At 33.1% G+C, this 144,179-nt stretch overlaps 3 protein-coding genes across 4 annotated transcripts in view; all 3 read left to right on the forward strand.

Moving 5' to 3' along the window:
- Window positions 1-17,258: 17,258 nt before the first annotated feature.
- LOC143248917 (nose resistant to fluoxetine protein 6-like) lies at window positions 17,259-90,189 on the forward strand. The gene is made up of 15 exons (XM_076497908.1): window positions 17,259-17,690; window positions 28,758-28,987; window positions 33,307-33,421; window positions 33,695-33,782; window positions 35,407-35,519; window positions 38,232-38,402; window positions 58,684-58,777; window positions 71,166-71,258; window positions 74,100-74,265; window positions 75,633-75,712; window positions 83,697-83,819; window positions 84,729-84,849; window positions 87,019-87,205; window positions 88,591-88,733; window positions 89,693-90,189. The coding sequence occupies exons 1-15, from the start codon at window positions 17,372-17,374 to the stop codon at window positions 89,957-89,959; spliced, it is 2,310 nt and encodes a 769-aa protein (XP_076354023.1). The 5' UTR covers window positions 17,259-17,371; the 3' UTR covers window positions 89,960-90,189.
- A 9,332-nt stretch (window positions 90,190-99,521) lies between these two features.
- Window positions 99,522-108,363, forward strand: LOC143248922 (zonadhesin-like). Its single transcript, XM_076497914.1, has 12 exons — window positions 99,522-99,653; window positions 100,506-100,700; window positions 101,779-101,997; window positions 102,717-102,926; window positions 103,121-103,498; window positions 103,773-104,153; window positions 104,492-104,878; window positions 105,285-105,662; window positions 105,806-106,174; window positions 106,660-106,851; window positions 107,268-107,471; window positions 107,888-108,363. Exons 1-12 carry the CDS (start codon window positions 99,602-99,604, stop codon window positions 108,097-108,099), a joined length of 3,177 nt encoding a protein of 1,058 aa, XP_076354029.1. The 5' UTR covers window positions 99,522-99,601; the 3' UTR covers window positions 108,100-108,363.
- Window positions 108,364-112,135: 3,772 nt separating this feature from the next.
- Window positions 112,136-144,179, forward strand: part of LOC143248918 (serine/threonine-protein kinase PAK mbt-like) — a 37,062-nt gene continuing 5,018 nt past the window's right edge. Inside the window, exons 1-10 of one of the 2 annotated variants that reach the window (XM_076497910.1) lie at window positions 112,136-112,239; window positions 116,454-116,688; window positions 118,752-119,564; window positions 120,080-120,514; window positions 126,048-126,236; window positions 132,946-133,079; window positions 134,728-134,854; window positions 140,658-140,783; window positions 141,785-141,919; window positions 142,568-144,179. The exon at window positions 142,568-144,179 is cut by the window's right edge and continues 5,018 nt beyond it. In XM_076497910.1, coding sequence (XP_076354025.1) covers window positions 116,479-116,688; window positions 118,752-119,564; window positions 120,080-120,514; window positions 126,048-126,236; window positions 132,946-133,079; window positions 134,728-134,854; window positions 140,658-140,783; window positions 141,785-141,919; window positions 142,568-142,729 — 2,331 coding nt within the window. In that variant the 5' untranslated portion in view covers window positions 112,136-112,239; window positions 116,454-116,478 and the 3' untranslated portion in view covers window positions 142,730-144,179. The remainder of the gene's footprint in view (window positions 112,240-116,453; window positions 116,689-118,751; window positions 119,565-120,079; window positions 120,515-126,047; window positions 126,237-132,945; window positions 133,080-134,727; window positions 134,855-140,657; window positions 140,784-141,784; window positions 141,920-142,567) is intronic. The other variant, XM_076497909.1, reaches the window with a different exon arrangement.

Consider the following 144,179-nt stretch of genomic DNA (forward strand, 5'->3'; position numbering starts at 1 on the left):
GTATTGTTCAGCGCAAAACTGTGGATATAAAGAAGCATATACTAAAATTTGTGATGAAACAGGAGGTTAACCTTGCATCGATATTTCAAGTGAGCACTTGGTGTCAACTATTTCTTTCTTGTTTTCATTGTTTTGCGCCTTTTGCTCAAATCCTCTAAAATTATTGTTTTATTCGCTTCCTACTGAGAGGTATTCATTCAATTTTAAAGTGCTAAAATGCATTCTACTTTAATTGATTTCTGATGCGTGAAGGAGGTCTTGCAACCTGAAGAGTCCCTTGTTGGTACAGCGGCAAGTATACGGATTTACAACGCTAAAATCAAGGGTTCGATTTCCCTCGGCGGATTCAGCAGATAGCTCAATATGGCTTTGCTATAAGAAAATACACAATACATACGCAACCTGAAGCATATATTTAATCCAGACTTTCGCTCCTTTCTTATATTCGTAAATAATTGTCTTTCTCTCCCTCTCCTTATTGCCGCTGTAAAGTTGTTTTTGTTGTTTTGAATTAAGCTACACAATGGGTTATCTGTACTCTGCCCATCACAGGTATCGAAACCCGGTTTTTAGCATTGTAAGTCCACAGACATTCCGCTGAGCTACTGGGGGCTCCGCTGTAAAGAGCGTGGCAATACTGCTTTATAAATATGAGGGTTTTAATATATTTGCTTGTGATTTCTAAAATCGTAGCGTAGTCGCTTATTACTTCCTACAATGTGATTTAATTTTATACATTAAAATTTTTATTTTATTCTTTATTATCATTTTACTAAAATTTACAGTTTTAGGTTTCTATAAAAGAAATGTTTTGTACATTAAGACTTTAACTGAAAGAACTAGTTCATTAATTCATTTACTTTTTATAAAAATGCACATCTTTTTTCTTTTTTTTCTCATTACGGGTTAGCAATGTTTGTATTCTGTTACCTTGGTACCATAAGTATAGTTTTTCCATACAAATCTAGTTAGGACAAACTTTAAAAAAAATTAACATTAAAAAGTATCCTGTAGCTCAGCAGTAAGTGAGAGCTTATTACGCTAAAAATCAGGTTTAGGTCAAGCGGTGGGCAGAGCGCAGATAGTTTAATGGGACTGTTTATCATAAGACAAACAAGTGTTTAAAAATGTCGAATCATTCTAACTATGTATCTGTTAGAATTTGGATCAAAGCACGAGGAAAGTTTTACAGAAAAAAAACATTCTTATCTGTACAGTTACTGTTTTAGTCGACAACCCGTCTAGTAATGCCAAAGAATAATGAAAACACAACATACTTCAGATGACTCTAATAAGGAAAGAAAAATGACTTCAGCTAAGGACATTTCAACTTCATAATAGACAATTTAATGTTTAATTATCACTTTGATCTAACATATCATGCAATATAATGAATTAGACTGTTATCACTATATATATGTATAATAGCATAACTGATCATAATTATTCTTACAATGTTTCTGATATTGAATGGGTTAATTTTGGATCATTCTATAAAATTTATTTTTATAACTCAAAACCACACAAGAGAGTATGTGAACTCTAAGGATTCGGTCTTTGGATTTTAACGTTGGATGTTCGCAAACTTGTTGTGATTAACAGAGGGGAAATTCAATAAAAAGAATGTTCTATTATGATAGATAAAAACTAATATCTTTTGTTTTGTTAACTCTTTGAAACATTCAGGTCTCTCTTCTACATTATATATAAACAAATACAAGTAAAAACAATACTAATGAAATACTTCAACTAGAATTCTTGAGTGTAAATATTGCTCCACGCAGACAGAAAGAAGTCCTCAGTCCTATCTAAACTAGTCATTATGACCCCAGTCTCTTGTTTCAAGTTCACATTTCTAACACGTCCCCAAAAGTAGGTTCACATTTCAGCCTTTTTAGCAGATACAGAGTACCAAGACTGAAGTTAGGGCCATTGTTTGAAGCTTTAAGTAATTTTGGGGTTGATGTTTCATGTGTGATATGGTAAAATGTGAATTTGTATCTCATCCAACACTTTCCACAACTGGATGAACAACTGTGTATTTCGATTGGGTACTTAATCAAGTGTTTCAAATTATGCAATCTACTGTTTAAGCAACACACCAGCGATGGATTTTGATAACCTATCTTTCAGTGGATAACTTGTAGTCTACTTGATGAAGAAAATGATAACATCTAACACATACTGATCACGCTTCTTTCTTTACTGGTGAGAACCATCTGATGCATCTGGTTTTATGTGTAAGCAAAACACAAAGTATAGTGTTCATAATATCTCAAAACATTTCAATTTGACTGTGGTCAGTATAACTGCTTTTTCATGTTGGTACAAGTGTAAGAAACATCTTGGTGGCTGATGGAACTTGTACCATGCTAAGTACAGGATATATTCTGCCTTATAACTATGAGAACTACTAGCTGCATCATATTTTGGGAGACATTTCTATGTCGTTTACAATAGCATTATAGCAACATCTCCTCTGTTAGTAAATGCTCATACAAATGTTACAATTTATATGCGTCATGCCATATTCTTCAATCTACGACAGTCGTGGTCCACTTTAACTTGCTTCATAGAAGGCATCATAAAAAAATAAGACTTGGATCCTTCTCTTTCTCTTCCCCACAGGTCTTTTAATGTATTCTTTGTAGAGTCTATCTACAAAGGAAATTGTCACATACTGCATGTTCTGTGGTAACTGCTGCTTTAGTAGCTTTTATGGCTACATAATGCTGGGGCAAAAACATTCGAAAAACAGAAATGATTTCACCATCTGGAAAGGCAATCTATATGTATCACCATATTGCTGAACCAGTTAATGATTTAAAACATTAATACTCTTGTACTGATGTAATTTAATGGAATCATATTTTCAGTTTTTAAAGTTGATAAGCCAGCCAGTAATGCATGGTTTATACAAATGGTGAACTTTTGTCCTACAAGTTATGATAGCAGTATTTGTTAAATACTACCATAATTTGTTTCTTTGTTTGGAATGAAGCATAAAGCTATGCTCACCACGGGTATCGAAATCCTATTTCTAGCGGCGTGAGTCCGCACACATGCCGCTGTGCCACTGAGAGACTAGTTTAGGATAATAAGCATTTTTTTGTCATACAGAACTTATCAGTGTATGATTGACATAAGTGAACACATTTACGTCATTAAAGTTACACACAGTAATGTTACTGTGTGAACTATGTAAATATTGTAGGAAGTGTGACGTTTTTATTATTAATAAATAAAACCGTCCCTTCACACTCAGTAATCACCCATAAATATACTTTAGTGTTGAATACTGATTTAAATATAAAAATTGAGGAATGTTTTATCTATTTAAACACAAATTATTTATCAAAACGTAATGCAAAAAATGTAACATATAAAAATGAAAATAGAGTCTAAAGCATTTCATTAAAGACAGCTTAAGACATGAACTTTTTGTTGCGAAAAAATTTCGTTACGATATCCAATTTGTCACTATATCGCTACGAAAGGTTTTGTTATAAGTGTGTTTTGTGATTGGTGAATTTGTCACTAGATTTATCACCACGTAATACAAGTAAAGAAGGACACTATTTCATTCTCTTGTTTGTAAAGGTGTTTTGAATTCAATTCAAAGTATGTTAAGTTAGAATAAATATTTTATGTAAACATAAATTGTTTTCACTGTAATTTTAATGTAACGCTGTTCATGACTCTTGTATTCCCTGTAAGATATCGTAATGCAGGCATAGACACCCTTTCGCCCCTATAGTATTATGCAAGTTTTTGAATGGTCTCTAAATGATTGTAGAATTGACCACTAATTATCCTTTTTATCATTGTTTCTATCTAACTGTATATTTAAAAACTATCTGTCAAAAAATCAGTATTAAAAACAAAAACTACAATGTCACAAAAATGATGTAACAAGAAGGCACTTCTCACAAGTAGTAAAAATGTTGGGAAATATCCATCAACTAAATGTTAATAATAAAATATCCGGATCCTCAATATAGTTGTTTAGGTTCCATATGTATAGTAGTTAACTATAATTTAACTTAGCTAAATAAGTATAGAAAACTGCTATCAGTGTCATTAAACAATTAAGAAATGTTATCTTACGGAATTCTGCTTTGAGTATTATCTTACAGCTTGTAACATTAAGAATAGTGATACTACTTTTATTTTTGTGTATTCTACAAATACTTAATGAAACTTTAAATTCGTTACATACTTAAGTATCTTAAAGAAAATCATTAGATATGTAGGTCTGTTCTGTGCTCATCAGATGTCGCCATCAAGGGTTACAGAACTGTTAGAAAGCAGACAAAAGATGCCATCTGAAGGTTACACAACTATTATGTACTACTGTATGTACCTGAATGTTACATAAACATTACGCACCAGACACTAGAAAGCACTCGTGCTTCAGGGGAGGGTGGAATCATAGTTGAAGAAAGTGACACCAAAGGGCGCGATGACATCATGGGTGCACAGATAGTTCCTAAAAGTTTGTTTTTTTTGTTTTTGGAATTTCGCACAAAGCTACTCGAGGGCTATCTGTGCTAGCTGTCCCTAATTTAGTAGTGTAAGACTAGAGGGAAGGCAGCTAGTCATCACCACCCACCGCCAACTCTTGGGCTACTCTTTTACCAACAAATAGTGGGATTGACCGAACCATTATAACGCCCCCACGGCTGGGAGGGCGAGCATGTTTGGCGCGACGCGGGCGCGAACCCGCGACCTTCAGATTACGAGTCGCGCGCCTTACGCGCTTGGCCATGCTGGGCCAGTTCCTAAAAGAACCACCATCAACTTTTTAGTGACAATTAATGTCTTAAAACTACTATTTTATCTAATTTGCATAACATTGTTTATAGTCATCAGCAATGAATTTGTTTATCTGTTACAGTTTCACTACAAGTAAAACATTTAATCTACTATTTTGAACTTTAGTTGTTATCATATTTAAATATTTTGCTGATATATTTTACTACATACGCCCTACAAATGTGAACGTTGTTTCTATAAGCAGATAGTGTTACTAAATATTATATTTTTATAGGTGGATGGTGTTATTATAGACAGGTAGTTTAATAGGATGATGAGCACATTATAGGGTGTCCCACTATGTCATAAAATTCTGTATTTTGTAAGTACATATTATTTTTATTGATTATATTTCTATGTAGTAGTGCATATAACAATAAAATGCATGGCCAGGTGGTTAGGGCGCTAGACTCACAATCCGAGGGTTGCGGGTTTGAATCCACGTCGCACCAAACATGCTCGCCCTCTCAACCGTGGAGGCGTTATAAGTGACGATCAATCCCACTATTGTTGGTGGCGGATGATGGTGACTAGTTGCCTTCTTTTTAGTCTTATACTGGTAAATTAAGGATGGCTAGCGCAGATAGCCCTTCTGCAGCTTTGCATGAAATTGAGAAAACAAACAAACAATAAACGAGTTCTTGGCAAAGTATTTCATTGAATATTGTTTCTGTAAGCAGGTAATGCTACTAAGGACTACCTTACCATAGTTTGTAGGAAGATCAAGTAATTAATAGTATTTTACTTTATTTACATGGCATAATTTTACCAAATATCTCACCTGAAAAAATGACAGATGTTTGGTGATAACATTTCTATATATCATATAATATTTTAACATATAATTTTACTGTTTCACTTTATACGAATTTTTCACTAGTTTGGCTTTTGGGATTAAATATGTGCTTTTACTATTCCTCTACCCATACACTTATGACTTGTATTTTTTATATTGTGTACGCTTATTTAAACGTTTAAGTAATACACAATAATTTTTGTGTTTGGCGTCACGAGTTGGCTTATTTTGATAAAGTTTGAAGAATCCACGTAGATAGTTATGTTAACCATCACTATTATTATCTTTCTATAGATATTTTCACAAATCCTTGTCTAGAACTTGTTTATTGCCGACTTAAAATTTACACAAGTAGTTTCGAAAAATGAAAGGTCGCTCTTTCAATCTATTTCTGATGCATCCCCTCTGATGGCAAGTTGAGAAAGCTCGATTCTTATGTAAGATCAGGTGACAAGTTTGCCAAATGTTAAAACATGTAGGTAATACTTTCGTTTTTATACAACTGATAAACAAACTGGAAATTCTATTTTTATATCGTTCGACACTTCACTTTATTTACACTGTAGCATTTAAAATTATAACTTCATCAAAACATCAAATACATTTTTTCACAAACGAACATAGTTTGTAACTGGAGAAAGAGTTGAAAATCATAATCTCAATAGAATGTTTAATTATGCTTTGAATACTGTGCAAAGCTACATGAGGGCTACCTACACTATTCATCCCTAACTTAGTAGTGTTAGAGTAGAAGGAAAGCAGCTAATTATTACCAATTACCATTAGGCTACTATTTTACCAACAAATACTGGGATTGACTATTACATTATACCGGCTGAAAGGGCGAGCTTGTTTGTCGGGGCAGGGATTCAAAACTGCTACCCTCAGATTGCGAGTCGAGTGCCCTAACCACCTGATCATACCGTTTTGTTTTAAAGTTTGAGTCAATCAAACTCATACGTAGTAAAGGGTGAGTAAAGAAGTATTATCAGTTTTATTGCTATGTATTTGAATGTTCTCATAACTGAAGAAAGTTGTCTTACATTTAGCGTAGGTTAATCATAAGATTCTTTTTATTTATATACTATACAAATGAAACTAAATTATCTACTATCAGAGTCTTTGCCTACATGATACCGACCGTACTACGTACCTATATGTGTTATGTTATATGGTATAAATAATATTAACTTAATTATAATAAGCATGTTCTTTGAACAGCAATCTTTGGAGGTAAATCTAATCAAGTCGGTGAACTTCTGACAAATGGTTTTTATATTAATTTATGTGAATTATCTTTATAAACTGATTTCATGTAAAAGGATAAATATGTTTTTCTTGTATACCATACATTTAGTATTTACAGTACTTAATATTCCAGTGATAGAATGACATAAAATCACATTCTCTGACAACATTTTAGTATTTACATATGAGAATAATACAGTTTTTGCAATTACGGCCAGTGTTCAATGTTGTCATGTATCAGACGAAATGTATTAGTTTTTGTTTTCATTATGTTTAAATATTGCATGACAATAGCACGGGTTTGAGGTCGAAAATTGCCATATCACTAATGAACATAGGTCAGTAAAAAAGTCTAACAGAGTGGAAAATATACAAGAACTTTATGCTAACTGAAATGTAATAGACTTGTACAAAAGTTAATTTTATCGTGGAAGTCCAGTATTTTACAATTCATATGTGTCGCAGCTTGTAATCCCGGTCGCGCCAAACATGCTCGCCCTTTCAGCCGTAGGGGCGTTATAATGTTCGGTCAATCCCACTATTCGTTGGTAAAAGAGTAGCCCAAGAGTTGGCGGTGGGTGGTGATGACTAGCTGCCTTCTCTCTAGTCTTACACTGCTAAATTAGGGACGACTAGCACAGATAGCCCTCGAGTAGCTTTGTGCGAAATTCAAAAACAAACAAACAAACGCAGGTTGTATTATTTCTAAATATTAAAGGGTATCGAGTTGTTGGTGGAATTTGACCCCTTAGATAAATATGAAGAATAAACTCAAACTGTAAGATGGACGATACTGATACTTCTTTACGTGTATAAACAATTACACCCTGAAAACAGATAGGTATAGGTCTTGTAAGTTACATTTGCAAACGATAGTAGTTTTAAGCTAGAAATACGTAAGTTTTAGATCGAAAACAGAAAGTTCTTGATTTACCTTCAAATCCTTTTGTGTAAATCTTTTCTCTACTTGCTTGCTTGTGCTCTTTTTTTAATGCAATGTTTTCAAAGAAGTGGAAATGTATTTATAACTAAGTTCTAAATACAATGAGGTTTACAACTCTAATATTATATGTTTATCTATTATTGGTTGGTAATTCATGTTTCACCCTGTACTCCAGCTTTTTTAAAGAAAGACCAAATTTCTCTAAAAAGGCTAACTTCAAGGGATAATGATAACATCGTTTACACTAGAATTATGATTTTTTAAAAATTAGAATTAGTTTTTAATAATACTTATAAAAGCAGATACACCGTTTGAAACTGTCACACCAGTGAAATTGTTTGGCATTATTGTTTTGCTTGTTGAGCTATGTAATAAAAGAGAAGTAGAAGAAAGAATAAAATATTCAAACATTTTGTTATAATATTTACAAATATTCCCAGAACTTGTAAATCATTCATTACATAGATATTGTTATAAAAGAAAACACTGTATAATATTTTACAATTGTATAGTTCTGATGACCTATATTTAAATTATCATTTTGATGAACAATACGAGTCATCCTTTCATTAGCAGTGCTACTGCTTGCCTGATAGTTCCTTTTCAGGAAAGTTGGCGACAGCTTCCAGTAATTTGGTATATTTACCAGGATTAAGCTTTACGTGTGATTTGAAGCGTATCCAAGATTACCATAAGGGAGGGGGGGGGGGCACTCCGATGGTCAGCTCTATGAGGCTACAGCACATTCAAGCGCTAAAGGTACATTATGTCTACGTAGATTTCAGGTGGTATATTAAAAGGAATAGAATAAGTTGGGAAACGATTAATAACCTCCAGTTTTCCAAAGAAAGATTAACTTTAAATTATATTTTAACGGAACCTTGATAATGGAAAGTTAAAATCTGAGGACACTGTTTGATAATACATAGTATATAGTTGTTGAATACAAAAATAAAAATCTCGAGGTCGTGAAAAGAGGGAAACCATGACTTCTCTCCCTACTTCTCAATAAAGAGCAACTTACTTTGTACATGTTTTCCGTTAAGACTCTTCTGTAGTGTTTGTTCAAGGCTTTAAACACCCGTTAACCCTCTATAATTAAATTGCCTTTATTTACATGCATGAATTTACAATACAAATATTTTTCCTCTTTAGACCAACGGATAATATAAACACACTTTACAAGGACACTGTATATATATTTCAGTATTTTAACTTTGAGTAAAAGATATCCTGCTGTGAAATCCTCTGTTATGTAATATAATTACTTCTTAAACCATTAAGTTTAAAATTGATATTTGTATCCCATATGTTCTGCGGAATCAAGTGTAATCTATTGTAAGCTTCTACGAAACTACACTGTATATTACAAGTATATCATAAATCTCTATAAAATTAATAGTACTCTCTGTTGGATGTCCATGTAACTACTTTTCAGGGTGTGAATGGATTTTCACCAAAATCGATAGGGAGGTTTATTAGATCCATAGAGGGAGGGGGTATATAAAAGTTTACACTTTTGCTTTTTTTCTTTGTTTTCTACGTGCGTTCCTTACTACTACAACAACTTAGTCCCCTGCAGATATATCTTTACCAAATTTTGTATGGAGGTTCACTTGGTACGTGGGGAGATACATACACATTTTCAGTTTTGTGTCTTGTGGCTTTTGTGAGCGTTTTTTACTTCTATTTTACCCTCTGTCAATGGACTTTAATCCAATTTGGTATGGAGGTTCATTGGGTCAGTGCTAAAGTACAAACAAAGTTACCGTTTTATATTTTGTGTTTTTCAGTTTTTATGGATTTTTCTTTTTTCAATTACACATAAAGGAAGCAACTTTTCTTGTCTTGAGATAACCTTTCATTAATTATGAATTCACATAACTTTCGTCCATGTGACAAGTACTGCAGCTACTAAATAATAATATTTAAAAACGCAAGTTGCTTTCCTCATCGTTTCTTAACTATAAAGTTTAGTATGTTTATGCTTGTAATATCAAGTAACAAGCTAATAATAGTTTATTCGTTTAGTGGGTAACAGGTATTATTTTACAACACATTAAAACTGAAGGTAATTTTAATTACATCATTATTTAATGTCTTTTAGTACGAGTTTCCAGTAAGAGCAGCATAACGCAACAAGTATCGTTTCGACTGTAGGTTTGTCTCTAACGTCTAAAAGACAGAGTATCTTTTCATATGTAGTTTATTTTTAACGTATAACAGACGTAGTATAGTTTCAAATATAGCTTCTCGCTAGCATGTAGCGCAGAGAACAACGTTTCGAATGTGATTTGACTTTTCTATGCTATTGACTAGGTCTTTTTCTCACCATTAGAACTTATCAGGCAGTTGTAATTCACATCGTACAAAGTTCTGGGTCAAGAACTTTATTCTTCAGTCTTCACCAAACCCAGTGATGTGTGACTCCTTTGTTTTTATATTCTACACTCGTCTTGTTGAAAATCTAATACTACTAACTTTTGTTGGATTTCTATAAACTTTTATTTTAACATGTCTTGTTTTTTATATCTGAACAACTTCAAAGAAGCACATAAAGGAATACTTAACAGTTAGTGCTCGTGTCTTTAATCATTAACGACCATATTTGTATAGAAAAAATCCGGAAACGGACATCGGTCTTACCAAGTTATAAATTGAATATCTGCTTGCTTATGACATTACCATTGTTCTTTGTCATATTATTTATACAATAAATTATATAGCTCAGAACAATCACTTTCCAGTCTACACCCTCGTCTGATTATTTAAATAAGATCAGTGACATTTCTACTGTTATAAAGAGCATCTTAAACCCAGCCGCCTCCTTTAAAAAAAAAAGAAAATGAAAAGAAGGTTTCAAACGAAACCAAGTATCATCCGAACTTCCATACCTGGCTGTTAGCCCCATACAGGCAGAAGTACATACCACCACAATGTAATTACCATCACTACCTGATATACTCGCAAAACTACATATCATTGTAGCTTGATTTCTATGCTTACCTGTTCGTTCCCATCTAGTTTGGCAAAATACATATAATTGAAACTTAATTTATACCCTTAGCTGCCGTTCTCCTTTCAAATTTGGTAAAATACCTATGATCGCCGCTCAATTTATACTCCCAACTGCCACCTCCCACCAAATTTGGCAAAACACATATCACTGCAGCTCACTTTCTACCCTTAACGACTACCCCTCATCCAGCGAAGCTAACTTTTCATTCCAAGCTGTCATCCTCCATTCTGAAGGAAATACTTACCAAGTTATAATTTAACCAATAGTTTCAAGCTGTCCTATAGTATTTTACCCTAATTAACATGTAAACGTCACAATACTGTAGCGTTTTTTCCGTTAGAGTAAAACTATTAACATAAACCATCACTAGTACATCCTATACCATAGTATCAGAGAACAGATGAAGATAGACCTTTATATTTTGGGCCCGACATAACCAAGTGACCGAAGCGCTCTATTCGTAATCTGAGGGTCGCAGGTTTGAATCCCCGTAGGCCGTAGATATGTTCTAAGTGACAGTAAATCCCACTATTAGTTGGTAAAAGAGTAGCCAAAGAGTTGGCGATGGGTGGTAATGACCACCTGCCTTCCCTTTAGAGCTTTTATTAGCTGCCTTATCTCTAGCATTTCACCTCTAAATTATGGACAGCTAACGTAGATATCTCTCTTGCAGATTTGTGCAAAATAAAAAAACAAACAAACCTTTTCACTTTACAAAACAGAAAGAAGAAATATGGTAAAAAATGGAAGCAAGTACCTTTTGATTTACATATAACTATATATTTACATATAACGTAACTAAGATTCAACTTATCGGGGCTCACAGAACACGATACACTCATCCACAGTATTTTGGTTCCAAGGTTAAAAGACGCAATGTAGGTTATACTGAGGCATTGGTCTGTAGAAGAATAAACACAAATATTGACAATTTTCACGTACAAATCTTTGACCTGTAAAAGAATAATACTTTCTCGTGCATGTGTAGTATACGCCCGTCCGAGGGGAACTTGATTGCTGAATGGATTTTTAAAAATAACTGTGTGTTCTATTTGAGAGTTTTGAAAAGAAAAAGAAGCAATAGAAAATTATGTATGTTAGCTTTTGCCATTTGGAATTTATATAGTATCTATCATATCTTTTAACTTTTTGAGTTATGTACAGGAATAGTTTTCAAAACAGTGCTGTTTTGCTGTGATTTCATGGCTAATTTCTGTTACTATTTTATTTAAATTATTTCTAATTTGTAGGCATGGGTTAGTTTTGTGATGTAGTTTGTTCGTCTGTTTGTTTGTTTTTAATTTCGCGCAAAGCTACACGAAGGCTATCTGCGCTAGTCGTCCCTAATTTAGCAGTGTAAGACTACAGGGAAGGCAGCCAGTCATCACCACCCACCGCCAAGCCTTGGCTACTCTTTTACCAACGAATAGTGGGATTGATTGTTTCATTATAACGCCCCCACGGTTGAATGGCCGAGAATATTTGGTACGATGGGGAATTGAACCAGCGACTCTCAGATTACGAGTCGAGTGCCTTAATCACCTGGCCATGCCGGGCTCCCTGTGATATAGCTAGTAGGTCGGGTTCAACACCGTGCGATAACACAAAATGTTTCCCGCACTTTAAACAGTGGATGCGTCACAAAAGTGATCACAATCAATCCCTTAGCAAAGATAATGGGCGCTACTGACTACTTCCCTCAATTCAGTAGTTTAAAATTAGGAACAGTAGTAGATAGTTTCAGCAACTTTGCCATAAATGCAAAAAAAAAAAAGCAAATACTATTTTTATATTCAAATACAAGTAACATAAATTCCACTTAAACTATTTAAGTATGTGTAGCATCCTTGAAGAAGATAATAGACACTATAGATAGAGTTACTTTGGATGTAACGTTTTCTGTCAAATCGAATGATTATTACCAAAGTCGTGTCTCTTTGGCCATTTAAGATTAAACAAACAAAACCCAAGATTAAGCGTGTCCGAGCAATAAATGAGAACGTTTACAGTTTTATTTCAAAACTGTGAACACTAAATGATGTGATAATAAAACGCGAATCAGGATTTCATATAGTTTCAAAGGTATATATTTGACGTTACGATCAATTACTGTAACATAGCTACTACTGAACTAAAAGTGATGCTTTACTGTGGTGACAATCATAAATTTTAATGAAACAACAACTTCTAAATCTAAGATTAACACTGCATTTTCAGGGAGAAGTTACAGAAAGGGGAAATTCAGTTACGAACAATCTGTTTATTCCCTCTTCCAGTGTTATAAATCGTGTTAGAAACAAGAAGTTCCCGGTTGGGACAGTGGAGATTCTATGGATTTACAACGCTAAAATCAGGGATACGATTCCCCTCAGTGGACACAGCAGATAGCCCAATGTTACTAGCTGTAAGAAAAAAAAAAACGTACAGAAACAAGTAATAAAGTGTTCTTATAAACACATTACGCTGCTGATACAGTTCAATACTTGATATTTGCAGACAGATTCTGTGATATACTAAACAAGAATATTATTATCGTGGTAAACAGAATTATTATCACTGTGGTAAATAAGAGCATTATTGCTATGATAAACAATAATATTAGAGCTATAGTAAACAAGAATATTATAACTGTGGTAAACATGATTATTATTAGTGTGGTAAACAATTATAATATTACTGTCATAACCAGATTATTAATACTGTGATAAACAATAGTATTATTACTGTGGTAACAAGATTATTAATATTGTGATAAACAATAATATTATGACTATGGTAAACAATATTATTATTTCTGTGATGAACAATAATATTTTTACGGTGGTAAACAAGAGTATTATTTCTATGGTAAACAATGATTTTATTACTGTAAGAAGTAAGAATATTATTACTAAGGCAAACGAGAATATTATTACTGTAGTAAAGAAGAGTATTATTACAATGTTAAAAAATGATTTTACTTTGGTGATAAGCAAGAATATCATTAGTGTGATAAACAGGAGTATTATTATTATAGTAAACAAGTGTATTATTACTGTACTAAACAAAAGTATTATTACTGTGGATACACACATTTTACTGAAGACAAGTAACGTGGCAGTTGTTCATTACTGAAGCATTTCATTGAATCTGTTTAAAATACATATGGTTGTTCACAAGCTTCTTTAAAATAATCATTTCCAAATGCCACATCACTGGCGATTTCCGTCGGCTATGAACAATCCAGATAAACGCTGTGATATTTTTTACTTTCAGTTGTAAGTAAATAACCTTGTTATTTACCTTCAGTTGTAAGTAACCTTTCTACAGTAGAAAGGTTGCATTAGACTTTCAAATACGAAATTATCTTAGTTATCGATTATAAAAGTACGCAAACACAATATTTTAGCGTTTAAAAAAAAAGTTTTGTTTTTTTCTATTGTTGAACAATATCAGTAAATTATATAAAGTCACGATTCCATCAGGGAAAGAAAAACAAAATAAGGTACTCAACAACCGGCTACTAGTCACACACCAGATGTACTAATCAAAGCTATTCTAATAATATTAACAGTTTCGGCGCTAGGATATTTTCGTTGGGGGGCTGAGGTAAACTGTGGAGGGGCTTCACAAAATGCCATCAATATGAAGTATAGATGGTAAATTATAATAATGTAAATACCAAGGTACATTTCAGAAAGGTGTGCTATTTTGAACTGCATTTTCAATGCAATTTTCGTTGGAAACTAATATTCTGATTAATAATTCATTATTACAAATTAGAAATAATCTGTTTATGAAAATATGCGTATATGTAAAAGAGGAAGTGTTTTCCATATATTATGAATATATGTAGGGAACAATATTGGGGGGGGGCTGAGGGGCTTGGCCCATTTGAGGGGTTTCAAGCCCCCCTGACGCTGCCACTGAATATTACTTTGGAAAAGCCGCTTAAATATGAAATCAAAGTAATTTATGTAGTATTTTTATATTATAACAACTTTTCTATAACTTTATTTCTAAGTGTAAATAAATTTTGGAATGTTGTCTTAATGTTGTTGGTTACATTGAATTAGTATATTAAGAGTTTGAAACTATCGATTTATCAGCGATTTTTTTTGTCTGTCTCTTTATTTCCATCGGACGTTTTGAGTATAGAAATTTGGAAGTAGGCCTTCTTGGATTCTTGGCTTGACAGTCAAATTATAACATAGAAATGTTACATAATTATAGCTTTGATATAACTAATAGGGCTAGAAAGTCAGTAGTTTCCTTATGTGCATATTATGTAGATATGTGTGGATTTATCGAGAGTTGTGTTTCAGTTTTCAAGAAATGTAGTTCGTGTATTTCAATAATTAGGTTGTCTTCCTTTAAGCAGGAAAAAGAAAAAGAATGAGGCCAGAAGCTATTGTTGTCGTAATCAAATTATGCTAGCCGATAAACTGAACTTGTTATTATCTAGTTCAATAACTTGGAGTGTGGCATGGTCAGGTGGTTAAGGCATTCGACTCGCAATTTGAGGATCGCGGGTTCCAATCTCCATCACGCCAAACATGCTTGCTCTTTCAGCCGCGGTGGCGTTATAATGTGACAGTCAATCTTACTATTCGTTGGTAATGAGTAGCCCAAGAGTTGGCGGTCGGTGGTGATGATTAGCTGCCTTTCATCCAGTTTTACACTGCTAGATTAAGGACGGCTAGCGCAAATAACCCTCGTGTAGCTTTGCGCGAAATTCTAAAAAACAAACAAACCAAACTCTCTAGTCTTACACTGCTAAATTAGGAACAGCTAGTGCAGATAGCCCTGGTGTAGTTTTGTGCGAAATTCAAAAAACAAAACAAGCTAACAAGCTTGTAGTGTTGTCAATTTGTGGGAAAATTATGTTAATTCTTACCTTGAGCCTTGCATTTTTGCTTCAGTTTATTTTTTATTTACAAGTCAACTAAGTCCTGCAACCAACTTGTAATTACGAACTCGACATGCCAAGGTCTATTATATAAAGCTGCATATAAAATTTAACCTATATATCAAAGCGAAATTTTATGAAGTAAAAATTATGAAGTAAAACGTTGCTGCTGTAAATTGTAGAAATGTCCTTTCTTTCGAGAATGAGAAACCTGAGGCCAAGCGACAACGGATAAAGTTAGTTAGTTATCACCATTAGATTCCATCTAGGAACTTAGGGCCGCAATCGCTTGCGGATTCTTCAAAAAGTATTTAAGTGAGTAGGTTGTTAGCCCACTGCACCGAGTCGTCCCTAATTTAGCAGTGTAAGACTAGAGAGAAGGCAGCTAGTCATCACCACCCACCGCCAACTCTTGGGCTACTCTTTTACCAACGAATAGTGGGATTGACCATCACATTATAACGTTCCCACGGCTGGGAGGGCGAGCATGTTTGGCGCGACGGGGGCGCGAACCCGCGACCCTCGGATTACGAGTCGCACGCTTTACGCGCTTGGCCATGCCAGGCCCGACAACGGATAAAGGCTGAAGTTAACCCTTTCCCAGCTAAAAATAGTATTGACTCAAAGTCTTTTACATGGTAGCCATACCTATCAGAATATTAATATGCATGCGGTGGTCCTCGTTCTGTCTGTTATCAAGCATACACCAGGATTGTGACCGAACACACTTACCACTAAAACTCAAAGAAATTATTAAAAATCTTTAAAATTATTATGCGATCACTAACTGCACGCAATAAACAACAACGACAAAAAACTTCTTGTAGTCTGAATTAAACCTCGTAAACATGTGTATGTTTTTCATTTGTGTGTCACAGTAAGGGTGTTTCTTAGCTGAATTGTGTATCTCAGGATGACTGTTATAGGTATTAACACCTTTATTGATAAGCAAAGAACAACGTTTCGACCTTCCTAGGTCATCTTCAGGTTAGATGAATGTTATGCGTATAGCATGTGTTAAGAATGTGTGCTCATAATCTGTATATATATTATTTTTGACCAAACCTTCCATTTCGGGAAAGATATTACAGATTTTATTTATAATAGAGAAACATGGAAGTCTTCGACTTTAAAATGCCCTTTGTAAATCGTGCTTATTTCGACATTGGCGAAGGCGCTTGCATGCCTGTACATATTTACATTGTTAAATTTTCATGTATATAAACGAACATATCTTGTGATATTTCTGCTGTTTACTTTTTATTGTAATTTGTTAGGACACAGGTTTTACTGAAAATTCGCGTCTTGATTCCTTTTCTCTTGAAACCAAATAGTTCTCAGACATAAATAAATACAGTTTACTTAAATTACTAGCCCTTACTAAGTTTCGGGTGGTTCTTAAAACGTTGTCAGGAGTAAGATACTATGCTAGTTTACCTGATTGTTTGATTTCGAAACAGGTGGTGAAAACTGTACGCTTATGGGCAAATAAGGAAAACCGGGACCTGTCGTACACTCGTCCTTGATTCATACTTTCTAATATAAATGGATATATAAGCGTAAAAGCGCCGAATAGAAACTAGTTTTCTAACACATTCAGTACAACGCTCCTTTCACTTTCGAGGCAAATGTTTTATTTGACTTTCACATCCTAGATTTGAGATGACAGCCTATTCATTTATTCATTGTTTCAGTTTTGTGGTAATTATATGTTCTATTAATTGCTATCACTTTGCAGATGCAAGTACGGAAGAATACGCCAGTCTTACAAGTAACACAACAACGAACCATGAACCAAAACCACCCACTGCTTTCGAAAAACTTGAGGTTGTTTTGAAAAACGGGGTGAAAAATATTCTTAAGATGGCTCTTCCATCAATGGTTCGAGCTACTTCTGAAGTAGAGCTGTCAGCTTCTTGTACTTCTGCTCTTTTTCGTTTGATCCTGGATCTCCGGAAACTTCGAGAATGGGCCTTACAAAGTAAGAATAAATAATATATATATATATATATATTTTAGTTCTATGTGATATTGTGAGACTTAGAGGTATGCATGAAACATAAATGATAAGATTTGTTTTTGTGATCTTGAGTTCGAAGTAACACTTTCGTAAAATTAGATTGCAGCTATAAAAAACCCATTAATAAATCCTGAATATAGATATGCATAACACAAATCTTAAAGGCCAAGAAATAATACATGTAAAGGTATTTTATAAACCAAAACAATAAATAGACGACACCAATTTTGTCCTTATTTAAGAAAAGTAATAAATAGGTATACATAAGTCAGGCTCAGGATATTTAACGTTTCTTATGCTCCCTTGGTTGCTCTGCAGTAAGAGCACGGATCGTTCATTGCACTTAACAACAAACAAAATAATTTCATTTTACACCTTTTATTACACTATGTTTTTAGCCTAGTCATAAAAGAGTGTTGTATAATACCTGAAATATGTCAATTAATGTATTTTTACATTTTATTAACAAACCCGAAATGTAGTGTATATATATTTATGTATATAAGGCTCTACGATAATTCCAGGGTGTGATTGTGCCGTACTTTAAAGGAATACAAAATCCTAACTTTCGCTTCAGAGTTGAACTATTAACATTTTGTACCCAATTTCCAACGTTGAATTTTAAAAACAGTTCTTATTGGATATTCTATAATGAGTAACATTTGTCTGGTAACATCAAATGTGTTTTGTTAGTATGACATATTTATAAATAAATAACATTTGCAAGCCTAAACCTTGTGTATATGTGAGAAATAGAAAGTAAGGATGACAAGCAATTTATAATAAATTATCTCTTGTATTATAGGAGTGAAAATTTTCTATTTTCATTATTTCACCCTTTTCGTTCCCGCGCTCATAATTCTGTCACATATTTGTTTAGTTAGTTAGTTAGTTATCACCATTAGATTTCATCTAGGAACATAGGGCCGCAATCGCTTGCGGATTCTTCAAAAAGTATTTAAGTGAGTAGGTTGTTAGCCCACTGCACCGAGCCGTCCCTAATTTAGCAGTGTAAGACCAGAGGGAAGGCAGCTAGTCATCACCACCCACCGCCAACTCTTGGGCTACTCTTTTACCAACGAATAGTGGGATTGACCGTAACATTATAACGCCCCCACGGCTGGGAGGGCGAGCATGTTTGGCGCGACGCGGGCGCGAACCCTCGGATTACGAGTGGCACGCCTTACGCGCTAGGCCATGCCAGGCCATATTTGTTTAACTGTATACAAATGAATTTCTTTAAACCAGTTAACGCAAAAGCATCTTCTCGCTAAATCTTGTGTTGTCCATGAGAGTAATAAATTAAAAATACCTTTTCTGATTTCAGTGTTAATTTTTTTGTTTAACACATATTTTGCTTTTTCCAATGAGTAACTTAAAGTTAAGAAGTTACCATATATTTTGCTTTTTCCAATGAGTAACTTAAAGTTAAGAAGTTACCCATCGCATCATACAATTATTGACCAAACAAGACTTGTGGTTAGCTTGTCGGAATGTAAAGTGAATATTTGTTTATTTCTTTCTTTTAGAATTTTCACGTAAGACTACGTACAGAGTTATTTCTACATAGATTATCATTTTGTTAAGTATATGCGCTAGTCGTCCCTAACCTTGAAGTGATAGTCTAGAGATAAGGCAACTATTCAACACCACTCATTATTAACGCTTGAACTACCATTTGTTAAAAAATAGTAGGATTGAGAGTAACATTATAACGCCAACAGGGCTCAAAAGGCGAGCAAACTCGATGAAGTATTTTGATCTCACGATCAGCAGATTGTATATAACCAGCAGGTTATATAAGGCCCATTACATGCAGCTACCACTAATTTTGAACTAATACAGTAGAAGAAAGGAAGCTAGTCAACAGCATCCGCCGCCAACTCTTGAACTACTCCTGTTTAATTGAATAATGGAATTTATCTAACCCCGTTCAGCGCATTGGAAGCCCTGAAGTGTGGAGCATGTTTATACTGCAACCCGAGGGCTTATGGTTTTGTTGCCATAACAACATATCCAATCTTTTTGTTGCTACACTCTCCTCTCGCAATTCGTTAGTTACAGTACGATGAGTTTGTAGATTTTGGGATTTCTTAGATAAGGATCAGAAAGTCTAACATTTTTCACAAGTAAAGCTTACTTTACAATCCTGAACCTTCTTCCTCCAGAAGACTCAGCGATAAGCCTTATTAAGCTAATTGTAGGGTTTTATACTTTCAGTGGACACAGCACAGACAACCCTTTGTGAAACGTTGTGTGCAACAACAACAAACAGATAAACCTGCCATACTCTGAACATTACAGGCAACAAACTGTGGAAGTAAAGCTTTTACAGAATATTACGAAGTTTCCAAATATTGCATGACTAAACTGTCAACTTACTAAAATTGTGTCTGATTAGTATTCATTATTTAATTCGTTAGAGAAACAACGAACAACATGAGCAGTCGTGCGTCCTTCACTATCTCCTGGGATTTATGGAACATCCTTTGTATAGTTTAGCATTATCTCGTTTGGTTAGTTACATTATTAACTAATAATACTGATAATTATGTCAATTATAACTAATTATCGTAATAATTCATATATTTAATTATAACTACTTTCGAGAATTTTGCAAAGTAAATCTCAAGTTAGTAACATGTTTAAAAACGTACTAATGGTGAGTTCTGAAACTTTATTACTTTAATCGATTTGATTAAATGTATGAAACTTGACAAATTATTGAACCAATATTCTACTTTTACTGTATATGTACATAAACTTGTTTAGAAGTGTTTAAAGCTTCGAGTATAGGAGCCATATTTTTAGCTGAACCACTTGTGTGTGTGTGGGGAGAGAGGCTTAGGCATTTTTTTTTTAGATATCCTTACTCCAGACTTTGTATTGTACCAGAAACCAGTTATTTTTTATGTCGAAGTAAAAAGTTGCTTGTAATTGTGTCACTTTTCTTTTCAAGAAGGCAGTGGTAGAGTAGTGGTAAACTTTTCCAAATAGACGGCTATTATGCTTTTATTTGTAGGGTTTACCTCGTTTTGTAGTATATTATAACTTGTTTTGTAAGCTATGCAATATTAAAACACTCGTATTCTCATGTATATGGTCATATTCTGTGTATCATTAAACGCTATTTATCTAGTAGTCCCACATGACTGGTGTGGTCATTTGCTTTGTTGATATTTATAGCTACTTTCAATATTTATATTATTTTTGGTTTAATATCCTGACAGAATGTTTATATAAAGAGCGTTCTGGCCATTATTATGTTTGTTTAATCCCAGCTAATCTAATAAGTTTTGGTATTGAACGAAATGTATCGTAGTCAATGGGTATGGCAGACACAGAAAAAACCCAAGAGACCATATAAATAATGTAGTGTTTAATAACACAGTAAGACTAATGAATGGATGAATGACAGCCAATCAGCGTAAAAGTATCAAGTATAGGTGTACTATGGTACAGGTCATTTGAATAAATAAAGAGGCAGTGTTCCAATATCATTTATATTTTATACATTTTCCTTACCGTTTCCATAACTCCTTCCAATACTACAGTATAATCAGATTTAAATAGAGTTTATTAGTAATAATATTTTAATTCTTGAAATTTATATTTTAATATGCTTAAGATGTGTAGCACAATACGTTAGTATTGATATATAATTGGATTTCAAGCATATATGATTCGAAATCCACGATGTACAAAAGTGTTTTTTAGCTTTCAAGTGAACACCACCTTACACTCCAACTTGTCAGAGTCTGAGTAAACATCTTGTCAGAAAATTAGACTCATACCTTAAGTACAAGTACTTTTGTAATACGTTTGATTTTTAGAACAACAGATTTAAACATTTGATCCAAATATTGCTGTATTTCATGTAGATACACGTAGTCAATATTCTTTCTCCAATACGAGGTCGGTTCAATTGACCGAACTAGTGCACAGTCGAGAAAAAGCTGATGAATAAGTCTGGAATTATTGAATACGAGAAATAGCAAGAAATTACTACAAGGTAAAAAGTAATACAACAAGGTTGTAGGTACATTTGTGTATATTTTAGACGAATGTCTGCAACATTAGAATATTGTAGTGCTCCGGGATAAAAAGAAAATAGTAGTTTTTTGATCTGTTAGTTCTTTTGAGTGATGAGTAAGGTTAATGCAACTAAAATAAATATTTTTATATTAAAATAAACAAATTGATTTTAAAATGAATAAATAATTTGTCATTAAAAAACGTAAATCTAATTATGTTGCATACCGATTTAAATAACATTGGTAAAAACTGCAGTTCACTAACATAATTTAGTTCACATCAAACAGATGATGTACAAGCAATTCAAGATACCAGAATAAAATGCCCACTTTTTGCTGTGTGATGCAGATGTCTTTTCATGAGTTACAGAGATTCAAATGTACTGATCAAGTTTCTTTAGTCTCCATTACTTCGCTAAATACCCTAGGAGATATGTACCATAGAAATGTATGGCCTGTGGTAGATCTCTTGGATTGTAAAAAGTATCAGTTTTCTCAAACTCAACTTTTATTTCCCTAGTTCGCATTTTAAGTAAAAGCATAAACAGAATTTCATTTTAAAGTTCAACACTGCTCCAAAAAAATATAAAATAAAATAATTTATTTAAATATTCTTCTAAAACACTTCAAAGCTGAAATGGCATTGTTGAATCCAAACCAAATCTATAAGATTAATGTTTGATTTGGCAATTGTAAAATTTTAATTAAGACATAAACATGTCCAAAGTTTAGCTCGTTTTCGTACTTTGTCCTTGATATCCTGTTAGGAAATGCAACGTGACAGAATTATCGAATTATGTATGACGATAAAAAGTAGGACAACAGGGACCACGGTTTTAAGTAAATTTGGCCTTCGTTATATAATCAACAGAATGTAAAGTAAAAAGAGGAATAAAACTTCTTTTTTTTTTACTTGAGTGGTCAGTGTAGGCCCGGGCCTACGTGGACTATGTGTTAATCCAGTACTGGTTGTGGATACATTCCTTATCGAGAGTTAGAAATATATAGATTTATTTAAAACAATGCGTGATGGCAGATTTATAGCAGAGAAGCATCTGAAAGTCTTGTGAGAAGGAATATTTAGAATTATATTAAACAATGAATGATGAGATTATATAAAGTTAAATTAGACACTGAGTGATGGGAGTAAGTAACGTCGCGTTAAACACTGAGTAATAGGAGTATGTGATATTCTATTAAACAAAGAATGATGGAAGTATGAAGTGTTATATTATATATTGAGTGATGGAAGTTTAATGTAACATTAGAGAACAAAAATGTACCTTTCTCCATCTAGACCGTCATATTCACTGAACTAAACTAAAAGTTAAAAATTGAAAGCCAGCCTTGTCATTCAAACATTTATCGTGCTTTCCCTTAAGCTTCCTTAAATTAACTGCATCCATCATACCTGAAAAGGTCCCATTCCAAACATGGCTACTGAAAAGCTGTCCGCTTTTATTGACCAACACATGAAATGTATTCCCTGTACCTTCTCCTCTTACATAAAGGATACTACCCACTTTCTCAACATCATAGAAGATATTAATACTGACAGACAGTTACCACCAAATAGTCTTTTTCCCCATACACAAACCTCCCACATGATGAAGGACTAGAAATTCTAAAGTCCGCATTAATTCTCTCTAACCCATCAGAATCTCAAACAATAACCGATCTTGCCAGCCTAGTTCTATCCCTGAACATCTTCGAATTTAATAACGAGCATTTCATTCAAGTTAACGGCATTGATATGGGCACTAAAATGGCTCCCAGTAATGCCAACATTTTTATGGGTTATATTGAAAACCAGCCCTTTCGAAACTACTTTATCGTTATGTAAAACATCCTTTAAGTAAATGCAGCTTTATTTGTACGGCAGAAAAATTTCAAAGACACAAAGAATATATCCGACCTATAATAGCGGTAAATTAGTTTTCAGATGCATTTCCTTGACCAACTTATTATACACAAGGATTTCCTGTCTAGAACGAGTTTTGCATTTATAACACTGGAGAAATAAATTATTAACACCTGTTGTAACCGCTAATCGGTATTCATAAAATGTGTCATGTAACTGAATGAGAGATTGAATGATTAATGAATTTCGCGCAAAGCTACACGAGAGCTATCTGCATTAGTCGTCCTTAGTTTAGCAGTGTAAGACTAGAGAGAAGGCAGCTAGTCATCACCACCCACCACCAACTCTTGGCTACTCTTTTACCAACGAATAGTGGGGTTGACCGTCACATTATAACACCTCTACGGCTGAAAGGGTGAGCATATTTGGTGTGATGGGGATTCAAACCCTTGACCCTCAAATTACTAGTCGAGTGCCTTAACCACGTGGCCGTGCTGGGTCGCTTGATGAGGGAGAACTGTTATGAGAAAAGTTCTACTTGTGGTTAGAACAAGTTGGTTACTTACGCATGACCGATATTAAAAAAAACAGTTAAAATCAGACATTTAAATTAGTTTAAGGAATAACTTTTTTTCGGTGATAGATCTGTTAAACAGTAAACAACTACAGTCTCACTTAATATTTGTATTTTCCTTTTACAATTTCAAGTTTTGAAATATATTCGTCAGAAGGATTGTGAACCTGACCCATAAAAAGATCCAAATACCACTGATTGTTAATTGAAATTTTTTAATACAAATATATGTTTAGAAAGAACATGCATTTAAACAGTACTAATATAATGGATTTGTTTGTTTGTTTAGAATTAAGCACAAAGCTACATAATGGGCTATCTGTGCTCTGCCCACCACGGACATCGAAAGCCGGTTTTTTAGTGTGTAAGTCCACAGACATACCGCTGATCCACTGGGGGGCACTAATATAATGAAACGAACAATAAAATGTGCGGCAGGCGCAAGTTTGAAAATATTAAGAGAAAATCATTAAAAAGGAAAACTTTGATTAATATATTGTGTACTTATGTATATTTTGAATGTGTATTTTTGTTCTTATTTTAATAAATATATCATAAACAGTATAAGAACTTTCAGTGATGTCGAGAAAACCCACTTGTAGAGAAATATATATGCAAAAACGGCTCGTTTGGGTTGAAAAAATATTTTACGTAAAAGAGCGAACAACGTTTCGACCTTCTTCAGTCATCGTCAGGTTCACGAATCTGAGTATAATAACTTTATTCACAAACGTCTTACTTTCCTTGAGTTAAGCAAGTATAACGTTCCGCCAAAAAATTATATGTAATTAAGGAAACGCATGTTCACTGTGTCTGAGCCAGAAAATCTACTTAAGCTGTAAATTTTAATCGGTCCCGCGCAATTCCGCCTTAGACAGGTTTTACTGTAGTAAAAATACCTGCATCTTTTAAAATAATAGTGATAAATAAATCAAAACATTGTTAATCTGGAAATGATTAGGTTAAAGGCAAAGGGACAAGTTGTTATCATTTGGTGTCAAGTGATCATCGAAAACGAAGAGTTAGTTAAATAATACACAATATTTTGCGCTAGAGCAAAGAATTTTAAGGTTTTCCAGCAGTACGGGATGATTGCTATTCTCACTTTGCAATGGATATAAGACTCAAGCCGATTAGTTAGTTTATATCCACTTCTAGTTGAAATTTCCACGTACGTATTTGTGGTATTTGCTGGAACAGCGGTAAGTCTTCAGATTTACAATGCTAAAATCAGGAGTTCGATTCCCCTCGGTGGACACAGCAGATAGCCCGATGTGACTTTGCTATAAAAAACACACACACCATATGTGTATCTTTAAACGAACCACTAGCACGTAGAGATGGGTAGAGTTTCTTTGGTTTTAAACACGTTTTTGATTCTAAATGTTGACTTCATACTGAACTTTGATTAACTTACGGGTAATATGTTTTGCGAGTTTTGTTTTAATTTGGGATTAGATTTTAAAACTATATTTGTACATAAAAGGAGCGAAAACTACTGAATTGAGACAATGCATTTGTACAAACTTTCCATGTAATAAAGTATAAGAAAATATATTACTTTGTAGCATATTGTGAATTTTGAAAATTTCAAAGTTTAGCCAATTGTAGTTAGAACAGATATTAAATTTTCTATTTAGATGAATTAGAAGAAAGTTTTGAATGAAGAAATATATTATAAAATTTTGTGAAACGAGTGTATAATCCAGTAAATGATTTCTTACAGTAAAAAGATGAGGAAAATAGATTGTTTCAGTTAATGACAATTTCGTATAAGATATAAAACCTAGCCTGTTTTACAGAAGAATAGTTCTTTAATGGGTTGAAATTAAAGAACTCCTGAAAATGCCGCATTTTAAAATTTTGTTTTGATGAGCCACTCTGTTTTTCTAGTGTTATCTTTGTTAAAACTGGAAAAAAATGATTTAAGAGTTCTGTAGATAGATTTAAAGGATGAGAAAGTAATCTCTGAAACTAAATTTATGACCAGCCATCAAAACTTTAAACCTTTTGCTAGATGTTCACTTAAACAAACAAATTTAAAATGACATTATTAGGGTTTAGTGCCATTAGATTTCTCACTGAAATTAGTTTACTAACTTAACATTCTGGTTGTGATCAAATCCGGCAATGTAATGAAAACAGACATTCTGTGCTTCAACAGATAGTAATGTTTATAAATGTTAAAATAAAAGATAGTTATTTCAGCACCGCTGCATTTTTCTAACTTTTCTAAAAATTAGTAGTGTAAACAAACTTAAATATTCTAATTCAAGCTTAAATGTTGGAAACTTTACGTTTTCTGATGAGATCTAACTAACTGTTTTTTTTTGTAAAAGAAAAACAAGACATCTCAAAAACGTTTGTAGGAAGAAACACATTTCAAACATTTAACCGAATTGCATAAAATTGAATCAAGGTTGCATTTTTAATAGGAATATCGAACAAAAGAGTAGTGTTGTAACATAGACATTTAAAATTTTTTACACCTGTACAAATCACATATAATATTGTGATTTCCTTAGTGTAAAACTACACACCTCCTGGAATCGTATCCTGGATATAAGCATTGTTGACCCACTGGAGGAAACGACATACAATAATACCAATTACTACATTCATAGAACAATATTTATTGACGTATATAAACCATAATAACTGTGATGAATATCTGATATAAACATATCATAGTTAATCTGAAGTTAACCTCGTGGTTAAAAGCATGAATCTCAAACAGAGTTGGCAGTAACTGCTCATCAAACAATGTTTTTTAAACCAGCTGTTAAAAATATTTTCCATTAGAATTTTTATTCATTTACAATAAAAATTTAGTACATGTATCACAAAGAAAATTGTAGTCGTCGACTTTTAGCGGCAGATAAAAAAAAATGAAAGAAGAGATTCATAAAATGCATCAGACAATCCGTATTTGTAGACGACAATGATTAAAAAACATCACTTAACTCTGAAGAAGGACAGTCAACTATTTGAAAGCGCTCGAGTCTAGCTTGAAAACATTACAATTTTGTACGTCATTCAACAAACTAACTTCTTAACCAAAAAACAAAGAAAGATAGCCTAAATAATTAGAATGGAAAATGTTGACAATGGAAACATACGATGTGTCTCAGTTGCATCATAGCCTTTCCTCTACTGATAGTTGAGTAAAAATAGGGAGAAAATTTAACTCTGTCTATAATGTTTCAATAGCGTAATCTGATGCTGCTAATACAGTGCTATTGAGAGTATTCACGAGGTCGTTGGGTTGTTTCATAGTTTTATAGACGTTGATAATACTCACTTGTATATTAATAATATTCATTTAACAATGATGCGTTTTCACCCGCTTGAACATGTGTTCTTTCGCTTGTCTTCAAAAGTCTTTTTGATCACGTACATTTGATCACGTAAAAAACTAGGCCTACTAATTACCTTTCGTAAATTGTTTAAAACAGCTAAATTTGCATTATAGTGGCCCTGCATTTGTGGGCCATAGGCTTACGGGGTCTTAATATAAAATAGTATACGGATTGAATAGAAAATGTATGATAATTATTTTGGGCTTTTAAACAAGGTTTCCCGAATAGTCAATACTCGAGTCCACACTATGCCCCTCAATATGCTTTGTTTGTTTGTTTTGAATTTCGCTCAAAGCTACTCGAGGGCTATCTGCACTAGCCGTCCCTAATTTAGTAGTGTAAGACTAGAGGGAAGGCAGCTAGTCATCACCACCCACCGCCAACTCTTGGGCTACTCTTTACCAACGAATAGTCACATTATAACGCCCCCAGGGCTAAAAGGGCGAGCATGTTTGACCTGACGGGGATGCAAACCTGCGACCCTTAGATTACGAGTCGTACGCCTTAACACGCTTGACCATGCCGGGCCGTCTCAATATGCTGCACGCCCATTTGTGATCGTATTGGGTAAAGAGTAATCGTGAATGCAGCGAGTTCCGTAAACAGGTAAAAAGTCCAAGATTATGGAAATCTATGCCTGAACTTTTGAAGTTTCTTGTCTAACCGTTTAGCCTTTGTTTTGCCCACAGTATAGCCCAGGTTGAAAATACCAAATATCATATCTACATATGGATATATAATTCAACACAATGAAAATGATTCTTACAGGTTTAAAAATGCTGTTTTTGTTGGTTTTTTTTTTTTTTTTGCACATAAAAGCTTATAAAAGTCATTTACTGTAATTCGATGTTGTGTAAAATTTTAATGCATAAATAAAGACACATTATCTATCACAAAACACTGTTTTCTAGGTTGTAGAATAGTTCTAGTAAAACCATTAAATTAACTCTTCTAAGGCTATAGCTGTTGTTAATATTTGCGAAGTATTGTTAAAAATTCACTTTAGGAAGAATGGTAGCAAATCATTATATGATAATAAAATTTTGTTTATTCACATACACGTGTAGCACCTAAAACAAGTCTTATTTTAAAAGCATCAGCCAGTAAAAGGTTTTAAAACAGAAAAATTCTAAATGAAGTTCAGGAAGTATAACTAGTCAATGCGTCATGAAGTAATGTATTTGTTTCTGTATTATTTAGTGGTCGATTCAATCGGAAAACCACCAAGTGGGGTCCTTGAAGGAACATTGTCTATGTTGGGAGCTTACGACCAATGTCTCAAGATTTCAGTCCCACAAAAATCCAGCAACAAGGAAAAGAAGCCAATTTTTGAAGGGAAGTACTGTTTAGCAGAATATCAACTTCCTTTGATGCCAAATAATCAATCAGACATGAGGACCAGTTCAAAAAAGCCAGACAGCCAACAGTCGGTAATGTTAATAATATAAAATGGTTATTTTCATCTGATATTTTCACTTTAATTTGCTCACATAAAGGAGAAAGATATTAATCAGTGTTTTGTACAAATATGTGTTTCCTGCTAACTTGTAAATCCTTTGGGTAGGTAAACAAAAAACAATATAATTATTTAATGGAGTGTCAAATCCAATAAAACTAATAATTTAACAAATCGTTCACAAAAACACACACAAAGAAATGTACAAGATGTTAATTAATAAAAAGCAAATTCTAAAACACAGAGATAAATGAGCTTTTTAAAGTGAGATGGTGAAAAATTATTGTAAACGCACACGTTCGCAATTACAGTTATGTATTTAACCACAGACACAATACAGTTGTGCCAATCCGAGGACATATACTGTAGTTGCTGAGCTTTTACTTAATGAAAATAACTGGTATTTAACTCTAAAAGAAATAAATATTACACTGGGTTGAAAACATGATGAGGTTACAATTTCAAAATGTCGTGTACTTTTTAGAACAAGATGACATATCTATAAATGGGATCTATTCTCAAGTAGTACCAACTAGGTCGAAGCGAAAAAGCTCTGGAGTTCTCTAAGTTTTGCATCGTATTGGTGATATTTCAAGTTTCTGGCATCTTCATTCTCTGATGACCTTGCAAGATAGGATACGCCTGAGGTGAAAAGTTTGAATAGGTCTTCCAGGTAATAAAACAAATTCCCATTAAAGGAATAGTTCACAGATTCTAATATGAGTGACTTCGGAACTGAAGTCCAGAATGACACAAGAGGGTCACTGACTATGGCAAAGTTGCTTTCCAGAGAATGGGTGTGAACACTATGTTTCAACTACACTGGTAGATAAACAGGAACATTCTAATAAACAGGACGATGAGTTGTGACATAAATCTGTAAAGAATGTTACTTGTAATAAATATTTTCTCGGACCAACAGTGAGAGATTGCTACAGCATTTATAATGAGTAAGGAAAACAGTTCATATTTACTTTCTTGTTTAACAAATATTGAACAAGGCCTGTCGATTTGTAAACAAAAAATAATAATGTTACTAAACCTGTAAAAGCATTAAGAATTATCATTGCGTCCGCTGCGCTAGACGAGCAGAATTTCCATTACAATAAAGTTGATCAATGTAAGCTTTCCTACCCGTTTGTTGGCAAAGTGAATTAGGAAATTCATCAATAATCAGTTAGTGAAGCATTCGCACTTGATTGAAGAAATGCTAACCTTCAAATTACTGGCTGGTGTTTCTACCATTCACTATCAGTGTGGTTAATTTTGACTTATTTTGTTTGTTTAAAAGCAAAGCACATTGAGCTATGTGCTGTGTTTACGGCGCAGAATCGAACGCCGAATTTTAACTTTAATTTATTTAAAACTTTAGCACCCTAACAATATGTCTCAGCCTTAACTTATTACTGTACAGAACCCCTCAACTGTCTAAACAGTGTCTAAACTATTAGTGCATTAAATTAATTGTAGATTCGTGAATTCATCATTTATGGGGTTACTAATAACATAGAAGTAGCACACACAAACAGAAACAAAACGTACATTAATATTGGTATCTATCCTATTTCTTACTGCTGGGGTTCTCAGGGTATCTTACAATGAGTTTGTTTGGTTTGTTTTGAATTTCGCAGAAAGCTACACAAGGACTTTCTATGATAGCCGTCCTTAATTTAGCAGTGAAAGACTAGAGGGAAGACAGCTAGCTAGTCATTACCACCAACTGCCAACTTTTGTGTTACTCTTTTACCAACATTATAACGCCTCCACAGCTGAAAGAAGGAGCATGTTTGATGGGTCGGGTGATTCAAATCCGCGTATCTCAGATGGCGAGTAAAGTGCCCTAACCACCTGGCCATGCAGAGCACCTTTTACAATTAAAGTGATTGATTTCACCCAATTAATTACATAACGAGTTGTAACAGGAATAAACGTAAAATAATATGCACAATGTCGTGTGTTATCAATACCAGGTACAATTACGACAGAAACTGTTCGTACGCCCTGTGTTGTGAGTAGTTTTTTCCCCATACCTTAAAAAGTATCACGATTAGGATAATGAAAGTATAGTATATTATAAATATTATACTAATACACATCTACATAAATTTTATGTAAATTGAACGCCAAATAAACTGTTTATAAACAAATAACCAAACATAGGGGGGGGGCAGAAAGTGTTCGTGCGTCTACTTTAATGGTCAGTTGTGTAGACTTTCAGGTGAATTACTTAGTGCAATCTCTCCTAATAGCCCTCCATGATTGTTTGACAGTACACGACTGGTATTTTCTTCCATTCTTCTTTACAGAAGGCCTCCAAATCATGGAAGTTTTTCGGATGACGCTGATGAACCCTGGTCTTCAACTCATGCCAAACGTTTTCAATTCGGCTGAGATCGAGTGACTGCGATGGCCACTCCAGAACGCCTATATGGTTCCTCTGCAACCAGAATTGCACATATTTTGATGTGTGCTTAGGGTCATTGTCGTGCTGGAAGATCCAACGACGCCCAAGCCGCAAGTTCCGAACATCATTCTTGATATAAGTGCCTAATATATCAACATACTCTTCTTTTTTCATGATTCCGTTGACACGGTGAAGGCTGCCTACACCAGAAGAGCTGAAGAAACCCCATAGCATGATCGAGCCGCCTCTGTGTTTTACTGTATGGACGGTGTTCTTTGGAAAATTTCGTTCCTCCTTCTTACCGAAAATATAGCGTACATCACTGTGGTCGAAAAGTTCGATTTTAGTCTCGTCTGACCAAAGAATACTCTTCCAATAGGTAAACGGTTTATCTACATGTTTTCTTGCATACCTCAATCGTGCTTCCAAATGAACAGGCTATAAATATGGAGTTCTACGAGGACGGCATGCTTTGAACCCAGAAGAGCGTAACATGTTCGTAACTGTAGAGGTGCTTATTTCAACCCCAGTTTCCCTTACCAGTTTCTGTATGTCATTACGTGTTAAACGATGGTTCCTACTTATTTCTCTGAGAACCTTCCTCTTGGTTCTCTCTGGAATTTTGGTGGAGCGTCCGGAACGAGGGAGGTTAGCAGTTGATCCTGTAAGCTTAAACTTGGTAATTATGCTTTGAACAGTAGACTTCGGCACATTAAGTTGTGTAGCAATACCGGAAAGAGACACACGAGACTTGTATTTTACAATAATTCGGTTTTTAAATCACTGGGCAGTTGTTTCCTGTTCGCCATGATGACCAAGCAGATAATGACGGAGACGGCACTAAATTGCCGGAAGTACATTTTTTGCTGGCTAAATTCCAATAATTATGAACCCAATGTCTAGTTCTGGAATGGTATAATGTAGTTTATTCGCCAAACTAAACAAAATTTTTACGGGAATATCAATGTTTTCACACGTTCTGAAATGTACGAACACTTTCTGCTCCTCCTATTTTTGGTTATTTGTTTATAAACAGTTTCTTTGTTGTTTATTTATGTAGATGTGTGTTAGTATAATATTTATAATACTTTATACTTCTATTAGCCTAATCGTGATACTTTTTTAAGTTATGAGCATAAAACCACTCGAGACCCAGGGGTACGAACACTCTGTTGTAACTGTACCTCAGTGGGACAACCGTAAGTTTATGGAGTTACAACGCCTGTTTAGTTTTTGTTGTCTGATTGTACAGAGTTAATAGCATTAGACCCAGACGAGATTACTCAGAAAATCGTAAATTATTCTTGAAATACAGCATCACAATTTGACAAATGGTAAAGACGTATACATAAATGGAAAAAAAGTAAATTAATAAATGGTGGAGTAAGATACGTTCGTACAATATTACTATTAAGTAAATAAAGTTCTTCTTAGCGATGGGCTCCCAAGTTGCACAGCGATACGTCTGCGGAATTACAACGTTAGAAAGTTGGTTTCGATATCCATGTTGGGCAGAGCACGGATAGCCCAATGTTCAGTTTTATGCTTGACTTCAAACAAAGAGATCCCAATGGTGTAAACTATAGCAGAATTAACAAAGAAGAGTAAACTTTTGAATTATTATCTCACAGATTGTGCATTATAGATATTTATTTGCTTGCTTAAAATGTTCTACATCTCCGAACTGCGGATGTAACCTTCATTTGATGCTGCTTCAAGGTTTAACGATATACTAGAGATGTTATTTTAATCTCGCTGTTACTTACGGATTGAAACACGTCACTTAAACCTATCCGCAAACACTGCCTTTCATTGTCCACCTTTTATCTATATTTAAATAACAATTAAACAATAAGTTAACCAGTAATGCCATTTTTTTTTAACTGTAGGTTGTGGAGAAGCTCGTTCGACAGGCGAGTATTTCACCCCAATCAGTATTGCGTCACGGATTGTGTGTTCCGTCGACGTGTTCCAATGAAGATGTGGAAAGAATCATAAGATATGGTAACTAGCAACTGTTGTCACCATACGCTAACTAGCAACTGATTGTTATCACAGTGTAACTAGTAACTCATTGTCGTCATATGATAACTTGTAACTCATTTTAATCACACTGTAACTGGTATTTAATTGCCATCATACGGTAACTACTAACAAATTGTTAAAAAACCGTTGTTGTGATACGGTAACTAGCTTAAATCTAATTTATTAACCTGTGCCCTAACTTGGTTATCTCGTAAAACAAAAAAGTTATATGATTTATTTGTTAAATTTTAGCTTTGAAGTCAACAGGGATGTTATCATCCATACGTCACTGTAGCGACAGGACTTCATATCCAATGCTGACAGAACAAATTATTGCATTGTAAGTCTTATATTAGTAGAAAAATTAATATGAAGTTATTTTAAATGGCTTGTATCTCTGTGGGTGTAGTAGCACAGTTTTAAATCCATTTTATTTCTAGATTAAAAGCAATACAGAGAAGAGAAGGGATCTTTGTTGAACGGGAAGTCTGAATGAACAAAATATTAGGATAACATATTTCCAATGTTGGAAATTATTTCGTTAAAAATGTAACCCACATTATTTGTATCAACACCAAAATTTTTCCAAGGAAATAATATGAAAGTGCAATTTATCAAATATCCTGACATTACAAAGAACACGATAGGAATAAGAAAAACGCAAACAGCCATACAGATAAGTTACAGTTATACAGAGATGACCAGTAATAACAAAACAACTTGGGCTTACTGTGTTTTACGTTGTTCTAGAATCTGATAATATCAGTTCCAACGTCATCGAGTCAACTAATATTCTTATTGTTTCAACCAGTCACAGAGAGGGTATAGAAATAAATGAATTGTGACAGTAAGCGTTTTGGTCACCAGTTCTAAGTTCTGTTGCCGGTACTATTTCGATAGCTTCTCTACTGTAATAATTTTGACCAACCCTAAACGATATTAGAATCATTATATTGACCTTCTAACACGCAAACTGTAATCAACATCAATGCATTTAAGCTACAATCTATCTTGAACATTTAAATCATTGCTTTGATTATATAACTATATCTTGTACTATCAGAACGTATTTACAGGTTAGGTTTATTTGTTTTTTGAATTTCGCGCAATGTTACACGAGGGCTATTTGCGTTAGCTGTCCCTAATTTAGCAATGTAAGACTAAAGGGAAGACAGCTAGTCACCACTACCCACCACCAACTCTTGAACTATCTTTTACCAACGAATAGTGAGGTTGACCGTTACATTATAACGCCCCCACGGTTGAAAGGGCAAGCATGTTTAGTGTTATGGAGATTCGAACCCTTGACCCTCAGATTACGAGTCGAGTGCCTTAACCACCTGGCCATGCCGGGCCAAAGATTTAAATGAAAAATCATAAAAGTTCGGTAACACCCTAACGCTAATATTATGGTTCTGTACCTATCATTTTAAAAGATAACACATCTTGAAGCTAGTACCAGTTGCCAAATGAGCATACCTCAGTAGTTTAAGCCACTTACGTCTGTTTGAAATGTCATTATCTTTGTCCTGAGGTTTACTTCATTTCATCAGTTTTAGCCCTAATAAAGTGAACCATTCATCATTCATCGGATGGACCAGGGAATTCTTTACGAGGGAGCTAATTGTTGGAATGTGAATCTGAAGGCCCATATTTTGGGTCTAGTTGCCGTAAAATCTGTGTTATATGAGTAACAATCAAATCTCAGCATTAAATAAAAGTATCCAAAGAGTTTTTGGTAAGTGCTGTTGATCAGTTGATTTCTCTTAGGTCATTTAGTTCAAAATTAGGAATGGCTAGCACAAAGAGCTCTTAAGTAGCTGTAGACGAATATCCAAAAATAATAGCAAATTCTTTACAAAGAAATGCTACTTTAAATCAAAATTATTTACCTTTGAATTTAGTTTATTTGATATTATTACTTCTAAATCACATAAATTTCTGTATTATCGTATATTTTTTAGGGCAATAGTAGGAATAATTGGAGTTCTAGTTTTGATGGGTACGTGTCTAGATGGTGTTACCCGGTTTACTGTCCCAAGTGGAAGTGAAATTAAAATTCAAGGCTCAGTTTCAGGTGAGATACAAAAATGTCCAAAAATAAGTAGGTTTTAATCTATAGCTTAATGTAAATCTCTACTGATAAAGTTGACTTTATCAATTTGACTATTTCAAATGATAAGAGAAGCTAAAGGATTTAGCAGTCTGTTATCACATTTCTTTCTAGGAGCAACGTTGAGGCAACGTTCAGTTTTGTTTCCTTTTCTATATTGTTTCAAAAGTAAAAGTCGAAATTAGTTACACGTTGAACTTTAGGATTTATTGTATCTTATTTAATGCCAGATGACAAATTATTCTATAACAATTTCAACAAACAGTTAAGTGGTTATGTTCTAACATTTTTTTTTTTTTTGTGATGGTGGGACTTTTTTGAACTCTGGTGCGTGTGGGTTGATTCTGTGACAGAGATCTAAGTTTTGAAGATGGCGAGCCGGATTCGAATCTGAGATATTACACAAATTTTCCACACATTAAGCTGTCGTTTCTATTATATATATTATGACAATCATTCCTTTATATTTGATGATTGAGTGGTGAGGGATGCTGACTGCATCTTTCGTCATGCCAGTAGGGTTGTGAAAACACTCTCCAAGTCATTTTTACTTTTTGGTACGATGGCGTACTCACCCATGATGACCTGTGGCTTCCAATCGTTGAATATTCGAACCAGGTTATTTTGACCCAACCTCAACAATCTTGTTTTTGACATATGTCAACAGAATCATATATATGCGTCCTGTGACGGCAATCAGGTTTCTTGAGTCTGTCACGAATAGTTTGCGTCGATAAAATAACTTCAAGTTGGTTTTGAAGGTCACAGAAGGTTTCTGTAGTGCCACAAAAGTGATTTGGTAAGCCAGGAGTCAATTTGATCCTGGATTTCACACGACTGTGTTGTCGTCTTAATGATGCATGTTTATATCCATGGATTCTGTGTCGTTTCCAGGCAAGGGTAACATGAGTTTGGTTCACAAGTAAAGTAACAATAACATATATATATATATCTTTACTCGCTACATATGAACAAACGAGACCGCTTCATAATTCCTTCAAGTTTAAACACCTTTTGACAAGTGCTTTAGCAAAAATCGACAAATGCTAGTATTGCAAATATAAACCAATTTAAAGTAATATGTTCAGTTCGTTAAACATACCTCTATCTACGGAGTATATAGTTCACAAGAGCGTTATTAAAAACAGCAGTAAATTCTATCCAGTTATTACTTGACTCTAAGCTTATTACTTTCTTTACGACTTATAGGTTGGGAATATAACGTAGATTTGTTATAATTTAGAAGCAATGATCCGTAGTAAACTTGGGCAGTGTACATTTATTTTTTACTGTTATATTTATTTACTTTTACATAAACGATATTATGGAACTAGATTGAAGATGGTATATAACGAGGGAACCCATGGGTCTATGACCCACATTTACAGGTCCATTGTAATGCAAATGTAACGCTTGAATTACTATTATTGCTGCTATAATGCAAGTTTAATTTCTTTAATCAAGTTATGAGTGATAATTAGTAGGTCTAATTATTTACGAACCCTGATGAAAGTCAATTCCAAATCTGGATTTTACTTTCGGAGAATCCCGATAAAAGTCATTTTCGCAAAATATCCGAGTTCTCTTTAGGGCTGAGCGCAAAAGTTTACTTTTGTGCAAACCTTGGGGCCGAGACAATTTCTTTGGCATCCTTTAGAAGTTGGTGAGTCCACCAGTCTGGAAAATAATGTGTTGGAGAAATTCTCAGGTTCTCAAAAGAGTGGAACGAAATTTTACCTTTTTCAAACCTCGGGGTTTGTTACATGACAAGGATGCAGACACTGAATCTTATTTTATATATATATATTATTAGAACTTATGTTAATATTAATAACAAATGACAGTACATTTTGTTTCACAGTATAGTTATAGCATAATATAAAATAAACTCTTTTAAATAATGTAACATAATAAAAGCGTAATAAATACAGGCTCAAACAATAAACGTAATAAATAGCAATGTAAAATAATATTTCGAAAAAAAATGTTGACAATCGTTACCTCTCTTCCTAGTTAAATGATCTTTAAACTTATATTAATATAAATGTTGTGAAAGCTTTTGATGCTCGTATATGTGTGTATGATGTAGTTTTTCCTTACTATTTAAGTGTGTTTTCAGAAATGTTTATGAGAAATTAATTTGCCTTCTGTAAAATGTGTACAGTCTGAGCATCAATATAAAAAATAACGGAAGCAAAACTTAAGGCAGTTAATAACCAATAACTTTGACCTCCTTGTAAAAGATAACTAAAGGAAAATAGTTTTGCATTATGCTATTTAAATATAAATAATAGGTCCGCAATAAAGCAGTCTGGAAGTATTTTGTTGGTAAAATGTAAAACCAAAAATTTTAAAATAAAAAAATTGAGCAAAGATCTGAACAACAACAAAAAAGAGGATAAATTAAAAATTATAATGATTTGTTTCCGAGTTTTTGAAATTAGATTTCAATTGTTACCAGTTTAATATATTTTCCTTTATCAAAAAGTAAAGTTTCATTCATTTCTGAACGACTCTTAAGTAACCTCTTAGCAGCAAATAGACTAAATATTACTCAGGTAATCTATAGCAGAAAAAAAAAAGTTTCTAATTATGTTTTGTTTCATTTGAAGATTACTGCTTTATAACTTTTTTAAGGTTTTATAAATGTTGATTTATATTTTTTTTCTGACTTAGGAACTGGACTACGTTTCCTTTTAATGTTTTCTTTATATACAAACACCAAAAAATTTCTTCACATTGGAAAAACGTCTGATGGTCTCACTGCATTACACGGCATTCGATTTTTAACGGCAGCCTGGGTGATTTTAGGACATACATACTTTCTCTTCAGAATACCAAATTATCGTAAGTTTATATATCACTCATGTTATTGTGTAGAATTAAAAACTATAGAAAAGTTTGATGTTAATACGTTATTATAGTTTACAACATTAAACTATCGTAAGGATATAAACTATGTATGCTCTCGTGTGGATTTTCAAATAATCGCAAACTTGTATAATAATCTATCATAATAATAATTAGTTTTTGTCTGTCCTGAAAATGTTCGCACATCTTACTATCTAAATACGCAAGCACGTGCAGTTTATTTCATTAGGCATAAAGAAAAGACGGATGTAAATATACTTTAGTAAACATGTTTTACATCAACGTATCATAGCTTAATAAATAAACTTAGCATTCCGAAAATTGTTTAATTTCGAAGACTAAGATCCAGGGAATTCCAGTTAAATCTACACTTTAATAAACGTGTGTTACTGGGTTGTACTATTTTTAAAGAATTCCACTCTTCACCCTGACAACAAGTTAGATCGTAGAATAACTTTATAAGTTTAATTTTGATTGTATTACGTACGGTAAAGTTTAGCTCTAACGTAAAACCCTACACAAATTACATTGGAAATTTACTTCTTTATTGAATATAGAACGTACTTAATAAAGGCTTAATTAATGTTAGGCCTAAAACATTGCAATCATTTTAAATTATTCTCGATATACTATAGTTATAAATAAGTACTGTTGCAAAAAGAAAAAAAGAAAAAAATTAGCCACAATTGTTTTCTAGTTTTCTGCTAATATATATTATTGTTTAAAATATCAAATTACAATCTAATACATTATATGTGTTCAGACTACATTTCCAAATCATTGTAAACTAGTATATTAATGTACTAGCTGGAGTTATGTAAATACATGATTAGAAGATTATCTTAGCACATGAAAAGTTGCTTCCCTTACATCTAAAAAAAAACAACAAAAAACAAAAAAAACATCCAACCAAAACTCAAGATTTGTACTTACCCTTTCATAGACACAATGAACCTTCATATCAATTTTGGCGGAGATCCAGCCACACCTTCCGAGGTAGTTGCGTGGACAAACAACAGACAATACATTCTACAAGCTGGATAATCGTTGCATGACGGGAAATATTGATTACTTTTTCTTTTCAAAATAGGCTCGGCGTAGCCAAGCGTGTTAAGGCACTCGACTTGTAATCCGAGAGTCGCGGGTTCGAATCCCAGTCGCACCAAACATGCTCGCCCTTTCAGCCGTGGGGGCGTTATAATGTGACGGTCAATCCCACTATTTGTTCGAAAAAGAGTAGCCCAAGAGTTGACGCTGGGTGGTGATGACTAGCTGCCTTCCCACTAGTCTTACACTGCTAAATTAGGGACGGCTAGCGTAGATAGCCCTCGAGTAGCTTTGCGCGAAATCCATAACAAACAAAAGTAGTGTTTAGTATTAGTATTTTTACTTGTCTATATTTTAAAGTTATGTTCAAATGTTCTTGATAAATCCTTACAGACTGAAACAGGAGAAAAACTAAGACATATTCCTACTTGTTCAACTGTATGACCCTGCAAATTATTAACTGTGATGGTAAAATGCAGTGAATGTTATTATAAATTTCGGGTCTTCTCTTTGAACTGACTTCCTTGTTTTGGTTTTGCTAGCCTGGTGAGCTGAAAAAGCAAGCTCTCATTTGGGCAATTAAAAAATTGAAATACGCTACGGGTAAAAAAATGCGGATTGTTGTAGTGTTGAAGTCGAAGATTCCGACAGGTCAAAGTTTCATCATGTTGCGTCATTGTTTCTCCTTAACAACCAAGCAAATATAATTGAATTTTCAGCCACTGATTATGACTTTTGAGCACCATCAATGCTAAGCGTGGAGGGAGCGTATACTCGATTCGATTGTATTAATTATCGTGATCTTTACCAACCTATCCTTAAACCTAATTATATGCCTAATGTAGCGCGCCATCCATTTTATAAATATATGGCTGGAAGAAATTTAAAAAGATAAACTTGCTTGTCGCAGCAGAAAATGTCGTTTCTTACAAGTTGCATTTTGGGCGGCACCCGCAATGGTCGAGATATCGATATGGCAAGCAAATGGCTTTTGCGTAGATCTGCTTTATTGAACAGGCAAATTTCATTCGCATCTTACATTTAACTACATAGTTTGTCATTTTATCTTGGTTGGCTGTCGTTATATTTTAACAAAAACGCACTTACATGGATCAAATCTCAAACATAAAACACTATAACTCTATAACAATGAAATTATTTGTTTATTAATTCTTACGATACACTAGGGTATCCAATAGTTGTATTTTAAAACTTTTTGTAGCAGCCAAGTTATAATTTGCTTGTTTAACGTAAAACATAAAGCTACAAAATGGGCTATCAGTGATGTGTCAGCCAACATCAAGCTGCTGAGCTATTGTGAGGGGACAAGTGATATTTATAAATTAGTATACATCCTCGGTTAGAGTTAAATCAACCAAAAGAGATGTCTCAATAATGCTGGTTGCAATTGCTCCTTCTATTATTGGCTTGTTTTACATCATTGTAATATTAGGAAAAATAGTGTTATAGCTGTGTGTGGATAATAACCGTAATTGTAGTTGTAATTTGTAAAAGTGGACTACAAATACTGATTTTGAAGGATACATTTTTGAAGTCCAGTATCTTGCTGGATACCCCTTGTCATTAAAATGTTTCATTGTAACGTTGTAGGATATATTTTTAATATTTTAATTCTACATATTTTGATAAAGAAAGTTTAGACTTGACATAGTGATGACACTTGACACCTAGAAATTTTATTTCTTAATATTACGAATGTAATAAGATTGAGTGAATAATTTGATCAGACAGTTAGCGAGCTCATTAATTTGTTAAAAAATGTGTTATCGTATTGATTGATTACTGAATGTGTTAGTCATTCAGTTTTGGATTGTGTCATAGACGTAGAAGCAAATTGAACAAGCAGTTGAGAGACATTTTATTTTGTTAGCTAGACCTATCAGTGAATCTAGCTTGTAAAATTTGTATATTATAATTGAAGAAAATGGGTTTCTTTCATTATCCTTAACTGGATTGGGCTTTCAGTTATCTCTACCCAATAATGAAAAAAAAAAACACGCCCCTAACTATATAAAATGCTACAACACGGATGTCAGAAATGCGATTATTTTGATATAAATAAGACAAAATTAAAAGTTTGTTTGTTTTGGAATTTCGCACAAAGCTACTCGAGGGCTATCTGTGCTAGCCGTCCCTAATTTAGCAGTGTAAGACTAGAGGGAAGGCAGCTAGTCATCACCACCCATCGCCAACTCTTGGGCTACTCTTTTACGAACGAATAGTGGGATTGACGGTCACATTATACACCCCCATGGCTGGGAGGGCGAGCATGTTTAGCGCGACGCGGGCGCGAACCCGCCACCCTCCGATTACGAGTCGCACGCCTTATGCGCTTGGCCATGCCAGGCCCCAAAATTAAAAGTAAACTTCAAGGTGATGGCATGTGCTCGAAATAAGGTCCAAAAGGTGCTGAAGACAACGAGACAGTAAAGGCAAATAAGAAATTTATAGAAAATTAAGAATAAAGAGGTATAAACTTAGAAGACAGAGAGAAAATGATAATGGTAACTGAATAACTTTACTGGAGTTCTTCAGCAATATCACAACTTCATCAAGTTCCAGAATTTAGCAGACTGATTTAACAACATTGTCCAGTCGAGAAACCAATAGTTTCTGACATAATCATAATGACGAAACAGTGGAAAAAAGAACAAGGAAAAAGATCATTAAGTGGAAATCAAAAAGAAATATGTAAACATTTGAAAAAGATGAAGGCAGAAATTTAGAGGAAAACATCGAAGAAAATCACAGAAACATGAAAGGAAATCAGTGTTTTTCCTTTTTAGCAAAGCCACAAAGGCTATCTGCTCAGCCCACCGAGGGGAATCGAACCCATGATTTTAGCGTTGGAAAGGAAATCAAGAGTTAAGAGATAGAAATTTAGAAGGGAAGTTAAAAACTATAAGAAATTTAAAATAATAACAATAAAAAAGCAACACAATTAGAATAATAAGAAGAAACGGGCAAAATGTTATAAGAAAGAGAAACTGAAAATTAAAAAAGAACAAGATGAAAATTATAGAAAGTTAGGAAAAATATCAAAAGCTAAGAGGTAAAAATTAAAGAAAGGGAAAAAATAGCTGAATTTATGTGGCCGTTTCAATTGAAAACACTCCACCCGTCCAACTTGAGATACGAAGTTCCAGTAAGAGGAAAGCTGAAAGTTACCCTTATTATAGGAAGCTTCTCTACACCACACGGAAAAACAGTGAACGTAAAGCTATTAATTTTGCTACCTATTTAATTAAAAGAAATATTGTTAATAACAGTAAGCAGTTTTCTAGCTAAGAGACATACTAACCATAAATCATTGGGCCCGGCACGGCCTAGCGCGTAAGGCGTGCGACTCGTAGTCCGAGGGTCGCGGGTCCGCGCCCGCGTCGCGCTAAACATGCTCGCCCTCCCAGCCGTGGGGGTGTATAATGTAACGGTCAATCCCCCTATTCGTTCGTAAAAGAGTAGCCCAAGAGTTGGCGATGGGTGGTGATGACTAGCTGCCTTCCCTCTAGTCTTACACTGCTAAATTAGGGACGGCTAGCACAGATAGCCCTCGAGTAGCTTTGTGCGAAATTCCCAAACAAACAAACATAAATCATTGATGGCTGCCTTATTAAACAGGATTAGTATCACACAAGAATGAAGTTTCCAGAGATAAACAAAGGATCAGAGTAAGAATGAAGGTAAGATCTTAGCCAAATCTGCAGATGTAGAAACACTTGTCCTCCAATCTTTCCTGAATTCTTTATATGAAATGATGAATTCATTGTCACCGTACCAATTTCTGTACGTCACAGTGAATAAAGTATGCATATTAGACAAAATGGAATAGATGTACAACTTTAAAAGAAGTTTTCTATTGACAATGGAACATAAATCAATTAAAGTTATTGATGAAAAACTAAAGGCACCTTTAAAACATTACAAGGTTATCTGATCAAGTGACGTGGAAACATTGAATCTCCCATCACCAAAGATACTCGTTCTTTCATTTTTGGAAGAGTTATAATGCAATGGTAAATCCAACTTTTTGTTGGTAAAGAGTAGCAGTTGATGATGTTAACTAGTTGCCTTTCTTCTGGTTTATCAGGCAAGGGATGACTAGCGCAAATAGTATTTCGTGTACAAACAAATAAACAAAAACACAACAAAACATCAGTTCTCCTTTATGATATTCTAAAAGGAAAACTGTTAATTACATAAGTTACATAGTATGAAGGAAGTAAATTAGAGGCAATGGGTTTTTCAGCTGTAACTTAAATGAACATTTTGTCTGAAATTCACACAAAAGCCTGTTGTGAATACAACTCTTCCCAAAGTATTTCAGAAAATGCGAGAAACATGGCCATTACTGCTGAAACTGTGAAATATCAACATATAATAATAAACTAAAAACACATTAATACAAGGATAAGTTTAATCAGATTGAAGGAAAAACAAAAACAATCTAACCAGATATTGAAAAACAAGAATTATCTGATTTAGTTGTAAACACTCCATCTGCCTTGGTTGAAATGGAAAGTTCATTAGTTAAAGAAATCAGTCAACGATCTAATAGATTAAATGACGAAAAAACTTGCAACATGTTGAAGGACGTTGGTTCTAGTCTCCAATTGTTCAATCTAATATGGTAATGAACAGTGGGTAATATCCTCCAGAGATGAGGAAATATGACAGATTGATGCAAGTAGCAAGTGAAAATAATATTCTAGAAAAAGGAAAACTGTAAGTCACCTTCACTGTTGAAACGTTCTCTACAACACATGATGTGTTGGTAATTGGCATCAAGGAAAAGTGCATGATGAGATTATACTTCACAGAAATATGGTTGTAGGGTTAGACTTACTTTAGATAATTTCACAGTCTGTGAACAAGAAATTAGTTTATTCAGAATTACAATTACAACAGTAAATGCTGGACTTCCAGTGACAATAAGGGCAGTTATTGTATTACTAAGAAGGGAAACACTCATACCAGCATTTACTTGGAAAAATTTATATCTAGCAATTATTCAGTACCATACACTGCATCATTTACCGAGGGATTATGTGTTGGAAGAACTCTCGTGGATCTGAAGGATAACGATGTCATTATTAAAGCTATGAATACAACAAACAATGAAATCTGAGTCAGTCCTAGATGGAACACTGCAATCTTGGAAGATGTGGAAGTGGTACTTGCACATCAAAGAACATCAGAAGCAGTCATATTCGAGATAAGATATAGGTTGTCTGTCAAATCCTAACATAGAAAGACAGTTTACCTCCTCACTTACAAATGCTGTATGACCAGAGCTGTAAAGGTCTTACAGATTATTAATGCTCTAGATTACTTGACTAACTATTGGGATAACAAGGTATCTTCTCTAGTGAACCTTATAACTGGACAAATACAATATCTCATAAAGCTCATACTTGAGATATTTCTCAGTCAGCGAGACAACTTCCGCTTGCAAAGAAGTAGAACCCATGAAAGAACAAAGAATAATATACTCAAGTACCAGTCATTATGCATAACCATTTGTACGGTGAAGAAAAACAAATTGATTCACAAAGTTCTGCATGAACTACTGAAACTTCGTAAGTGAATGAAGTTAGAAAATGGACGTCAACCTATTCTAAGGATTGACTATACTCTATACATTTTACATGTATCAAAATTGTTTTCAACATTGGATCCAAAAGTAAATATTGGTACCTGGAACTCAACAAAACAAATAGAGAAAAGACAATATTTACTTTAGGAAATGAATTTGCTGTAACTTATTTTGTTACTATTTAAGATAAGAAATACATCTTTTAAATTTTAATGACTAATAAAATGTATTTTCTCTGAAATATCCTGGAATGTTTCTTTCTTCTTAACTGACTTAATACTTTCTTTAGGCCATCAAAAGCATCATCAAAGATCTTCTAATGGGTGGTTATGTCATCCATGTAGATCTTTGACGATGCTTTTGATGGCCTAAAGAAAGTATTAAATCAGTTGAGAAAAGAGAAACAATAAACTGAACCCCCAAAATACAAAATGTTTCTTTAACAGGTGTATTTCCTGAGATACATTGTTGGTGGAATTGGTGTGTATACAGAATCAACTGTGACTGAATCTGTTCAGAATTAGCCTACATCATAAAACTTATATGAAATAAAATTATTTTTTGGACTGTGCTATTATTATCCTCGTCTTGTAAAGTAATCCTGTGACACAACTTATCATTTATGCAAGTTATTTAAAAACCCAAACAATTGTTTGGTTTGATGATTTGTAAAAAGCATCCAACAAACTGAAGAAAGAATTAACACTAATACCATATTAATATTCTCAAACCTCAATATTCATTCATATTAAATGCAGATGCCACTGATTTTGCAGTAAGAGCAGTGACATCACAAGCAGTGTGGAGAGAAAAAACGTGATCACCTACTACAGCAAGATAGTGAATACTGAAAAAAAAGGAGTATTTTATATCTCAGAAAGAGCTGCTAAGTGTTATTTGAACCCAGAGTTATTTCCATCATTACTTACAAGGGTAACGGTTTCCGCTTCAGAGAGATTATGTAATGTTGAAGTGGCTGTGGAATTTTCACGATTTAGAAGGTTAGATAGCAGGATATCTCCAGAACCTTCAGGATTGCAACTTCAACACAGCGATTTTCTTTGAAAAAAACGATGAAGATGCTTAAGTATTGTCCCAAAGTCTCTGTTAATAAAGAATGTAAAAAATTATAAAAGAAGAGTAAAGACAATAAACTTAAAGTACAAAACAATAAAGTATAAAATAGGTACTGCACAAGTGATGTAATAAAAGACTAAATTAAAAGACTGTGAGGTCAATTATGTAGCGAATCAAAAATCGTACACAACGACCCTCGTGGCAAATAGTTGGTGCATACAATACAAAGACTAATGTGTACTGAGCTCAGTGGAATTCATTATGCTTATAAGAAGAGTTTTCATGTCATAAATTGGACAACACTAGTGAACAGAAGCTATGACTACTAAATTGTTATTTACGCAGTAACTAAATCAAATACACATCATCATCTCTATATTATTTTAAAAGATTTACACTTAGGCGTTAAGAAGAAACCACAGTTAATAAAAGGTTGTTTCTATTGAGTTGAATGCCAGAAACATGCAGACAATTAGTGTAAATAATGTGAATTATGCTGTGAGCAAACTATTAAAAAATGAACAACAAGTTCGACAGTATTTTCTTGGAGTACCACTTTAGCAAATTGCTGTAAATGTAGTACCCTACTATAGAGTAGAAGTGATAACAAATACATCATGGTGGTGATGGACTGTTTCACCGAATGGCTAACTAGGAGGCAGAAACTCTAACAAGGAAACTTGTCAATGATTTGTTTTTAACATTTTGGTTTCATATGCAAGCTCATTCAGTTCAAGGATTGAACTTTGAATCAGCTTTCTTTATGGAAGTGTGTCAAATCCCTGGAAAAATAAGACATGAACAACAACCATTTATCCACCTTCTGATGAAGTGATGGAGATATACAACCATAACTTTTTAAATCAATTAGCCATTTATCTGGCTGAACAGAGCAAACAATTGGATCAAGATTTTCCACTGCCATTCATGAGTTATTAAATAGAAATACATGAAGCTACAGGCAACACATTGATGCCACTGATGTTTGGAAGAAAAGTGTTATTGGGCATTTTGAACTCACGTTTTGAGAGTAATCACTCAATAGAATCTTACAAAATATGTGAAAATAAACTAATTGATACTATACATGAAGGAAGATTTAAATGAGCTAGAGATAAGATGTAAGGTTGCTATGATGATAAGACAATATTTCATCGTGGAGATATCATGGCTGTACAATCCCTGCTGCAAAACAGAATGAGCTCCAAAGTTAAGATGTTGTTGAAAACATATTGTATTGAAAAGAATAAATGATAAGGCACGTGTACTCAAGAAGAACAGGAATTCCAAATCATAGGTCATCTACCATGATTATCGTTTGAAGTATGTTGCTGAGAGCAGGACCAACTGGTTAGCTTCAGAGAAAACTTTCCCAGTAGTAAGTCTACTTGCTGAAGATCTCATGGTTCTTGTCGAGATCATATCCAGGGATCATCAAGAACAGATCCACCAGTGGGTTCTCTCGACCATTTAATTGGAGAAAACTTGCCCGGTAATCAGAGAGCAAATGATGGCAAAGGAGATGTCACCTCATCTTTATACCATAATCCATGTAAAAGATATCCACTGAACATATTTGATGAAATTCAAGTTTACAGATAGCATGTACGATAATTTTTTTTAATTTCCAATCAGAATCGTGGTTACGCTTTGTTTAACGTATTTTAATTAATGGTTTAGTGATTGTGGTGTTTGCTGTTCATCTTTGTCTGGTATATTTGTTGTTTCAAAAGGTATTTTAGACAGTGTATACGTGGTAGACCTCTGGTTTTATGAACTATTTGTTAACAGAGTCGGATAACGTATAGAAGCTAAAATATGGCCAACTCTAGCAACAGACAGACGCAATACACTGAAGCCAGGCCCCCGCTAGTACAGCGGTAGTCTACGATTTACAACCCAAAAATCAGGGGTTCGATTCCCCTCGGTGAGCTCAGCAGATAGCCTGATGTGGCTTTGCTATAAAAAAGAACACACAAATACACACTAAAGCCAAAACTTTACCAGTAATTTTTATTAATTATGAATAGTGACTTTATTAATAATACTCAACTCATAAAAATACGGCGGAAAAAATGTTTTCTTTGCATTTTTTACCTAAATATGCCTGTTCTGCAGAATAAATGTTTTTGTGAAATATATTTTGGTTCTTTACAAATGAATATTTTACGTGAAAGTAACATCGTTCAATTGAGGAATCTGTAAACATAATTACATGGTTTATTAAACTGTGATCTGCAAGTAAGAGTATGCACCTCAAAGCTGAAGCATTTATACGTATATTTAGCAACAAAGACACGTTTATTACCTATAGGACAGCCCCCCGCTAGTACAGCAGTAAGTATAGGGATTTACAACGCTAAAATCAGGGGTCCGATTTCCCTCGGTATGCTCAGCAGATAGCCCAATGTAGCTTTGCTATAAGAAAACACACACCTGATAGGGCAGAATGCGCAATAGGGTTCAATTATACATGTTAAGTTAGGCATATCAACTAATGTAGCCTATAGAGCTTGTACGTTACGTTCGCAGAAATAAACTGCTTTCCTTTTTGTTGAAAGGATTGAGCTTTGCACAATTTTGACCAAATAATCCAGAATTATCCATCCAATGACATGAACCGTAAAAACAGTTTAAAGAATAAGTATGCTTTAAAATATTCTTATTTAGATTTGTATTAAAAACATCCATGTATACAGAACAACCACTACAAAACATCCATGTATACAGAACAACCACTACAAAAACATCCATGTATACAGAACAACCACTACAAAAACATCCATGTATACAGAACAACCACTACAAAAACATCCATGTATACAGAACAACCACTACAAAAACATCCATGTATACAGAACAACCACTACAAAAACATCCATGTATACAGAACAACCACTACAAAAACATCCATGTATACAGAACAACCACTACAAAAACATCCATGTATACAGAACAACCACTACAAAAAACATCCATGTATACAGAACAACCACTACAAAAAACATCCATGTATACAGAACAACCACTACAAAAAACATCCATGTATACAGAACAACCACTACAAAAAACATCCATGTATACAGAACAACCACTACAAAAAACATCCATGTATACAGAACAACCACTACAAAACAATAAACATCCATGTATACAGAACAACCACTACAAAAAACATCCATGTATACAGAACAACCACTACAAAAAACATCCATGTATACAGGAACAACCACTACAAAAAACATCCATGTATACAGAACAACCACTACAAAAAACATCCATGTATACAGAACAACCACTGCACAAAAAACATCCATGTATACAGAACAACCACTACAAAAAACATCCATGTATACAGAACAACCACTACAAAAAACATCCGTGTATACAGAACAACCACTACAAAAAACATCCATGTATACAGAACAACCACTACAAAAAGACATCCATGTATACAGAACAACCACTACAAAAACATCCATGTATACAGAACAACCACTACAAAAACATCCATGTATACAGAACAACCACTACAAAAACATCCATGTATACAGAACAACCACTACAAAAACATCCATGTATACAGAACAACCACTACAAAAACATCCATGTATACAGAACAACCACTACAAAAACATCCATGTATACAGAACAACCACTACAAAAACATCCATGTATACAGAACAACCACTACAAAAACATCCATGTATACAGAACAACCACTACAAAAACATCCATGTATACAGAACAACCACTACAAAAACATCCATGTATACAGAACAACCACTACAAAAAACATCCATGTATACAGAACAACCACTACAAAACATCCATGTACAGTATACAGAACAACCACTACAAAAACATCCATGTATACAGAACAACCACTACAAAAACATCCATGTATACAGAACAACCACTACAAAATATGTTTCACATTGAATAAGCTGCAGTATAAAATTGCTTATTTTCCATTTCCAGATTGAGACTTTTTGACCTAAAGAGTGGATTACGTTTCAGAAACGAAGCAGGCAACTTTAATGTGCGAAAAACAACAACCCAACCCCAGAGAAAAACTAAGACTACTCCTTACTATGTCTATACTATAAAGCGGTTTAAATCCGTCTCAACAAAAGTATTCCAACGTTCCTCCCATTGATCACCAGGAAATTTGTGGAGGTTCTTGAATATGTTCCAAAAGAATTATAAAACCTCTTACTTTGACTTTTCCACATTTTTACAATACTGACCTTCAATTCTCTCCTTCCATGCTACTGTCTTAGTACCTACTTCTCATACTTTAATTCTATGAAACTTTCAGTGGTTGTAGAGTATGGTTCATATCTATACAGGCCTAGAAGTCTATCTGTTTGATAGTCCATTTTGGAACTTCGTGCAAAGCTACACGAGGGCTGTTTGCGCTAGCCATCCCTAATTTAGCAGTGTAAGACTAAAGGGAAGACAGCTAGTCATCACCACCCACCGCCAACTCTCAGGCTACTCTTTTACCAAGAATAGTGGGATTGGCCGACACATTATAACGCCCCTACAGCTGAAAGAGCGATCATGTTTGGTGTGACAGGGATTCGAACATACGACCTTCGGATTATGAGTTGAGGGCCCTAACCATCTAGCCACAATATATTGAAGACAGTTACACTAACGAGAAGGATCTGAGAAGAAGAGGTTAATTTCGAAAAATATTTATACCATATAGATTTGCATGTCAAATGTCTTGCATATACACGCGTCGTGCCATATCTTAAGTTAATGAAACGATGAGGTAGGTGGCGCGGGAATCTTCGCCAGTAATGATAAACAAAGAAGGCGCAAATTACTTTTATTTTACTCGGGATATTTGGACTTTATACAATTTTATACATCAGAACGTTTAACATTTGCAATAGCAATCTTTAACAATTTGCAACCTCTAGGCACAGATAACCCATTGTATAACTTTGTGCTTAACAATAAATGAACAAAACAAGTACATAAAAGACATACACTGATACAGCCACAAAAGCAAGCCTAGGTTTGGTAAAATGCAATTGTGGTTATACGGGCATGTTTTATGGATACAATTTGTTTTGAAGTGAACGAAGAACAAAAGTCACAGTCCTGCTTGGAATTGTTACTCTTATACTGTGAAAGGGAACAAATGAATAAAAGTCATAGATTGTTAGGTCAGGACTTTTGAAATGATGGGGAATGATTATCCTACCACACTTTTTAAATGCAGTCATTAAGCGATTTGTGAACTAAGTGTCTGGCATCATCATGCAAAGGAAAATTTGACAACTGACCTGCTAACAAAATCATTTGTTCGGAAGAAGAGACTGCTAATATCTAGCGTTTGTCAAAACTAAACCAAACCTGGATGGTTGTGAAGGGTCTTAAAGTATCACACGTACGCATGTTTAAACATCTTTTGTTTTCATTACCATGTCATTGTCAGGTTTATCAAAATGTTGTGGTTAAGGTAACCACCTATTAAAAGGCTTGGAAGGTGTTATTATCTAGGCCTGGGTATCATAACTTTATAATTTAAAATATGCTCTTTTTACTGAGGAATCCAAAAATCACCTAAGGTATTCAAAAACCATATATAACATTTGAAGGGCATAATTTCTCAACTGTAAACTTTTTATAACTTTTAGCATTAAGGTTATGTAGTAAATATGTTCCCATGCAGTGAACGAAACTGCCATACATTATATATTACAAATTATTTATTTTGAGTTGGTTTTGTTGTTTTATTTTATGCAAAGTTACATAATGAGCTATGTGCACTCTATTTACCGCTAGGAATCTAATCTTCGATTTTAACGTTGTTATTCGGGAGATGTTCATGATGACAGTTATAAAGATTCAGTAATATTATAAGTTATAATATGCTCTGTGTCAAAATAGGAGGCTCTTATATACTTGTGTATTGAGATATTTCTGCCCGGCATGGCCACCAGGTTTGGGCGTTCGGCCTGTAATATAAAGATCGATACAAATAGTAGCCCAAGAGTTGGCGGTGGGTGGTGACGACTAGCTGCCTTTCCTCCAATCTTACACTGCTAAATTATGGATGGCTAGTGCAGATAGCCTTCGTGTAGCTTTGCACGAAATTCAAAATCAAACAAATATTTTATTTATTTATGTATACGAAGTATTATAAATTTGATTATCTGTATAAGTGAAGTCTTTGTGATTCAGTATGACAGTCCTTTGGCACCTGGCGTTCGATTTCATTAAACTATACAAACATCGACGGGCCTCAACTCTACGCTTAGGTAGAACTACATTGATACTAAGGTTTATGAAGGTTTACTTTGAACTTCGCACAAAACTACACGAGGGCTATCTGCGCTAGCCGTCCCTAATTTAGCAGTGTAAGACTAGAGAGAAGGCAGCTAGTCATCACCACTCACCGCCAACTCTTTGGCTACTCTTTTACCAACGAATTGTGGATTGACCGTCGCGTTATAACGCCGTCACGGCTGAAAAGGTGGGCATGTTTGATGCGACGGGGACTCGAACCTGCTCGCCTCCCTCAGATTACGAGTCGATTGCCGTAACCACCTAGCCATGCCGGGCCCTTAGGTTTATGAAGGTGTTGAAAGAAGGCAAATATACTGAAATTTAGGTTCTTTATATAATGAATATTTTACATGTATTTTAACATTTAATAGCTTCGCTGGAGAGAAGTTTATTCTCAATTTCATAAAGTGCAAAGTTTTGTGCATTTTACTTACATATGTTTATATAATTTCTATAAATAACTTCGAAGTTAAGAGAGAAAGTAATTTTTTGTGTTAATGCATTCAAGCATTTTGTTACACATAATATAAGATTATGTGTTAGAACCTGTTGTAGTATAAAATAACAAATCGCTACACGATTATATTTCAGTTTTGAATTTTATTAGATATTTTGATTCCAAAATTTGGCTGTGCTTTATTGTCTAGACTACAAAATTAACATTTTACAAATTATTCAGCTGTTGGGACACATGAATTAAGATACATTCACTTCAGCAAAACTGAAGTTATAGTCACATTTCTAAGCCAAGACGTTTCTTGACCTATTTTCAGTACAAAATGTATCTCAGAACGGCTGGTATGGGTATTAACACTTCTGAGATACATTTTTCTTTCAAGTGGATTTCTCGTTATCAAGGATATTTTCAGTACAAGTGAATATGATACAACAGCTATCAGCTGTAACAGTAAAAGAAATTCACATTTAGAAAGATATATCTGAAAGGACAAGTTAGTAATGCTTCAAACGTCTCGTGATTTTCTTCAGAAAGTCTTTCAGGGTGTTTCAGTATGAGTGAGTAGCTACCAGTATTTGTCAGATTCTGTAGTAAAAAAATATGTGAGGTTTAAAAAATCATCTTATTCAGGACAAATTACTTGAATCAAGGGGAGGACTCATGCGGTTTCTCCTCTTCATTTAAATATGAATGGTTATATAAATATATATATCAGGAGTCATAGTAAGAAATGAACAATGCTAAAGTTTGTCAAGACACGTTAGATTCAGTGACCCACACAAGTTTGTACAGCTTAGGCAATGATCCATGACCAGCATAATAATCACGATGTCTGCCATTTGTTTGTCTGCAAAAATACTGTAAAGAATAAAAATTTGGAGACGGCTTGACCGGGTTATGAAGAAAACGTTTCTACAATATTATTTCATTCTCAGGTACAAGTAGCTCATAGAAACGCATGGTTATATATAAGGAACAAAGAGGTCACATGACCAGGGATTGCTTCACACCTTGGTACCCCAGGGTGTTGGTTTAGGGTTAGTTGGTTGTTTCGTTCAACTGAGATAGCTACATTTATCCTGCCTTTATCGATGTTTGGTTTGTTTTTAAATTACAGGTTTTTATAGATATACTATGGTGTTTTCAGAAGACTTTGTTATCTTCGGTGAATCTGGTTTCGAATTTTCTTTCGGTTTTTCTGATGTAAGTTTTTGAACAGTTACTGCTTGCTATTTTATAAATAGTATTTGTGATTCTATATAACTTTTACTTTGTAATGATTTTAGTTTATGGATAGATTTTTGAGTGAAGTTAAAGTAAACAGGAAATTTATTTTTGATGACAAGATTTCTTCAAGTGTTGATAATTTTTAGGTGAAGTCAGGGATAAATGGTAGGCTACAATGAAATGTTGTGTTGTTATTTGATGTATTAGTGACAATTTTGTTTTCGAGTTGAATTTAAGGTTTTTGTTCTGTTGGTTGCGTGGAAATTTGTTGATGTTAATGAAGAATTGCTTTATACAGTTGATTTTTTCATCTATGTAGTCAGTGTGGCAAAATCCTGTTTATAAGGCATTTTAGTATACTGATTTTTTGTTTTGATTCATGGACGGAATTTTTTGATTAATTTTGTTTTTGAACTGTGTGTTGAATTTAATACATTTATAATAAAGTTTGCTTCATGTTTGTTTGTTTTGAATTAAGCTCAAAGCTACATAATGGGCTATCTGTGCTTTGTCCACCACGAAGTGATTAGCCATAAAGGAAAAGTAAATACCGAGCATATATTTCAGAAATGCTGATTATTATATGGATGGCAAATGTATACGATGTCTTCAAATACTGTAGCAATGGGACTTCCTCAAATAGCTATAGACTTGCAGTTAACGCATATAACCTATAAAATTTACTGTAATGACTAGTTCTTGGTTATAGTTATAATAGAGATAGCGTTGCTTGAGTGATAACTATTACATTCAGACAAACCAACTTTTGAATAGTATTTTAATGAACTGTTTTCTTTATGATAGTTTTCATCTTATTTTTTGTCAGATTCCTACACATGAATTTACTGCAAGTGTTTGAATTGTGTACTTATCACAAACACCAAATACCTCTGAAAAATAAACAAATTTTAGCATATCATCAGCTATTTCTTTGGCATCTAGATATGCTGTGCCATTGTTAGTGCAGCATAAATTGTACAGCTGGTTATGCTTCTTGATCTACTATATTTATTTTACATTCCACAAAAGTCACAGAGGGTAAAAACAAAGATGTCAAACCCATCTTTTGGAATATCCTATCAGAAATTGATAATGACAGTGCCATCAGTTTTTCTCCCGGGACTTTCTTCAGGTCCAAATGTACATAAATAAATGATATTAACAAATAAAACGTCATTTGAAAGAGATGCTGTAAGTGTCGAGTCGAGCGCCCTTAACACCTGATTTGTTGTTTTATTGGAACGCTCCTGAAAAAGTTGATCTTATAATATGTATTTTATATTCCAATGTGCAGTTCAGAAGTTACAAATCATTGTGGTAAAATACTGTAAAATAGTTCAGTTAATTGCAGGTTAACCAGGCATCCGGTAATCCGTCATCTAACCTCTAATGCACATGATTACTCATTCATCTAATGACTCATGTGCAAGGTTTCACACAATTTTGTATCAGTTCTCATTTCTGTAATACTCATCTAAGATGAAAAACCGAAACAAGATTATGAAACAACTTTACATAATAGTATCTTTGCGGTAAATCGAAGGATTTAAAATGTTTCAAAATGATAATGAACCATAGAATACATTCTTGATGACGAGAAACCCCCTTGAAATAAAAATGTATCTCAGAACGGCTGGTATGGGTATTAACATTTTTACCAATAAAGCAGAGAACGACGTTTCGACCTTCTTAAGTCATCTTTAACTTAACAAAGAGAGAGTTTTCAACTAACCGTTGCCGGGCACATGTTTTAGGGACGAGTCTAGCGCCTTAACCCCCCTGGCCATGCCGGGCCGTTTAGCAATGTAAAACCAGAGGGAAGGCAGCTAGTGATCACCACCCCCTGCTAACTCTTGGGCTACTCTTTTACCAACGAATAGTGTGATTGATCGGAACGTTATAACGTCCTCACGGCTGAAAAGGCGAACATGTTTGGTGTGATGGGGATGCGAACCTACGACTTTCAGATTAGAGTCGAGTGCCTTAACCACTTGGCCTTGCCAGGACAAAATATGCTAAAAGAATAAAATGGAATGTAAAAACTACAAAACTGAGAAAAAATGTTTTCTAATTTAGATGTTCCAGTAATTACAGAGGTTTGTTTTTTATTATTTGTTTTATCATTTAAGTTTAAAATCGGAGAACAAGTAAGAGGGAATATTACTTTCATAAACAGGCCGCATCATGTAAAGAAGCAACAAACGAATATAGGTTATACTTTTATGCTAAAATGAGTTCAGATGCACGAAATCAAAGAGTAATCTAGACTAAATCATCCTATTAACCCGAGCGAAGTCGCGTACTTTCACTAGTGCATATGTGTATTTATGTATTGTCTATGTAAGGGTAGAGCGCCAGAACTTCAAGTGGAAGTATTGCGTTAAAATACCAATTGAGGCGGGATTTCATGTAAACTCATTCTTATAGATGATCATATTTGGAGCACGCTCTTTTAATATTATTATATATTAAATCGGAGATTTTAAGACATTGGTTAACACTCGAATTAAAAGACGGAATGTTTAACACTTCAAGATACCTCAGCTTTTAAATTAAATTTGACGCTACTACTGCCATCTGTTAACTTACCTATAAACTAAAATTATGAACAAAATGACCCGGAACACTACAAGAAAGTAATCGTCGCTAAGCAAAGAGAAAGAAAAACAGATGAATGACAGAATAATATCAGGAAAGTTTAGAAAATATTAGGATAACTGAAGAAGGGATAACAACTGACACGGTCAAATGAAGCTCTTGAAGATACAATGGAAAGAAGACAAACCGATATTGAAATACACGCAAACGGTTCTGTACCTCCTTCCCCCATATCTTCCTTGTGTGTTAAACGTGTACATCAGCTAGCCAGAGAAAAGCATTCCTATTTTAACTGTAGTTTTACTGAAATAATACTTAACATGTGTAAAGATAGATGTGTAGCATTCACTTATTAAGTATATTTTGTTCAGAAATATAATAACAGATCAAAAATAACTTTTATTTCATTAATATATAAAGGTAGACTATTAGAAAGTGAAATAAAAGAAAGAAGACCTGACACCATAAACTGTTATGTTTGAAACTTGCAGTCTTCTAAACCCTGCACGTTTAACCAATTGATCACATAAACAGGTTACTCAGGGTTGTATTATCAAAAAATATATATATTGTATTTATAATTAAATTCTGAAAGTTGAGTACCTTTGTCGGTCAGGGATAAGTTCACAAACTTACAACGCATTAAGCCAAGGTACGATTCCTTATGGTAGACAAAGTACAGTCAGACCATTGTGTAGCCTTGTCCCAGGTAAAAGAACCTCTAAAAATTGTTTTTCTTTTTGCACACATTCAGTGGAAATGCAAGAGAGTCATATATATAATAATACAAATTAATTACAAAATTAAACGGGTAAAAACTATGACAAGACAACTCTTTATTTATTTTATTCTCACAAGTTTCTTCGTGTATTATAAAGCTGTTTTGTATTCTTCTATAACCTTGTAGTTGTTTTAGGTATGTAAAATTTGGGTCTTCGTTTCTTGAGTGAAATACGCTGGTTTTCTTTAATAGTTCCAAATGCTGGCATTTTAGTTTTCGTTTTTGTCATCTCGTACCAGGCCTGGGATGGCCGGGTGGTTAAAGCGCTCGACTCGTAATCCGAGGGTCGCGGGTTTGATTCCCCGTCACACTAAACATGCTCGCCCTTTCAGCCGTGTGGTGGGCGTTATATTGTGACAGTCAATCCCACTATTCGTTGGTAAAAGAGTAGCCCAAGAGTTGGCGGTGGGTGCTAATGACTAGCTGCCTCGTTTCTAGTCTTACACTGATAAATTGGGGATGGCTAGCGTAGATAGCCCTCGTGTAGCTTTGCTCGAAATTCCAAACAAACAAACAGCTCATACTCAATAAAATGAAAAGCTAAGCGCAGCTGAGCTTTGGAATGATAATAATAAATGTCTCTATTATTAAGGCAATTATAAAATGTTGCTATATACGCTAGCCGTCACTAATTTAGCAAGGTAAGACTAGAGGGAAGGCAACTAGTCATACTACTTACCGCCAACTTTTGGACTAGTGTTTTACCAATGAATAGTGGAATTGACTGTCACAATATAACTCCCACCACACGGCTGAAAGGACGAGCATGTTTGTTGTGACGCGGATTCAAATCTGCGACCCTCACATTACAAGTCGAGTGCCTTAACTACCTGGCCATGCAAGGCAAAGACAATATATTTCATTAATTTATATTTTTATGTCAGCTTTTAAAACTGTAAACACTTACCAATACTTTGTTCCTAAAAGGCCCAATATAGGCTTTTTATTGGTGTTATAATAGGATCGAACATGAAAAATTAAAGTACTATTTTGTAAACATTATTATAAAGCAAATTGAAATTATGTGGTTTTTAAAGTTTTATGTACAGAACAGAACAACTTGATTTGATATAAGATATATGTTTATCAGAGTACACAGTAAGTGTTGTTTGTGTATTTGTTTGTACTTGGATGTCATTTTACGTAGGTAGACTACATGGATTTCTGGACTTCGCTCAAAACTCACTTTTTGCTCCGGTAGAAAACTTCACTGTTTCTGTTGATACATTCTTTTTCTTGAGGTTTGAATTTTCAATATATGACTTCTTTCGTTACAAAAATAAATAAATAAACAACAAAAGTAACATTTTAGTAATCAATATTTCTGGCATTAAATTATTTTTAATATTTTTTGTCACACATTTTAAAAGTAAGTTGAATGAAATTATTTGGTAATTTAATTAAAATAGCATAAAACTCGAAAACAAATATAAATGTGTTGTTTTATTATTTTTCCAATACCAATTGTAACTCAATGGTGTTTCAATTTTTGTGTTATCATTATTTTCAATTGAAACAATGTATTATCTTCAGACGAATGTAGTTTCAAAAATTGCCACTAATAGGTTTTAATGAAAATATATTCTGTGCGTCTGTTGGAGAAGTACGTTTAGTCTGAAATTTTAATTATAATAGATCAAATCTTTTTTTTGTTGTTGTTGTTCCAAATAATAGTCCTACATTGTGTCAGCGGTACGTTTCTGAATATAAAATCCTGAAATTCGGGATTCCATTCCCCGCTGTAGACAGGCAGAGCACCGACAGCCCATTGTGTGGCTCTTTGTTGAAAAAACAACATACACATAATAATTGTTACTCTAATGGCGGTTTCTCTAAACGATTTCACTCTTTGATCAGTATACAATGGTATTAAAGTATGGACTATATTACAAAACGTTTGAATTAAATTTAACGTGACAATACTCAATACTGTTAGCAGTTGTGTAGTTCTTTAACAGGATATAGAAAATATTGTTTGAAATATAACAATATTTCTCTTGAGTGATACACATAGAGACATTACACTAGTATAGCCATTAACAATATTTCTTTTGAATGATACACAGAGACATTACACTAGTATAGCCATTAACAATAGTTCTCTTGAATAATACACATAGAGACATTACACTAGTATAGCCATTAACAATATTTCTCTTGAGTGATACACATAGAGACATTACACTAGTATAGCCATTAACAATATTTCTCTTGAGTGATACACATAGAGACATTACACTAGTATAGCCATTAACAATATTTCTCTTGAGTGATACACATAGAGACATTACACTAGTATAGCCATTAACAATATTTCTCTTGAGTGATACACATAGAGACATTACACTAGTATAGCCATTAACAATATTTCTCTTGAGTGATACACATAGAGACATTACACTAGTATAGCCATTAACAATATTTCTCTTGAGTGATACACATAGAGACATTACACTAGTATAGCCATTAACAATATTTCTCTTGAGTGATACACATAGAGACATTACACTAGTATAGCCATTAACAATATTTCTCTTTAGTGATACACATAGAGACATTACACTAGTATAGCCATTTACAATATTTCTTTTGAGTGATACACATTTACAATATTTCTATTTCTTTGAGTGATACACATAGAGACATTACACTAGTATAGCCATTAACAATATTTCTCTTGAGTGATACACATAGAGACATTACACTAGTATAGCCATTAACAATATTTCTCTTGAGTGATACACATAGAGACATTACACTAGTATAGCCATTAACAATATTTCTCTTGAGTGATACACATAGAGACATTACACTAGTATAGCCATTAACAATATTTCTCTTGAGTGATACACATAGAGACATTACACTAGTATAGCCATTAACAATATTTCTCTTGAGTGATACACATAGAGACATTACACTAGTATAGCCATTAACAATATTTCTCTTGAGTGATACACATAGAGACATTACACTAGTATAGCCATTAACAATATTTCTTTTGAATGATACACATAGAGACATTACACTAGTATAGCCATTAACAATATTTCTCTTGAATGATACACATAGAGACATTACACTAGTATAGCCATTAACAATATTTCTCTTGAGTGATACACATAGAGACATTACACTAGTATAGCCATTAACAATATTTCTCTTGAGTGATACACATAGAGACATTACACTAGTATAGCCATTAACAATATTTCTTTTGAATGATACACATAGAGACATTACACTAGTATAGCCATTAACAATATTTCTCTTGAGTGATACACATAGAGACATTACACTAGTATAGCCATTAACAATATTTCTCTTGAGTGATACACATAGAGACATTACACTAGTATAGCCATTAACAATATTTCTCTTGAGTGATACACATAGAGACATTACACTAGTATAGCCATTAACAATATTTCTCTTGAGTGATACACATAGAGACATTACACTAGTATAGCCATTAACAATATTTCTCTTGAGTGATACACATAGAGACATTACACTAGTATAGCCATTAACAATATTTCTCTTGAGTGATACACATAGAGACATTACACTAGTATAGCCATTAACAATATTTCTCTTGAGTGATACACATAGAGACATTACACTAGTATAGCCATTAACAATATTTCTCTTGAGTGATACACATAGAGACATTACACTAGTATAGCCATTAACAATATTTCTCTTGAGTGATACACATAGAGACATTACACTAGTATAGCCATTAACAATATTTCTCTTGAGTGATACACATAGAGACATTACACTAGTATAGCCATTAACAATATTTCTCTTGAGTATAGCATTACATTAACAATATTTCTCTTGAGTGATACACATAGAGACATTACACTAGTATAGCCATTAACAATATTTCTCTTGAGTGATACATTACATAGAGACATTACACTAGATAGCATTAACAATAGTATTTAACAATCTTGAGAGTGATACACATAGAGACATTACACTAGTATAGCCATTAACAATATTTCTCTTGAGTGATACACATAGAGACATTACACTAGTATAGCCATTAACAATATTTCTCTTGAGTGATACACATAGAGACATTACACTAGTATAGCCATTAACAATATTTCTCTTGAGTGATACACATAGAGACATTACACTAGTATAGCCATTAACAATATTTCTCTTGAGTGATACACATAGAGACATTACACTAGTATAGCCATTAACAATATTTCTCTTGAGTGATACACATAGAGACATTACACTAGTATAGCCATTAACAATATTTCTCTTGAGTGATACACATAGAGACATTACACTAGTATAGCCATTAACAATATTTCTCTTGAATGATACACATAGAGACATTACACTAGTATAGCCATTAACAATATTTCTCTTGAGTGATACACATAGAGACATTACACTAGTATAGCCATTAACAATATTTCTCTTGAGTGATACACATAGAGACATTACACTAGTATAGCCATTAACAATATTTCTCTTGAGTGATACACATAGAGACATTACACTAGTATAGCCATTAACAATATTTCTCTTGAGTGATACACATAGAGACATTACACTAGTATAGCCATTAACAATATTTCTCTTGAGTGATACACATAGAGACATTACACTAGTATAGCCATTAACAATATTTCTCTTGAATAATACACATAGAGACATTACACTAGTATAGCCATTAACAATATTTCTCTTGAATAATACACATAGAGACATTACACTAGTATAGCCATTAACAATATTTCTCTTGAGTGATACACATAGAGACATTACACTAGTATAGCCATTAACAATATTTCTCTTGAATGATACACATAGAGACATTACACTAGTATAGCCATTAACAATATTTCTCTTGAGTGATACACACTAGTATAGCCATAGAGACAATATTTCTCTTGATTACACATAGAGACATTACACTAGTATAGCCATTAACAATATTTCTCTTGAGTGATACACATAGAGACATTACACTAGTATAGCCATTAACAATATTTCTCTTGAGTGATACACATAGAGACATTACACTAGTATAGCCATTAACAATATTTCTCTTGAGTGATACACATAGAGACATTACACTAGTATAGCCATTAACAATATTTCTCTTGAGTGATACACATAGAGACATTACACTAGTATAGCCATTAACAATATTTCTCTTGAGTGATACACATAGAGACATTACACTAGTATAGCCATTAACAATATTTCTCTTGAGTGATACACATAGAGACATTACACTAGTATAGCCATTAACAATATTTCTCTTGAGTGATACACATAGAGACATTACACTAGTATAGCCATTAACAATATTTCTCTTGAGTGATACACATAGAGACATTACACTAGTATAGCCATTAACAATATTTCTCTTGAGTGATACACATAGAGACATTACACTAGTATAGCCATTAACAATATTTCTCTTGAGTGATACACATAGAGACATTACACTAGTATAGCCATTAACAATATTTCTCTTGAGTGATACACATAGAGACATTACACTAGTATAGCCATTAACAATATTTCTCTTGAGTGATACACATAGAGACATTACACTAGTATAGCCATTAACAATATTTCTCTTGAGTGATACACATAGAGACATTACACTAGTATAGCCATTAACAATATTTCTCTTGAGTGATACACATAGAGACATTACACTAGTATAGCCATTAACAATATTTCTCTTGAGTGATACACATAGAGACATTACACTAGTATAGCCATTAACAATATTTCTCTTGAGTGATACACATAGAGACATTACACTAGTATAGCCATTAACAATATTTCTCTTGAGTGATACACATAGAGACATTACACTAGTATAGCCATTAACAATATTTCTCTTGAGTGATACACATAGAGACATTACACTAGTATAGCCATTAACAATATTTCTCTTGAGTGATACACATAGAGACATTACACTAGTATAGCCATTAACAATATTTCTCTTGAGTGATACACACTAGAGACATATACACTAGTATAGCCATTAACAATATTTCTCTTGAGTGATACACATAGAGACATTACACTAGTATAGCCATTAACAATATTTCTCTTGCACATAGAGACATTACACTAGTATAGCCATTAACAATATTTCTCTTGAGTGATACACATAGAGACATTACACTAGTATAGCCATTAACAATATTTCTCTTGAGTGATACACATAGAGACATTACACTAGTATAGCCATTAACAATATTTCTCTTGAGTGATACACATAGAGACATTACACTAGTATAGCCATTAACAATATTTCTCTTGAATGATACACATAGAGACATTACACTAGTATAGCCATTAACAATATTTCTCTTGAGTGATACACATAGATTACACTAGTATAGCCATTAACAATATTTCTCTTGAGTGAGACATTACACTAGTATAGCCATTAACAATATTTCTCTTGAGTGATACACATAGAGACATTACACTAGTATAGCCATTAACAATATTTCTCTTGAGTGATACACATAGAGACATTACACTAGTATAGCCATTAACAATATTTCTCTTGAATGATACACATAGAGACATTACACTAGTATAGCCATTAACAATATTTCTCTTGAATGATACACATAGAGACATTACACTAGTATAGCCATTAACAATATTTCTCTTGAATGATACACATAGAGACATTACACTAGTATAGCCATTAACAATATTTCTCTTGAGTGATACACATAGAGACATTACACTAGTATAGCCATTAACAATATTTCTCTTGAATGATACACATAGAGACATTACACTAGTATAGCCATTAACAATATTTCTCTTGAGTGATACACATAGAGACATTACACTAGTATAGCCATTAACAATATTTCTCTTGAATGATACACATAGAGACATTACACTAGTATAGCCATTAACAATATTTCTTTGAATGTAGAGACATTACACTAGTATAGCCATTAACAATATTTCTCTTGAATGATACACATAGAGACATTACACTAGTATAGCCATTAACAATATTTCTCTTGAGTGATACACATAGAGACATTACACTAGTATAGCCATTAACAATATTTCTTTTCTTTTGAATGATACACATAGAGACATTACACTAGTATAGCCATTAACAATATTTCTTTTGAATGATACACATAGAGACATTACACTAGTATAGCCATTAACAATATTTCTCTTGAATGATACACATAGAGACATTACACTAGTATAGCCATTAACAATATTTCTCTTGAATAATACACATAGAGACATTACACTAGTATAGCCATTAACAATATTTCTCTTGAATGATACACATAGAGACATTACACTAGTATAGCCATTAACAATATTTCTCTTGAGTGATACACATAGAGACATTACACTAGTATAGCCATTAACAATATTTCTCTTGAGTGATACACATAGAGACATTACACTAGTATAGCCATTAACAATATTTCTCTTGAATGATACACATAGAGACATTACACTAGTATAGCCATTAACAATATTTCTCTTGAATGATACACATAGAGACATTACACTAGTATAGCCATTAACAATATTTCTCTTGAGTGATACACATAGAGACATTACACTAGTATAGCCATTAACAATATTTCTCTTGAATGATACACATAGAGACATTACACTAGTATAGCCATTAACAATATTTCTCTTGAATGATACACATAGAGACATTACACTAGTATAGCCATTAACAATATTTCTCTTGAGTGATACACATAGAGACATTACACTAGTATAGCCATTAACAATATTTCTCTTGAATGATACACATAGAGACATTACACTAGTATAGCCATTAACAATATTTCTCTTGAATAATACACATAGAGACATTACACTAGTATAGCCATTAACAATATTTCTCTTGAATAATACACATAGAGACATTACACTAGTATAGCCATTAACAATATTTCTCTTGAATAATACACATAGAGACATTACACTAGTATAGCCATTAACAATATTTCTCTTGAATGATACACATAGAGACATTACACTAGTATAGCCATTAACAATATTTCTCTTGAGTGATACACATAGAGACATTACACTAGTATAGCCATTAACAATATTTCTCTTGAATGATACACATAGAGACATTACACTAGTATAGCCATTAACAATATTTCTTTTGAATGATACACATAGAGACATTACACTAGTATAGCCATTAACAATATTTCTCTTGAATGATACACATAGAGACATTACACTAGTATAGCCATTAACAATATTTCTCTTGAGTGATACACATAGAGACATTACACTAGTATAGCCATTAACAATATTTCTCTTGAGTGATACACATAGAGACATTACACTAGTATAGCCATTAACAATATTTCTCTTGAGTGATACACATAGAGACATTACACTAGTATAGCCATTAACAATATTTCTCTTGAGTGATACACATAGAGACATTACACTAGTATAGCCATTAACAATATTTCTCTTTGAGTGATACACATAGAGACATTACACTAGTATAGCCATTAACAATATTTCTCTTGAGTGATACACATAGAGACATTACACTAGTATAGCCATTAACAATATTTCTCTTGAGTGATACACATAGAGACATTACACTAGTATAGCCATTAACAATATTTCTCTTGAGTGATACACATAGAGACATTACACTAGTATAGCCATTAACAATATTTCTCTTGATACACATAGTGATACACATAGAGACATTACACTAGTATAGCCATTAACAATATTTCTCTTTGAGTGATACACATAGAGACATTACACTAGTATAGCCATTAACAATATTTCTCTTGAGTGATACACATAGAGACATTACACTAGTATAGCCATTAACAATATTTCTCTTGAGTGATACACATAGAGACATTACACTAGTATAGCCATTAACAATATTTCTCTTGAGTGATACACATAGAGACATTACACTAGTATAGCCATTAACAATATTTCTCTTGAGTGATACACATAGAGACATTACACTAGTATAGCCATTAACAATATTTCTCTTGAGTGATACACATAGAGACATTACACTAGTATAGCCATTAACAATATTTCTCTTGAATGATACACATAGAGACATTACACTAGTATAGCCATTAACAATATTTCTCTTGAGTGATGATACACACATATTTCTCTTGAGTGAGAGACATTACACTAGTATAGCCATTAACAATATTTCTTTTGAATGATACACATAGAGACATTACACTAGTATAGCCATTAACAATATTTCTCTTGAGTGATACACATAGAGACATTACACTAGTATAGCCATTAACAATATTTCTCTTGAGTGATACACATAGAGACATTACACTAGTATAGCCATTAACAATATTTCTCTTGAGTGATACACATAGAGACATTACACTAGTATAGCCATTAACAATATTTCTCTTGAGTGATACACATAGAGACATTACACTAGTATAGCCATTAACAATATTTCTCTTGAGTGATACACATAGAGACATTACACTAGTATAGCCATTAACAATATTTCTCTTGAGTGATACACATAGAGACATTACACTAGTATAGCCATTAACAATATTTCTTTTGAATGATACACATAGAGACATTACACTAGTATAGCCATTAACAATATTTCTCTTGAGTGATACACATAGAGACATTACACTAGTATAGCCATTAACAATATTTCTCTTGAGTGATACACATAGAGACATTACACTAGTATAGCCATTAACAATATTTCTTTTGAATGATACACATAGAGACATTACACTAGTATAGCCATTAACAATATTTCTCTTGAGTGATACACATAGAGACATTACACTAGTATAGCCATTAACAATATTTCTCTTGAATGATACACATAGAGACATTACACTAGTATAGCCATTAACAATATTTCTCTTGAGATGATACACATAGAGACATTACACTAGTATAGCCATTAACAATATTTCTCTTGAATGATACACATAGAGACATTACACTAGTATAGCCATTAACAATATTTCTTTTGAATGATACACATAGAGACATTACACTAGTATAGCCATTAACAATATTTCTCTTGAATAATACACATAGAGACATTACACTAGTATAGCCATTAACAATATTTCTCTTGAATGATACACATAGAGACATTACACTAGTATAGCCATTAACAATATTTCTTTTGAATGATACACATAGAGACATTACACTAGTATAGCCATTAACAATATTTCTCTTGAATAATACACATAGAGACATTACACTAGTATAGCCATTAACAATATTTCTCTTGAATAATACACATAGAGACATTACACTAGTATAGCCATTAACAATATTTCTCTTGAATAATACACATAGAGACATTACACTAGTATAGCCATTAACAATATTTCTCTTGAATAATACACATAGAGACATTACACTAGTATAGCCATTAACAATATTTCTCTTGAATGATACACATAGAGACATTACACTAGTATAGCCATTAACAATATTTCTCTTGAATGATACACATAGAGACATTACACTAGTATAGCCATTAACAATATTTCTTAACAATGAATGATACACATAGAGACATTACACTAGTATAGCCATTAACAATATTTCTCTTGAGTGATACACATAGAGACATTACACTAGTATAGCCATTAACAATATTTCTCTTGAATGATACACATAGAGACATTACACTAGTATAGCCATTAACAATATTTCTCTTGAATGATACACATAGAGACATTACACTAGTATAGCCATTAACAATATTTCTCTTGAATGATACACATAGAGACATTACACTAGTATAGCCATTAACAATATTTCTCTTGAGTGATACACATAGAGACATTACACTAGTATAGCCATTAACAATATTTCTCTTGAGTGATACACATAGAGACATTACACTAGTATAGCCATTAACAATATTTCTCTTGAATGATACACATAGAGACATTACACTAGTATAGCCATTAACAATATTTCTCTTGAATGATACACATAGAGACATTACACTAGTATAGCCATTAACAATATTTCTCTTGAGTGATACACATAGAGACATTACACTAGTATAGCCATTAACAATATTTCTCTTGAATGATACACATAGAGACATTACACTAGTATAGCCATTAACAATATTTCTCTTGAATGATACACATAGAGACATTACACTAGTATAGCCATTAACAATATTTCTCTTGAATGATACACATAGAGACATTACACTAGTATTAGCCATTAACAATATTTCTTTTGAATGATACACATAGAGACATTACACTAGTATAGCCATTAACAATATTTCTTTTGAATGATACACATAGAGACATTACACTAGTATAGCCATTAACAATATTTCTCTTGAGTGATACACATAGAGACATTACACTAGTATAGCCATTAACAATATTTCTCTTGAATGATACACATAGAGACATTACACTAGTATAGCCATTAACAATATTTCTTCTTGAGTGATACACATAGAGACATTACACTAGTATAGCCATTAACAATATTTCTCTTGAGTGATACACATAGAGACATTACACTAGTATAGCCATTAACAATATTTCTCTTGAATGATACACATAGAGACATTACACTAGTATAGCCATTAACAATATTTCTTTTGAATGATACACATAGAGACATTACACTAGTATAGCCATTAACAATATTTCTTTGAATGATACACATAGAGACATTACACTAGTATAGCCATTAACAATATTTCTTTTGAATGATACACATAGAGACATTACACTAGTATAGCCATTAACAATATTTCTTTTGAATGATACACATAGAGACATTACACTAGTATAGCCATTAACAATATTTCTTTTGAATGATACACATAGAGACATTACACTAGTATAGCCATTAACAATATTTCTCTTGAGTGATACACATAGAGACATTACACTAGTATAGCCATTAACAATATTTCTCTTGAGTGATACACATAGAGACATTACACTAGTATAGCCATTAACAATATTTCTTTTGAATGATACACATAGAGACATTACACTAGTATAGCCATTAACAATATTTCTTTTGAATGATACACATAGAGACATTACACTAGTATAGCCGTTGATAAACTTTGGGATCGTATTTAATAAAAAATGAAAGAATCACAGTCTGGAGAATGAAGTCAATATTCGTGTAGCTACCTATTTACATTCACACTACACACATGTGACTACTTACTTTCAATCACACTTCACAGTTATCTACCTAAATTCACACTACACACATGTGACTACTTAGCTACAATCACACGTCACAGTTATCTACCTACATTTACACTACACACATGTGACTACTTACCTACAATCACACTTGACAGTTATCTACCTACATTCACACTACACACATGTGACTACTTACCTACAATCACACTTGACAGTTATCTACCTACATTCACACTACACACATGTGACTACTTAGCTACAATCACACTTCACAGTTATCTACCTACATTTACACTACACACGTGCGACTACCTATCTACATTCACACTACACACGTGCGACTACCTATCTACATTCACACTACACACATGTGACTACTTACCTACAATCACACTTCACAGTTATCTACCTACATTCACACTACATACATGTGACTACTTACCTACAATCACACTTCACAGTTATTTACCTACATTTACACTACACACATGTGACTACTTACCTACAATCACATTTTACAGTTATCTACCTACATTTACACTACACACGTGCGACTACCTACCTACATTGACACTACACAGCTACCAACCTCTATTCACACCACACAGCACCACTTACCTATGCATGTTCCTCATTAGTCGAGTGGGGACAAAGAAATGGTTTCTTATTAATTAGGAAATTCACCGCTAAATGCGGATTAGCATAACACTTCATAATGATAAGGAAACATAGGAGTCACTAGTCAGTTGAATGAAGGGTAACATAACATATCATAATGGCAGGGAACACAAAAGTCACTAGTCAGTTAAATGAAGGGTAGCATGACGCATCTTAATGGCAGGGAACACAAAAGTCACTAGTCAGTTAAATGAAGGGTAACATAACATATCATAATGGCAGGGAACACAGGAGTCAATAATCGGCTAAATGAAGGGTAGTATGGCATATCATGATGACAGGGAAACACAGGAGTAAACAGTCAGCACGTTTCACAAGCCTAAATAATTATTCTATAATCCTACTTAATATCTCTAGGAGAAAATATCAAACTATTATCATAATTAGTAAACGTTTTTTTCTTCTTATACTGAAGCTAAACATTGGTTGCGATTTTTAGGACACTAATAATGACGGACTGGATAATTTCAAGGCGCCCTGGCCTTCACTATCGGATTTACACCTGTATGTTTTTCATGTCATGAACTTGTGTCTGTATCAAACATTTTTTGCAATTGTTACAAACATTTCAGCCACCGAGATTTACCAGATAATATGAGTTTATTTTGTGATTTTCAAATATTTGAAAAAGTTATGTCTACATGTACCTCAATACGATTAATAACATTTTCTTGAATTGTACTTTTTTTATTTTCAGTGGACTTTTATTAGTATATTCGAACTGGAAACGTTTGCAGAGCCGAAACGGTTGCTTGAATATTCTGAAAATGTATCTTCACAGATACTGGAGGTATAAATATTTTTTAAGTATTTCTGACAGAAAAAAGAAAGCTTTTCTAGATACCATACACAAGTAATAATGTTTATAACTTTTAAGTAACAATATGTAATAACTTGTGTTTATTATTGTTATTTGTTATTGCTTTTTAAGACCCGTTACTAATGCACATGCGTATCATAGCCATCGTAAGAATATTTCTAATAGTATTCGATTTCATTATTGAAGAAATATATTTTTGAAATGATAATGTATAGCATTATTCGTTTATTGAAGATAGCCTAGTTCCTTAAGAATTTCCTTTTAATAATTACTCGAGTATAAGTCGACGACTATATTTTATAAAACTAAAAAAAAAACAGCTTACTTAACCTCTGACCTCAGTTTTTGCATAATCAGAGTTTTTATTATGCTGCGGCTCCGTTCATCATTTACCCTTAAAAAAAATTAAAAGGGTCGAAAACATGACATTTTCATGTGGTATGTTCCAGAATACTTGACTTGATAGGGGATCTTAAGTTAGCATACTTTTTAACTTTTAGCATATTTTAAGAATTTTCTTTTAGCAGGCCAAATGTAGTATTGTTGACAGCAGGGTCAAATAGATTTATAAAATACATTCGATTATTATAAAGCAGGAACCTGTTCCTTAAATCTAGCAAAACGGTAGTCGACAATAAGGTTTAAAGAAACACTTTAGACCCGGTATGGTTAGGCGGCTAAGGCACTCGACTCACAATCCCAGGGGCGCGGGTTCGAATCCTCGTCACACTAAACATGATCACCCTTTCAGCCGTAGGGGCGTTATAATATGACGGTCAACCTCACTATTCGTAGGTAAAAGAGTAGCCCAAGAGTTGGCGGTGGGTGGTTATGACTAACTGCCTTCCCTCTAGCTTTACACTGGTATATTAGGGACGGCTAGCGCAGATAGCCCTCGTGTAGCTTTGCACCAAATTCAAACCAAACAAACACTTGATAGCTGTGTCTGAAGAAAACATTTCAACTTAGGTTTTTTAACTGATTTTTAATGATTTAAGAATGTTTTCCCATGTATGGTTAGATAAAATCTATGATATTTAGAATTTTAATTTATGCAGGATTTGCTATAGTTTCGTCAATTTAAATAATTTCTAAATCTTTAGTTTGTGATATTAAAGGGACAATAATTTTAATATAAGAATTGTCTGATCTTATTAATTCTTTTATTCAATCTCTCATACGTGCTAGATATCGTTTATCGATGGGTTGAAATTTGACTGGATTTTCATTAAAATATTTGAAATAAATATCACACAATTAAAGTAAAATCGTGGTACACTTCACATTGAACTTCATCATTATTATTATTGATCAAACTGTTGAGAAATGAAAGTTCGTGAATTTCTTGATATTTCACGGTGGACTATATACTACTCTGTTGAGTGTGATTCAAACACGTTTGTAAATATGTATCATGGCGCCACTGATACAAAGGAAATAGAATTGTAGAGGCACCTAAAAGAACTGATGAATAGATAATACGAACAGCAGAATTTGAATATTAAACCATCAGATAGTCATCCAGTAGTTGTTTTTTTTTTTGTGGTCTACTTAAATTTCATAGGGAAAGGATGTACTTTAGTTTCTAGCATCGAAACTTATAACCATGTTGTAACCGGTTTTCTAGTCAAATTCCTGAAAAACAAATTATTGTTACTAATACACACTGAAAAATAGTTTTGATTTTTCTAATGAAACCAAACAGATGAAGGTCATTGTACCAACTTTGATGTTGAATTGTTACATACAAATACACAGAGAAACCAAACATTTCTTGACACTTTGCAAGATTTCTCCCAAATAATGTAATGAAAATTTAGTCATACTTTAATTCATCGATATAAGACAACTAACACGTATGAGGTTTCACATAAAGGACTTAACAACATGAAAGAATTCTTATGTGAAAGTTATTTTCCCATTCATATCATAAATAGAATATTTCGTAATTATTTAACTAAGTGAAACTGTGGTAAATTATGTGCATCTGAAGTTCCTAAATAATCTATTGTTATCATCATATCTTACATGAATAAACATTAATTAATTATTAAAAATCAGTTTAAAATACGTTATCAGTAAGTAAATCTGCAGATACAGCCAAGGTGTATTTTAAAATCTGATTGTCACCAACAGTTTTTTGTTGTTTTTTTGTTTATAAATTTACTTCTTCCTGTTTTCAGCGAGGCTATATTGGATCAATCCACTACAAGAAAATTTCTGAACAGACTTAGAATATGATAAACTAAGATTCATTATTAAATATATTAAAAACATGTCCTAGGAAAACGTGACATTACTCTCCATTCTAATTTAAAATCTTAGCAAAGGCCAATAGAGACGAGAACATATGAATAAAGTATGACTTGGCCATTCACAGTCTAATAAGTAATTAAGCTACTATAGTCTTACAAGCCATCTCTCTTGGAGTCGCTTTTTCACATTCAAGATGGGTAACTTCTTTCGCAAGCTGTGTTCAATACTCAGGATGGTTTGTCTTTTTTCAGGATCTCTTTAATATTTATATTTTTAAATGAATTATCTGTATCAAATACATTTGTTTAATGCTGGCTTAAGTAAGTATTAAATATAGACTTGTTGAGGGTTTGCTCATTTGATTGAAATTTAATAAGTTTTAATTGTTCAGTATATATTAAAATGATTACGTTATTCCGTATCTGTTTTTATAACGAAAAAACGCAATCTACACTTAATTTATTAATTATATGAATTTTAATTTTGTTTTGAGTTTTGATGTTAATTAATCTGTGCACTGTATTTTAAACCCATCTTTGTTTCATGTCCAATCAGATTAACGCCAGTCTATGCTTTTTGTATGGTGCTTGTTTTTCTTCTGCCTCTTTTGGGAAGTGGACCTTTATGGCACGTGGTTACTAGCCAGATGGTGTACAATTGTCGACATAGTTGGTGGAAAAACCTTTTGTATATCAACAATTTCTGGAGCATGGATGACATTGTAAGACAACAGTACTTTTTAGAAGTGACCGTCTCTATTCAGTGGTAAAATATAAAAGTCGCCCAACAAATATTAGACGAAAAAGTTTATGCTATTTGAAATGCAAACCACTTACTGGCGATGTTGGAACATAGCCTTTAAAATTTATTATTTACATTCACTAATATATATATTACGCATTCATATATTAGGCTAAGTAAGTCATAACTCACATCTTCCAATGTTATCCACATTTTATGTTTAAATATTTAGTGTGAATTATATTAAACAATACCTCCTTCTTTGCAATTTGTCTTTTACCTTTTAATTCTTGTCCTTTGAGAGAAACTCGCTTTGATATAAACGAGAATGTCGACATTTTCCCGTCAAAACAGACTAAAATAACCGATTCTCAGTTTTTGACTTCGACTAAATGTTGTCTTACAGAAAGAAGTAGATATAATCAATAATCGTGATGTTTGCTTGCTTTTCAATTTCGCGCAAAGTTACTCGAGGCCTATTTGCGCTAACTGTCCCTAATTTTTAAACGATAGACTAGAGGAAAAGCTAACACAACTCACCGTCAACTTGAACTAGTTTTTGCCATCGAATAGTGGAATTAACTATCACGTTATAGCACTCTCATGCATGGCTAAAAAAGGCAAGCATGTTCGCGGACGGGATTCAAAAACCTTAACCCTCAGGTGACCTTACAAGTCTAATGATAATATTATTCCATAAAAGTATATTCTAAGTGAGTCGAGTGAAAAACTACAATATTTTGTTCGTTCAAGAGTAAATGATGAGTAATATAACAAATATACGAGAATGGTCAATATTATAAATTGGCTAAAGTTTTACGGTTAAGTTTGTTTATTTTGAATTTTTTTGTGAAGCTATTGAGAGCAATCTGCACTAGCCTTTCCCAAGAAAGTAATAAATTAGAGGGAAGCCAACTTGTCATCACCATCCAGATCCTGTTCTAATTGTCACATTATAACGTTCCGAAGCACAAAGGAAGAACATATACTGTGATAGAATGCTAACTCGTGACCGTGTTGAGAGTCGGTCGTCTTAACTGTTGGGTTATGCTAGGCCTTACACTTAGTTCAAATGTTGAAATCTTCGTTTTCGTTTGCCTACTTCAATTATTTTGGAAGTGCAAAACTCGTTTAGTAGGTAGAAATTGAATTAATAATAATATGCTAATTAAAGATAAATATTAATAGCAAATTAATGTATATATATATTCTAATTTGAAGTGAGATTTTCAGTGAATTAGTGTTCCAAATTTTTTAAACATTTCTTATTGCAAATTAAGGTGTAACATTAACAACTGGTATTTATTTACTGTAGAAGGTTATTAATAGTACTTAATGTATTTCTAGTGCATTCGGCAATCTTGGTACCAAAGTGCAGCAGTCCAATATCATGTTGTCTTTGTAGTCATCCTTCTGGTGTTGTTCAGGTACTGTAAACCTAAATCTGTAGAAAGCCTTTTAAAATCTAATGTTTTCTGTATGCTTTCTAAAAAGAATGTCCATAATTTTAATGTGCAGCTAATATCTACAAAACTAACACTTAGAGAACTAATACTTAATCTTTTTTGTAATATACACATCCAAGTTTCACTGGCATATTTTACACGTAAATTTGTTGTTATTACACTTGCTGTAGTTTTACCATAAAGAAGTTTTAATAACTATCGGTTCATAAACTAAGTCATTGTAAAGATGATTTGTTATAGGTTAAAACATTAGCATAATGAAAGCAGATTCACAACAAATAATCGATGACTGAATGAGGTATAATATAAGAACACCAACAAAATTTGTCCGCAGCAAGACAATGTTGTTTTTTTTAATATATGAAACCTAAAGTTTATCTAAGCTGTCCCATCCACTAAATTAAGTTTACAAAAAAACACAAAGCCAGATATGACGTTTCGATCGCTGGTTCGTTCACTCACTCCAATCACACAAGCTGCGTTTTCTGTATTAAAATAAACTACTAGTAATCGAAACGTTATCCGTCGAGATAAAGGTGCAAGTGTCGTCATTTTAAACAGGTTTAATTATGTCTCCCAAATGGAAGACATTTTAAATGACAGAACAAAGTTTAAATTCCTTGTTATTGATTGTTTTAAGTTTCACGTAAAATATTTACCTCTGTAAGCTATTATGTCTGCTCTAATTTCCCACTCCTACAAACTTGCTAAATATCTAGTACCTGCATTAAGCTCACTTAACTGATAACGTATTCACTATTAAATACTCTTTCTTTATTTCATTTGCTAAAGAGATACCTAAACTCCATAGTGCAAACCAATTAATTATGGCCAACTTGAATTCTTATTCAGTAATATCCAACTTTAACCAACAAAAATGGTAAAAGCTTCTTACGTTGGTCCTCAAGGACAACCACTTTGTTTTTAATTGTCATCTTTATGACCAGATGACAGAGTAACGATGAGATGGCTTCTAGATACGATTGTTGCAGATATTTTTCTGTGTTATTACGAACGTCAATGGTTTGATAATTTTCCCATTATTATTGCAAACAAATATTATTTAGAATGTATGTTGTTGATACTTTTCTGCCCTTTCACAACACTGATCCAGCCACGAAGTTTTTAGAACACCCAAATTTACGACATCGAGTTATAAACTTTACATATGAGATAGAAGAAAACAATAACTTAGCTTGTTCAGATGTCAAAGTAAGCAAAGTGAACAATCTATTTGCCACATCTGTTTACCGTAGGAAAATATTTAATGTCTTATACGTCTGTTTCGACAGTTTTTACCAGACTTTTTCGAAAGAACCTTGTTCCAGATCTTTTTAATAGAACGTTTAATATTTGTTCTGACCATTTCTGTCTTCACTCTCAAATTAAAAAAAAATCATAACATAGTACAAAGTAATGACTGTCTCTTTAATTTATATCATTCTATCACATGAACATTTTAAACAAATATAACAGGGCCTATCAAGAGGCCATATACCGTCTCGAATTATCCATTAGTGCTTATCACTCCTTTCATGAGTAAACAAAGTTTTAAATTCAAATATAAAACAAAAAATAATCAAGGCATATTATCCACAGATTAAGCTACGTTTAGTGCTTAAGTCAACATTTAAAATTTAAAACATGTTTAAAATCAAAGACACTTCACCCATTTCTAAGCGCACGTAGGTCATATATAAATACACCTGTGGTAGATGTAAGCCTACAGGGTGTTCGGAAAGTCACTGTGCACTTATATATTTATTAGCAGACATGTTTCAATATAGAATACAGGAGGTAAATATGAATGACAATTATAAACAATGTTGAAAGTGACCCCCGTTGGCATCAATACAGGCTGGGATCTTTTTTATTTTATTTTTAAACACAGCTATCAGTTGCTGACTTGAAATAGACTGAATGAATGCTGTTATCGCTGCTTTTAAAACTGCACAGTGACTTTCCGAACACCCTGTACTTATGTTAATAAAACTACATGCGACCTACATATACATGCACATGAGCACATGGAACTTTTAGACAGAAACGAATAGAAGCTAACTAATCTACCCGAGTCTTAAATCCATTGGATAGTGAAAATAACCAACCTACATCTTATGAAAACTCTAAAATTCTCAATTCTGGAAACGCAGAATTTCAGCTATAAACAAACAATAACACAATTTGCTTTTTAAAAAATAATATTTTAAAAACAAATCAATCATGTATATACAAATGTTCATTACATTATTTGTTATCATAGTTGTATCCAGGACTATAACAAACTATCTCTTTTACATCAGTTTACACATACTGGTTCAGTTACATTATAACTCAATTGACAAGACAAACTAGTATTTTATTATCTGTTATAACAATACATTCTGTGATAATTTCACTTTAAAAATTGCCATGGCACACTCTGTCGCTAAACTCACAATTACGTTCTCAAGAAATAGAACTCATGATGATTTTGTCCACAAGAATTTATACCTTGATAGTAGTCTAGAACAATAAAAGTCCATGCAATACTAAATATTCTGATACAATAACACTCAGAAATACAAAGGAGGAACTCAAAAAGTTCTAACAACACGATGATGTGATCTCACTATTGCAATAAATAGCTAATTCATAACAACTGAACTACACAAGGTAAGATTCTTAAACAGTTATGTAAACACTTATCTAAAACTAACTAAATATGACACACATGCTATATTAACTATCTAAATTGTAATGCTCGCATTAAACATAAATTGAAATATTTGAGTATATTTAACAATAAGCATTCTTCTTTATAATTACAATAATTTCCCTTTTTTTATGGACCAACATGGCAAGGTGATTAAGACATTCGACTCGTAATCCGAGGGTCGCGGTTTCGAATCCCCGTCCCACCATACATGCTCGCCCTTTCAGCCGTGGGGGCGTTATAACATGACGATCAATCCCACTATTCGTTGGTAAAAGAGTAGCCCAAGAGTTGGCGGTAGGTGGTGATGACTAGCTGCTTTCCCTCTAGTCTTACACTGCTAAATTAGGGACGCGGAATTTAAAACAAACCTTTTTTTAACAGTATACGAAAATTATTCTTAGTTTATGCTCACAATCTGAAACAACATTTTCAATCCCCTTGATAGCCTCACTGTGGAACCAATAATTATTGAGGTATAATTCCCATGTCATGATCCTTGCACTGTTGATTTTATATCATTGGATATATAAAAGAAGCTGATGGCTCATCTGGATGATGAACTATTTTCCATAGAAGTAGTTCTTGAATATCTTGGTGGCAAATATGATGGGCAGATACTCTTTTTCTATCATATAGTAGGTCTTCTCACTACTTAACAGTTTTTTAACTGATGTGCATCACATGAGACAGTAAATCTTCATGTTCTTGCCAAAGTTATGTTCCAATTTCAATTTCTGATGTATCACCCTGAACATTGAATAGTTTTGTTGAAATCTGGCTTCAAAGGATGTACTTGTGATTTCTTCCTCAACTTCTGGAATGCTATTTCCTGTGGTTGTTTCCTCTTCACCTTGTTGAATTGGACTTTCTTGTTCAGGTCGGTCAGTGGTACATTTTGTGTGCAGGTTAGCTTCTCCTCTTCTATGAGTAACTGTTAATCATCCACCTTGTGTTCGAGAAAGTCTAGCACAGAATAATCAATATTGCATTTAGATTGTCGGATGATTAGACTTGCTGCTCTCACTCATCTAAACAGTTTTTTGAGTTTCTTCATGTGGTCTATCCATCTGGCTGTGTAGGTCAGATTATCATCCATATAATTCTCAATGCTGGTGGTTTTTGTGCAACATTTCCTTCATCATGCAGTTGAACGTTGGTGCTGAGTTTACTAATTCAAAAAGCGTTATCTTGAACTGATAGCATCTACCTGTTGTTAAAAGTCCTGTTCTTTTTAGAATCTCTCCCCATTGCATTCTACCAATAACCTTTATTGAGGTCGACCCAGGTAAAGGACTCGGCCGCCTTTAGTTTTACCATGATGGCCTCTGGGATGCCTATAGGTTCGAGTCAAATTTTGTCACAAGATTTAGCTTTGGGAAATCTATGCTGAAGTGGTTTGAGCCATCCCTCTACTTTATGATTATGGTTTGAGCCATCCCTCTACTTTGTGACTATGGTTTGAGCCATCCATCTTCTTCATGTTTACCATTGGGGTAAAATGGACTGAATTTAAAGACTTGATAACACTAGCTTCCAATATTGTCTCTACTTCATTAACGTCTTTCCTAATCAGATTTATCATCATATAACGCATCTGTTCCTTGGTCATGATCTAAATTTTGTATTACACAAGGTCTGTTTTACTTTGCATACCCATATACTGGCTTAGTAAATCTTTTCGTTCTTTCTTCTGCTTGTCTATCAGTTCTTCGCTGATGTTTACTTCTTTGTATGTCTCATCTCCAGTTCATGGTCTGAAATCAAGTAGGTTTTCTTCTTCTATGGCAAAGTCATTGTCATTTAGTTCTACATCTTTGAGGGCTAAATCTGCAATGTCCATCTGCACCTCAATTGCTGCAGTTGTTAGGTTTTCTTCACTCTTACATTACCACTTGAACATACTAACATAGTATATCTTGGTCTTCCTCTCTACTTTTACCTTGTAGTCCATTCTGTTTATAATTTTTTACACTTCAGAAAGTTCTTTTCACTGCAGGATGAGTTTGTTGTTGTCTGTCAGTGACGAAACTAAAACATACTGTCCAACCTTGAAACATCGATCCTAGACTTTCTTCTTATAAAGTGCTTCTCACCTTCTTGAACCACATACAAACTTTCTTGAGCTAGTTCGCAGGTCTCCTTCAATCGGTTTCTGAAGTTTAACACATATGGACTAGTGTTCCTCACTTTTGAGTCTTCTTCTCTTATCCACAGTTTTTTCAATATCTGCATCAATCCTTCTACTGTTCTTTTCTACAGTAAATTGGAGATTGTAAATCCTGCACTCGTTTGTGCGACTTCCTGATAAGCAAATAATACTGTTTATGGGTACCTGTCCCAATCACATGATCTCTCCTGGAACACTTTCTTCAGCATACTCTTTACTACTCCATTGACTTTCTCACAAACTCCATTGTGTTTGACATTGTATTGGATGTCAACGAACTGACAACTTTGTACTTCTTACGTCTATTCTGAGGTACACTGAGTCAATCTGTCTCTCAAGACTTCTTTTGGAAAGCCTATTCTGCAGAACACTTCTATAATAGCTTATTGTCTGCATATAATGGTTGCCTTTGTCAGATACAGGTGATAGTGGTATGATCAATTCCTTATCTACTTGGATGAAGAACTCTACTATGAAATGCATTTCACTCAGTGGGACCTTGATTAACTTCCCTCAAGATACTGTCCTTTGGCAGATGTCACATGACCTACAGAACCTCGTCACGTTTCTTATGAGCACCACCAAATGGAAGTTGCTAATGATTCTCACTGTAATCTCTTTTGCTCCTAGGTGTCCCACCATAATTGACTCACAAGCTAATTTTATCACATGGGTCCAGTATTTTGTTGGTACTATGACTTTAATTCCTCCAGTAGAACTATCTTAATAGATCTAGTACAGAACTTCATTTTGGTTCTCTATTCTGTAGGTCCCTTTATCTTAAGCTCGACTTTAACCTGGATACTGTCCAAAACTCTCTGTGGTAAAGGGTCTTTCTTCTGAGCTTTCTTCACCTCTCAAGACCGACATTCAGGATGTTATCATTCGAGACTTGCAAGGGCTTGATGCCTTGCGTGCTGTTTTTCTCACGAGCTCTGGTGATGGCTGTAGGTACTACATCAGTTTTATTTCTTTCTGGTTCCTCCAGACTTTTGTTGCCTGGTATATTACAATCATCAATTCATACATGTGTGCCTTATTAAAATAATGGTTTTACTTTCAATTTTCTAGAACATGTAATAAAATCTAGATATTGATGATGCAATCACAAGTTGAAAAACCCTAGGATAAGCTCAACGTCCAATTGAACTATCCATTTATACAAACACCATCCATCCTAACATCACTAACCTTAGTAATGTTTGTTTGAAGATAAGTGCAAAGCTACACAAACGGCTATCTGTACTTTGCCTACCATGGGTATCGAAACCTGGTTTTTAGCAGTATTATTCCGCAGAGATCCCGCTGTGCCGCAGGGGTAATCTTAGTAAGAGAAGTGAATAAAGCTTCTGCTTCACTCTGTGTTTTCTTTCGAACATATTTCACTCACCACTCTTCGTAACACAATTTGTCATATGACTATAGAACTTTTATAACACAGTACTTACTTAATAATTCCAAATATGTTTGTAAAACACATGTAGTACAGTTAAATATATAAGTGAAAACTACACACATTAATTTGTTACCAATTAATATCTGTATGAAGTCCTGCCTACCTTTTGATACACCATCTGTCTTTGTAAGATGTGCGCAATTAAATATGTAAATGTTTGTTTGTTTGTTTTGAATTTCATGCAAAGCTAATCGAGGGCTATCTGCGCTAGCCGTCCCTAATTTAGCAGTGTAAGACTAGAGAGAAGGCAGCTAGTCATCACCACCCACCGCCAACTCTTGGGCTACTCTTTTACCAACGAATAATGGGATTGACCGTAACATTATAACGCCCCCACGGCTGAAAGGGCGAGCATATTTGGTGCAACGGGAATTCGAACCCGCAATTTTCAGATTACGAGTCGAACGCATTAACCCACCAGGCCATGCCGGGCCATATGTAAATGAAAACTACGAACTTCATAAAAAACTAGAGTTTAAAATAGCAGATTTAATATCTTAATAATAAATGTTAAATTACTGATTTTAAGACTTTGATTGTTACTGTAAAGTTGATGACATATTTATTTACATCACTCTCTGATAGTTAGCTCGCAAATTATATATGCGCTCCACATACAAACGTGCCTTCTGGTGCCACTTTGTGGAATTATTAACCTAAGACAGCCGCGCCCTCTGGAGCCTATTATGTAACAGGCATGTAATCCTTAGATCTCGGCATATTATATAATAGTTATGTAATCCCCTGGTGCTGAAAGAATCTGCACATTACGCAATAGTTTACCTAACTCTCAGGTTTTGGCATAATATTTATGTAGCCTTCAGGCGGCATCCTTTGTATATTACATAATGAAGTACCCCGCTGGTGTCGACATAATTTGCATATCACATATTATTTTGGTAATCTTTACGCAGTAACCTTTGATTTCCCGAGTATACGGGTCATATTGGGGTCAGCAGTGGTTATAAATAAAGATTAACGTATTATCGCTACATGTAGATAATAGTATGTAATTTTAGTCATGGTTCCACATGGCCAGGTTGTTAAGGCACTTGACTCGTAATCCGAGGGTCAATCCCATTATTATTCGTTGGTAAAAGAATAGTCCAAGAGTTGGCGGTGGGTGGTGATGACTGCATGCCTTCCCTCTAGTCTTACATTGCTAAATTAGGGTTGGCTAGTGCAGATAACCCTTGAGTAGGTTTGCGCGAAATTTGAAAAACAACCAAAATGTTTTAACTCGTGTAAATTTAAGACTAAGACTTCCGTTTCTTAAATCTAAAAATAAAAGCCTCACCTAGTATGCCATACTAATAATAACTGCTGTTTACGATTTTTCGAAAATATCTAACTATTCCACATAAGGTACATTGTTTTGTCTGTACTTCTAGAGTGCTGTTGACCTATATTTTAGTAAGGTTTGTTTGATCAGTTTTTACCTACTTACATAACTTTTTTCTAATGTTCCTATGTTTGTGAGTGATGGTTATATTTTCGTATTCTTGGAAAAATCTAAAAATATACTTGTCCGACATTTTTCCCCTACACTTATAATTAAAATATAGTGTTAGCTAAAGACAGTTTTGCTCGACTTAATTTATGTTATTTTATTGTTGTTCTGTAGGTGGCACCTGGTGGGATTACTTTTAAACGGATGCATTGCTTTAATTGGAATAGCCTATACTGGTATCCTGGTGTATAAAAATGCCTACCCTCCAACTATCATGATCGCTGTAATGGATTTAAGGTGTTTTCCTATCATACTTTTATTAGTTTGTGGTAAAACAATCATTGTAATTTTTCTTGAACTTTGTATCACATAATAATATTTTTTTGTGTGGACACAAGATGTTCGAATCAATTGAAAATGAATTAAGTGTATTGTAACCTACGTGAAGAATTATAGTAAAAAAATGCACCGTTGTTTCATACAAGCCTGAAAAATAATAAGTTTGAGCACAAAACAAAGGTGATGGTAAACCTGCTGGATAGAAACATTTAAAAATAAATCACAAAAGCGACTACAGATGGCAATGCAAAGAGTTAAGAATTCAGAAGAAAGCAAATCAAAATTTGAAAACTCTTTGTTCATTTTACCAAGATACTTGAGACAGGTGAGCACATGATATACATCATGTCTTCAGAAACATGTATCATATAATGTTTAGTATGACATTTGTTTTAATTATCAACTTTGCGGAGTTGTATTAGTTCTATTGTAACATCAAAATTGCAATTTAAGTTGCAATTCCTAATGGCGTTACATGATTAATAAATATCATTTCAAATTTATCATGAAACGTCACCATTGGTCGATTGTTTATAAATGTGTTCAGCATATATTTGTATATATTTCTGCCCTTTAGCAAAGCTATAGCTTCTATGGTTCTTGTACATTTATACCGAAACTTATTTTGTACCAGCACTGTATATTACAATTTCAAATAAACTTATAGTATGGTAAACAAAACCTTATATATTGTGCAACAGTGAAATATGTATAATAGTGTTAGAAAATAAGCGTATTCTTAAAAAATGTACCATGATATTTCATAGTTTTTCTTACTACTGAACTTTAAGCCTTACTTTAGGTTTGTTTTTTTTCTTTCCCAATCTTTAGCGACTTCTCTAACAGATAGTAGTGCTTTTTTTTCAGTTCCCTCTACGATTTTGGAACAAAAGTTTATATTAAGCCTTTCCATCATGTTGGAGCTTATTGTGTCGGAGTAACATTTGGATTTCTTCTGGTGAAGTATAAGAACTTAAAGTTTCGCCCAGTAAGTATTTCACATCTGGAAACAGAAATATTTCGACGACTGAGTAAATTTGCAGATTTCTTGATTGGATATTGTAGAAGACATTACTACAAGTTTAATACAGTGAAAAGGGTGTAACATTCTGAAAAGGTTTCGACACCATTATTAGTTGCAACTAGTTTACACAGATATAGAAATATATATATGTACAGCGTGAAATAAAAAAGTCATGGGACTGGAATTACTTAGTTGTTTAATTAGGGTGCTGACTTAAAGTAGGAGAGCGTATGTTGCATTGAAATGAGTTATTTAATTTTACATTACTTGGTTTTTAATTGTTGTTCATTGTTTAAAATTAGTGATTTTAAAAAAAATCTATGTTTTATAAGTTGCAATATTTGAAAGCATCGTTTGTTTAATATGTTCTGTGAATCTAGTTTCCAGTTTTCTATAAGTAAACTACGTGTACTTGGTGATCGTAAAATTCAGTGTAATGTTTAACTGTTGGTTGGTTTGTTTATACTAATATTGTTTGTGAGTTTGAGACTTTCGCTGTTGTTGTAATAGTGTGAAAGTTTCCACTAATAACTCAACTCTCAAAAAAGTTGATACTAATAACCGACCAATAACAACGTAGCATGCATTCAATTTACCATTCATTATTGATGTCAATTCGAAAACAATTTACTCTTGGACAAAGCTTGCCATTAAACATAAAGTTTCTATCAATTTCAAATACACTTAAAACACCAATTCTCAATTAAAAGCATTGCTAAATGAAAGTTATATATAGAGTCACACAATATCAACGTCATTTATAAAATAACATGCAATGAATGTCCAGATTGGTGCGTTTTAGAAACCGAAAGAAATCTGGAAACCAGATTCATCAACCTCAATAAAAAATAACAACTCTCCCAGGTCTATCACCATCGTAACCCAAAAAGCCACAGTATATCTGTACAAAACACTGTCCTTTTAAACAAATAACTAAACCTCAACAAACGCAAAACACAGGACATTTTGTAATTGAACAAATACAACCCTAATCTAAACCAGCACTCTGAAATCCCATGATACATTTATTAATCCGTTAAGCAATTCCAGTCATATGACTTCTTTATTTCATGCTGTATATATATCTGCATCTAGATGAACCACGTACACCTAATGATGAGAAAAACCTAGTCGAAAAGTTATACATTTGTTACTGTGTAAAACTTAGAGCAAAGTTTTCTTCGCTACCCATTCAAGCTATCTCTAACTTTTATCACTTTCTCAAAGTGTGTCCCTCGTCATCAAATCTAGATGAGTTTTTGTTGATGCGTTTGTGGATCGACCAATAATATTAATGTCTGCTTGCTTACTAAATGTACTTATATAGTGCCCATGACAAACCAGAGCTCTCTAACAAGGCCTCTCTGAACAACCAATCAAATGACACTATATTTACACTGTGACATTTTTTTTCAAAATATATGTTTCTGGAATATCTTAGTAAGGAAGTATCGCTTTGTAAATTAATTGATGGTTTACTCCGCAAAAAATTGGTTTTCGATAACGGCGGTGGGCACTGTAGAGGTAGCCCATTGTGTGGTTTTGCGCTTAACAATAAACAAACAATTGACAAACTAGTTATTTCTGAAACATATGAATATGATATTGTTTTTAAATAATTTACTGGGCCTTTAGAACAATTTAAACTTCTTATTCAAAAAGTTTTGTTATTTATTTTAAGAGTAAAATAACAGCAATGGTCCAGTTTAATTAGAAGGGTCAAGTATAACCTCTGATGTTTTGTTACAAATATTTGATGATTGAGTGTTGGGAATATTTTGTTTTTGTAAATTTATGAACACTGACCCGTAATAGGGCATGTTCGCTGTATCTTAGGTTTGAATGGACAAAAGAAAGACCTGAAATTTTATTTTTGCACATTTTTCTGTTAAACATGAAACATAACTCGTTAAAAGATGGTTTTACTTTTTGATTACAAATAGCAACAAATAAAAATATTAGCTATAATATTCAAGTGATTGGTGTATAAACATGTCACACTCTCTGATATTAGGTATAACCCGGATAATCTTTACACAACTTATTTATCAGCCAAAAATGTCGTCAAATGAAATTTGAAACAAAATGACAATTTGGAAGACCTTTGAGAACCTTTTTGTTTTTCATGTTTAGCTAATTCTAGTATTGGGATGGCTTTCTGCAACATCGTGTATCCTTGCTGTAATCTACGGGCTTAACCCATATAGAAGTGGAACTGTTGCGACACCTATAGTTGCTGCTTTGTATTCGGCTGCTCACAGGACAGTCTGGGCTTGTGGGGTTGGATGGATTGTAACTGTGTGTGTCACTCGTCAGGGAGGTAAGATAAAAAAAAGTACTTGTGTGTCTGACTTTTGTATTCTATATTTCTAATGCGTAAGTCTTAGTGATAGTTTTATCATACACATAGGAATTGATTACTTACCAAAGTTTCTCTGTATTAGTTTTATGATGTATGGAGGACTGATTACTTACACAAGTTTCTCAGAGCTAGTTTTATGATGTACATAGGAACTGATTACTTACTCAAGTTTCTCAGTATTAGTTTTATGATGTACATAGGAACTGATTACTTACTGAAGTTTCTCTGTAGTAGTTTTATGATGTACAGAGGACTGATTACTTACACAAGTTTCTCAGAGCTAGTTTTATGACGTACATAAGAACTGATTACTTACCAAAGTTTCTCTGTATTAGTTTTATGATGTATGGAGGACTGATTACTTACACAAGTTTCTCAGAGCTAGTTTTATGATGTACATAGGAACTGATTACTTACTCAAGTTTCTCAGTATTAGTTTTATGATGTACATAGGAACTGATTACTTACTCAAGTTTCTCAGTATTAGTTTTATGGTGTACATAGGAACTGATTACTTACTGAAGTTTCTCTGTAGTAGTTTTATGATGTACAGAGGACTGATTACTTACACAAGTTTCTCAGAGCTAGTTTCATGATGTGCATTGGAATTTACTTACTCAAGTTTCTCAGAGCTAGTTTTATGACGTACATAAGAACTGATTACTTACTCAAGTTTCTCAGTGTTTGTTTTATGATGCACACAGGACTGATTACTTACACAAGTTTCTCAGTGTGAGTTTCATGATGTACAGAGGACTGATTACTTACTCAAGTTTCTCAGTATTAGTTTTATGATGTACATAGGAACTGATTACTTACTCAAGTTTCTCAGTATTAGTTTTATGGTGTACATAGGAACTGATTACTTACTGAAGTTTCTCTGTAGTAGTTTTATGATGTACAGAGGACTGATTACTTACACAAGTTTCTCAGAGCTAGTTTCATGATGTGCATTGGAATTTGCTTACTCAAGTTTCTCAGAGCTAGTTTTATGACGTACATAAGAACTGATTACTTACTCAAGTTTCTCAGTGTTTGTTTTATGATGCACACAGGACTGATTACTTACACAAGTTTCTCAGTGTGAGTTTCATGATGTACAGAGGACTGATTACTTACACAAGTTTCTCAGAGCTAGTTTCATGATGTGCATTGGAATTTACTTACTCAAGTTTCTCAGAGCTAGTTTTATGACGTACATAAGAACTGATTACTTACTCAAGTTTCTCAGTGTTTGTTTTATGATGCACACAGGACTGATTACTTACACAAGTTTCTCAGTGTGAGTTTCATGATGTACAGAGGACTGATTACTTACACAAGCACTTTCTTCCAATTTTCAGGTATTATCAACCAGTTCCTTTCGTGGTCGCTTTTTGTTCCGCTAGGAAAACTAAGTTTTTTAGCTTACCTGCTCCACCCGTTGGTCATGACGGTTCACAATGCGCACATGAGGGAACGACTCTACCTTGACCACTACGATATGGTATGTTGTTGTTTTTTTTATGACGTTGGTGTCTTGAAATGGTTTGTATAAAGTTAACGTTTCGATGTAGTTTATATAACGCTATCATTAGTAAAAGCAATAATGCAAATGAGACCAGGGAGAAATCGTGAATAACGTTCCAATCATGAAACTGGACAACGCACGTACTCTACTAATGGTTAGTGGCTTAGGCCGTATCGTAACTAAAAATGTGTGTAAGTAAAAGTAGGAGGCCTAATAACTTACGCGGTAGGGACCATCTGTTTTAGTTAAGTTGCTGAGCTCTACCGTTATAAAATTGATGCTAACTATATTAAATGGAACAGTGTAGGTAAGTTTACCATATTACGTTTTTAATGTTATTGTTTATAACCGTATACACAACACATTTAAGAACGTTTCGGATATCATGTTTTGATCGTAATCACGCTTAAACTAATGATTTAAAGTGGGCCACTTTTAGTTTATATAAAGTTGTTTACTAATTATGGTCACGTGAAGTGAGAAAACAATAACAATGCTGTATAATATTATAGATAAAGACTGATTGTAACTACAATGTAGGACATTGAGAAAGAAAAGCAAAACACACGTGACGAACGTAAATTCAAGGTATTAAAATTACTGCATTTTCGAAAGAAAGGACGAAAAGACGTGGACTAAGTAAAGCCCTTCCCGACTGGCATAGCGAATATACTGCTAGAAACCGGGTTTTAATACCCGTGGTGGGTAGAGTACAGATAGCCCTTTGTACTTAATAGCACACAGAATAATCAAAACGTGTTGAGAGTAGAAGAAGATGGTGATTGATTTAAACCAATAAACCTACATTTATTAGAAGTTCTAAGTTTGTTTTATTTCTAAACTTACATGAAACTGTAAAAACTGGGTGTTTCTCACTGAGTAGAGAAATTTTTCAATCAGAATTTGAGATATATCTATACATTTTGTATTTACAGATATACACCTACCTGGGACACCTCTTGGTGACTTTCGGTGTAGCTTTCATCTGTTACGTAACAGTGGAGACTCCTTTCTTTTTAATGGAAAACTTATTTTATAAGAGAGAGTTCAGGGCAGATATTTCAGAACAGCATAATGGAGGAAATAACAGTAATCACCCTTTATCGGTAATTGATATTAAACATATGGAACTTGGAGAAACAGCTTGTAAGTTAGAAGCATTTAATAATTTAAACAGTAAAGGTTCCTTGGCTAATGACTAGTAACGAAAGACATTTTAATGTATTTGATCTGAGCTTTATGTGTGATGAATCCTACTAAGCAACATTGTCATTGCTCACCTGAAATAATAAAACCAGAGTATCGATAGAAATCCTCACCTGAAATAATGACATCCAACCGAGTATAAATATAATAGTTCACATGAAATAAAAAATGCTATTGAGTGTCAATGTAATGGCTCACATGAATTAATAAATTCCCAGTGAATAGCAATATAATGTGACTTTTATCCTGGTGTACTTGAATGGAGAATTTAAAACTTAACCTAAATTAAAGTGCGTAATTATTTAAGGAAGTACCGTTGTTTTAGCTCCAAATTTAGGTGTAATGTAACTGAAGATACCATACTATAAAGTCCTCAAATCCACACATACCACATAGAGAAATAGTGGAATAAATTTATATACATTATGGGCATTCGAAAGTTTGTTTGGTTTAAATTATACTTCTTCCTAATTACAATATGGAACTTATTTAGTACATATTTTAGCTTCCTTTATTTAAACTATAACTGTTCCTCACTATAATAAAATAAGACCTATTTAGGACAAACTTTAGATTGCTTGGTTTAAAATATAACTTACAGCTGAGCCACTGGGAGAACGTGCAAAACTACCTACTAAAGTACTTTCACACATCTTGCTCTTAAATAGAACATCAAAAATGACTATTGAAAGAAGTTAAGATAATTATTCTTTGCATAATATAGATCACTTTAATTTGTATTTATTGTTTCATTGTCGAAAGGAAGATACTTCTCACATCAAATAGTTTGTATTAGTCTTCATTGTCCAAAAGAAATGAGCCTGTTTTAAAATTTCAACGACAAGCACATTAAGTGTGTAAAAAGTTCACTTAACTTCTTCGGTTTATCAACTGATAAGAAACAGAACAGGGGAAACAATTTAAGGTGTGTCATAGTTAAACGGATGGAATCACATATTTAGTTTTTTTATCAGACTAAAAGTATTAATTATTCTGACCGAATACTCCAATCTAATCAAAAGGTTTAATGAATGAAAAATGCACTCGAATTTAATCAAAATATTTAATGAACAATGATCAACATGTTATTGATGAAATAAAACACTTGAATTTAATTAAAATGTTTAATGTACAATGATCAACATGCAATGTTTTGTTCATTTGTGTTTTGCACAAAGCTACTCGAGGGCTATCAGCGCTAGCCGTCCCTAATTTAACACTGAAAGACTAGAGGGAAAGTAAATAATTATCACTACCTACCAACAACTGTTGGGCTACTCTTTTATTAACGAACAGTGGAATTTATCGTAATATAATAACACCACCACGGCTGAAAGGGCGAGAATGTTTGATGTGACGTGGGTTTGAACCCTCAAGCCACAAGTCAAGCATCCTCACTACCTGGTCGTATAAAACAAAACACTCAAATTTAACTAAAAGAGTTAATAAATAATGACCAAAGTAATATGTTTGAAATAAAAACACACTTGAATCTAATTAAAAGTTTAATTAATAATGATCAATATAAGCGTGTGTTATAAAACACTCAAACCTAATCAAAGGCTTAATGGAAAATGATCAACCGATATGTTGAAATCAAACACTCGACTCTAATCGAAAGAGTTAATAAGCGATAATAAACTGGGTTACCTCAATAAAAGCTGTCTCCCAATTAACCTTGAACATTCGTGTTCATAGTACTTTATCTCCGGTTATATCTCATACACTTTTCTAAACGCCGAACCAAATTACGTCGCTGTACACACAAAAGTACTATATTTTTAAAATAAGAAAGCTAGAGAACGGCACATTCGTTTGTTTTATTTTAATAAATGTAGCTTTCAAAGATATGTATCGGGCGACAGGCCTCGTCAGACTATGCATGTATAAGATATAGTGTGATTGACTATTAATACATTCTTATTTTCTTTCATAATATCTTATAATAGCTAATTTTGTGAAGAGATATTCTCATGACTTTACGATAAAGTAATAATAATTGTTTTTGACTGGTGTTTTAAGCGTCATTGCTTTTCGATGCGTTATGGCTATTGCTGAGTTACTCCCATGTTTTCTATCAAAACACTTTATTTTTATGATAACAATAATAGTTGTATGATAGTAACTATGTGTACTTCATATATTCAGAAATCGTGGTGTGTTATTAATTCACTTTAAAACACTGTTTTGTTTTGTTTTGTCTGTTACGATATTTTAAAAAAAATCAAAGAATCCGCAAGTGTTTAGCGCTTTATCACAACAGTTCAACATCAAGTAACGGTTGATAAGTGACTCCCCTAAACCTCACAAACAAACCTGAAATGATAAAATACCAGATCCTGTTACGTTAAATGGGTTGTTGATACAAATTTACCAAGGCTTAAATAACGTTGTGGTCTGAATCTTATAATATTTTTTATTTCCCTTGAAGCTTATATTACTTTCGTTGAAACACGATGTAGTGATCCCAAAGTTAGTAACTGAACACTAGACTTTGAATTTATGTTTTCAAAATTAGAACAAACATTAGAAGTCAAAGAATAACGGACGTGAGTTTTGAGTGGAAAAAAAAAAACTTATCTTTTCCAAGCACAATTACTTGTAACATATATAATTTTCCTGTATAAAGATAACAGTATATTTCACAAACTTTAGGTATTGTGCACAGCCGTTTTGACAGATGAAGAAGACAGCGCGTTCTTATACTCGTGATATAAATCACTGGTAAAGTGAATATCAGGGCTGGGAATCCAGTGAAGCCAACATTTCTTAGTTTAATTGATAACTTTACGCAAGGTTTAAATACAAAGATAAAACTCTATTATTAAATTTCACCTACTTTAAGCAGAGAGACATAAAATGGTTTCGAATTGTAAAAAGAGAGACACAGAAGTAACTTTACACATCGACATAAAGACACAGGGTGGTGCAACCAAAACAACTTGCAGAACACCGTGTTATTAACAGAGTTTAGTAGTCTTTCACTTTCTATAGTTCGAACTGTGGTACTTTAAATTATCACATATTTCCAGTGGATGTGCTCTAGCGGACTCTTACTTCATACATCAGTTTTAAGGCAATATGTTAAGGAATACACGAGATATAAAATCTCCTATTTTGATTTTTTTTTCTCGCACCGAAAGTGCAAAAACTTTATTCGATTAAAATAAAAACGTTTACGACTTAAAAGTTTAATACTTTGATATAACTTTACAACCTATAATTAATTGTCAAATTGTGTCTACATATAAGCCACATGTACAAAGTTATTCAACAAAAACCTCTTCATTTACACAAAACATTTTACGCATTCCTACACAAAAAGCCACGTGAGCTTTCTCGTGAGAAAAAGTGGACAGTTTATTGTGCGTTTTTTTCAATCAAATCAAAGACGGCTTATGTACAGCAACGAAATTACAGGGTGAAAACACGTTCATATACATAAGCATTGATTAGGTCTAGTAAACAACATTAGCAGTTTCTAGCTAAAATTTGCAAAAGAATCGTACGGGTAGACGGTTTTTATTCATAATCCATTGCACCTTTTAAGCCACGTTTGCTCAATTGTATGAAATTATTTTAATTAGAGGGTGTTTAGCGTCATGCGATATTAGCTTAAGCAATTAGCATAAATAATAATGTCTCATACGGCTGTACCGGATGCATGCAGGTGATGACAGGAACTGTTACAGTTTTCAAGTCGTTATTTCAAAGGAAGTTATTAGCACTGTTTTAAAGAGAGAAAAAAACATGTATTTTAAAGAATTTGGTTGGTTATGTAAAATAAATATATGTTTCAAATAAGATTGTTTCGATCCGAAAACTAATATTGGTTACCAATAAATGTTACTTTCTTCACTTGCCGTGATTTGTAGGTGTGTACTAATAAAAAAAAAAGATACCTAAATCAAATACACCTTAGGTGTGAAAAGAAACGGATTGAGCATGCGACTTAAAGGAATGAATCACAATTTGTGACCATACTGGTAGCTATACTTATAACTTTCAGTTAATAATTAGCTAGGCCTTGTGTTTCAGTTCCCCGTTGGTACGGCGGTAAGTCTACGGATTTACAACGCTAAAATCAGAGTTTCAATTCCCCTCGGTGAACTCAGCAAATAGCCTGATGTGGCTTTGTTATGAAAAAACACACACACGCTTTGTGTTTTGTTTTACCCACTATCAATGCCCAATGGTCACTAAGTTTGGTTTCATCCCTTTAAATAACACATAGCACACTCAATTTTTGTGTTTTTGCCTGCATCTTTTTTTTCACATTTAAGATGATTTTGATTAAATTCAACTGACAAAAATATCACAGAGAAATATTAATTTACATTATTCATCGGAACCAGCGCTAAAAATACTTGAAATATACTTTCATTGTTCACATTATGGCCATGTATGTTATTTACATAAACAATAATAAAACATGGACGCAAATTATATGCTCTATCTCAATTCATTAAAATGTTAAATATGTCCATTATTTATCATTACAGAAAGTTCATCAAGTGATCTAACAGTTTAAAATGAATAATTTCAGAACATTTGTGTCAGTCGTTGACAAAATGGAAAATACGATAAATTTAGTGAACATTGAAATCGAATCTGTAGATCGGTGGAATTGAGTAAAAACTAAGAACAACTGTCAAAACATGGAGGGCATTAAAACTTGAGTCTATAATGGTTTATAATGCCTTGAAAACAAACGTTCAAGAAGAAGGTATTACAGAGATTGAGATGGTAACTAATCTTTCCCGTCCACATCTTGGCTAACAGGAAAAACAAGGAGAAAACAGGTCTAGGTGTGACGGAAATAATGAATAGTGTCAGAGAATGTGTTCCTGTGATACGAATATTTAGAAACAAACATCTTCAACCAGAAAACTCCAATGTTCATGTCCTCTGGTGGGTCAGCGGCAAAATTACTGACTTACAATGTTAAAATAAGAATGATAATTTAAGTTCATAAGGAGTTTCATGAAATTTGCTACAACTCTCACAAAAGTAAGACTAAGAATGACTGTTACTAAACGAAGTGTTCATGACTGGAAAAGGGTTGACAGAGTATTTAAGCTCCACTGTAGTTTGGATATCTGTGAAAGACGATGGATTCTGCAATGTCTAAGAAACTATCGAGGACTTCATTTGGTATTACTGCTTAATAAAATGATTCACTTTAAAATATTGCGACGAATTATTTCTTTTTTTTCTCGTCAGTATGAGTTGTACTGATGAAGAGATTTGTGGATATACATTTTAAATTAGATGTCCTTTCTCAGGGTCCTCCAAAGAGTTTTGTTTCAAAAGTAAATAAAACCAAAATCAAGAGTAAAAATGTTTATATTTCTTGCATTTGAAGTTCTTATGTCATGCTGTGTTGTAGCCAATAGAATGAATAATTATTCTCGCGATTCATGGCGTGCGCATGTTTTAGTGATTACACGACAACGTAAATTGCAACATAAATCGTCACTTATGTGATATGTGACGTCATTTTAGTGTGTGTTGACTATTTGCCAGACTATACACTACTGTATAGTTATGCAACTGATTAAAACAGGTAATTTCTTTAGGCGCCCATCTACCCCCCTATCGGAGAATTAATGTTATGAAAAACGTATTTCTGCAGATCAGGTTAAAAAACAAAGCGTATACATTAATACTGTAGACAATATGAACTGAGGAAAGAAATGGTTGCTATCATTTTAATGCCACTTGTATATATGAATATAAATTTGACGCACGTACGCAGATTCTCATTACACATGTATGTACCTAAGCACACAAGTTTTAATGACACATATATGTTCGTGGGTACATAGATTTTAATGACACGTGTATATGTGTTTGTTTTGAATTTCGCGCAAAGCTACTACACGGTGGCTATCTGCGCTAGCCGTTCCTAATTTAGTAGTGTAAGACTAGAGGGAAGGCAGCTAGTCATCACCACTAACCTTGGGATATTCATTTACCTAAGAATGGGGGGATTAAACGAAACTTTATAACGCCCCGACGGCTGAAAGGGCGAGCATGTTTAGTGTGACGCGGATTCGAACCTGCGACCCTCGGATTACGAGTCGAATACCTTAACCACCTGGCCATGCCGGGCTCAGGTGTATGTAAATACATCTGTAGGTTTTAGTGACATGACTTACATATGTAAATAAAATTTAGTGACACATGTATGCTTATACGTACATGTGTTTTAGTGACATTGTATGTAATTAGGCAAATTGCTCAAAGTCATTTGAAATAAAAGGACTTTGAAAATAACCATTTAATCTCTGTTGATAGGTTTATTTGGTTAACAGAATATAAACAGGTGGATGCCTTTCTTTCCTAAAAATGACCATAGAGAATTAATTCATCTTACGCAAATCAACCGTCGTTTCTACTCAGCAATTAAGAACAAGTTTCGAAGCTGAAACGTTTAAGAAATTATTAGACATGTGGAAAACAAACATAGTTTATCAAAAACAAGTTATAGAGATAAATAAATGCATTAGACGTCTTGTTACGTTAATTGAAGTGTAAATATATTTGTTTACAAGAACTTATAGCTTGTCAGCGGCATGGTTAAAACATTTAGTTTGGTACTTTTTTTTTAATACGTTATCAGATTTTTTTCTTGTTTTCAGATTTCGAACAAAGTCAGGAAAATGGAATATAAAATTTTTTAAACAAAACTTACATTACAGTTTTATATTAGCTTCAGAAAGAGAGAAGCCAGTTTGAAATGGGTTAAAAGTTAATGTAATATGGTATTTAGATAAATGAGGGGCCTGGCATGGCCAAGCGCGTAAGGCTTCGCGCCCGCGTCGCGCTAAACATGCTCGCCCTCCCAGCCGTGGGGGTGTATAATGTGACGGTCAATCCCACTATTCGTTGGTAAAAGAGTAGCCCAAGAGTTGGCGGTGGGTGGTGATGACTAGTTGCCTTCCCTCTAGTCTTACACTGCTAAATTAGGGACGGCTAGCACAGATAGCCCTCGAGTAGCTTTGTGCGAAATTCCAAAACAAGCAAGCAAGATAAATGAGTGAGGATGGAAAAACACACAGAGAAGTTTCCTCAATAGATTGTTTTCTGTTAACTCACCATTTCACACGTTAATGTATTTAATATCGATAGTCTAATGAGGCAGAGATTCAAAATTTTAATATTTCTGAAACATTAAATAAGACATTCAATATTTCCGGAACTTTAGCAAATCACACACCATTTACAAAGTGACAGCTTCGTGCATAACGTTAAAAGTGTGTGCTCACATTTTAAGAAGAAAAAAACTTATCGTGTTTGTATTGATTAGGAACTAGAATCTGACCAACTAGTTGATAAATATTATGTAGAAAAATCAAATAGGTCTTCAGTCCATTGAAAGTGGACAGCACATATTTGTAATTAATACTGAGACTGTGAATCCTAGTCTACATGTTTCATATCCCATTGCGACAAACCTACGACCCGAAATTTGGAGACCATGAATGTGTTATAAGAGTGACGAGCAAATCCCACTATCTGCTTAGAGTGGCCAATGGTTAGGTGATTGGATGTTTTAGCACTGTTCTATTGGTTCAAAACTAGGGAAGGCTAGAGCAGGCAGTCCTTGTGTAGCTTTGGGCGAATATCCTAAATAAACAATACAAGGCCCAGCATGACCAGGCGGTTAGGGCAATCGACTCGTAATCTGAGGGTCATGGGTTTGAATCGCAGTCATACTAAACCTGCTAGCTCTTTCAGCCGTGGGGGCGTTATAGTGTGACGGTCAGTCCCACTATAACGGCGGTAGGTGGTGATGACTAGCTACCTTCCCTCACATCTTACACTTCTAAATTAGAGACAGCTAGCGCAGATAACCGTCGTGTAGCTTTGCGTGAAATGTACGTATCTGATTCGTGGCAAAGAAAGAGTTTACGGTACTAGTGGGCCTGCAAACTGTTTATCGTCTCGTATCTGATTCGTACTAAAAGAAGAGTTTACAACACTGATAAGTCTATTGTTGTTTAAGTGACTTCATAAATTAAGTTATTGTTATTTAACGGAAAGCTACGTAATGGATCATCTTTGCTCTGTTTTCCATGAGGAATTAAACCCCGTATCTTAGCAAAAGTCCGTAAATGTATCGTCAACCTACAAAGGACACATAAGTTAACAAATAATAAACTTAAATTCAATGACTGTGTTGCTAAAGAACTAAGAAAGAGTAATCGAGTAACTATTAAGTTGCTTCACAATGTGATATCTCACATTAAATTAAAACTACAGAGTTTTGTCAAATAAGCGCCGAAAATACAAGATAAAGTAGCACCATAATTTTTCTTTATCTCCTCCACTTATAATAAACTTTAGTTCAAGTATGTGCAAATCGACAGGGTATCGGAAAAAAAAAGAAACATCTAGCCAGCCATTTGTAAAGCGCAGGCTTTTATTTACGTATTTCTTTCTTTTTTTTTGGAATTTCGCACAAAGCTACTCGAGGGCTATCTGTGCTAGCCGTCCCTAATTTTGCAGTGTAAGACTAGAGTGAAGGCAGCTAGTCATCACCACCCACCGCCAACTCTTTGGCTACTCTTGTACCAACGAATAGTGAGATTGACCGTCACATTACACGCCCCCACGGCTGGGAGGGCGAGCATGTTTAGCGCGACGCGGGCGCGAACCCGCGACCCTCGGATTACGAGTCGCACGCCTTACGCGCTTGGCCATGCCTTTCTTATTATTAATATAACTTTTCATGACTCATTCACAAGAAAGGCTTTGTGAATTTGTCCCCTAGTGAATCAAGGTGAGAGATGAGCTTACAGAATATCAACGCTAAAATGTAGGGTTCGATTCTTCTTGGTAAACAGAACACAAATAACCATTTGTATAACTTTGCGCTGAAACAACAATAAATTTCTTGATTTAATATACTCATATTGGTTCACATTCATGGAATTTAAAATACTTTCACTTTATTAGTGAAACATAATACAATTTGCCCACAAAGGAATAGTAACTGAAATGCATGTAAGAAATAATATGTTTTCATCTTACCAAATCGTTTAGTTCTTGTATAAATTACTACATCGACTTTAAACTTTTAAATTAATTTTGTGTATGAAAAATAAAAGAGAAGCTTTGAACCAGAGACGAAGCTAAAATGTTTTAAATTATCAACATACGTCAAGTAATATATCTTAAATAACTTGATGTTAATTGGCCCTTGCACAACCTGAAAATGTAATTATTTTAAGAATGACATATTGTTACTAGTAGAATTAGTTGGATCTGAGATTGTTGTTTTTGAAATATTTTCCTTCTTTTTTTCACTATCTAAATATTAAATGTCATCCAGAATTTTTTAGAAGATTGAATTAATTGTTGTGGTATTTCACGTTATCTATAACACGATTAAAATCTCAATTGTGCAAATGTATCTTGATAAGTCTCGCAATATGAGACAGGCTTATAATTAGAAGGCAGTTGAGATACGTCAGTGATGAAATGCCTGTTGGATGAAGATAAGAAACACACCTAAAAATCTTCTCCAGATCTTATTTAAGAACCACCATAACCATTTATTTTTCATTGGACAAAGGGATCTTCAGTAGTAGCCTTCTGTAGCGTTGAAGATTCCAAAAACCTTCGAAGTCATGAAGAGCTGGACGCTGCTGAGTATGGCGGTTTTGGACTGCCTCTTTTCTGGTAAAGTCTTGATTTTTTCTGTAAAGTTTGTGAAGTAGTTCTGCAGTCCTGAAAATCAACCATTGGTTGCTTTACATATGATTATAGTTTCTTTTAAGTCAGCTTTAAATTTTATGTCCATAATTTTTAAGGAATTTACTGCATCAAACACTCGAAATTGCATTTCTCCTCATACATTATAAGAGCCTTTAGAAATTATGTATTTAATATACTTCTAGCAATACAGTCTACAAAATCCAAAGAAGTAGCCACTTATATGTATATATATAAATGTCTGTGTGTATTTGATTGAGGTGTGGTATTTTAAATGAAATATATGTAAAAGTTAAGTAAATTTTAAGACCTCGGGTGTAAAATATTTGCTTAATAAGCTTCCTAAGAGAGTAGGGTGCTTTGTCTAACTGAAATGTTAAAACGCTGTTTAAAATCACGTAATTGAATCGCTCAAGTTGAGTATATTATATTATGTTGTAACCTGACGTTTTAATTTATTTGCTAGTTCATTGAGCTTGGCATGATTCATTTTCTGTGTGTCTTACTGCACATCAAGGAGTCTGACCTGAATGTTTAGTTCACTTGTGAATAGAGTGCTGTTCAGATTGGAACTTACAATTTCCAATAGCTTCGTCATTTCTCTACACGCCACTATCTTTTCCATAGTATTAAATTTTTTGTAAGAATGGGATGATATGAAACATTTTACTGTCAATCAAGTGATACGTGGTGGCTACAAATCTCCTAGTAATGGCGATTTCTTCACATAGAAATATGTTAAGATAAAGGTAAGAGCGTCTTGTGATAAGTGTCCACTTTTTCAGCATCACAATGGATACCTGAGTTCATTAATTACAGGCACTCTTGCGCTGAACAATGATGACAAAGAGTTTTCTTGTCCGGAGGAAGAAGGTTATTACGCAACCCCAGAATGCAACACATACTACGACTGTAAGGGTGGACGTGGCACAAAGAAAACATGTCCCAATGGTCTCCACTTTAGCCGCATAACCAGAATGTGTGATTGGCCTGTATCTGCTGGTTGTGATAAAGGTAAAATGATTTTATTTCCACTAGAGCTTTATGACATTTAGAATATTTTTATTATCTAAAATATACGTTCAAGTAATATTCCCACTTTTATTATAGTCTGTAACCATTTAAACGACTGAATAATGATTATATCTAAAAAAGATAACTGTGGCTTTTAATTATTTTAGCACAAAACCTCAACTATAAACTATTCGTTTTAGATAAGAATAAAAGTGAATAAACAAATGGTTAGATCATTTCAAATGTGTTATATGTTTTACAAATATGTATTAAAATACACGACATATACAGTAACTCAGAAACGTGCATTTTCAGGTAAAGGTAGTCTTCGTATCTTATAGAGTAACCATTGCTCCTTTTTAAAGTTTTTATATTTCTCTAGTCTTTAGTGATTACAACTTTAATCACTTTAATTTTGAATTACGTGCTGCTGATTTCTTGGAAGACAACTTGGACAAATATAAGAAGTTAGCTGTCTATGAACCATATACTATACGTTTTTAGTATTAGAAATAGTTTCATTTGCTTGTGACTGTGAACTAAACATTTTTTACTTGTTTATGTAGTGGCTGTAAGATGTCCCGTAAATTAAACATTATTTATTTGTTTTAAGTGACTGTAAACTATCTCATGAATTAAACATTGTTTATGTGTTTATTTAGTGACTGTGAGCTATTTCGTAAATTAGGCATTTATTGTGTATTTATTTGGTGACACACGAATCCCGCGAATTAAGTATTCTTTACAAGTTAATTTGGAGTCGACAAACTATGCCGTGAATTAAGCGTTATTTACACATTTTAAATATCAATAGAACATTAAGTATCTGTTCGAAAGGTGTCATTGGAATTTCAGTGTTAAGCAGTATACATTTGGTATACTTTTCCAAATAGTTATCAAGAAGCAGTTTGATCAGCATTTACTTTGAGCTTAGAGTATACATACTCTCGTGAATCAAAACTGGGTGTGCCAAAACGTTCTTTCTTAACGTAATCAGATGAAACTAAACCTGATAAAGTGCACATTTAATAGCAATATTTTATATAGTTATGAAATATAGCGATTTTTATATATACAGAACATGAGTATTTGAGAACTTCTGATTACCAACCTGGAGAACCAACGGATGAGATAGACTGTCCAGACAAGACCTGCCACTGTCTCTATCCAAGCCCAACGGACTGTAGCATTTATTATCGCTGCACTTTGGGAGTTCCCACCAAAGAGTACTGTGCAGAAGGTCTTTATTTTGATCTAGATATCGGAACGTGTAACCTTAAGGAAAATGTCCAATGTGGTAAGTTGAAATTCAAGTTCTATAACTTGTAAAACGACTGATAAAAATGTTGCTCAGCGGAAAGTTTGAGGACTTATAACACTAAAAACCTGGTATCTGTGCTGTGTTGGGCATGGTCAAGTGGTTAAAACGCTCGACATGCAATCTGAGGGTCGCGGATTGGAATCCCTGTCACACCAAACATGATCGCCTTTTCAGCCGTGGGTGCGTTATTATGTGACTGTCAATCCTACTATTCGTTACTAAAAGAGTAGCCCAAGAGATGATGGTGGGTGGTGATAACTAGCTGCCTTCTCTCTAGTCTTACACTGCTAAATTAAGGACGACTATCGCAGATAGTCCTGGTGTAGCTTTGCGCGAAATTCAAAAACAAACAGTTAAAAGACATACAGTGGAGACACTATTCTTCATCTTGACTCGTTCTGTATCAAAACATCTTTTTATAATAGTGTAATAAATAATTACAGTTTCTCTAATAGGTGCAAATGTGCATCCAGATTGTTTAATAAAAGAGGAACTGCAAATTATATAACCTTGCAACTTTTATAATTTATTTGACAAATGTATAATTTTATTAACGTTTTTGTGAAATTCAGACATTTCCAGCTTCTTGTGTGAATTATCTGAGAACATTTTACTTAGTATCTACATTACTGGTTACAAAATAATGTAAGATGATTTTATTGAGCTACAAAACAGTTGATCTTATTTACTGTCAGATGTTACTACCACCCTGAAAACTAAAACCACTACGACAATCCAGCCTCCAGTAAATGATTGTATTGAGTGTGGTCTGTTTAAAGATCCGGAGAACTGTCGTCGATTCTATCAGTGTTCCCAAGGTATCAGGTACCACAGATGGTGCCCTGCTGGTCTCCACTACAATAAACTCTTTAAGATCTGTGATTGGCCAGAAAATGCTTGCTGCGGTAAGAAATTAAAATGCATGTTGTAATGAATTTCCTTTAAAATCCTTACAGAATATTCTCTTGAGGAAAATGATGTAAGCAAGTAAACAATTTATTTTCATCGCAATTTTACAAAAGTGTGAGTATTCTAACATTCAACTGATACCTATGTTTATAATTCACAAATTATATTATTTCCTTATTTGGTCATTTAGGAACAAATACATCTTGCTCTAAGCCAACGCCACAACCCACGCAGTCACAGGAAGGTTGCAACTGCGAATGCTGTTTTTTCCCTGATGAGAAAGACTGTGCAGCTTATACTTACTGCGAGAAAGGAGTTCTGTACAAAAAACGCTGTTCAGCTGGCCTCTACTTCAATGCTAAAATAGGAAACTGTGACCTTGAAAGTAATGTGGATTGTCAGATCGATTCTAAGTGTCCACAACCCAACGGGAAGTTTCCCATTCCTGGCACCACTACCTACTACCTGCTTTGTATTAAAAACATTGTCAGGATAGAGAAATGCCCTGAAGGACTCGAATTTGATCCTGTTACCATGTGTTGCACTTGGCCAGACACGTCTCAAAACAGTAAGTGGTTTTATGTTTAAAACTTTCTGATTCACTTCATGGATTAAATAGTTGACAGGTTCCCTGTATCTCCATTGGAAACAATAAGTGTTATTATGCTTAAGCCTTGCTGTTTTATACCGTGAATGTAATAGTTGCAAAGCTGCCCGTATCCGTATTAGAAACAGTAAGAGGTCTTATGTGTAATGTTTAAGGTTAGCTACTTCACATCAAAGTATGTTAGCTATCTTACGATATTAAAATGTTTATTCCTGTTTGGTTTTTTTTCTGTCAGAAACAATTCCAGGCCTTATCGTCTACCCAGCGAAAAAAGACTGCCCCTGTGACTGTTGTGTTATTCCTGATCCTGATGACTGTACAAAGTTTACACTTTGTATCAATGGCAATGCTATTGTACAAAAGTGTGCGGATGGCCTTCGCTTTAACCCCAAGATTGAGAATTGTGACTATGCAAAGAACGTGGACTGTGATTATAAACCAACACAACCCCCTGTTGTCCGGTGCGAAAAGCCGTTTGGTCTTTTCCCTCATCCTAGCAAATGCAACCAGTACATCAAATGTTCTTACAGTATTCCTGATGTGAAAAAATGTCCAAGCATTCTTCATTTTAACCCCAATCTCAGAGTTTGTGATTGGTCGTGGAACGCTGGTTGTGGTTAGTGTAACATTGTGGGATTTAATGTATGTTGGATACGCAAATTAAAATGTGAAAATTATAAAATATTTCATTTACAAAGACAAAAACAATTAAAAATAAACTTATTTCGTGACTTTGGATGAAGGAAATTTATAGATTGTAACTTAGAAATTATTTCAGTCTTTTTGACACAAGGATTAATAATGCTGACCTAAAAAAATAATAACCTTCAAGTGTTAAATACTGTTTATTTAATTAGATATTGAAAGAAAGTTTAGAAGTTTTAATGAAATAATATTTTTTCTTTTGGGTTGAAATAAAGTAGGAACATTAGACTTTTTTTTTTGTATTTCCAGGGAAACCATATGACAAAGATCCACCTCCAGAGGGCGAATGTGACTGTAAGTGTTGTATGAAACCTGTATCAGGTGACTGTGCAGCTTATTTTAGATGTGAGAACGGTGAGAAGTATTACGGAAGATGTACAGGAGGACTGATGTTCAATCCAAAGATTGAAACATGTGATCTGGCAGAAAACGTTGATTGTGGTGATAAACCAGACTTTGGCTTTAAATGTAACACGGTATTTGGTCTTTTCTCTCACCCCAACAATTGTACCAAGTTCATCCAATGTGCTAATTGGAGGCCTCACGTAAAGGATTGTCCTTCAGGACTTCATTTCAATAACGTTTTGAAACGTTGTGATTGGCCTTGTGTGGCTCGCTGTGATCCCAACGTACCAGGTATAGGAATTTTTTCTCATTTTTTTGCAATTCTGAATAGAAATACTTATATTTGTTTTCACACAGCCGTTCTAAAGATTACACGTCCTATACAACAAGTTGATAACTCATTTTAAAAAATCGATAGTCTTTTGTTTTTCAAGGTTATTATACATTAATATCAGTATATACTTATATTTTATATATTTTCACAATTATTCATATCACTTAATTTTCTTTATTGACTGTCAAATTTCTAATCAAAAGTACTTTCTTGTGCTACATAACTTAAAAATTGGTTAAAACTTCTTTAAAAATTTAGGATTATATGTACGTAATCTTTTGTTGGTTTACAAGCATCAATAGTTTAGTATTGCCAAACTGTAAGTAATCTGTTAAGGAAGTTACAATGTTTTTACATTTACAGTCTGTCCAACTGAAACAACTAGCACCACAATAACTACGTCTGGCTGTAATTGTGAAGGTTGTATAACTCCCCATCCTAACGACTGTTCAGCTTATTACATATGTAGAAATGGTCATAGAGAACTTCTTTACTGTCCTCGGGGTTTTCAGTTTAACAGTGAAATTAAAGCTTGTGACTATCCTATAAACGTTCGTTGCTGGAAGTTCGTCTGTCCTCTGCCTGATGGAATGTTTAAGAACGATAACGACTGTGGTAGCTTTTGGCACTGCTCAAATGGAATTCCTCACTTCAAGGATTGTCCTGCTAACTTACATTGGAGTGTGACAGAAAATAGGTGTGAGTGGCCTTGTCTTGCAAAGTGTGACCCCACTGTTCCAAGTAGGTTGACATTCATTCTTACAAAATAAATGTTTTCATACTCGGATAAGTGTCTTCTCATCTACTTGTGCTTTATTTTCTGTTGTGAACGTTATTACATTTTAAACTGATTAGGTAACGTCAATTTTTTTTTCTCCTTGAAGCCTGCCCTCCAAGTACAACTTCAAAACCTATTGATCCTTGGTGTCCTTGTTCTAAATGTCTCAGCGAAGATCCGTTCGACTGTCAAGCTTTCTTTAAATGTGATAACGGTGTCCGGGAGAAAAAGTACTGCCCCACGGGTCTGTACTTCAACAGGAGTACTAAAGTATGTGATCACTTGCATAACGTTGAATGTCCAGATATTGGAGATCCTTGTCTTTGTAAAACTCCGAAGGGCAAGTTCATGTTTCCAGAAGACTGTGGGAAGTACGTAGAATGTATGAATGGGGTCGCACTCATCCGCACGTGCCCGCGGGGACAAAAATTTGATCGATCTAAACAGACCTGTGCTTCAACTAATGATGATTGTGGTAATAATTTATTTGTACTACTATTAACTTCGAAAAAAAATGTTCATAAACTGTTCAATGTTATTTAAAACGTAAATTTGCTTATCATTACTTTTTAGGATTGAGACCATAAAAAAAAAAAATTAAGTGCTTCCTTTCGACATAAAAACAAAACTTACGGTATAGACACCTAGATTTTAATTATACTCAGTTTCAATAGCTGTTTGTTTGTTTCTGTTTTGTCTAATAGCAAAGCCACATCGGGCTATCTGCTCAGCCCACCGAGGGGAATCGAACCCCTGATTTTAGCGTTGTAGTTTCAATAGCGAAATAAAATGTGTACGGTGTAGACACTTACACTTTAATAATACGTTGTTTTAACAGAAGCAGAACGTGAATAGTATAGAACATTCTTATTATAATTATTTTTAACCGTAAAACGAGAGACAAACTGTGACACGTACATTTGAATTACACTGTTTCCATAGTTTATCATATTCAAACAGGTAACTTTGGTAAGAGCCCTGTCTGTAAGGAACGAAATGGAGTCTTCGCCAAAACGGGTGATTGTATCAGGTTTTACCTTTGTTCTAACGGAATTGCTTATCTTAAGAGCTGTCCTTCATCTTTACACTTCAACCCTGATCTCAAGGTCTGTGATTGGCCGAAAAACGTCCACAAGTGTGGAGTCGATCGAGGTAAATTTCTACGTCACACTTTACTGTTTTAAAATCTGTTAACTATAACCATGTTTTGAACTTTAAAAAAACAACAAAAAACGTTCTTGCCCTTTGGATAAGAAACTCAACACTAACATCATTTATGAAAACCATCTTTTTAAATGAGGCTAGTCTATTTCATCTTTATATAATATAGCCCTAGCCGAAAACCATTGCAATATCAAAAATGTATTTCAAAATAAAGTCGTTTTCCCAAATTATTTGCATGCCTTTAACTGTTTTCATAACTTTACATTTTATAAGTAATTTTCAAATAAAAAAACAAAACTATTCATGTTCTTACTTTGAAGTTTTCCCCTTCTAAAATGGTCCAATAATTCAAATAGGCTTTAGTTAATAGATAATATTAAATGAACAATAACTTGATTGTTCAGACACAGACTCAACCTGCAACGTTACCAGCAACATCAAGTGTCCACCCTGTACCTGTAGAGTGCCTGACTTGCATGACTGTGGTACCTTTTACCAATGTACCACTAACGGTATAGCCTGTAAGAAGACATGCCCAACCGGCCTCAGGTTTAATCCCTTAAGTATGACATGTGACCTATCTAAGAAGTGTGACTGTACTTTAGCAGGTATGGCTGTTACAACGATTTTAGAGTGAAGTTTTTTAGTTATATCGCATATTTGATTTTTCATTTTTTTCCACAACATTAATTTCTTTCATGCTTTCATAACAAAAAAAAAAAAAGACAAGATATCATAAGTTTCTCTTAATTCTAAAACACTTCACCAAAAACGTTCCCTTAACAGTTATGAAGAAAATAGTTATACAGGTTGTCTTTTGTTTACTCAGCAATGTATTACTATCTAGTTATGGAAAGTAATTCGTTTTATTATGGTAGTTCAGCGTATCTGTACTTACCATGTATACCTCTGTTTTCTCAAAACGTGCTAATAATTTGGTATCGTGTGACAACAGTACAAATAAAATACTGTATAATTGCCATTGTGTCAATGAATGTACAATAATTGTTCTATTTCCGAACAGCCTCTGGAAAAAGACCGAAAGAGGAAGTCAACAATAGAGATACTGATGTCTGTAGAGGCCAAACCAGTGGAATGGTTCGAAGCTCGACAAACTGTTCAAAGTTTATCCACTGTGGCTTAGCTGGACCAGGACAAGAACAAAACTGTCCAGCTGGACTCTATTTTAATGAAAATATCCAGGCTTGTGACTACAAAGAAAATGTCAACTGTTAGCTGTTCTAAAAACCAGCACCAATACATTGTTTGAACCATTTAAAATGATCAAAATAGGAATAGGATTGGTGTAACTATAAAAATAGTCAATGTCATTTTTATATCCTAGGTAATTAAACTAAATTGTAAAAATACAAAAATACTGCATAATAATAAGAGTTTTTATAAACGCTAATTTTAATTGCTTAAAGCTGAGAAGCATTCAGTTTTAAATTCGACAAATTTATATTGTGAGCATCATAATAAAAATATTATTATACCAAAGTTACTTCTAAATTAATCGTTTCTTTTGCTATTTATTTATGCACTGCAGTTACATGATGATAAAGAAATAATGTAGTTTTCAATTCAACGAGTAAAAAGTCTTTATACAGAAGAACTTCATAAGATATTTAAAATAGTAATTTTCGGAGTAGAAATAATCGAGATGTCGGGAAGTTTAATATATGATGTTATCGGAAGGAATATACTATCTTATTCACAAGCTTTTTGTTTAATTTTAGATATATATATCATATTTTTCACATTGAAATTAGCAATAGTTTCTATTGTTTACAAAGTTTCTCACCAAATTCCAACTTCATATCATAGAAATTAATGGATTTAGAGGGGCTGTGACCAATTATATAGGGGCTTGAAGTCCTAAAGAAGATCTCAATTTTGGATCTTCCTGGGAAAGGGTCTTCAATATTCTACATCCAGTCATGTTTATATAACAGCCAATCTTAGTTAAGTTCTCCTGGTTTTATTTTGAATAAATGTAAATACTTACAAAACTTTCTTGCAAGGCTACACAAGGACCATGTACATGTAGCCTTCCCTAATTTTGAATTAATAAAATAGAAAATACGGCTGTTTGACAACCCCCATAAATAATTGGCCTAGTCGTGTTTGACCAAATAGTGAGATTTGACATTTATTATTATAGTACACTCGCAACACCAAATGTTTGAAGCAACGGACTCCAAAACGTAAATCCTAGAAATCATAGCCAGACCACACTAGTGTTTGAAGCAACGGACTCCAAAACGTAAATCCTAGAAATCATAGCCAGACCACACTAGTCATTGTACTTGTGCTATGCTCATTTTTTTTTTCTTCGTCAAATAAAACAGCTTCTGCGTACAGTGCTATGGTTCCTAGTGGATCAACGGTGAATCTCGAGGCTTATAACTTTAAATGTCTTGTTTCGATACCCGAAGTGGCACGTTATAGATAGCCCATTGTGTAGCTTTATGCTAAACAACAAACAAACGAGTAAAGTTAAATCATCTTGTTAAACTTGCCTGTCGTTTATCTTCTAAAACGATATTTTACAACTTCAACATATAATAAACCAACTATGAATGGTATTCTGGTTTCGTTGATTTTCCATTCAGAACGGATTCAATATACTCACCTTAAGGATATTAACATGTACAGTCATTTCTCTCTGTGTCGAACAATTACACTAGGGAAAACTGTAAACGTTATATACTACCTCAGTTGGAAATAGGAAAGTGAAAATCTGTGAAATCTTAAGTTATTTTCTTAATAATCACATTGTGGGTCAAGGTAATTTTACTGTCTTACATCGCTAGAATTCGGGGTTCTATTACTCGTGGTAGATAAAGCGCAGTTAAGCAATTTCGTTGTATCTAACAAAAAAACGTTAGAAGGTAAACTGAGAGGTATATATTACGTGAACAAATGTTGTAAATTCCATACGTTTTATGTACGATACAGTGGACCACAATTTATGTATATAAATGTAAAAGATACTCAGATTACTTCCTTAACATTTTAGCGTAAATATCTTACTTTAAGAATAAAATTTGACATCAATATTACTTCTGCGCATTCTCTCGCCATTTTGAAAGAGAATGTTGGTCTTTACTTACCTGCGCAGGGAAGAAAACGGCCAACGTAAACGGGAGACAGATGAACACGCGAACAGACACTGCAACATAATATTATTCTTCTCTATCTTAGTTATTGCAATGCAAACTGTGCTACTTTCGCTTTAGAAAGTACTACTATATGCTCTTTATGACTACACTCATAATCAAACTGTCTAATTTTTATTTTCACTTTCATTGGCTTTTTTTTATTTGTAACAACTTGCTTGCTTATATACTTATATACTGCCTAACTTAGGCCTAGAATGTTTTACAAACTGCTGCTTCTTGATGACAGACTTGCACTCAGTTTCACTGTGCTCCATTTCATAAGAAGCATATCATTTCTTCTTTCTTTTGTCTATTAAACTCCTGTTGCCTTTGGTGGTATCCTGTTGCTGATTAACCACTATTTATATTAATTTTAACTGGTTCTTGTTAGAATTTCAGTTATGCTCTCTCCATGCGCTTCCTAATATTGGTTTACCAGCTTGATCATTTCAATCACGTCCTTTTATGCTCTCTCCTTTAGGAACAGTAGCATGCCAATAGAACACATGATCATGAATTGTTCACGTTCTAGTAGACCTGCCAGTCCTTCAAAACTCTCTTCACATTTTACCATGTCAGTCTACTTTGTGAAGTATCACTATAAATGCGCCACAAACTGAAATACAGTTTCTCAGGTTTGACTTCTCTGAACTTCTTACAAAACCTTTCTCAGTAAGTTCATAGCGTTTCAGCAAAACCACTTTTAGTTTGTCATAGGCAATGGATTCTTCTAACATTAGATTAATATTCGCTTGTAGTCCATTTCCTGTGAGAAGGGGGCTAAATCTAATCTCTCCAAAAAACATCCATGCCACCTTTCTATTGGGTGAACTTAAGAATTTCAATTTGTATTCTCATCCTCTCTATTTCCAATTTCTTCACTCTCTTATTTTTTTCTTTCATTTTTTGGGTATGCTTATTCTATTTTATTCTCTTCGCTGACTATTTTTCTCTGTTGACACTCTTCTCTCTCTAGTTTTTGTTTAATTGACTCTATTAAATTGTTATATTTTAGCTCAAGTTTTCCATTTCTTTCTATCTACTTATCAAAATCAGTCGACATGGTTATACAATGTAGTTGTAGCTTCTGCAATATTTTCGTCACAATTACAGCTGTGCATATGTAGACCTATTTCCATTGTTGTTCACGTCATCTTCCATTGCCATTTACCTTGGTACATTTCTGATCGTCTCTCCAACTTCAGGTTTTTTTATGTATGTATATGGGCAGGTTTCTTTACAGTAAGTGTCTGTGACTTGATGGCAATAAATTTCAACAATAAACAAACAGCACACAATTCATTTGTTTTAAAATAATATATTCAACACAAATCAGACATATATACAAATGTCCGTTACACAGATAATCATTACACTTGTCAAATGTCCACACAGACTGATTTAGTTAGAACCCAAGAGACAAGACGGATTATTCTTTTCTACTCTGTTATTACACCCATCCCCCTTCAGTGGCACAGCGGTATGTTTGCAGGCTCACAATACTAGAATCCAAGTTTCGATACTCGTGATGCTTTGTGTTTAACTTCAAACAAACCAAACCTGTTACCAAAATACAAACTAAGATACTTTCATTTAAAAAATCGCCACTATACGCTCTTTATAGCTAAACTTTCAATCTATCAGACATAAAAGATTGTTCGGTGTATATATTGTTATTAATTTTGTGTATATTTGAAATTAATTGATATTGAGGTTTTAGAGATTTCCAGAAAGCCTAAGTGATTGACCTATAAATAGCTATGACCAAATGAAAAGAAACAGAGAGAGTAAAATGTAAAAGCATGAGAAAATGAAGTTCGATGAAAGAAACATTACAAAATGCATGGTCCAAATGTATACCAACTGTCGTACAAATCTATTAAGCTGTTTTACGGAAATCTTGATGCCAAACATAAACAAACGCAAACACACAGTCACACAAGAATGGGAACATAACTTTTCTCAAATTCGGTGGCGGATAACAAAGTGCAGTATTTTGCATTTACGAAATAAATGTGTGTATTTTTTAAGTAACATAAACAAACTTCAGAATGTCTGATACATACATACATTTTAGTTCAACTAAAACCTGCACCAAATGCTGCTCACAAGATGGCGTTCGTTCAGAAACACGGTTGAATGATCGGGTGAAAAAAAAAAGTGACAAATTACTTGGTTAGGCCTAGGTTCTTGAGGTTGAAACAACGTAACAGTAAGTACAACACATAAGTAAATGCTAAAATTATTTTATTTTTTTTTTATATTTGGAGGAACTTAGATATTAAACTGAATTCGAAAGAAAAGTTGATTTATGGTAATGCCTAGTAGTGATATATTGTGTTAGAATGGTAACAGCAATATAACTTCCGATTTCAATGTTTAACTGTCAAACTGAATATGAGAATACACAGCCTTTATTGCTGATGTGCGCAATAAAGTTAACAATACCTCTCTTGACCTCTACCAATATTTCTGCATATACCACATCTGAAAGCACTCAATTCCTAAGACTAGCTACTCAATTTGAAAACAAAATTATCCAAGTTACAGACGACTTCTATTTTTTGGTACTTAGTTCTCTATAGTCTAGTCCTAGTACTGTTACTTTTACGAGCAAAAAACAAATAATGCATCACTACTATAAATTATTGTTTATAAAAGTTAACGTTAACGTAAAGTTATTATTATTTAGTTATTTAGTATTACTGTTGGCCGGTATATTTTTAATAATATTCTAAAGTGTGACATACATATCATTATCTCTTTACAGGATGTTATAAAATAGCCATTCAATTAGATATGTAAGTACCTACATGTGTAATAATAATGACTAACACTAACAGTAAAACATAAATTTACTTACATTTCTAAGTTATGATAATTGTACTTTTGTTAGGTTAAACTGGTTAAATCTAATGTAATAATACTAACCCAGGGTTTTACTTAAGATTTAGAATTTACCTCATGCTACAGTCAACAATTCTGTCTCTGGATGAGAATAGGTAACATACCATTTAGTATTTTTATGTTTCATTATGATCCAAAATACATGTATAATATATTAATAATTGTTAATGTAATGTTCTAATACCGTGTTGAATTAAAGTAAAAATGACAGATTATATGTCATATTGAAATTTACTATCCATTAGTAAAATTTCTCTCTAGTCCTTTGGTAAGACAAATATTTTGTAATGAAAATATGGCCTTTTTATGTTAGAAATAAGATATTCAGTATATGATGATAATATTAAATTTTTGGGTAAAGCTGTTCTATAATAACGATAAAAATGTTTCTGTCATGTTATATCCTGTGTATTTTACTGGAACTATTGGAATTGAATTGCATTGTTTAGGTAGTAAACCTTTTACAGAAACAGAAGGTTGAGATACTAAAAGTAGGTAAAATACCATACTCAAACAAGGTTTTAAAGAAGTCGGAGATCAGATATGCAAGTGGACAGGTACCATGGGATTGAAGAGTTGCTAATGCTAGTTCTATTTTTGAAGGGGGATTTTAAAAATTTCTTTAAAATTATTGCTCAATTAATCATACTTCTGTATTGAAAAAAATTATGAAATGTCTTGTAAAAAAAGCTTTACGAAATCATTCAGTGAAATATTGATGAAAGCCAGCCAAAATCAATTTGTCAAAGAGTAATTTTGTCATTTTAATATAGCTTTTTTAGGAAATTATTAAGTTTAAATTTTATTGGGAATAATCTTAACAGTGCTAAGATAGAAAAGGGTCTTCGTGTTCTAGTTGATCAGACTCGAGCCATCCAAGCAGTGTATGCTGGTAGGATGAATAGTATTTGGGGTTGTTATAGATGCAGTAAATTTTGCTCTGAAACCTATGTGTTTCAATATGATGGTCCAATTGTATGAAATGTTTTATATACCAGGATACATCTAACATTTAACTAATTTATTATCAATGTATTTCACACACTTGGCATAAGAATGTAGTTAATAAGTCAAGTTTTAAAACTACATCACTTTTAATTTCAAAAGGAAATATATAAATATTTAATCTTCACTTCTCTGTATCACATGATGCTTCTTAGTTCTGAATTAACCACTTAAAACATTTACATTACACATATATGATGTTTGGAGTTTAACAGAACTGCAAATGTACAGCAATATATGTGCTACACCCTCTTATCGTATTCTATATTGCTAAAAATGGAATTAATTTGCTAACTTTGCTAATAGATTATTTTTAACCGATTAAAAGAGAATATTACAGTTTACTAATTTCCATATAATATTAGCTTGTTCTTACCATAGATTTGTTCATTCATTTATTTTTGTTATTGCAAAAGTCACTTCAGCCACAAAAACAAAATTGTAAATTAATTTGTAAGTTAGTTAGAAAGTCAGTTAAATTATATTTGTTTTTAGGTCATTGTATTTTTTTGCATGTTTTATATTTATTTTTATAAAAGTAACTTAAATGCAAAAATTAGAAACCTATTACATTAGATAAGAAAATGTAAATTAAAAAATATTAACTTCTCAGGCAGGTGTACACTTGAGCTGCTTGTGTGTTACACAATATTCAATACTTCATTTCCTGCAACTTATATTATGCATTTGTAAGGTGATTTACAACTTTATCACATGTTTAGTTAGACAAAGTTGAAAGAACAATAAAATTAAGTGAAATTATGTAACTTGTTTCAATTCTGAGGCTGTTTAGGATAGGTAATTGTAATTTGTTAAAATCTGCAGTCATTCTATGAATAAAAAAGAATGCTTTGGATATTATATTTTTCTATAATGGTTACAAACCCATATAATGTAAGGGTAGAGAAAATAACAGATGAAATATTGATTTTACTGGAAAAAAACAAACAAAACTTTTGATATTCATTTAGGAGATTTTAGAAGTTACATATAAGAAACATGAAAACTGTGATGAAAAACTATTTTTATTCCTAATAAGAAAATTGCTTTGCACTCAGAGTAATCAGAATCTAAGAGACATTAAAACGGGCTCTGTTAATTAATAGGCAATTCTGTAGTAGAAGTATGCCCTTAAAAAAATCTGATTTTCTGTGTACAATAGACTTGTTTGCTAAAAGCTTGAAAAATTTTATGAAGATACACTTACTACATTAAAAGTTATTGTATGAATAGTCTCATGATTACATAATAGTTCCTAGGTCAGTTAAAATTATTGAGCCAATACACAGAGAGTTAAGTATGTTAACTTGTCTTCATGTTGCAGCCCTCCTTTCATCTGTTACCAACTCAATGGCCTTAAAGTATGGAACTTGAGACTGAACATTATGCTTGAAAAAAGGCCTAATGGAGATCTGTACAAAGCAATCATTATTCAGTATTTCTCTAGATATAACCCAAAATTCTTTTTGCTTTCCCACTGGCAACGTACTGCCTGGAAGGCTTTAAAATACCAATAAATCAAAACACAAAGATTTTTTTATTCTATAAACATTTAATTTATTATATAATTGTTTATGGGGTCATGCATCATAAGAGATTGAGCATGTAACAAAGTATACAATGCTAGCCAACAACGTAATTATTTACATGTAGAATAGTTTTGTAAAATCATTCCTCTGTAAATATAAATTGTACAAGTTACTGTGTACATTTCTCAAGTTTAGGATGTAACATTGAAATGCTAGCTTATATTGCCTATCACAGTTTTGACAGGTGTGATCACCATTTTTTTAAGTGACAGAGCTTTTATTTTTTATAGTGTGTCTATTTTGATGTAGAGAAGACACAACTCCAGAGTTTTTGTGGTTTTTTTAACTATGCCATCTCTTTCTATATCTTGTGTCAACATCTTACCACTCTTGATCCGGAGATTACTCTTCATCAACCCTCTAAAACTTAGATCCAAGTTAGGGATCTGTGAGCTCCTATAGAAGGAATTTGATTAAATGAAAAATTTTCTTAGTTGAAAATTTCATTGACCTACAAGTATCATGGCTACATAGTGTAGGATTGGCTTCTGCAGATACCTTGTTTTAGTGTGGTAGTAAACAAGTTTGTCATTGGTTCACGAAAAAAATATATACACATAAATAGTTGTGATAAGTAGTTTTAAATGGGTAAAGAATTAATTAAAAGATTTTTAATGAAATTCCTGTGACAATAACTGACATTTAAGCAGAATTGTATAATGTTTAGTCATAATTTTGAATAACACATGAAGCCTGTAAAATGAATGTTTAAAATAATCAGGTTTTGTTACGCAAAGATGCTGAACCATATTATATATAAAAGTTGTGTGGGTCACACATTCACCACAAATAATGGTTCCTTAGAATATTATAAAATAATTTTTGTATTTTCAAGGTTTTGACAAATTTTTCCTATGTTGGTGTTATGTTTCTGATGTATATAGTATTTAAAGCTAAAATAATTATTTCAAGTACATTTATACAGTTGCTTTTGTGTCAGGGGTGAAAGTATGTTTGGTAAGAAGAAGAAAAAGCCAATCATTTCTGCCCCTACAAACTTTGAGCACAGATTTCACACAGGCTTTGACAGACGTGAAGGAAAATTTGTAGGCCTTCCACCACAATGGACCAGTTTAATCCAGACTCAACAAGATAGACCAAAACCCATAGTAGACCCATCAACTATAACACCAACTGAAATGATTAACATGAAATCTCACGTAAGTCTGTCATATCATATCAGGTTGTTATAATGGAAAATACACAGCACTGCTCAGTATCAGGCTCTGAACTAATTTCTTTTGTGTGATAGTACTCAAAAGTCATGTGACTGTTGTTGGAATGATAAGTTCAAGACTTTTCTTGCAGAAATCTAAAATCACAAAATTATTTACAGGATAAAGACCACAGATATTTTGATATTTTCTCAGTTCTATCTTCATAAACACTTAAAATTAATCAACTCAATTTTTAACCTGAATTCTTCATCATTTATTGCATAAAGTTTGTTAAAAAATGGGAGAGGAAAGAAATGCAAATACAAAAGGCAACAGTATGGTATCTAAAGTATCATAAACCTAACTGCTTTGCATGAAATAGTCAAATATTTGCCATTAAAAGAAATCCTTCAGCCTATAACTGATTAGATTACTTATTATTTGTAGAGTGATTGATATATGCCAGGATATTTTGAGTGACATTTGGAGCCTTGTTACTAAATATTTTGAGGATAATTTCCTCATTTGAAAGTATAATCAACTATATATATTGATAAAGTACTATAATTTATGTTTTTAATATTAGTTTGTCCATATGAATTTGTGTTAATTTTTTCAGATCTAAAAACATGGTAAAATAAAATTTAGAATTTGTACCACATTCAAATACAAAGGTTCTGTGAAAAATTCTTTGTTAGGTGGAATTGCAGCAGTAAACTGAGAAAATACTTGAAAACAATAGAATACAATTGTATGAGAACCATGGGGTATGTACACAGTTGTTATTGCATACAATAATACAAGTATGAACCTGCTTTGTTTTCCTGTTGATGTGTTATTGTATGTGATCAGCATTCAGTCAGGTACAAGTCAACTAACTGTTCTATCAACAAGTAGAAATAGTATGTTCAGTAAATGTTATTTGGATTTGGTTACAAATTATAGATATTAACTTCAGCCAAAGCATGGTATTTAGGAAAAAGATGCAAAGCTTCATAATGTATTATTAAATTGAAGTTAGAAAATTTGAAGTATACTTGGAGAACTGTAAATTATGAAGGATATGTTACACCTTTGTTCAAAAATGTTTGGTCTTTTAGAATTTCTTTTAATGGCTTGCTTCATTTTATTTTTTCTGACTTGCTTGAAATTGTGTTTTAGTCGTAGCTTAGAGATTATTGTTATTGTTAAACAAATTTTCTACAGCAGCCATTTTATTTCTTATAAAATATAATAATCAAGATGTGATGGAAAATATAAGAACATAGCATTTCCAGAAGAATTTGTTTATTTTGTTTTACACAATTACAGTAAGGAAATGTTTAACCCTTTTGGCACTGAATATATATGTTTGATACTTCAACTAATTATGGTATCAGTACTAAAAACATGATATCTCGGCAATAACTCAACAAAGGTCCTGAAATATTCAGTGATTGTACCCAATACTATATATGATAAATTCAATACATAGAATAACAGGAATAAAGGAAGGTCGTTTGCTGCCCTAAGCCTAAAAGTTGACTGTGGTCGCCAACCGTGCCAAAAGGGTTAAAAGGAATTAGAATTGAAAAATTATTGTTCAATCTGGAAAAAAGTCAGGGGAAATTATGCCATTCTTTTTTACCACATAACTTGCACATCTGTATGAAGCATTCTGTGCTGTTATGGTATATTTTAACAGTCTTCACAAATTGCTTGTATGTTAATTTATCGGATAATAGTAACCAAATTCATTGTATTTGGTGATAGTTAGATGAAATGTTCTTTCATAAATAACATTGCATGTTACCACCATAACCATTTCTGATAATTTATAAATGAGTTAATATGATACCAAGATGTTTTTCAGTAGTTGGGCAAAATGTAAGCAATTCTTTAGAGTTTAGAATGGGTAATCTAAGTACTTCAGCCATACTCACTGATAAATGCAAGTTAACTCAATTTATAATTTCCATATATCAGTTAATTGACAGCAGTGCCTTGCATTTAGAAATCACACTAATATTATGATTGCTTAAACATTCATAAATGTAAAATGCATGAAGCATATCTTCTCTTTATAGACAATTGTTCGAGGTGGAAGCTCTTCTCAAATCAGAAATGGACCAATTTCAGTCACACGATCCAACTCGCTGAGGAAAGAAAGCCCTCCTCAACCTCGGCGGGACTATTTAAGCCGTCTTCCTCCTCCAGTACCTGAAGATGAAAGTTTGCTACCTGTTCAATCCCATGAGATTTCTCCTCATGTTCACCAAATTTCTCACGATTCTCATATCCATCCACACACACACCCCCAGTTTCATCCTGGCCAATTACACTGGGGTCATGGCCATCCAGTAAACTTTTATTCAGAGAATCAGGAAAATCATATGGGTGGGAGCCACTCCAATCTACAGAATTCAAGAGCACTTGCTCCTTCTCAAGGCTCTGTTCCCTCTTGTGACAAAACAGATAGTGGAAATAATAGTATGCATCCTGGTGTCCAATTAGGTAGAGAACAAGATAAAAGCTCTGCACCAACTAGTCTGCCAGGTTATACCTCTAAACCAGGACTCATGATTGATAACCAAACTTGTCCACAGTCACAAAGCTACCAAGAACAACATCCATCCATGACTTCTAATTTTCAAGCAGGTATTCACCATGGACCCATGCTTCCATCACCTATTTCCAATGGTGTTCCTCTGCAAAGTCCACTTGAACCTCCTGTCATGGAAAAACAGTACAGGGATTCTCACTCATCATCAGGTTCAACCCAACATTCTGGAAACCGTAGTGGTTCTCATAGCCCTATTCTAAAAAACAGCATGTCTCAGAACCACTTAAACCATCCAAGAGACTTAAACCCTCAAAATGTAAAGAATGAAAGAACAAGAGTGAGTCATGTTAATATGTTTTACATGTAGAATGTTTAATATAAAATGTTTTAGTAATTTTGAAAATTATTCACTTATTTATTAAAGGGAGTTTTATCAAAGTAAATAATAGTGTTCTTGATTATGTTTGTCTTAAGAAATTATGAGAACATGTTATATTTAAAATGTAGCTGTAGAAAATAGTAGACTGTGTGATGTTTTTTATGGACCTGATTAAGATCTTCATAAAATAAATGATAATAGATGAATGAGTATTGTTTTTTTCTCCTAAATTAATATGATGTGTTAGTTAAACAAACAACTGTAAATCACAATTCTTAGTATAGGCTATTAGGAAACAAACATATATGAATAAAAATAAATCATTTTCTTTGAGTCTTAGACATCACCTTTTTAATTTTAATATCTAGGGGATTGTTTATAGTAGTTTACTCTTGTTGTCCGTAAATGATGTCTATTAATATTTTCACTAAAAATATAAACATCTCTCATACAAGTATAGCCATTTCTTTTAGGATCTTTCTCCGAAACCACCTGTCCCATCATCAAAAAATAAAGTTATGAGTCCCATGTTGACTAGTAATGGTCACCATCTAGAACATCACCTTAAGTCAGCTATTCCTGGCCATGATCATCACCCAAAGTTGACTATCCCTGGACATGGTCATCACCCTAAGTCAGCTGTCCCTGGCCATGGTCATCATCCAGAACATCATCCCAAGTCAACTGTCACTAGAGACAGTCATCATCCTGAACAACACTCCAAGTCTGTTGTCTCTAGCCATGGTCACCACACAGAACAACATCCTAAGTCTGCTGTCCCTGGCCATGGTCATCATCCAGGACAATACTCTAAGTCTGCTGTATCTGGCCCTGGTACTCATCCAGAACAATACCCTAAATCTGGCCATGGTCATCATCCAGAACAACAAAGATTATCACATGAACAGGTACTGTATATCTCAATGATTGTCTAGAACAATAATTAATTTAAATTTAGCTATGTTTATTTTTATTACAATTTTTAAAGTAAATGTTGGTATGTTGAAGAGACTGTATTACATTTATTGTTGTTGACATGCTTATTTGTTCTACAAAATTAAAAATGCATATTTAAACCTTTATTAGAAAGGATGATACAAAGTTTCATCATCATAGTATGTGATCTCAAGTATGTTTATAGGAAATAATAGATTGTCAAATATATTTAAAGTGTTTCCCTAGAAAATAATAGAACATGCAGAATATCTTGACTTCATTCATCTGTATATGAGACTTGCATGCCACTATCCCTGTGCATAAAATGAAGAAGCATTAGTGCATGATGACATAATGCTACTACAGTTGCCCTCATACAATAGAAGAACTACACAAAATCCTTGTACAGTAATTCCTTCTAAGCACTTGAACTCAAAATAACTTCATTCTTTTTTTCTGTATTGCTCTGAAATGGATTTAGATTTAAAGTTATTAATGGATTACATGAGATTTGCAAAAGTTTACAAAACTCTTTTTAAAAAAAAATTTCTTGCTTATCTTCTGTTATCAATTTTGAAATGATGCTAACTTTTGCTTTGTCCCATGATAGTGATAAGAATCCTCTGTGGCTACTAGAGGCTTATTGTCTGTGTGGGCCATGATAGTTATTAGTCAACACGTTTGGTGTTCCTTCATGCACAGTGGGAACCTCCTTTTCCCATCCATTCAGCTGAAATTCCTTCTCCCCAATTTTAATGTGATTAAAGTAATGATTTTACCAGCTGTTTCTCCCATTGGTCATTTCTTTAGACACAGTTTTATTTGTAGAGTACAATCTTCACCCTTCTATTCTGTTCCTTGACATTTGTCTTTTGATTCTCCCCTTGCTTTTCTATATGAAACCCATGTTCAAAAATACTTTTTCTTCTGTTCTTCACCTGACATTAAGGCCCATTTAGATTTTTCTTCACCATTTTGTCTTAGGTTTATGCATTTTATATCATTTCGATTGGGAAAGATCATATATGCAAAATGTAATGTAACTCTGAGCATTTGTCACAAAATCTTTTAAAAATTTGTTAAAGTTTATAATTTTGTATTCAAAGAGTGAAATTATTTTGTATTTTTTAATAAAAATATTGTTTATCTATAGTACTTTCTGGCACTCAAATAGTTAAAATAGTGCAAGGTGATTTTCATTTTAAGTATAAAAGTGCTTTTCTTTATTTTAAATTTTTCATATTTCATTTGCATAACCTCTAAAATTCCCAAAATGAATATCAAAAGTTTTTAAGGAAAAATTTTACATTTTATTTTTAATTTTCTTTACCATATCATTACTCTACCTGTTATCATCAATGTACAATGCAATGAAATATTTAAAATTAGGAAATAAAAAATACATACCTTTTAATATTTTGTAGAATATTTTTTAAAGATTTTCCTTTTGTTAAATTCATAATTTCAGGCTTTTTTTTCCTTTTCTCATAGTTAAATTATAATGTTTTATTTCCTTTCTCTTCCTTCACCACTTATTGATCTTGTCAACAGTGCTCTTGAGGTATATTATGTTTTTTTATTTAGACACACAAGCTGGCAAGTACAGGTGGTTCTAAACAATAAGTACATATGTTTGATCTGATTTTCAAGTGATATCTAAAGCCTACAAGTTGGAATGTCTGGGAAACATAAATTTTCCAATCCTTGATGGTAGCCATGCCCATCTTCTTTCTATACTTTGCCTTCAAATCTACAATGTACATGTAGATAGTTAACACAAGTGTGTGTAGTTATTAGAAAGAGCTCAGTTTATAATGTACTCTACAAATGGGGAATCTGAAATTGGCACTCAGTTTTCTTTACAATGTACATGTAACTCTCATTCATATTCTTGTACGCCTGATTGACTATCACGCTTACAGTGGTTTCTTATTCAAATATGTTATCATTAGAGACACTTAAACTATTTAGGTAGTACTTTTATGTTTTAGTTAATTATTTATTATGTTTGTTTTAAAAATCACATTTTAATGGTTTAATGATTTTAATAAGTTTAAATAATCACCTGGATTTTGAAAGGTTATAATCAAGATGGTTTAAGAGCCATTGAATTTTAGCAACCTGTCTATGGGGAGTCTGCCAAAATAACTTCATAAAGCTCTATTCACAGGAATCAGGTAGCATATTAGTATAAATGATAACAGATGAATAATTTGAAAGTAAAATTTAAAACAAGTAAAAAGATAGACTTGAAATTACTGGTATTAGAAAAGTAATAATATTCCAGTGGATTTCTCTAAAAATTGAAAGGTATGTACATATTTCCTTTTGTTAAACATTTCATTGCACTGCATGTTGATGATAATAGATATAGTAGAAAAAATGGAAAATAAAATATTATTATTTATCTTTAAAACCTTTTTGACATTGATTTATGAGGTTCTAGAGCTTATACAAATGAAATGTGAAAACTAAGATAAAAAGATAGTTTGTTTTTTTACTTTATATAAAAATCAGTGTACAGGTAAGCTATTAAAAATGTGAGAGCAAATAACTACATTAAATTACAAAATTTTTTTTAAACAAATAGAAAAAGCAAAAATTACTTTTTTAACTTTCATACTTTTAGGAATATTGTCAAATTTCAAACAAGTTCATTCACTAGGTTTGTTTATGGAACAAAATGTGACAAAAGTGACTTTACCTGACTAAAAAATTAGTAGCCAGTAGTCATTAAACTGTATCTCTAAGCATAACATAGTTATGTAAGAAACAACTGCAAATGCTATAATTTATCAAGCAGTCAACAGTACCACAGTCAGTTACTTGTACTCTGTGACATCAACTGTGCAAAATAATCATTTTTAGATTATAGTGTAAAATGAGCTTCTTGACTATACACATGTGTATGTAACATCTACGTATTTGCTACAAAGCTCAAACAAATCTGTTGAAGATAGTTATGATAAAATTTATAACTCATTTCAACTGTATTCATTGAAATGTACTAGTCAAAATGTTAAGTAAGCATCTTATAATCCAAGCATACATCTACACAACTATTGTTATATTACACTATGTAACAAAATTTTTACTTTTTCTTGTTCCTGGGCAGAAAGTGTTATTTCTCAATTGCTTATGCCTAAAGTAAATGGAAAAGACCAATTTTTCTCTTCAGACTTTGCTTTTGTGACCTGGGAGCATGTAATGAAAACACGATGGGAGACTATATTTGGGAGCTGATACGTGAAAGCAATTTATATTACTGTTGCAAATCTTGAAAAACTACTTGCTTCTAAACATTTTTGTATAACTTTAGTGTAAATACATGTAAATCTTGATTCATGTGTTGTTTTATTCAGACCTTAAGTAAATGAAAATGTCCAAATTTGCCCATTTTTACATAGATAATAGGTTAATTTTTAAATTTCATTATCCAGGCCACACAAGCAAAGTTAGAAGGGAAGAATGGCCATTTTCTGTACTTTTACAACATAAGCAATTAAGAAATAACACATACTATCCAGGAACAAAATTTGTGTTATTGATGATACAGAATGGCAAAATAGAGAATTTTCATAGCTATATGGTGATGTAACAATATATATGATGTGTTAAGTAGTGTTTAAAGGTTTCTTTTGTAAAAAATGACTTAAACTTAACATGAAATTTTGAATTATACATTATAATATTAATTTAATTCACATAAATTGATAGTGAAGGTGTTAAATTTTGACATAACACAATGTCTTTTGCAGAAAAATGTTTAAAGGATTAATTTGTCCCTATCTCTCCACTTTTTACATTTCATTTTCTTCTCCCTCTGTTCCCCTTTCTCTTCCTTATGTTGAAAATGTGTTCTCAAATTCCTTGGCTAGGAACACCATCCAGAAGATATTTACCCCTAAACTTGGTTATTACTCTCATCTTTTTGTGGTCCCCAAGAAGACTGCAGACTGACATATGGTTATCAGCATGGTATTTCTCTACTGGTTTCATATCCTTTATTTGTACTGTATGGAGGGATTCTTTTCTCTCCAATACTTACTTTCACTCATATATATGTATAGTGAATACCCAAGTTGGCATTTCAGACATTTTTAACATTCTGGTCACATTGTCCTCCCTACATTTTCTCTTTTTCAACCAACAGGATTTTGTCTTCCAGTTTTGTGCTCTTCTTTCTGGCATTTCATCTATTCCTTACATATTTTATTGAGTCATGGGGCATTTGTCTTCTTTCTTTGTGAATTGGGGGTGAGGTTCCATTATCACATGAATGATATGTGTTTCCTTGCTCCTTGTTGGGAGCACTCTTTTTACACTTGCATTCTTCTATAAGAGGCTGCTTGGTTTAACTGGAATATCAAATCTTTCTTCATGCTTTCCCCAAATTTTATACATTTGGGCATGTTTAACTCCCATCACAATCTAATTCAGCCTTCATCACTTTGCTTATATGCAGGAGAATGTTTTGTCACAAAGATTTATTAATTTTGCTTTTAGGATCATTGGCTTCCCCTCAAACTGTTCATTCCTTCAACTTGTACACACATGCACCTCATTCACTAGAATCTTTGGAAACAGTGGAACGTTATTGATTGTCTTTGATTGTGAACCTCCCCTTTCCTCTTCTCAATGTTTCGTCTTGACCATGCTGACACCATGGTAAGCATTTCCTTGCTGCTTCTTAATTAGATATCTATCTCTTTACAGATGCTTGCAGGGTATGTTTCTGAATGACTGTGTGACTTTGGGGATGTGCCTTCTCTCACTCCACATTAGTGTCCTTAAACTTCTCACCATCTGTCAAGCAAGTTCCCATTTCCCTCTTTCATATAAATCATCTGTCAAGGAGACACCAATTCTAAGTCTCTGCTTCCATCTGTTGGACCTGCCATTTTATAATTATTTCTGTTGGGTTTATCTTGCAGCTTATTATGTGTCAGAGTTCTGAACTTGGCTAAGGATCAGCTCTCTTGGCCAGATATGGTTCTATTCATAGCATAGTCTCTACATCTGCAGGCTTTTGTTCTGTTCATTTTCATTTAAGCATCCCTCTCAATACCAAACTAAATGCCAAAATGAGACTTTTTTTTTTTTTTGTAATTTATTCTGAGTATTCTGAAACCACTAACATTGAGTCTTGACACTTTCACCTACAAAATATGAACTATTTTTAGAATTTTCGTTATTTTGTATTTTGGAACATTACCAGGTCACACAGAAAATTGTACTGATAGGTAAATTACTTCTAGTGTTATACTGTTTAATCTTTGTATCAAGTACCTTGTTATCCCATACTGTTTTTGATAGAATTAGAACATTTAATTGTTTGGAAATTTTAAAAACAATATTCCATTATACAAGTTTTCTACATTTTATTTTTAGCTAACTCAAATCAATTTGTTATTATATTCCTGCAAACCATGTATAATTCTGAGCTTATAACCAATTTGGATCAATGTGTTAGGTTTTTATATTTAAGGTTTTATTCCTGAATAGTTTCGAGCAGCCTTACAGATGGTTGTAAGTCCAGGAGATCCAAGGGAAGACCTGGAAAATTTTATCAAGATAGGAGAAGGTTCAACTGGCATTGTATGCATTGCTACTGAGAAATCTAGCAATAGGCAAGTGGCAGTGAAGAAAATGGACCTTCGCAAACAGCAGAGAAGGGAACTCTTGTTTAATGAGGTAAACTGTTAAATAATTGCTAAAATTAAGCAGAACATAAAAAAATGTTTGTGTAGAATGTAGAGGATTTTTTAAATTATTCAAGAACATAAGAACTGATTTGTAAGAAGATAAAGTTAAAATTTTAACATTAAGGACTGGTTTTTAATGAGAAAGAAATAAAGAAATCTTATGCTGAAGTTTATAGAAAATTCAGAAATTATATGTTTTAAAGCAAAACTTTTATAATCTTAATTTTTTTTTAGTTTAAACCTGATTTTTTTTTTTACCAGAGATTAGATGTTTAGGTTTTATTTATATCTTTATGAATCATTAAAGTTAGCAAATATTCTACTAGTTAGCACAAGGAGATGAGTTAAACTTAAGTTGTAGTTGGACTGTTGAACAGATGAAGAAAAGAGAAAGAGTAATACAGAATAGAACATTTCTATTTGAATAATTTATCTAGATATATATAGACCAAAAAGACCAACTACATGTATATGCAAAGCAGGGTGAGAACAAACCAATGTTTAGTACTGGGCATGTTAATTGGTTATCTACGAGCAGCAACTGTATTGATTGTATTTTAACTAATTGATTAATTAATAGTACAAGTAGGTGATGAATGCTACATAGATAATGAACTAATGGAAATTTAATGTTTCCAATTATCATTGTGCTTGGTTATTCTAACAATTATTCAAAATTACATTTACATTGATTGTCAAAAAATAATCAACTAATCAAAATTAAGTGTTTCAATTATTGTTATTATTGATTCTTTCAACAGCCAGTTAATCAAAATACTCACATTATTTGTTTGTTTTAAGCAAGAAGTTACACAATAGATTAAGGTGCCTCATTATTTAGGGGTTTTGGGTTGTTTGATTCCCATTGCCACTGAACTTGTTATCCTTGTTTCCAATATGGTACTTCCCTCCTCTCACAAGATTAACTATTCCCTTTGTTGCTGCTCTCTTTTCTTTTTTTTTATTATGCATGCCATAAGCCTTCTGCATCCCCTATTGGAATCTAATCTCAACCAGTAGGAGTGTACTAGACTTATGTGACTCCCTGTGTGCACTTCTAAAGAACTGTCACTTCTCGATTGGCAGCACTTGTACATCTTTCTTTTTTGTCTTGATCCCTGAAAATTTGAAAGCAGTCAGGTGCACATCCCCCTACTCTGATTGCATTTATTTTTCCTTTATAAACTTTTCTTGACTGCTACAACATGAATTCCAAGATTAATATCACTGCTTTGGGTGTCTCACAATCAACAAGCACTTAACCTAAGGCTGATGACCTGCAGGAGATTTGTTCTTCATTTATTTGCAGGTATCTTCTGTGAATCACATCTGATCAGATTTTTCTTTTCTATGCTCTCAGTAGCCAAATCAAATTGCCCAATGGTGACCGCTCTATAAATAGGTATGTGGATCTCCTCAAATACCTTTATCTTCCATTATTTGCCTGATATGGTAGTCTCTTTTTGCTTATCTCCTGTAACAATGTTAACTGTTTCTGCTTGAGGGATTAGTATTTTTATTTCTATATTTCAGGGTCCCTTACCTAATTTTCACAGAATCCAGCTCTGTGACAAGTGTTGCCAAGACAGATGTGCTTTTATCAAGCCAGTTCTGCTAACAACCATTACTTCATTGTAATTATTACTGGATGCAACAGGCTCTGTAGAAATAAGATGCTCCATAAGACAACCTAGGAGCTCACCAGGTGATATTAAAATATTATGCTTGACCACCACTCATGGACTATCATGAGTAAAATTAAGGGGGATTGTGCTCATCCCTGCTGATTATTAGAATGACTTGCAATCAGTTTGCTTTTAAAAATATAAAGAAGTCAGTTCATCTGTTGCACTGTTTCCAGAGCACAGTTCCTCAGGATTTTTCAATGTTCATTACTACCAAGATTCCACTAGTGGAGATAAGGAGTTCTCAACACACTTGGTTTTCAAATTACTGAGGTGATGGGAGAGTCTTTTTCTCAAGATTGTTAAATTCCTTCACCCAGCAAACACTGAGCTGGGGGCTATTCTACCCAGGTCCCTAGATGTTGTTTTTTCCCAGGTCTTACTAGTTGTGCCAGCCTATGTGGAAGCCTACTTATAATTTCTGTTTAGATTTGATGCTTGGCTCTCTGGTTGGGTTGTGCATGGTCCTTTTTTGTGATCATTATCAGTTCCATATATTGTTCATGGAAGGACATCATTTATCTCCTTGTAATTTTGTAGCTGGAGTGATTGTAACTTGGATCCTTGGTTGCTCACAGTTGCTCCATCTCCTCCCCATCATTATGGGGGCAAGTAGAAGGCTCCTTGCTCATTTGGTTGGGGAGTGAGGATGAAAGTTCATAATTCCAGATTAAATATGTTCTCTTCCTTTGTTTGAGTGGGGCATGCATACATGATCCTGTCATTCCAAGCCTTAGGTGTTGCCTTTCAGGCTTTTTCAGATGGAGGACAAAATTTGTCCATTCTGGATTTGCTTACTTTTGCATTATGGTTCTGGTGGTTTGGAATGCATCACTCTATGCTTACAGGTTGATATCCAATCAAAAGTATATCTGTATATAACGTTGTGGGATATAAGGACCAAGACCCCTTAATTACAACCCTTAGTAGTGGATTCTTGTCTGCCTGATTGAGACTGGCCTATATTGATGATTACTCATCTACAATTCCACCCTTGCTATTGGAAATAAATTCAGAGCAAAGAGCATACATGTTATAGATGTAGTGCAGTTCCACTACACAGGTACTACTTTTATCTTGGTATACCCGTGATCTATGTAGACTCTCTGTATGAATAATACCCTCACTCGCCCCTTCACCTTTTCGGTGTGGAATTCTAGCTATAAGTGGCAGTGAATATAAGTATGGTTTGGAAGCTAACATTTTCCTAAATTGAAAATGTATTTCCAGTAATATTGACCTCTTCTAGCACTCTCTGACCCTCCCTCCCCACTAAGAGCCAGTATTAGACTGGGATGGTATCAATCTTGAAAAGGTAATAGAATTATGTGAATGAGGTACTTATATGCTATACCAGGATAGAAGTGCATTGATGTAGGTGGAGAGTATCACAAGACAATTATTACTAAGTACAACTGACCCGTCACAAAGGGTTAACCCTTTCATTACAGGTTGGGTATTACTGTTAGTATTTTTATTTTGCAATAGTTTATTATTATTTAAATATTTTTAAACTCATTTTTTATTATGGTATCCACTTGGATGGTAGGAGAGTGGCAGTGAAACATTTTACAGAAGAGTAACACAGGGCTGTACAAAGAGCCTGATATGAACAAAATAACTTTATTAAGGTTTAAGCAGTCTTCAGTTATGTGATCCCTTTGTTTCATACTATATATATTTGTATGGCTTAAATCTGGTAGCAAAATAATGTCGAAACATTGTACACGTATTACTGGATTAAACCTCTAATGGTATCTTTTCTTGCACATTCAACCTGTCTCTAAACTTTAAGCTTTTCTCACCTTATCTCAGATTATGTGATGTCTTCTCATTGAAGACAATTTTGGTAGCTTTCAAACGTGTATAATTTAAGATGTGCAAATATTTTCATAATTCACTAACAATAGTATAAAAAACAACTCTTAAAATTGTATATGTACAAAAGCAAATCAGTTACTGGGGATGTCACAATGTAGTTCATAGTTTATGAGAATATTATACAGAGCAAACCAATGATTGGGAGCATTTATCATTATACAGTTTGCAGGTGCTGCTTTTAGAAAATTATGCAAAAGCAAACCACTGACTGGGAATGTTTGTCACTACATAGTTTGTATCTACCAAGGAAATTGTTTAAAAAGAAACCAGTAACTGGGGAATTTTGTCAGTATGTAGTTTGTAGCTACTGAGAAAACTGTATTAAAAAAAACCAGTAACTGGGGACGTTTTGTTACTATGTGAATGTTTGTAACTACTAAGAAAACTGTGTTAAAAGAAACCAGTAATTGGGGATGTTTGTCACTATGTAGTTTGTAGCTACTAAGAAAATTATGCAAAAGCAAACCAGTCACCAGGAATGTTTGTTACCACATAGTTTGTAGCTACTAAGGAAACTATTTAAAAAGAAACTAGTAACTGGGGAAGTTTGTCAGTAGATAGTTTGTAGCAACTAAGGAAACTGTTAAAAGAAACAAGTAACTTGCGATGTTTGTCACAATGTAGTTTGTAACTGCTAAGAAAATTATGCAAAAGCAAACCAGTCACCCGGGATGTTTGTTATCACATAGTTTGTAGCTACTAAGGAAACTATTTAAAAAGAAACTAGTAACTGGGGAAGTTTGTCAGTAGATAGTTTGTAGCAACTAAGGAAACTGTTAAAAGAAACAAGTAACTGGGGATGTTTGTCACAATGTAGTTTGTAACTGCTAAGAAAACTATGCAAAAGGAAACCAATCACTGGGAGTGTTTGTTACTTTCTAGTTTATAGCTACTCAAGAAAACTATACAAAAGCAAACCAGTAACTGGGGATGTTTGTCAATACATAGTTTGTAGCTACTAAGGAGGTTGTTTAAAAAGAAACCATTAACTGGAAAAGTTTGTCAGTATGTAGCCTGTATCTACTAAGAAAACTATGCAAGAGCTAACCAATGATTAGGAATGTTTGTCACTACATAGTTGTATCTACTAAGGAAATTGTGTATAAAGAAATCAGTAACTGGGGATGTTTGTCATTACATTGTTTGTAGCAACTAAGAAAATTATGCAAAAGCAAATCAGTGATTAGGAATGTTTGTTGCAAAATAGTTTTAGCTACTAAGGAAATTGTGTAAAAAGAAACCAGTAACTGGGGATGTTTGTCACAATGTAGTTTGTAGCTACTAAGAAAGCTATGCAAAAACAAACAAGTGATTGAGAATATTTGTCATTATAAAGTTTGCAGCTACTAAGAAATTTGTGTGAAAGCAAATTGATTTCTGGAATGCTTGTCCTTATAAAGTTTGTACCTACAAAGAAAATTGTGTAAAAGCAAACCAGTGATTGGGAATATTTGTCACTATGTAGTACTGTAGATACACTTTTGATATGAGTATTTACTCCTTGAAATAAACTGTAATTTGAAAGTGAAGAACTTCGAAGTGACTATGTGAATAATATTTGTTTCAGTGATTTCTTTGCAGTCTAGCACTTAACATTTTGATGCTATTTTGCTGTGTTTACTAGGCAATTATTATTTTATATGCAAAAATGGCTCATTTGGGTTGAGAAAATATTTTACATAGAAGAGCGAACAACGTTTCGACCTTCTTCGGTCATTGTCAGGTTCACAAAGAAAGAGGTAACTGACCGGAAACTGACCACATGTTTGGAAGGGATTGTGTAACTGAGTGTCGGAATGTAGAGGGTGGTGTTAGATGTTTGAATGTATAATTTTATTTATTTTATTATATTAATATAGGTATAAAGGCGTTCCTTTATATTGGTTTATTTTGGATGTAAGTTGATGTATAAGTAAGGCTTCTTTAATTTTGTGTTTGTTTCTTTATTTAGTATTTGAGTGTTTTCTATGGTTATGTTGTATTTATTTGACTTGCAGTGTTTGAAAACGTGTGAAGGTGACTTTTTATGTTCTTTGAATCTGGTTTCCATTTTTCTACTTGTTTCTCCAATATAGAAGTCGTGGTAGTTATCACGTTGTATTTTATAAATAATGTTGGTGTGGTGTTTGTCAGTGTAGTTTTTACATAGTAAAAACATGTGGTCAGCTTCCGGTCAGGTACCTCTTACTTTGTGAATCTGACGATGACCGAAGAAGGTAGAAACATTGTTTGCTCTTCTATGTAAAATATTTTCTCAACCCAAACGAGCCGTTTTTGCATGTATATTTCTCTACAAGTGGGTTTTCTCGACATCGCTAATTATTATTTTGTTATTAACATTATTATAAACGAACCATAGTGCATGCTTAATCTATTACCCCTTTCTTAAGTCACTTTGCTGTAGACTGTAGTTTTGCCATGTTTGGCTTCTTCAATATACCTTGGGAGAACAAACCAAAGATACAGTTAACCTCCACATAATGGTGGAATGCATATTACATATAGGATTTTATGTTAGGGATCATACATCAAATCCTACAACTTGATCCATAATTCAAAGTTAGAATAATTTTCCATACTTTGTTTCTTTTAATACTGGTTCAGGTTTTCATGTGTTTGCAAACACATGTATATGTCAAGGTATAGCATGCATATTTGTTTTTTATTTTGAATGCAGTTATGTATGTTGTTTGGAGCACTGACCATATATTTCATAATTACTAAGAAGGGAAGTAAATTCAAAATATTCGACTTGTAATCCGAGGGTTGCGGGTTCGAATCCCTGTCACACCAAACATGCTTGCCCTTTTAGCCATGGGGTGTTATAAAGTGATGGTCAGTCCCACTGTTTGTTGGTAAAAGAGTAGCTCAAGAGTTAGCAGTGGGTGGTGATGACTAGCAGCCTTCCCTCTAGCCTTACACTGCTAAATTAGGGACAGCTAGTGCAGATAGCCCTCGTGTATCTTTGCACAAAATTTAAAAACATGTATATAAATGAGTTCAAAATAATGATGAAGTTATTTGTCTTCATATAGTATGTGTTATCGTATCTTAAGAAAGACTGAGACTTTTTATTTTGGTTACACATGTTTAAGTTGTTCAGTTGCCAAGTTTTCATATTGTTAACTGTAGGTAGTAATCATGCGAGATTATCATCATCCAAACATAGTGGAAATGTACAACAGTTTCCTAGTGGGTGACGAACTCTGGGTTGTTATGGAATTTCTGGAAGGAGGAGCTCTGACAGATATTGTAACTCATGCAAGGTAAGAAAACACGTAAGTTAAAAAACATGCAACTTTCAAGTAAAGCAAACTTTGTCCATGCAAGTAAAAAAAACATGCAACTTTCAAGTAAAGCAAACTTTGTCCATGCAAGTAAAAAAATGGTATTTTCTAATATGGATGTCATTGGTTTACAGATACTAAATTACTGTTTTGTAATGTACATTTTTTACAGGTATTATATTTTCTAATAGTGAATATTTATATTGTCCACACTAAAGGGTTGACTGTCAATCTTGTAATGCACCCACTGCACAAAATGCAGGGATTATTTTATACAATTTCACAGATTTGATTCTGATTCACCTACTCTGAAATACAAACACCTAACATATAATCAACTTGTATCTTTTGAAATGTATCAGTAGTTATTTCAAAAAGAGGAATCTGTGAAATATAGAACATATGTTGTGTACTGCAAGTTAATTGTCTTTTTTGGTTGACAAAGGCAAGACTACTGAGAAGTTGCATAGAAAAAAGCAGTAGTACTTAAGTAAAAATTAATACTTATCACATGGGTATGAAGTATAGGAATTTCAAGAGACACACTTATTTAATATGTCTACTTATTTTACTGTCTCTTAACCTGTAGAAGAAATTTCCAGTGGAAAATCCTTTTCTTCAACAGTTGTAATGTTTCACCTGTTATTCAGGACATAAGCAGTTAGGGTAATATAAAGATGCATCTTCCCTAATATCAGAGAACCCACTTTTATCAATTATATAGATTATGTTAATTCTACATAATAATTTATAGAAAAGTTGTTTACATAGATAAATGAAGTAAATGGTATTATTTGGAATTGAATTGGTTATTATTATAACAGAAAGTTGATGAAATTATAGCTACAAATTAAAAAAAAGCACAACTGGCAAAATAATGCTAGTGTCCTTGTTACAGACACTGGCTAATTCAACTCACTCCCTATATCAGGTATTAGAAAGGTATCTGTGCTATTTCAAATTACACCTTAAGTCAAGCAGATTGTAGGAAGACATCCATACTGCACAGACACTGACTACTTCAAATCATACCATCAATCAGCCAGGCAGGTTGGTAGGTTGTTGGAAGATATCCATGCTGCACAGACACTGGCTACTTCAAATCACACCATCAGTCAGCTAGTGGGAAGACATCTATGCTGCACAAACACTGGCTACATCAACTCGCACCTTGAATCACACATGTGGAAGAAAAACAGAAATCCATGTCACAGGCACTGACTACTTCAAATTACACCAATTCAGACACAATAAAATGTGAACAAAGAAGTAAAATCTTTATAGCTGAGAAAGTACAAAAGTAAATAAATTGCTTATTTTGTGAAAGTAAATTAGCTATGTTGTTTTGGTAGGTTACCCATTAAAGCTATTCTTGTTGACCTAAATGTTCTTTTTACCTGTTGTTTGCCATTAATCTTTCTATAGATCATAATAAATTTAAAATCACACAAGTAAACATTTCTTAGAATTCTGTATGTTTGGTCATGGTTTACAATTTGGTCATTGTTAAGTTTAATAATTAGAAAATTGTTCAGTTGTAATTTCTAAAGATATACTACTGCTTGTTTTCTTGTGAATCTTTGTAAGTGTAATCCAATGCTTCTGGTTTGGTCTTGTCATTTTCTAGAATGGATGAAGAACAGATTGCAACTGTTTGTAACCAGTGTCTGAAAGCTCTTGCTTTTCTCCACTCTCAAGGTGTCATCCACCGAGACATTAAGAGTGATTCTATTTTACTAGCTAGTGATGGGAGGGTGAGTTACTAACTTGTGGCATACTGTGAGTCTGTGACTAATCATATACCGATAAATGCCTAATAATTTTAATATGAATTTCTTGAATAGCACAGTGAAAAAAGGTTTTTACAGTTTGAAATAGTTCAATATATAGATATATAAGCATTAAAGAAATTTTGGTGAAGTTCCCATTGTCAGTTCTAGTTGCCCAAATGCATTGGGGATATCCCATCAATCAGACAAAATCTAAATGTAGATGTTAAACTAGCAAAAGCAAATGTTAAAAATTAATTAGGTTATAGAATTTAATGCTTATACCCACAATGTTGGAACTCCTACCACCCATCACTGTACTGTCTGCAGTCAGTTCTGGGAAGACTATTACTCATAAAAGTCCTTACAGTTTTTAAAGTAGACATAAAAATTTCTACTGTGTGAAACTCTCAATCTCTGCCTTTACGGAAGATAATAATTACAACAGTGATGTTAAATAGAATTATAAAGCCAACTTTTTTATTTTTGTGTATGTAGTTCATACATTCTCAACCTCCACTCTTTCTCTAGAAAATTTATTCAGGTTTAATTCAGGAAAGACAAGACAAGATCAGCTATTTTAAAATATACTAAATAAAATTATAATTTTAGATTTGTCTATTTAAGCAAGTAAAAGTAGTTGAAGACCTCTAATGGCACAAAAAGCTATCTTCCATAATCAAAAGTTTATTATAAGATGGTGTAGGTGTTGAGACATTGTGGGTGTAAGCTTTCAACTCCAAAATAAATTAAGAAATTTATTCTCCATGTTTGCTTACTAGTTTAACATCTTTAATACTTATTTTATATTAAGTTCATTATTTTTTATAATGCTGGTTTTAGTTTCCTATGAACACTTAATGTAATCAATATTATAGGACCTATTTATTTCCCAATACATATATAATTTCTCAAATAGACAAGTTAAATATTTAAACATTCCCTAGCAATGTGTTGAGAAAGTGGTGGATGACTGTTAACTGCTGATTGGTTATTATTTAGTCACAAAAATATTTTTGTTGCATTCTTATAATTTTTTAACCATTTTTATTCAACTCTGTTGAGACAAATGAGCACTTTCCAGGTGTTGAGTGAGTTTATATATAATTTTAAGAATGTAAGTAAGATTAATAATTGTACTATTTCAAAATGCTTCTTTTGTCTCAATATATTATAGAAATGACATTTTCTAACATTTAGTGTAATTTCCAAAGAAAAAATATTGAAAATGTTAAACTTGTATTTCTGCAAACCTCTAAAAAGAGTCATTCCTGTAAACAGTGGACTAGACAGTTCCCTGCTCAACCCAAAGCACGAGTACAGTTTATTATACAGGCTTTTGTTCACCTCAGATGCTATAAGATCATGAAAAGATGGGAATAACTACTGATGAAAAACAGCTTTGAAAATAGATACAAACTGAGATTATATACCATTATGAAAAGCAAATTATAAACTACTTACAACAATGTAAATTGATTAGAACACTGTGAGTAGTAATTCATGGTTTTGTGATAAATAATTAAAAGTAACTGCTCCAGAGAAAAACAGTAGTATTTAGTGGAAAACATAAAAGACATGGGAACCAATCACTAAGCTCATTTTTTTTATATTATCTTTCTTTTTGTCTTTTAAAGTGCTTGTAATAACACTGTGAAAGTTTTTTTCTTTGACAAGGAATCTTTTTTTTTAAATTAAGGGTATAGTAGAAAAGGCAAATTATACAAATAATTTAGATGTGACTTAAATCCTTGTTTTAAAATATTGTTGTTAAACTCATTGTATCTAAACAATGCACACAATTAAAAGAAAAATTCATTTAAAAAAAAGTATATTTAATAAATATAAGTTGTTACCATCAAGTATTTTTAGCAAAAATAATGTTACCTAGCATAACCTGATACCATTTTGTAAGGTCAGGTCTTAGGTCCCTAGTAGATCTTTATAAATCTATAGCCATAAGTGGTGACTTTTGCAGTTAGTAAAATAACATTTCATAACAAATTATAAATAAAAATCAGTAAAATTGAAATTGACTGATTACACAAAATAGAACTCTCTGATAAACAAAAGTAAAAGAATTTTAAGACAATAGAAAGTGTTTTTAATGCTTTTTCCAAAATTTTTGAAATATCATTGAAGCAATGTTAATTTTTTTAAAACAAAAAGCTAGATACTGTGTAATAAGTTTGCACTAAGTTCAGCATAATTTGGTTGATTAAGTAATTATGTTGTGAGAAGGAAAAACTTGATGTCAATTACTCTTTCTTCTATTCCCTTTCTGGAATTTCTTTAACCATTTTCAGCCCAGTTGCCTCATGATTTTACAGAAACAAAATAACAGCTTTAAGTTTGAAAATGTTTCTCTCTCTACTACAGCACCTATAAAGTTATGACTGGCATGTTACTATTTTATTATTTCTTCTACATTTTATTAGACTTTGTTTTTGTAGCAAATAAAGTAATTAAAAACAAATCCAAACTTCTAAACCTACTTTTTGGATTTTTTCCTTCTATAGTTGTTAATGGTGTATGCAAAAGTTTAAATTTCATTTTAACAAAAATATATTTTTAACCCTTTCACAACAGGCTCAGTATAATATACACAAGTTCATCTACACACTTGCACATGTTAAGTATTTGTATCATAACTTTTGATACAGCATGTGTATCTTCACAAAATTTGGTAGATTTTTAGTAAAGATTACAAATATATTGTACACAGATAATCATATTTTTAATGAAATATTTTTACTAAAGATTTGTTTTTAAAATATTAAATCTGTTTTGTTACTAGTCTGAGTGCAAGTTGATTTTATGTTATGAATAAAAAAGCTATTCTTCATACCAAACATCTCGTATATTATTTGCATAATGTCTTAAAACCTCCTAAATACACTTTAAACATTTGTTTTCAGTAAGACTTTATATTTTATGTTATTTTCTATACCCTAACTATGTGGCATTTGTAACTTAACCACACATGAAACCATCATAAGGAAATTATAAAACAAATATCTGTATTAGGTCTGTTACATGACCAACCTTGTAACTGTTATAAAACAATTAGGAAATAAATAAAAATTGTGCTTTTTTTCGTTCTATAACGTGGAAATACAAATGTTTAGTTTAAGTAGCTTAAGTCTCATAATGCTATATGTTTTTTTGTTGTTTTTTTTTTATATTGGCTTTCCAGTCATGCCTAGGTAATGTTACATTACTTCCACTGACATGGTGCGCACACACTTGTTATTATATCCGATAACATAAAACTAACATTTGGTCTTTTGTCTTGACTGGACTAGTATTTTGTGATATACAGTTACATTTCAGTTGTTATACATTATATATATGCATATATTTATTACTATTTAGAAATAAATTATTAAACTTATTTTTCTTAAAATAATAGACAATAAATAAAGAAGTAAAGCAAACAATTCGCTTTCCTGGTTATGACCAGCCCAACATGGCTCGGTGGTTAGGGTACTTGATTCGTAATCTAAGAATCGCGGATTTGAATCCCCATCGCACCAAACATGCTCGCCCTTTCAGCCATGTGGGTGTTATACAGTAATGGTCAATCCCACTATTTGTTGTTAAAAGAGTCGCCCGAAGAGTTGGCAGTAGGTGGTGATGGCTAGCAAAGGTAGCCCTCGTGTAGCTTTGTGCAAAATTCAAAAACAAGCAAACTAGCTATGACCTTTGAACTCAGTTGCTGATGGACATAGGTTACTAAGCCTTTTAAAATTTTGCACATGGAGAATATCAAACATAATGTTTTTAGTTTTATATATGCAGTTGAATAACCAAAACATCATAAATAACTATACTAATACCTTAGAATTCCATTATAATTTATTAAACTTAGTAACTGAGATGCTTTGAGCATACTAAAGACACAACTTACCATTTGAAGTCTTAGATCAAAAGAACATGGTTGTCTTTTCACAGATTAAAATGACTGAGAAAAGCACAAAGCGGGCATTCTAAGCTGTTGATTGGTTATTCACGTCATATATCAAAGTTACTGTATATAAAAACCATTTTCAAAAATGGAAAGAGGTGAACAGGACCACTGTGTTTGATTCAGTATGTAAGTTATATCTCAGGAAAATAAAAAGATATAGGGTTCTTATATTATATTCCAGCTTGTTAATATTAGTAATTTGAGTGCCTAATTTGTATGAAACTATAGACTTAGGATTTTGACCACACAAACATCTAATTATAAGGAGAGCTGCTTTCAACATACCATGTGGCTCACTAAAATCTATATTTACTTTTAAAATAAGAAATTAACTCATATATAATAAAGTTTTGAATTATAATCTACAGTTTGGTTCTAAACTTATTGACATAAATTCATAACATAGTGGTTCAATAAAATTTTGAATACAAGTCAACAAACATGATGAGATGGGTGAAAACATTAATGTAGGTAATAAATCTTGACTCTGTAGACTTTACTTATTTTTAACTGGAAAAACAATGAATATTTGAAACTGATGCCAAAACCTGTAAAATTGAACTTTTTGCATTTTTTACATTTCATATTTCAGTGGTTAATAAAGTCATTTGTACCATTCTGAAAGCTGGATTTCTTTTCTTGCAGTTTATTTGCTGTAGAGCTCCCCTTTTCTCTTTCATGAATTATTACATTTTTAAAGTTTGCTGCTTCTGTTCAAATGCTGTGTGATGTCTGTGTCTTCAAACAATTTAAGTTACAAACAGTATTATCTGTTTGTATGCCATGGAAAAAAGAACAAGTTAACTCCTTAAACCCAACCAAACACTGGCTAATTTTGACCAAAATTCCTGATTTACCCATAAATTGACAACAATGCCCTCTAATATAATATGACAACAATGCCCTCTAATATAATATGACATCAATGCCCTATAATATAATATGACAACAATGCCCTATAATATAATATGACAACAATGCCCTATAATATAAATTGACAACAATGCCCTATAATATTTACACCTATTTGTCTGAAAATTAATCCAAGCCATACCATTATCTACAAAATTAAAAGTTTATAAGCTGTGGTGATAATTATTAGGAAATTATGCAAATAATTTCAGCAGAAAATGCAACATATTATGGGTTTAAAGAGTTATACATTTTCATGCTTTTTTTTTTATTATGTTCACATAATTATATTTTTATTAAACAGTAGCTTCTACTGTTGTACTTTGGGTAATGTGTCTTTCTATGAAGTTCCTTGTTTAGAGGAGTGTATTTGGAAAATGGTAAGTTAGTAAAAGGAAGTTATAGATAAGTTTTATATGTAATATAAGCTATCTATTTATATTTAAGGTATAGATAGTTTTATATCTGATATAAGCTATCTATTTATATTAGTGTTATTGCTTTAGGCAATATTTTATTGCACAGTTTTTTTTTAATAAATTGGCTTAGTACATTATTATACTATATGTAGGAAAACTGGCTTTGTTGTCAATTGTTATGGAGGTTTACATACAAAAATATAGTAAATAACTATATTACATAATATTTTTATTTTATGATAATTAATAAATTGCCAAGAAAGTTGTGATTTTAAAGGTATCATGCTGTATGTTTGAAGTGATTATGTTTTGTATGTGGTGACTTAATTTTTATTAATGCAGGGTCAGAGTTGGCTTGTTTAATTCCACCAACATTGAAAGAGTAAATCATTTTGTGTTTAGGAGCTCTAAATATTGTGTTGGAAAATATCAGCCTTTGTTTTAACATAATATAATCAACAGTCCTAACCTTTCTTTTTTTATCTAGGTAAAACTTTCAGATTTTGGCTTCTGTGCTCAAGTCTCCCCTGATCTCCTTAAGAGGAAGTCCCTAGTAGGCACCCCTTACTGGATGGCTCCAGAAGTAATATCTAGGTTGCCATATGGACCTGAGGTAGGATATTATAAACAAGCTAAAGGTTTATATGATAACACCTGACTACATTTTGACCAGTTTTGCGACCATCGGTTAACAATGAAACTGTATGTGGTATAAATTTTAATGTAGTAAGTATATTTCGATAAAATTTGGCAAGCTTTTGATAATCACTACAAATATTTTTAACACAAAAAAGATTTGTAAATAAATATTTACCAAAAAATGTAGCTGGGAATTTTTGGAGTTGGTATCTGAATCAAACTCTGACTAATCTGAGTGCAAGGTGATTTTCATGTTAAGATAAAAAAAAAATGCTTTTTCATCTTAAACTTTCGTATTTTATTGGAATAACCTCTAGGACCATCAAAATTAATATCAAAAGTTTTTTCAGTAAAACTATTTTTTAACTATTGTTTTCTCTACCCTAACATTGCATGCACTTGGTCCATTTGATCAACTTTGCACTGGATTTAACTTTTTGGTTTATAAATTAAGTAAAGCAAGGTTATTGAAGATGATGAAATTTGATTATGTTTTAGTAATATCTATGCTATAAATTTGCAATTTGCATTAAAACTCGCAGCTCAAAAAAAGAGAAATATTATGAAAGTTATTTCATTTGGATTAAACGAGAATCGCTTGATACAGAAAAGTTAAGATTAAAATTAAGAAATTAAAGTTTATATTGAAATTTGAGTATTTAAATTTTTCTTTATATCAAGTTTATTGGCATACATTGATAAAAGTGTAGTTTTAAGTCTGGAATGTAACTACAAAAAGGGTGATATATGCATTTTTATTTACCCATACATAGAGTGTTAGTGATTTAAATTTTGTGCTCATTAAAATAACTTTTCTGTCCAGTATGAAGTGAATTTTTGGTCATTTAAATATCTAGAATCATTGTTAGATATTTTGCGTTATTATGCACACATTTCAATATTCAAAAGCTTCTAATTTGTTGACAATATATTTTATACTATTAAGTTCTTGCTAACTGTGATGTCTTTCCGTAGGTTGACCTGTGGTCTCTAGGTATAATGGTGATTGAGATGGTTGATGGTGAACCACCATTCTTCAATGAACCGCCTCTGCAGGCCATGAGAAGGATACGAGACATGCCTCCTCCTAAGCTAAAAAACACCCACAAGGTAAACAGTGAAGCTTGCTCTATGTTTGTAAATATGACTGTTATAGTTAATAGTACCTTGAAAAAGTTGTTTTTTTACAAATTTTGTAGAAGGAGGGTCCTTACACACAAGTGTGTGTATATTTATGTGGATTTTAAATATATAAAACTTTGCATGTGGGAAGTAAAAATCACTGAAATAGCATATAGTGTTATTATTTTTTAATATTTTGGAATAGGAACAACCAAAATACTGTAAAAGAAAGTAAAATTTTCCTGGTTTTTTAAAAAAAATTTCCTGCCTAGAGTTCTCTTTTTCTTGTTTAAAATGGCTGAAAGAGTCTGAAATGAAGCAAGTTTGAATGGTAGTGGAATATGGTTTTTTAATAAACCTTGTGTTATTAAGGTATTTATTAAAGTGTGTGAACTTTTTGATATTGATACAGACTACTAAAGAAAGCATGTAGTTCATGTAAATTTAATGTTATAGTGAAAAATCCTGAAATTTGGTGTGGATCCTTTAACTCATTACTGAAGGTTGTGCAAGTAACACCACTGTTGGTTTGTGTTGATATCCTAATAAGTGTGGAAGAGAGGATAGATTCAAGTTGTCTACTTATTTCATGTGCTTTGTAACAATCAAAAAGAAAGCTCTATTTTCTTCTCACAGGTATCTCCCAGGTTGCAAGGATTCCTGGAGAAAATGCTTCTCAGAGACCCTTCCCAGAGAGCCACAGCATGTGAACTTCTTCAGCATTCCTTTCTGAGACAGGCTGGACCACCTAGCTTACTTGTTCCCTTAATGCGAAGCTTCAGGCACAGTCCTTGCTAGAGGTGCAGAAGTTTTACCCATGGATACATAAATATGGTTATTTGGCACGTGGTGCATTGGTTACATCATCCAGTAGGTTAAGAAGTTGTACGTACCTCATACTGTATGTTAAACGTGGTGCTTTCCACGTGGCCTGATGTGCCAAGTTATTGACCAAAAAAATTAACTCAATATAGATATTTTCTTCTGAGCTAAAACTGAAGTTATGAATATGTTTTTTACATATTGAAAACCTTCTTTGATAATCTTAAGATTGCTGCTGCACTCAAAGTCTAAAAAGTTAATGCTAGTGTTATGTGTTTTTGGTTTTTAGATGTGTTGACTTACAAGGAATAATATTAATAGTTTTAAATACTAATTATTAGGTCACAGGGTCAAACAAAAGGTCCTTTATTGTTACTCATCTCCCACAACAGATATCTTTACAAGTCCTCACCTCTCTATCAAACAGATTTGTCAACTTAATATTTTTAACCATATAAGCACCTTAACAAAATATAAACCATAGTGTATATACAACATTTATAAATACAAGTGATTAGCATTTGTAGTGACAATCAAAGTAAGGTCAGCAAGTGAAGATAATTTCAAGTGAGATGCAGCAATAATGCTAAATGTCCTCTTTTGTTGTTTTTTTTCATGTTGAATATACTGAAGATATATTGAATAACTCAGGCTTTCTATTTCACTGTGCCATAGAAAAGTAGCTTTCACAAATGACTCCATAGAAATCTGTTACAAAGGTTCTGTGGACATAAACTCCTCCAATTTAAGTGTTAATTATGTTCAACAACGAATGGATTCCAATTTTTATAACATGTTTTACTTCTACTCCCTGGAATTGATAACTGTATAAAAAAGTCTGTCTACATACACTTTATACAAGTCTTTACTCATTATTACGACAGTTTAACTACAGTAGATTTGCAGGAAAAGTATTTATTTCTTGGGTAAATAGAAATAATATCATTAAAAATCATTACTCATTTGAAAATGCATGTGTTAATTTTTTTTTATTTCAAAGTTATGGGCTTTACTTTTATATAAATTATAACATTTTGTTAGAAAAGAAAATGATTTTTCCACTCCATAATAAAACAAACAATGTCATTTATTAAGAATAAATGTTTCTAAATGTAATTTTTTAATATTTGTGAAAATGCTAATCATTTATATCTTTATGAACTAAGGTATATTAGAGGTATTTAATATTTTTGTGGTTTACTGTTACTTTATTGTTTATCACTGAAATGTCACAAGTTCAAAATATCCTTTTTTTATTATAAACTTTAATATCATTTCAGAAAATAGTATAGCATTATTTGTACCTGGTAACACTATTGTTGGCCCTGTATAGTAGGTAATGACCTTTCATATTTTGGTACCATTGAGTAAAGTGACTCCATAATTCATCATCAAAATTATAGGATTGATTTTACTCTTTGTAACA

Source organism: Tachypleus tridentatus, chromosome 4 (genome assembly GCF_004210375.1).
Source record: "Tachypleus tridentatus isolate NWPU-2018 chromosome 4, ASM421037v1, whole genome shotgun sequence".
In the NCBI taxonomy this organism is placed as follows: domain Eukaryota; kingdom Metazoa; phylum Arthropoda; class Merostomata; order Xiphosura; family Limulidae; genus Tachypleus; species Tachypleus tridentatus.

What these genes read in the sequence shown, in the direction of transcription:
- LOC143248917 (XM_076497908.1), top strand. Translation starts at nt 17,372, where the DNA reads ATGACAGCCTATTCATTTATTCATTGTTTCAGTTTTGTGGTAATTATA. An exon ending in TCGAGAATGGGCCTTACAAA is followed by an intron (nt 17,691 to 28,757) that starts GTAAGAATAAAT and finishes TGTATTATTTAG; the next exon opens with TGGTCGATTCAATCGGAAAA. An exon ending in AATTCAAGGCTCAGTTTCAG is followed by an intron (nt 35,520 to 38,231) that starts GTGAGATACAAA and finishes TTTCTGACTTAG; the next exon opens with GAACTGGACTACGTTTCCTT.
- LOC143248922 (XM_076497914.1), top strand. Translation starts at nt 99,602, where the DNA reads ATGAAGAGCTGGACGCTGCTGAGTATGGCGGTTTTGGACTGCCTCTTT. An exon ending in GCCAGACACGTCTCAAAACA is followed by an intron (nt 103,499 to 103,772) that starts GTAAGTGGTTTT and finishes TTTTTCTGTCAG; the next exon opens with AAACAATTCCAGGCCTTATC. An exon ending in CTGTGATCCCAACGTACCAG is followed by an intron (nt 104,879 to 105,284) that starts GTATAGGAATTT and finishes TTACATTTACAG; the next exon opens with TCTGTCCAACTGAAACAACT.